The sequence below is a fragment of the Hypanus sabinus genome, chromosome 8 (genome assembly GCF_030144855.1).
Source record: "Hypanus sabinus isolate sHypSab1 chromosome 8, sHypSab1.hap1, whole genome shotgun sequence".
NCBI lineage: Eukaryota > Metazoa > Chordata > Chondrichthyes > Myliobatiformes > Dasyatidae > Hypanus > Hypanus sabinus.
Genome location: NC_082713.1, coordinates 37,714,654 through 37,836,549, shown reverse-complemented (window position 1 = coordinate 37,836,549; position 121,896 = coordinate 37,714,654). Strand labels below are relative to the sequence as shown.

The following is a 121,896-nucleotide window of genomic DNA, read 5'->3' as shown; positions in this document are numbered from 1 at the left end:
ATCTTATAGAAGTTCAACATAACATACCATCTTCTGAACTCAATACATTGTTTTATGAATGCCAATGTGCCATGCCAAAAGCTCTCTTTACAAACCTATCCACCTGTGATGCCACATTCAATGAATTATATACCTATGTTCTCGGATCCCTTTGTTCTACCACACTCCTCAGTGACCTACTGTTCACTGTGTAAGGCCTACCCTGGTTGGTCCTACTGAAGTGCAAAACCTTGCAATTATCTGCATTAAATCCCATCTGCCATTTTTTAGCCTGTTTTTCTAGCAGATCCTGATCCCTCTGCAAGCTATGACAGCCTTCCTCATTGTCCACTACACCCCCAATCTTGGTGTCATCTGCAAATCTGCTGATCCAGTTAGCCACATTATCATTCACATCATTGATATAGATGACAAACAACAAAGGACTCAGCACCAATCTCTGCCGCACACCACTAGTCATAGGCCTCCATTCAGAGAGACAGCCCTCCACTATCACTCTCTGGCTTCTCCCACAAAGTCATTGTCTAATCCAATTTACTACCTCATCCTGAATGCCAAGCAACTAAATCTTCTTGATCAGCCTCCCACATGGGATCTTGTCAAATGCCTTACTAAAGTCCATGTAGACAACATTCACTGCCCTGTCTTCATCAACTTTCTTGATAACTTCCTCGAAAAACTGTATAAGATTGGTTTGACGTACTACCATGCATGAAGCCATGTTGACTATCCTTAATCAGTCCATGTCTATCCAAATACTTATATAACTGGTCCCTTAGAATACTTTCCAATAACTTTCCCACAATTGACATCAGACTCACCAGCCTATAATTCCCTGGTTTCTATCTAGAGTCTTTCTTAAACAGCAGAACAACATTGGCTATCTTCTAATTCTCTGGTACCCTTCCTGTCGATAAGAATAATTTCACTATCTCAGCTGGGGCCCAGCAATTTTTGCATTTGCCTCCTGTAGGGTCCAAGAGAACACCTTGTCAGGTCCTGGAGATTTACCCACCCTGATTTACCTCAGGGTAGCAATCACATCCAACTCTGTAATCTGAACAGAGTACATGAAGCTGATGCTGCTTTGATGCAAAGATGCAAGGAATGTATTTAAGATCTCCAAATATTTTCTCCATTTGTATCAGAAATGATTAGTTTTGCTGTATGTCATCTTCAGTTGCTCAGGTTTACTATCACCACTGGGCCTTTTCCATAGCTTAACATTTAACAGCTTTTACATGAGACCATCACAGAATTAGTCCATTCGGCCAATTGTGTATGCTCTGCCATTCCATCATTGCAGATATATTTTCCATCTCAACCCCATTCTCCTGCCTATTCCGCAATAACTTTGAAGCCCTGACTAACCAAGAACCTATCAACCTCCACTTAAATGTACTTAATGACATGGCCTCCATAGCAGTCTGTGGCAATGAATTCACACTACCATCGGGCTAAAGAAATTACTCCTCATCTCTGTTCTAAATAGGCATCCCTCTGTGCCCTCTAATCCTAGACTCACCCACTATAGGAAACATCGTCCTCACATCCACTCTATCTGGAACTTTGCTTGTATTCTCTTTCATTAACTGCTGTAACTTCACAAGTTTTATGTTCCTTTGTTCATGCTGTCCCTAACCTTGTCATTTACTTACCAGCTAGATAACTTCGTTAACAGCTATTGCCCCCACAACAACACTGACATCACAATACCGTATCAGAGATACGCTTCTCCTCCCTCCCATAATCGGCAACTGAAAACGAACTTCACACACAAAATGCTGGATGAACTCGCAGGCCAGGCAGCAAAGATGGAAAAAGAGTACTTTTCCTTTGGTGCTGCCTGGCCTGCCGAGTTCCTTCAGCACTTTGTGTGCGTTGCTTGGACTTCCAGCATCTTGCAGATTTCCTCTTGCTTTTAAAACGAACTTGTTTTCTCCCTTTCCCAGTTCTGGTGATTGTTTGCCTTTCCCTTTGTTGCTACAACTGCCAGCCTTTTTCTGCTTTATTAAAAGCGTCTGCAGAGTTTTACTTCAATAAGCCATTGTCCTGCCCCCAACAAGCGAGGCTAAAGTGACAGATGCGCCTGATCATACGCATGGGGCAACATGTCACGGAGTGGCAGAGGTGCGTCTGCTGAGTGATTGGCGGAGTGGTGACAAATCTCGCGATAGCTTTTTGACAACACGGCGAGGAGAGTATTTTTAAAATAACAGTAGAATGGTAATCGGTGCGTGAATAAAACCCCTAGCGTTACATGGTGGGGCTTTTCCTGCGCCAGGGGAAGCGACGATGTGTGAGGACGAGAGAGCCGGCACCTCGGGGCAGCCCGATAAGGTGGGGGTGAGTGTGCAAGCGGGGCCGTTCATGGTGCCGGCTGATGCCGGGACGCGGCGGACCTCGGCCCCGGGGAAGGGCGTGACATGTTTCTCCGCCGCCGCTCGTCATTTCGCGCCGAGCACTGCGTGCGTCGGGGTGGGGGGTGTTGGTTGTGTTGGCGGCGGGAGAGGTCCGGGGGACAGTTCGCGGCCCTCTGGGCCCTGTCTCTGCGCCGCCTGCGGTGGCGGAGGAGGACGGTTGTCCAAGCGCCGGCCACAAAGCTGCATTGTGTGACGTTTGTACTGGGGGCGGTGATAGACAGCAGGCTGAACACCTCTCCAGAAAAAAATGGTTTCTTCACTTTACCCAGATCTGCATTTTTATGAGAGAAATCATACGAGAAATATAAAATCTGTGAAGGATGCAAATAAGTATAGATGATTCCATACAATCACGAAGTTTTGATTTCCCCCTGCGGGGCAATTATTTATGGACAGTGGGGAAGGAAGATACGATAGAAGGTGCTCTCAGATAGACACAGAATGGCGGGGTTTGAACCATATGTAAGCCGAAGGGAATAGTTGTTAGAGTAATTAGTTTGGTTCATCGTAGGCCTGTTCCTTTGCCGGAGAATGTTGATCACATGCTCTTATTTTTTGTTTTCACATGTAAGTGTTTCTGAAGCTCCCTTCTCTAGTTTCCTAGGACTCTTGTCAATAAAGGACGAGAGTTTATTGTCAGTGATCTCTTACTCTTTTTATGAAAACATAAATCTGTCTCTATATTTCTTGTGTATTTACTCCCCTGCTGCCTTTCTCCTTTTTCAGTTCCTTGGCCTTTTCGTGCTTTTTCAGTGATTCATGTCCTCAGGCTGACAACTCGTTGTGGTTGTACTTTAAGTCACACTTTTAATCTGATAAGGAGTTTTTAAATTTATGCGGTTGCCATCTTTATATCACATTTCAGTCAATCCTTAAGGGATACATTGTTATTAACACTTGTGAATTATTTCTTCAACTATTTGAATTGGTTACCAACTGTTGTATCTTTCAACTGATACTTGTTGATCAAGTACTGTACACTGGAGCCTCTTTTTTTTCCCTCTGACCTATAAATGGTTTCATCCCCCTGAGATTCTCAGATCCTTACTCAACAGCCAGCATATTTATGTATTACAAGACCTTCAGGTGTCAATGCTCTTTTAATTCTCTCAGAAATGCCTGACTGTCACACAGCAAACCTATTCCCAACTTCAATGATCACTGTGCCAAGACTCACTATAAAAACACATTTCCACATTAGGTTTATAAGATTGACTACTACTGCAATATTTTTCTCTATTTTTGCAGTACTTATTTAAATAAAATTTCTTTTTCTTATGTACTTATTGTAATTTATACTTTTTATTATTATGTATTGAATATACTGCTGCTACAAAACAGTAAATTTCATGACATATGCCAGTGATATTAAACCTGATTCTGATACATCAAGTGATCTAATCATCATTTGGCCATATCAAGTCAAGTCACTTTTTATTATCATTTCGACTATGTACAGTACATAGTAAAAATGAGACATTTTTCAGGACCATGGTGTTACATGACACAGTACAAAAACTAGACTGAAGTACGTAAAAAACAACACAGAGAAAAAAGAAACTACACTAGACTACAGACCTACCCAGGACTGCATAAAATGCACAAGACAGTGCAGGCATTACAATAAATAATAAACAGGGCAATAGGGCTGTAAATATGTTGAGTTTATTGGATGGAGGTCACAAATAGTAAGGAAAATAAGACTTATGAGTAATTTGTTTGAGGGGGAGGGCCTTTGAGTGAAACATTGAAGGCCTCTACAAAAGTACAGCAGGAACTAGAGAAGGGGAATGGAATGTTGGCCCCAATTTCAAGGGGGTGGAGTGTAAAATTAGTAAAACTTAATGCAGCTGCAAAGACACCAATGAGATCACATCAGAATCGGGCTGAATGTCACTGGCATATGTCATGAAACATACTGTTACATGACAACAGTACCTTGTACATAATAAAAATACTGCAAATTACAGTAAGGAGTATATATAGTTAAAAGTTTAGTGCAAAAAGAGAAAAAACAAAGTAGATAAGTTCATGGATTCAATGACCATTCAGGAATCTGATGACAGAGGGAAAGAAGCTACTCCTGAATCATTGAGTGTGTTCCTTCAGTTTCCTGTACCTCCTCCCTGATGTTAGCAAGGAGAAGAGGGCATGTCCCGAATGATGGGGGTCCTTAATGATGGATGCTGCCCTTTTGAAGCATCGTACCTTGAAGATGCCCTGGATACGGGGGGAGGCTAGTGCCCATGATGATATTTGACTGAGTTAGCAACTTCCTGCAACTGATTTCGATCCTATGCAGTGACCCCCACCCCCCAGACAGCACTGAGGCATATTAGACATTGATGCAGCCGGTTAGAACGTTGTTCATGGTACATTTATAGAAATTTGTGAAAGTCTTTGGTGACGTACCAAGTCTCTAAAACTTCCAATAAAATATAGCTGATGTCATGCCTTCTTTGTAATAGCATAGATATGTTGGGCCCAGGATAGATCTTTAGAGATGTTGGCACCCAGGAACTTGAACTTGCTCACCCTTTCCACTTCTGATCCCTCACTGAGGGTTGGTATGTGTTCCCTAATCTTGCCCTTTCTGATGTCCACAATGACTTCTTTGGTCATTCTGACATTGGGTGCGAGGTAGTTGCTGCAGCATCACTCAACCAGCTGATCTGTCCACTCCTGTATGTCTTTTTGTCACCATATGAAATTCTGCCAACAACAACTGTGTCATCGGTGAATTTATAGATGGCGTTTGAGCTGTGCCTATCTACACAGTCACAGATATAGAGAGAGTAGAGCAGTGGGCTAAGCACACATCCTTGAAGTGCACCAGTGTCAATTATGGTGAGGCGGGGTTGTTTTTCTGATCATATGGACTGTGGTCTTCTGGTGAGAAAGACAAGGATCTAGTTACAGAGGGAAGTACAGAGGCTCAGGTTTTGTAGCATTTTGATCAGAGCTATAGGAATAATTGTGTTAAATGCTGAGCTGTAGTCTTGTAATGCCCTACATTTCAGTTAGTTCTTTGATAACATCGTGTTCCGAAGAAGCTTCACACTGTATAAGATCCCATGCTAAAAGCAATTGTGTCAGTAGGGAAGAGGGGGTTAATGGTTAGAAAGATACAGGCTTACAGTAAGTTATTTTTCCCATAAGATTTTCAAAAATAAATGTTTTGTTTTATAAGCTACGTTTGTTGCAAGCTAAAAATACTGAAGGATGTATATTACATTGTTTAAAAAAATCCTTGCATTGTGTCAAAGAAAGCCATTACTTTCAATTTCTAATGGCTTTCTGCCATTAAATTTACAGCCTCTGTTCTTAAGAGACAAAGGTGTTTGATTACTGCAGAGAGGTTACATGCAAACAGATTTTTTTCCCTAATAGTTTTTTCTTGCTTGTTAGTTTCCAAACAAGTGGTTCTCTATTCCCAATCAAATTCAGATTATTCCAGATTTGTCCTGTGGAATACAAACAGTGTTCCTAATTCATTAACTGCTTTATACAATCAGTGACCACTTTATTAGGTACCCCTGCTCATTAATACAAATATCTAATCAGCCAATTATGTGGCAGCAACTCAATGCATAATAGCATGCAAACATGATCAAGAGGTTTAGTTGTTGTTTGAACCAAACATCAGAATGGGGAAGAAATGTGACCTACATGACTTTCACTGTGGAATGATTGTTGATGCCAGACAGGGTGGTTTGAGTATCTCAGAAACTGCTGGTCTCCTGGGATTTTGGAGAATGGTGCAAGAAACGAAAAAATAATCCAGTGAGCGGCAGTTCTGTGCGTGATAACATCTTGTTAATGAGAGGTCAGAGGAGAATGGCCCAACTGGTTCACACTGACAGGAAAGCGACAGTAATTCAATACAGGAGGTGCCTAATAAAGTGGGCAGTGAACGCATATCCATTTTGCTGTAGGGAACTGTGCTATAGCAGAACTATAAACAATTTTAATTTTCCTATTTAAGATATTACTTCCTTGGAGGCAATTCAGAGAAGGATGCTCTGGATTATGAAGTTATTATCCAACAACTGGTTTGGATTCTGTTAGTTGGAGTACTAAAGAAGGCTGGTGATCACTTTGGGGCTAGACAGGGTAACTGCTGAGTGGATGTTTCATAGAACCTGGCATATTACAGCACAGTCCACAATGCTGTGCTAACTTTTTAACCTACTCTATCATTAATCTTTCTCTCCCACTTAGCTCTCCATTTTACTTTCATCCATGTGCCTATGAATTCCTTAAAATTCTCTGATGTACCTGCCTGCACCACTACCCCTGGCAGTGCATTGGCAATCATCCAGGCACCCACACTCTGTAAAAAAAAAACAAAAAAAATACACCTCTTAACTTGACATCTCCGTATGCTTTTGTCCTATCACCATAAAATTAAAATCATACCCCCCCACCATATTTTATCATACCCCCCCCCCCCACCATATTTTCCATTTCTATTGGAAAAAGTGTATGGCTGTCCACTCTATCTGTGCCTCCTTTCTTGTACAATTTTATCAATTCATGTCTCATCCTCCTTTGCTCCAAATAGAAAAGCCTAGCTCACTTAACCTTTCCCCAGAAGACATGCTGCCTAATCTAGGCAGCATCATTGTATATCTCCTCTGCACCTTCTCAAACACTTCCACATCCATCCTTTAATGAGGGGTCCAGAACTGAACACAATATTCCAAGTGTGGTCTAATTAAGATTTTATAGAGCTGCCTTGGGGCTCTTGAACTCACTCTTCCTGACTAATGAAGGCCAACACACTTTGCGCCTTCTTAACAACCCCATCAACTTGTACAGCAACTTAAGGGATCTATGGATATGGGCCTCAAGATCCCTCTGTTGCTCAACAATGCTAAGAATCCTATTATTACCTCTATTTTCTGCCTACAAATTTGATCTTCCAAAGTGAATCACTTCATGCTTTTCTGGGTTGAACTCCATCTGCTACTTCTCAGCCCAGCTCTGCATCCTGTTAATATCTTGTTGTAATCTACGGCAACATTCTACACTATGCATAACTCCACCAACCTGTGTGTCATCTGCAAACCTCTTCACCTGCCCTCATTCAGGTTATTTATAAAAATCACAAATAGCAGTGGTGCCACAACAGATCCCTGTGGAGCACCACTAGTCACTGACCACTAGTCACTGACCACCCTCTGTTTTCTATGGGCAAGCTGAATGGAATCCACACAGCCAACTTTCCTTGGATCCCATGCCTCCTGACTTTCTGCTTGAGCTCACTATGGGGAGCCTTACTAAAATCCATATACACAACATCTACTGCTCAATTCTTCATTAATGTGCTTTGTCACATCCTCAGTGTCACATCCTATGTGGCAGCAACTCAATGCATAATAGCATGCAAACATGATCAAGAGGTTCAGTTGTTGTTTGGACCAAACATCAGAATGGGGAAGAAATGTGACCTACATGACTTTCACTGTGGAATGATTGTTGATGCCAGACAGGGTGGTTTGAGTATCTCAGAAACTCAGAAAATTCAGTTAGGCTCATGAGGCATGACCTGCCTTTCATAACATCATTATGACTATCCCTAATCAGACTTGGTTTCTCCAAATGCTCATAAATTTTGTCTCGTTTGATGGTATACATGTATATAGTTAAATAGCAATAAACTTGACTTTCCAATAATTTCCTAATAATAAAGTAAGGATAATTCATCTATAGTTCCCAAGGTTATTCCTGTTTCCTTTCTTGAATAAAGGAATAATATTTGCCATCCTACTCTTGTTCCTGATGCCTTTTGCATTACAATAGACAAACTTCAACCCATCTCACTGACTACAACTGCCTATCCTTACTCACAGTTTCTCTGATAAATGCCCCACCCTCTGATTTATCACTCTGGTTCCCATACTCCTGACAAACTAGTTGAAACCCTGCCCATCAATTCTAGCAAATCTGCCTGCAAGGATATTTGTCCACCTCAAGTTTAGGTGTAACTCCATAATACCATAAGATATCAGAGCAGAATGAGGCCACTTGGCCCATTCAAGTCTGCTCTGCCAGTTCATCATGGCTGATCCAATTTGTCTCTTAGCTCCAATCTCTTACCTTCTCCCCGTATCCCTTCATGTCCTGATCAATCAAGAATCTGACTTAAATATACATAAATACTTGGCATTCATGGCTGCCTGTGATGCAGAATTCCATAGATTCACCACCTAAAGAAATTCCTGCTCATCTCCATTCTAAAAGGATGCCCCTCTATTCTGAGTCGGTGACCTATGGTTTTAGACACTCCCACCAGAGGAAACGTTCTCTCCACGTCCACTCTATCATGGCCTTCCACCATTTAATAGATTTCAATAAGGTCACCCTTCATTTTCTAAATTCCAGTGGATACAGGCCCAGAGCCATCATATGACAAGCTATTCAGTCCTGGAATCATTTTTGTGAAACTCTTTTGAACCCTCTCCAGTTTCAGCACATCCTTTCTAAGATAAGAAACCCAAAGCTGCTTACAATACTCTGTGAAGTCTCACCAGTGCTTTATACAGTCTCAGAATAACATTATTCCTTTTATATTCAAGTCTACTTGAAATGAATGCTAACATTACATTTGCCTTCCTCACCACAGACTCAACTTGCAAATTAACCGTGGGGAAATCCTGCACAAGGACTCCAAAGCCCCTTTGCACCTGAGGTTTTTTTTTGTATTTTCTCTCCATTTAGAAAATAGTCAATCTTTTCATTTAACTGGGTGTCAGACCAGCAGAGAAAGAAGAATCTGTTGGAGTCTGGTGGTACCAAAACTAAAGATGTTTATTAGTAAACTACACAATACAGTATCAAACATGCAAATATACATATAAAACAAGTTAGTAGTAATAAACCTAAAAGTGTAGGAATAATAATAAGCAATAATAAACAAGCTCTATCGATGTCTGGGGTAAATGAATTGTCATAGAAAAGTATGAAGTTCAGTTCATAAATGCTGAGGTAGTTTATGGTTGTGTTGAAATCGTTGGAGAGAGAGAGAGAGAGAGAGAGAGAGCGAGCAAGATGTAACAGCTACAGCAGGCAAACCTTCTGTTGCTTTCTTAATCCGTCGTATTGTTGTGGTCATTCAGTTATGAACCCAATGTCCTTCTGCTAGACCGTTCTCTTGTGGTGGACTCGTCACTCTGGCATGAGTGGACACGCACACAAGTCCCCACCGGCCCTGCTGTAACACTGTGAGCTTTACTGACCGATCTCCTGGTTCGGTCTCTGAAGCCCCCCACCTTTCTGTGGGTTCACAACACTCAGTCAGTGACCACTGGTGTGTCTGAGGGGTGTCTCTCCAGACCTGTCTTTTATCCCCACTCACGGGGTCTCAGCTATCTATCAACTCTGAATGACCATGTCCATCAAATCAGGCCACTCCTGCTATCTCCTGAGGAATGTTAACAAGCAAAGTAAACTCCTTGTAGTGGAGGGTAAATTATCTAGGAAGAGTCAGAATACAGTAAATCAACAGTTTCTCTCTCCCTCTTATTTGTAGCAGATGTTCATGCCTGTGTTTCATCTCTCTCTCTCATGAGCAGCATGGCAACCACAATAGTTTGTAGTTCTCAGGAGGGGGGTTGGGAATGGTTAACTCTGCACCCCATTGTCCGTCAGGTCTGTTCATCATCAAAGTGCATGCCCATACATTTCCTTACACTGTATTCCATCTGCCATTTCTTGTGCATTTTCCCAATCTGTCTAAGTCCTCTGTAACCTCTCTACTTCCTGAAAACTACCTTCTTCTCCACCTATCTTCATGTCGTCTATAAACTTTGCAACATAGCTATCAACTCGATCATCCAAATCATTGACATATAAGGTAAAAAGAATAGGTCCCATCACAGACCTCTGTGGAACATCACTGGCCACCAGCAGCCAGCCAGAAAAGGCTCCCTTTATTCCCACTCTTTGCCTCTGCCAATCAGCCACTGTTTTATCCATGCTCGAATCTTTCCTGTAATGCCATGGGCCTTTAGCTTGTTAAGCAGCCTCATATGCGGCACCTTGTCAAAGGCCTTTTGTAAGTCCAAGTACATAACATCAACCAATTCTCCATTGTCTATCCTACTTGTTGTTTCTTCAAAGAATTCCAACAGATTTGTCAAGCAAGATTTTCCTTGAAACCATGCTGAATACGGCCTACTTTGTCATGTACCTTCAAGTTCCCTGAGACCTTATCTGTAATAATCGACTCCAACATTTTCTTAACCACTGAGATCAGACTAACTGGCCTGAAGTTTCCTTTCTTCTGTCTCTCTCTCTTCTTGAAGAGTCAAGTAACATTTGCAATTTTCCAGTCTTCTGGCACTATTCCAAAATTTAGTGTTTCTTGAAAGATCATTATTAATGCCTCCACGATCTCTTCAGCTACCTCTTTCAGAACTATGGGGAGTATACCAGCTGGTCCAAGTGACTTATCTATCTATGGTTATGGTAATTTCATTCACTTCATGACCCTGATACCTGGAACTTCCATCATATCGCTTGTGTTTTCCATCATGAAGGCTGATGAAAAATGCTTATTCAGTTAGTCTGCCATTTTGTTGTCCCCCATTACTATCTCTCCAACATAGTTTTCCAGCAGTCCTATATCCATTCTCGTCTCTCTTTTACACTTTATGTATCTGAAGAAACTTTTGGTATCTCCTTTAATATTATTGGCTAGCTAACTTTCATAGTCCAACTTTACCTTCTTACTAACTCTTTTAGTTGCCTTCTGTTGGTTTTTAAAAGCTTCACAATCCTCTTAACTTCCCAATAATTTTTTCTCTTATTATATGCCCTTTCTTTGGCTTTTATGTTGGCTTCAATTTCTCTTGTTAGCCACAGTCATGTCATCTTTCCTTTAGAAAACTTCTTCCTCTTTGTGATGTACATATCCTGTCCCTTCTGCATTGCTTCCAGAAATTCCACTCATTGCTGCTTTGCCATCATTCCTTCCAGAGTTTTTTTCCAACTCATCCTTTTTGTACAGGTCATATTTTCTCCAGAAGATATGCCAATGATCCACAAATCTGAAACCCTGCCCCCCGCTTCAATTCCTCAGCCACACATTCCTCTGCCAGATCATCATATTCTTGTTTCATTGTTGAGTGGTACAGGCAGCCATCCAGAGATTGCTATTATTGAGATCCTGTTTTTCAGTTTCCTACCTAGTACCCCATACTAGATTGTACCTCATACAATCTCTTCTCCCTCCTGCCGTCTGGGAAAAGGCTCCGAAGCATTCGGGCTCTCACAACCAGACTATGTAACAGTTTCTTCTCCCAAGCTATCAGACTCCTCAATACACGAAGCCTAGACTGACACCTTGCCCTACTGTCCTGTTTATTATTTATTGTAATGCCTGCACTGTTTTTGTCCACTTTATGCAGTCCAGTGTAGGTCTGTGGTCTAGTGTAGCTTTCGCTGTGTTTTTTTTAAATTACGTAGTTCAGTCTAGTTTTTTGTACTGTGTCATGTAACACCATGGTCCTGAAAAACGTTGTCTCATTTTTACTATGCACTGTACCAGCAGTTATGGTTGAAATGACAATAAAAGTTGTCTTGACTTAGTTCCCTATATTTTCACTTCGGGACATTATCCCTTCCCCTATCTATGTCGCTGGGACAAATATGTACCATGATGTCTGGCTGCTCACCCTTCCCCTTTAGAATGCTGTGGACCCAGTCTGAGACATTCCTGACCCTGGCACCTGGAAGGCAACATACAATCCGAGAGTCTTTTTCACATCTACAAAATGCTCTGTCTGTTCCTCTAACTAATAGCACAAATGACTTGTGGCGAGGGTTGCATGCCATCGCAGACTTCAGAACCAAATGTGGTGTCGCCAACATTGTGGCCTCTCTCCCAGATGAGCTCAATTGCTTTTATTCTTGGTTTGATGCTAACTGAGTCTCTGAGGAAAGCCACCACTACATCCTGCAGCCTGGTCATCTCTGAGGCTGAGGTATGCAGATGTTTCCCACGAGCGGACAGTTGCAAGACTGCAGGACTGGACGGCATCCCAGCGCGAGTACTCAAGATATGCGTAGCACAACTGGCAAGTGTATTTACAGTTCACCTACCGACACAACCAATCAACAGGTGACACAATAGCCACTGCTCTACATACTGTCCTTACACATCTGGAGAAGAAAGATGCTTATGTGAGAATGCTGTTCTTTGATTACAATTCAGTATTCAACACCATAAATCCACCCAGGCTTGACAGGAAACTCAGAGACCTTATCCTTGACCCTGCCTTATGTAGCTGGATCCTGGACTTCCTGTCAGGTTGCCGCAGGTGGTAAGAGCGGGCTCCCATCACCTCCACCCCTCTGACTCTCACTACAGGAGCCCCTTGGAGCTGTGTACTAAGTCTCCTCGTTTACCTGTATACCCATGACTGCGTTGCCACCCACAGCTCTAATCTGCTAATTAAATTTGTTGACCACACTACATTGATTGGCCTCACCTCCAACAATAACGAGGTGGCCTACAGGGAAGAAGTCATCTCTTTGACTTAAACAACCTCTCCCTCAGTGTCACAAAAACAAAGGAGCTGGTTGTGGATTGGAGGAGGAATGGAGATGGGCTAACCCCTATGGATGTCAATGGATCTGGGGTTGAGAGGGTAAACAGCTTTAAGTTCTTCGGCATGCTCGTCACTGAGGACCTCATGGTCTATACACACCAGCTGTGTGGTGAAAAACGCACAACAGTGCCTCTTTCACCTCAAACAGCTGAGGAAGTTTGGTATGGGCCCCAAATCCTAAGAACTTTCTACGGGGCACAATTGAGAACATCCTGACTGGCTGTATCACTGCCTGGTATGGGAACTCTTACCTCCCTTTATTGCAGGACTCTGCAGAGAGTAGTGTGGACAGCCCAGCGCATCTGTAGTTGTGAATTCCCATTATTAAGGACATTTACAAAGACAGGTGTGAGAAAAGGGCCCAAAGGATCATTGGGGACTTGAGTCACCCCAATCACTATCTATTCCCGCTGCTACCATCTGGGAAACGGTACTGCAGCATAAAAGCTAGGACCAGCAGACTCTCCTTTATACTTCCTCACGGGGTCGCAGGTGTCAATCAGGTTGGGATGATGCAATCTCTCTCTCAACCAGCCCACCTTGCCCGAGGGCTTTTCACGTGGTCTCCATGAGACAATAGTTGCTGGCATCTTATTCTGTATCCCTGGTGGGACGTGCAATTTTTCACGTTTCTCTCTCTCTCACTTCCTGGGTCTACTGACCCCCCCCCCCCCAACGGGTGCTCTTGCGATTCTCACAAAGGAGGGGGCTGGGATCATAACACCTCCCCTCTTAAAAGACGTTTTACCAGCGGTTCAAATGGAGTGGTCCACAGTCTTACAGGAGTTTTGGATCCAACACAATACACAAGTTTGTCTTTTCACAAAATACTACCGTTATACATTCAAGTCAGTATCTAAATAGTAAACGATTACTGTCCCCTTCTTTCATATCTTAACATTGCGAACCGTACATCAGACTTCAATTCAATAACCACCTATTTAATTTTTTTTTCTAAGCAACAAAACTAAGGAGGTGTGACCTTAGCTTAGGTGCATTTACAAAAGTTTACGCGAATACTAATCGTTTCAGTCATTTAACTTAACCGGCAGGTCTCCAAAGGGCTGTCTTTATTATTCACAGGCTTTGGCGCAAACCCATTCAACCTGCCTGGCTGTCTAACAATGGCATCTCCATTAACCGTTGCCTCTTTTCCGGCGAGCCCCCCCCCGTGGGGAACTTGAGTAGTTTTGCGTGGTGAACTCCCGCCCGCCCCGCTCATCGGGGTTATTTTATCAACACCATGCCCCAGACTTAGACCATTTCCACCCAACTCTTTGATTTTACCCAGGTGGCTGTCCCTTTTATCAGTCCCCTTCAGGCTATTGGTGTTTGATTCGAACTCTTCGCTCAAGTAGCATGTCGAAGGCAGACTTTTCACACCCCATCCTGGCATAACAATAGAGTGGGGGGCCCCGCTATTCCCCGGCTCACTCTGTGAGCGATCTGCCAGGTTTAAGATTTCTTCCTTCGATTTGGAAACTACAGACTTTTCGTTTCCTTCGCTGACAATCCTCACCCCCCCATTCTTAACTTCGGCGTTAACTTTGAACCCACCTTCGAGTACAAACACCGGGGAACTCACACTTCCCCCGGTTACCAAGGTTAACCCTTTTCCCACTGAACCAAGTCTATCTGACCCACAAGGACGGCCGCCCCATTCCACTGGATCAGATACCTCAGACTTCTTCTGAGCTCCGTTACCAGGTTCAGCACCTCGTGCATCCTCATCTCGGACACACTCAAACGGGACATTGGCCTCTTCCAGGCTTTCAACACCCGTACCTTTTTCAAATTCTAACTTCCCCTGATCCTCCCAGTTACTCTCTGGGCAGCTCCCACCTGGCAAAGACGCAACCCTGCGAGCTGAAACAACCTCCTCGGCCCTTTCAGCAGACCCCTTCGAGGCAAGGGTATCCTTTCCATCTAGGACTGCCCTCCTCTCATTATTTAGAACACCTTTAGAACTCTCTTCTTCAAACAACTCTGCCAAACCAGACAGATCATCCATGTCCAACTCTGGACCTTTTAACAGCTTTATCTGTTTCTCATCGTTATTTCCTACCTTTAGGATCTTTCTCTTCGCTAAAGGCAAATCTATCTCATTTCCCTTACGCCCTTTCACTTTACTACTCTTCGTCTTACCACCCTCTAAACCCGCAAGGCACAGGGTCAGCAAAGACGTCTCAGCCAAATCAAAACTGGCCAGATTTAAACTGCTCTCGTTCACAGCTCTCTCTCTCGACAGGCTGCGAGTGACTGCGCCGGCGAGATGGTCCTTGGGAGCTAGGGACGGGGCCACCATACTCGCTGGTCACCAGGTCGGCAGCATGGCTGACCAAACCTTACCCCCTGCTAAGTCGTTTCCCAGCAGGATGTCCACGTCAGCTCTCGGGAATTCTGAGGGCACCCCTATTTCAACTGATCCATACACCAGCTCACAATCTAGAATGACCTTATATAAGGGCACCATTTCTATCCGTTTATTTATTCCTTCCACCTTTACCATGCCCGTTTCTCGACCAAATTCTAGTACCTTACGGCTAACCAGGGATAGTTCAGTGCCCGTATCTCTCCAGATTCGTACGGGAACTGGTGTGTCTCCCTCCGTCACAGACACGGTTCCGTGTGACAGACAACTCCCAGAGCCTTGTAGTACTCTGTCTACCCTCGGCTCTCTGGTCGATTTGCTGATTACCACGGCACACCTGATAGGGACTGCGGCTTTCCCTCTTCCTACCTCCTTCCTCGGAGAAAAGCATCGAGATGCAATGTGCCCCTCCTTTCCACAATTAAAACAGGTCAAACCCGGAACCCTCTGGCCGTCTTGCCTTTCCTCCTCAACCTTACCGCTAGCTCCCGGTGGGACCTCTGCCTCACTCGTCGGACTTTCTCGATCGTTCCCACGGTCTCTCTGGGGACCTTTATTTGAGGGAGTCTTTGTCTTGCGGGTTAGGGCATATTCGTCCGCCAACCTGGCAACTTCTGAAATGGACTTATCCGGCTTCTCATTCAAATACACCCGGATCTCCTCCAGAACACCTTTTAAATTCCTCAATCAAAAACAACTCCCTGAGACGCCCAAAATCCTCGCCCACTCTTTCCGCGGTGCACCAACGGTCCAAGAGCACCCTCTTCTCATGGGCTAGTTTGGTATACGTTTGATTCCACCCCTTCCTTAAATTTCTAAACTTTTGTCTATAGGCCTCAGGTACCAATTCGTAAGTCCGGAGAATGACCTTTTTTTTACCTCATCATAATTCTCCACTTCTCCCTCCCCCAGGGACAACGCCGCATATGCTCGTTGGGCTTTCCCCTTTAACACACTTTGTAACAACGCCACCCACTGCTCTTTTGGCCACTTCTGATTTACTGCCACCTTTTCAAAAAGCAAGAAATAACTATCGACATCTGTCTCCTCGAATGGGGGCACCAATCTCAACTCCCTACTAACATTAAACCGCTCTGCTTGGTCTAACCCTTGATCTCTTCGTTCGTTCTTCATCTTCTCAATTTCCTGGTCATGTTGTCTCTGTTTCTCTTTCTCTTCTGCTTCTAGCTTCTTTAGGTTAATTTCATACTGCCTTTGCCTTTCCCTCTCTCTCTCTCTTGCCTTTCCCTCTCTCTCTCTCTCTCTCTCTCTCTCTCTCTCTCAGCCGCTTCCAGCTCTTTTAACTTAATTTCATGTTCCAACTTCAATTTCTCCACCTCTAACTGAACCTTCCCACTTGATGGTATCTCTTCAGGGATATCTCCCAATACCTCAGCTTCAAACACCTTCTTCCCAATGTAATACTGGGTTATGGCCCTTCGTACCTTCCGCTTTTTCATGGACGACTTCACTTCTGTGAGGTTCAACCCCTTCGCCAGATTTAACAAGTCTGATTTGGTGGCCGCCTCCACCGTCGGGTTTTCCATAAATTCCCCCATGTCCATCTTTGCTGGTTTCCGGTCTGGCTACCCGCGTAACCAGATTCAAGTTTTTTTTTGATTTACAAGCCCGATTCACTGGCCTCCCAATTTGGTGTCAAATCCCGGACGAGCCCCCAATTGTTACGTATCCCGTAACTGGATAACTTACCAGCAAAGATAGAGAGGTCTGTTGAAGTCTGTTGTCACTGTTTTCAAACGTTTTTATTTATAAAGGGACACAAAAGTAGGGTTAATACATACATTCAGATAGTGCACATCATCAACATTCAATCTAAAGCATGGGTATAGTAATAATCATCATTAAGAAGTCAGCTCTGCTGGTGTCTAGGGGTTAATAGATTGTCCGTTGGAAATATAAAAGTCACTCTGAAAGTCTGCAGGCCTCAGCCCTTTGAAAATCGCTGGGTTTTGCGTGGGGCAACCGAGAGAGAGAGATTGGGGGGAGAAGAGAAAGAACTTGCCGAGTCTTGATGAATCTTCCGTGAAATCGGGGGAGCGTTGGTTTCCTCTCCCCGATGTTAGTTAAAAGCGGTTTTCTGTGATTCCAGCCACAAATTCCAATCCCGGAATCTAATGCACGTGGCTTCCTTCAGAATCACTTCCCGCTGCTGCGGGATCACTCTCTTGTGTCTTCTGGGTGCGTCTGAGGGGCTGTCCCCCTGAGACTCTCCTTTATACTTCCTCACGGGGTCGCAGGTGTCAATCAGGTTGGGATGATGCAATCTCTCTCTCAACTAGCCCACCTTGCCCGAGGGCTTTTCACGTGGTCTCCATGAGACAATAGTTGCTGGCATCTTATTCTGTATCCCTGGTGGGACGTGCAATTTTTCACGTTTTTCTCTCTCTCACTTCCTGGGTCTACTGACCCCCCCCCCCCCCCTCAACGGGTGTTCTTGTGATTCTCACAAAGGAGGGGGCTGGGATCATAACCTGTGAAAACAGGTTACTAATGTAGGTCTTTTATAAAAGTGAAGCGGCATAAAGCGGACATTCGTAAAGTGGGGGACACCTGTACATTTATTATCAAAATGCTTATATGTCACCCTGAGATTCATTTTCTTGTCAGCCTACACAGTAAATCCAAGAAACATAAGTCAAGTCAAGTCAACTTTTATTGTCATTTTAACCATAACTGTTGGTACAGTGCATAGTAAAAATGAGACAATGTTTTTCAGGACCACGGTGTTACATGACACAGTACAAAAAACTAGACTGAACTACATAATAAAATTAATAGAATTAATGAAAGACGACTCCCAAAAGGATGAACAAACACTGAATGTGCGCAGGACAACCAACTGCAGATATGAAAGAGAATAATAATAATAATAATAATAATAATAAATAAGCAATAAATATTGAGAACATTGGGTGAAGAGTCCTTGTAAAAAAGACCATAGGTTGTGGGAACAGTTCAGTAAGGTGTTGAGTGAAGTGAACTCCTCTGGTGATTTACAACTGACCTGGGGAAGAATTTTTTCACTGACTTTATGGAACTTTGCAACTTTGGTACATAAGTGCAATGGGTACACAAGAAGGATAGTGCAAAGCTGGCTCTTATTTCAAGGCTGTAGAGTATAACAGCAGGAAAGTTGATGCAACAATGAAGGCACCAATGAGGTCACATGTAGTGAGCAGGTAGTTCTGTTATAGTGTTCGTCATTGGGTAAACTTCAGGCTCAGATAGATGAGTAGGAAATTGAGGATTATAGAGAAAGGACAGTATTGTGGATGTGAAAATGTCACATCAGAAATTATCCTATTGAATGGGAGAGCAGGCAGGAGAATCTAAGTAACCTACCCCTGCTCTTATGGTCTGGTCTTATTCTCCCATCATAAATACTTGGCAAACTAGCACAGTCCCAATCATTTCTGGGAAATAGTGAGAAAGTATCCTTTACCAACTACAGGTGGCCCCCGTTTTTTGAAAGTTTGCTTTACGACAGCTTGCTGTTACGAAAGACCTACATTAGTACGTGTTTTCGCTAACCAAAGAGAATTTTTGCTTTTACGGAAAAAAGACGCCCGCTTTATATGTGTGTTTACCCTGAAAAAGACTACCATGACCGTGAAGCCTTGTGCGGGCAGTTGTGTGCGCATGCGTGTACGTGTGTACGCATGTACATATGTATGCATGTACGTGCCGATTTTTTTTCTCCTGATTGATTTTGGCTTGCTGTCTTCCCGATTTTGATAAGTGAAACTAGACCATACATACAATATTTCTACTTAATATAGGCTGTATACTTATCATATTATTCCTGCTTTTACTATATGTTAGTGTTATCTTAGGTTTTATGTGCTATTTGGTATGATTGGTAGGTTGTTTTTTTGGGTTTGGGAACGCTCAAAAATTTTTCCCATATAAATTAATGGTAATTGCTTCTTCGCTTCACGACATTTTGGCTTACAAACGGTTTTATAGGAATGCTCTACCTTCGGATAGTGGGGGAAACGTGTACCAGGAATATCCTCATGAACATACCCTGATTTTGTAAGTTTTGTCTGAAAAAGTAATCCACACGGTTGAAGTATTTAGAGCAATCAGCACCACCCCTGAGCAGTGTACAACTCCACTGTATGTTTGTTTATTTAGAGATACAGCTCAGTCAGGGGCCTTCCCAGCCCAACGTACCTACACTGCCTAGTTGCACCCATGTGATTAACTAATCTAGTAACCCATATGTCTTTGGAATGTATGAGGAAACTGCAGGAAACCCCCGTGCCCTCTGGGAGAATGTACAAACTCCTTACGTTAACAGTGGGAGTTGAATCTGGGTCGTTGGCACTGTAAAGCATTACGACATCCGCCGTGCTACAGTGCTGTCTCATACTGAGGAATTTTAAACCAAACATTCTTTTGGATTGTTGTATAATGTTAATATTATTATAGTTCTGAAATAATAAAATTCTGATGTTTTACTGCAGCTCTATGTTCAGACCAGCCCTGGACCAAAACAAGAACTTTCAAATACACAGGTACATTGTCAGAATCTGTTCTGAGACTATATGTGTTCTGATTTATACAAATATGTTAGTTTTTTACTTTTGTTTGATCTGTGGATGCCCAAGTTTTATCTGAAGTTGTGATCTTTGAAAGAAATTTAGCTCTGATTTTGGTCTACTTTTTTGCTCCCAGGTTTTGACTGCAGAGGAAATTTAGTTTAAGAAATTTTTTTTCTTTTCCTTCTTCCCATTTTTTCAGGGTCAATTTTTATAAATGCCAATTATTTTGAGTCCCTTATAATCAGGGATCCACAAGCAATGATAAGAAACAACAAATTGAATATACCTAATTGTTGCGGATTCTAAAATATTTTCCAAAATTTGTTGACTGCACTTGCTAATGTTTTATGTTCAGGCTGCTGTTACTTTCTTTGTCTTAGGGTCATTTGGGAGATTCTTAGATAGGCATAAAGGTGAAAGAAAAATGGAGGGCTATTTGGGAGGAAAGGGTTAGATTGATCTTGGAGTAAGTTAAAAGATCAGTACAACATTATGGGCCAGAAGGCTTGACCTGAGCTTACTGTTCTGTGTTCTTAAGCAATTTACTTTGGATTTTAATTCCCTTAGATTCAGTATTTATATTTTGCTTTTATTAACTTTTATTAATGAATGTAACATCAGATATATAAAGTAAATAGATTTTTTTGGTGAATAGTTATGTTTGATTTAAACATAAAAATAACAACTTTCAAGTTGAACAATGCATCAGCGTTTCTACTTCCCATTATAAATCGGAAGTAATATACACAAACACAATTATCTGGGCATGTGACACTTTAGCTACGGTTTCCTTAAAGCCTTGATGTTTCTTCTATCTTCATGGTTTTTCTCTTAGAGAATTACACAATTGTTATGTATTTTCAATAACCAGCATGTGGTTGACCATGAGCAAATATGAGAAAAGTAATTCATACTTATGATAGTTTTCATAGATGTAATAACTCTTTATTTCATGTCAATATCACAACTCAAATTATCTCCTGAATCCCCATTTTATTGCAGTGATATGATATCTCAGAGATGAGTTTGATATACAAATAGCTTGAAAACATTAACACTCAAAGGTGAAGCACCTTCACTCTGTCTACCATAAAGGTGGATTTTCTCAGTGGCTGCCCATTTTAATTCTACTTCCCATTCTGACATTTTGGTCCATGGCCTCCTCCACTGCCACAGTGAAGCCATTGTCAGGTTGGAGGAGCAAAACCTCATATTCTGTCTTAGTAGCCTTCATCCTGATGACATGAACATTGATTTCTTTAACTTCTGGTAATTTTCCCTGCCCTTTTCTCTTTTTCCATTCCCCATTCTGGCTCCCCTCGTACTGATTCTCCTCTCCTCACTTATCCATCATCTTCCTCTGGTGCCCCTCCTCCTTTCTCGCTTGGTCTACTCTTTCCTCTTATCAGATTTTAATCTTTTACTTCTTCCATCTATTACCTCCCAGCTTTTCACTTAATTCCCCCCTCGCTTATCCTCACCTGGCTTCACATATCATCCAGCTTCTACTTCTTTCCCTTTCCCCATCTTGTTATTCTGGCTTCTTCCCTCTTCCTTTCCAGTCCTGATGAAGGGTCTCAACCTGAAGTGTCGACTGTTTATTCCTCTCTATAGATACTGCCTGACATGCTGAGTTTCTCCAGCATTTTATGTGTGTTACTCTGTATTTTTTAGCATCTGCAGAATTGCTTATGATGAATACACCACTTGCACCATTTTGCTGAAATTCTAATGACACCATTTTAGTCCTTTGTGAGTAGTAATTAACTATTTCTGAAAAGGAGGTTATAACTTATCCAGGTAGTAAAGTGGGTAGTACAAATTTCATATAGCAGCAGTGTTTTGCTGCCTTTTTAAAGAATATAATGGGATCAACAAAGTACAAAGGAGTGTACTCTGTTTCTGCATTCTTCTTGCTGGGTTGAGTAGGACAAAGGTTTCATCTTTCCTTGTTTCCCCTTCACCTGAAGACCCCATGTCTGAGTGAAGAAATTTATCATTTTGGAGGTTCACATAATTTTCTGTAATTATAATCCATTGACTGTGTTACCGCAGCATAGAAATTATGTCAGGTATATTTAATATTTGGAGATCACATTTTTTAGTTTCTTGTACAGGATGTTTATGAGTGATGTGGCATCTCATAATCCCTCATAATTAAGAATATTGCTTTGGATACTGTTGTGGGGCATGACTTCCCTGGGGAATGTAACGGAGACATTACAAAGTGTTATATCTCAATGCAAGGACCATAAGAAATAAGGTGGATGATCTTGTTGCACATTGTCCAGTTTGATATTGTGGCCATCACTGAATCATGGCTGAAGGATAGTTCTGGTTGGGAGCTAAATTTGCAAGGTTACATGTATCAGAGGGATAGGTAGGTAGACAGAGGGGTTGGTGTGGCTCTGCTGGTAAAGAATGGCATCAAATCAGTAGAAAGACGTGATATAGGAATGGAAAATGTTGAATCTTGTGGATTGTGTTAAGAAACTGCAAGAGTGAAAGGACCCTGATGACAGTTATATACAGGCCTCCCAACAGTAGCTGGGATGTGGACCACAGATTACAACTGGAAAAGGTGTGTCAAAAGGTCAATGTTATTATAGTCATGGGAGATATTATAGTCAGGTCAATTGGGAAAATCAGGTTGGAAATGGATCCCATGAGAGTGAGTTTGTTGAATGCCTATGAGAGCAGTTTTTAGAGCAGTTTGTTGTTAAGCCTACTAGGGGATCTGCTATACTTGATTGGATGTTATGTTATGAATTGGAGGTGATTAGGGAGCTTAAGATAAAAGAACCCTTGGACAGTGATCACAATATGATTGAGTTCAACTTGAAATTTGATAAGGAGAAAGTAAAATCTGATGTACCAGTGGAGTAAAGGAAATTGCAGTGGTATGAGAGAAGAGTTGGGCAATGTAAGTTAGAAGGAGCTGCTGGCAGGGATGACAGCAGAGCAGCAATGGTGTGAGATCTGGGAAAAATAAAGAAGATGCAGGATAGATGTATTCCAAAAGCAATGATAAACTCAAACAGCACCATTGTACAACTGTGACTTTCAAGGAGGTCAAAGCTAATGTAAAAGCAAAATAGAGGGCATACAACAAAGCAAAAATTAGTAGGAAGATAGAGGATTGGGAAGCTTTTAAAAACCCTAAAAGAAACATTAGGAGTGAAAAGATGAAATGTGAAAGCAAGCAAGTAAGCAAACAATATCAAATTGGATAGTAAAAGTTTTTTCAAGTATTTAAAACATACTTGGACTTCAGTAAGGCCTTTGACAAGGTTCCGCACAGAAGGTTAGTTAGGAAGGTTCAATCGTTAAGTATTAATATTGAAGTAGTAAAATGGATTCAACAGTGGCTGGATGGCAGATGCCAGAGAGTAGTGGTGGATAACTGTTTGTCAGTTTGGAGGCTGGTGTCTAGTGGTGTGCCTCAGAGATCTGTGTTGGGTCCAATGTTGTTTGTCATATACATTAATGATCTGGATGATGGGGTGGTAAATTGGATTAGTAAGTATTCAGATGATACTAAGATAGGTGGTGCTGTGGATAATGAAGTAGGTTTTCAAAGCTTGCAGAGAGATTTAGGCCAGCTAGAAGAGTGGGCTGAACGATGGCAGATGGAGTTCAATGCTGATAAGTGTGAGGTGCTACATTTTGGTAGGAATAGTCCAAATAGGACATACATTGTAAATGGTAGGGCATTGAAGAATGCAGTAGAACAGAGTGATCTAGGAATAATGATGCATAGTTCCCTGAAGGTGGAATCTCATGTGGATAGGGTGGTGAAGAAAGCTTTTGGTATGCTGGCCTTTATAAATCAGAGCATTGAGTATAGGAGTTGGGATGTAATGTTAAAATTGTACAAGGCATTGGTAAGGCTGAATTTGGAGTATTGCGTACAGTTCTGGTCACCGAATTATAGGAAAGATATCAACAAAATAGAGAGAGTACAGAGAAGATTTACTAGAATGTTACCTGGGTTTCAGCAACTAAGTTACAGGGAAAGGCTGAACAAGTTAGGTCTTTATTCTTTGGAGCGGAGAAGGTTGAGGGGGGACTTGATAGAGGTATTTAAAATAATGAGGGGGATAGATAGAGTTGACATGGATAGGCTTTTTCCATTGAGAGTGGGGGAGATTCAAACAAAAAGACATGATTTGAGGGTTGGGGGGCAAAATATTAAGGGTAACACGGGGGGGGGGAATTTCTTTACTCAGAGAGTGGTAGCTGTGTGGAACGAACTTCCAATAGAAGTGGTAGAGTCAGGTTTGGTATTGTCATTTAGAGTAAAATTAGATAGGTATATGGGCAGGAAAGGAATGGAGGGTTATGGGCTGAGTGCGGGCCAGTGGAACTAGGTGAGTGTAAGCGTCGGCATGGACTAGAAGGGCCGAGACGGCCTGTTTCTGTGCTTTAATTGTTATATGGTTATAACATAAAAGGGAGATGAGAATGGATATAGGACCACTAGAAAATGAGGCCATAGAAATAATAACGGGGCCAAAGAGATGGCAGAAGAACTAAATGAGTATTTTGCACCAGTCTTCACTGTGAAAGACACTAGCAGTATGCCAGATGTTGAAGGGTGTGAGGGAAGAGAAGTGAGTGCAGTTAATTTTACAAGGGAGAAGGTGCTTAGAAAGCTGAAAGTCCTAAAGGGAACATAAGTCACCTGGACCAGATGAACTTCATCCTAGGGTTCTGAAAGAGGTAGCGTTAGAGATTGTGTTGACATAAGAAATGATCTTTCAGAAATCTTTGGACTCTGGCATGGTACCAGAGGACTGGAAAATTCCAATGTCACTTCACTCTTTAAGAAAGGAAGAAGGCAGCAGAAAGGAAATTGTACACCAGTTAGCTTGACCTCAGTGGTTGGGAAGATGTTATAGAGTCAGTTGTTAAGGATGAGGTGATGGAGTACTTGTTGATATGGGACAAGAAATACAAAGTCAGCATGGTTTCCTTTAGGGGAAATCCTGCCTGACGAACCTGTTGGCATTCCTTGATGAGATTACAATTAGGACAGATAAAGTGATGCGGTAGATGTTGTATACATGAGGCTGCTTACTGAGTTAAGAGCCCATTGTGTATACAGGAATGTTATTGGCATGGTTAGAACATTGTCTGATTGTTAGGAGGCAGCTACTGAGAATAAAAGGATCATTTTTCAGTTTGCTGCCAGTGATTAGTGGTGTTCAACAGGGGTCAGTATTTGGACCATTTCTTTTTATGTTGTGTGTTGTGAACAGTTCCTCATCTAAGAAAAAGTGTACTGGCATTGGGGAGGGTTCACAAGGATGATTCCAGGAATGATAGGGTTATCATACAAGGAATATTTTATAGCTCTGCCTCTGTACTTGCTAGAACTTAGAAGGATGGTGCAGAATCTCAATGAAACCTTTCGAAGGGTCTAGTCAGAGTGGATATGAAAAGGATTTTTCCATGATGTGGGAGACTAGGACAAGAGGGCACAGCCTCAGGATAGAGGGGCGTCCATTTAAAACAGAGATGCAGAGAAATTTCTTTAGCCAAAGGGTGGTGAATTTGTGGAACTTATTACCACAGGTAACTCTGAAGGCCCAGTCGTTGGGTGTATTTAAGGCAGAGCTTGATAGTTTATTGATCAGTCACAGCATCAAAGAATATGGGCAGAAGGTCATGGAGTGGGACTGAGCAGGGGAAAGAAGGATCTGCCACGATTGAATGGTGGAGCAAACTCGATGGGCCAAGTGGCCTAATTCTGCTCCTGTATGGTCTTGTGATGTGTACAATTAAAAATAATCTCCCATCTCTCACTTCTCGTGTTTCCATCCTCCTCACCAACCCCACAATCTTCCTCCACCCCCCCTTTTTTGTCCCTTTTCCCTTACCCTACTTCTAGCCAGCCCTACATCGCCATTTCCCCCACCTGACCCCTAACTCTACCAAACTGCAAATTTCATCTATTAGCTCTCCATCCTTGCTCTGGCTTTCTTCTTTCTGCTAATTGTTACCATTACCACTCTAATTACTTATCAGATTCCAATATTGGTAGCTTTTGTAATTCTGCATATCCCTTTCTAGCTGTCACTATCTTCTTTCTTCCCTCCATCCACTTGGCTCCCTCTTCCTATTTTTTTTTGTTTGCCTCTATTTATTATCTGCCTGCCTCTGTCTTTCGGCTCCACTGCTCCCTGCCCTCTACTTGGCTTGATCTATCCTGATGGAGGGTCTTGGCCTGAATGTCGAATGTTCATTTTTCACCATAGATGCTGTCTGAATTGCTCCAGCATTTTGTGTGTATTGTTCACCCCATCCCTCCTCTCCCCTCCCCTCAGTTCACCAATTACCTCTTGTCATCACTTGGTTGGAACAGAGTTTTTCTCCACTTTCCATTCTTAATTGTATTGCAGGATTACCCTGAAATCTCTCAAATTCCAATCCCCACAGACATTGCTTGGCCCTGCTGAGTTCCTCCAGCAGATTGTTGCTTCGGATTTCAAATTAACTATCTCTTTGTGCCTCAGATAAATCTCTCTACTCAGAGGAATCAAGTTCATAAGTTAGTGTATCTTTTTTTGTGTTTTCATTCTTTTTTTGCTCTTTACACTATTTAAATGATGTTTCCTTTTTAATATTTTTGCTTTTGTTTTAATACTTAACTCAGGTTTTAGCCAAGCTTATTACATTTCTCCCAATTGCACACATGTTATAGTGCATTTAAATTACAATATTTAGCTATGAAGCATATTCCCAGATCACTAGAGCCAGCTATCAATGTTAAAGGAACAATTATCCTAACATGCTGGATTAAACTATTTGGAGTTTAGAACTGAGCTGTGTGATCTGATAACCTCTGATGGCTCATAAACCAGTACAATTCTTGTACAGTTTGATCCCGACAGAAAACGAGTTCCAAAATATAATTTTTTAAATCCAGGTCTTCCCTTTTAGCTTGTTGCATAATCCCTGGGTAAGCTGCAGAATCAGACCAGTAAATCTCAAATAGTATATGTTCTTATTGATTTTAGAGTAATTGCTGTTAGATAAGTGTTTAACTCAGGAATAGAACATATTTCATGCTACTTAAAAGAAACCAAGTAGATTTACGATAGTAAGCATGCTTCTTTTGACCTTTTCTCCATTCCAGAACAGCTTAGAGAAGATGCGAGCTTTTACTTGGAAAATCTTTGAGCTATTCAAAGTAGGTAATCATATTAGTATTGTATTAGGTCTAGAGGTAAGGGAAGTTTTAACTGGAGCTATCTATAATAAGGCTAGCAGTGGAAATTAAAATGGTCATTGATAATCTAAAGCAGAAAGAGAAAATGTTAATGAAAGGCCGAACTTGCAAGGTGGAGACCCTTGGTTGCAACAGTTTAATTTGTCCAAGAGCTACTGCATCTTTTCTCCTTCATGCAATGTTGAGTTAGGAATATCTGTTCTGGTTACTTAATAATGAGATGTTTGTGGCATTATTATAAAATATATAGGACAGTAACATAAGACTAGTTTGGAAAATCCTGATGTGTATCTGTTATTGATAATCTGAGCTTCCCAATAACTTGGTGGCTTTGTAGCTGCACTTTGTAGACCAATCAAGTCTTCTTTCTGAACAGTAGGTTTTGCTAACAATGCTTGGCTGTGAATGACCTAGAGATGAACCTGGGTAGAGAAAATATATTGCTGATTTTTTTCTGTAATTATGTAGCTCTAAACATTTAAGAGCCCTGTGGTGCCCAGATGAAACATAATCAGGGCAATTGAAATCTGAAATTAAATTCTTAATTTTGGACAGCAGCTGTTGGAATAGTTACAATAACAGATTCATTTATTTTCTAATTTTCCAGTATTGTTAACATGGATAAAGTGAGGATTCACTAAATTCCCAAATCCAATTCCATAAGACATTGGAGGAGATTTTGGCCATTCTGCCCATTCAGTCTGCTCCACCATTCCACTATGGCTGGTTATTATCTCCCTGTCCTATTCTCCAGTCTTATAAATATAGAAACATAGAAAACCTACAGCACAATACAGGCCCTTCGGCCCACAAAGTTGTGCCAAACATGTCCCTACCTCAGAAATTATTAGGCTTACCTATAGTCCTCTATTTTACTAAGCTCCATGTACCTATCTAAAAGCCTCTTAAAAGACCCTATCATAACCGCCTCCACCACTATTGCTGGCAGCCCATTCCATGCACTCAGCACTCTCTGAGTAAAAAACTTACCCCAGACATCTGTTCTATACCTGCTTCCTTAGCACCTTAAACCTGTCTCATCTTGTGGCAACCATTTCAGCCCTGGGAAAAAGTCTCTGCCTATCCACACGATCAATGCCTCTCATCATCTTGTACACCTCTAACAGGCCACTTCTCATCCTCCTTCGCTCCAAGGAGAAAAGGCTGAATTCACTCAACCTATTCTCATAAGGCATGCTCCCCAATCCAGGCAACATCCTTGTAAATCTCCTCTGCACCCTTTCTATGGCTTCCACATCCTTCCCGTAGTGAGGCAAACCAGAACTGAGCACAGTACTCCAAGTGGGGTCTGACCAGGGTCCTATATAGCTGCAACATTACCTCTCTGCTCCTAAATTCAATTCCACGATTTATGAAGGCCAATACACCATACACCTTCTTAACCACAGAGTGAACCTGCGCAGCTGCTTTGAGCGTCCTATGGACTCGGACCCCAAGATCCCTCTGATCCTTCACAGGGCCAAGTGTCTTACCATTAATACTATATTCTGCCATCATATTTGACCTACCAAATTGAACCATATAACCATATATAACCATAAAACAATCACAGCACGGAAACAGGCCATCTCGGCCCTCCTAGTCCGTGCCGAGCTCTTAATCTCACCTTGTCCAACCTACCCGCACTCAGCCCATAACCCTCCACTCCTTTCCTGTCCATATACCTATCCAATTTTACCTTAAATGACACAACTGAACTGGCCTCTACTACTTCTACAGGAAGCTCATTCCACACAGCTATCACTCTCTGAGTGTTTCCCTTAAACTTCTGCCCCCTAACTCTCAAATCATGTCCTCTCGTTTGAATCTCCCCTACTCTCAATGGAAACAGCCTATTCACGTCAACTCTATCTATCTCTCTCAAAATTTTAAATACCTCGATCAAATCCCCCCTCAACCTTCTACGCTCCAATGAATAGAGACCTAACTTGTTCAACCTTTCTCTGTAACTTAAGTGCTGAAACCCGGGTAACATCCTAGTAAATCGTCTCTGCACTCTTTCTAATTTATTGATATTTTTCCTATAATTCGGTGACCAGAACTGTACACAATATTCCAAATTTGGCCTTACCAATGCCTTGAAAATTTTAACATTACATCCCAACTTCTGTACTCAAATCCCAACTTCTGTACTCTTATCTGGGTGAACCACTTCACACTTATCTGGGTTGAGCTCCATCTGCCACTTCTCAGCCCAGTTTTACATCTATCAATGTCCCGCTGTAACCTCTGATAGCCTTCCACACTATCCACAACACTTCCAACCTTTGTGTCATCAGCAAACTTACTAACTCATGCCTCCACTTCCTCATCCAGGTCATTTATAAAAACCACGAAGAGTAAGGGTCCCAAAACAGATCCCTGAGGCACTCCGTTGGTGACCGACCTACATGCAGAATATGACCCATCTACAACCACTCTTTGCCTTCTGTGGGCAAGCCAGTTCTGGATCCACAAAGCAATATCCCCTTGGATCCCATGCCTCCTTACTTTCTCAATGAGCCTTGCATGGGGTACTTTATCAAATGCCTTGCTGAAATCCATATACACTACATCTACTGCTCTTCCTTCATCAGTGTGTTTAGTCACATCCTCAGAAAATTTAATCAGGCTCGTAAGGCACGACCTGCCCTTGATGAAGCCATGCTGACTACTCCTAATCATATTATACCTCTCCAAATGTTCACAAATCCTGCCTCTCAGGATCTTCTCCATCAACTTACCAACCACTGAGGTAAGACTCACTGGTTTATAATTTCCTACTCCCTTTCTTGAATATAGGAACAACATCCGCAACCCTCGATTCCTCCAGTATCTCTCCTGTCCCCATTGATGATGCAAAGATCATTGCCAGAGGCTCAGCAATCTCCTTCCTCACCTCCCACAGTACCCTGGGGTACATTTTGTCTGGTCCCAGCAACTTATCCAACTTGATGCTTTCCAAAACCTCCAGCACATCCTCTTTCTTAATATCTACATGCTCAAGCTTTTCAGTCTGCTGCAAGTCATCACTACAATCACTAAGATCCTTTTCCATAGTGGATACTGAAGTGAAGTATTTATTAAGGAGCTCTGCTATTTCCTCCTGTTCCATACACACTTGATAGGTCCTCTTCTTTCATGTCTTATCCTCTTGCTCTTCACATACTTGTAGAATGCCTTGGGGTTCTCCTTAATTCTGCCGCCAAGGCCTTCTCATGGCCCCTTCTGGCTCTCCTAATTTCCTTAAGCTCTTTCCTAGTAGCCTTATAATCTTCTAGATTTCTAACATTACCTAGCTCTCTGAACTTTTTGTAAGCTTTTCTTTTCTCCTTGACTAGATTTATTACAGTCTTTGTACACCACGGTTCCTGTACCCTACCATAACTTCCCTGTCTCATTGGAACGTACCTATGAAGAACTCTACACAAATATCCCCTGAATATTTATCACATTTCTTCCGTACTTTTCCCTGAGAACATCTGTTTCCAATTTAAGCCTCCAATTTCCTGCCTGATAGCCTCATAATTCCCCTCACTCCAATTAAACTGTTTTCTAACTTGTCTGTTCCTATCTCTCTCCAATGCTATTGTAAAGGAGATAGAATTATGATCACTGAGAGATTCTGACACCTGACCAGGTTCATTTCCCAATACCAAATCAAGTACAGCCTCTCCTCTTGTAGGCATATCTACATATTGTGTCAAGAAACCTTCCTTGAAATCTTCCAAGAAATCTTTTCCACATAACCTTTTACATCTTTACTAATCAAGAACCTATCAACCTCACTTTAAATATAGCCGATGATTATCTGTTCCTTCAACTGATAGTGGGAGTTGTTACATTTACATAAGGGCTACTGCTGGCAGATGTTGGAAAATATGAAAGAAAAAATTGCTTGGTATTTGGTGGATGGTTTATGTTGTGTCTGGTAACTGCAAAACATAAAAATGAATTGAAAGAAAAGCAAGAGTGCCAGTAATGCAAGACTTAACTTTGTCTTTCACTTTAAGCGAGGCGTGCTCAGTGGCGTGCCAGCATAATGATCTATGACATTTATGTCCTTTACATATAAGATGCAGTACATTATATAAACAACAATGTTTAATCAAATGATATATTCATAATATTACTGAAATATTAAATGCACAACACTAATTCCTGCTTAGCTATGAAGTCAAACACAATATAGAATGCATCTCAATTTATATACAGTACATTTTATATAGTATATAATACAACCACTTTGTAGACATCCACAGCATAATAAATTTTAAATTGTTCCATCAGGCCTAAAGATTTAATTACTATGGAGGCTTTCTTACTGTAGTGGGATAATGTCTTTCTTGACAAGGGGGCTTAGCAGGTGAAACAGTCTCAGGTTTTGTGACCTCCTCTGTGGTGGTTGTATGAGCTGATTCGGGGACTGCAGGAAGAGGTTCTGGCAGCAGCCCGCCCACTCAAACTTTCAACCAATCACTGTCGTTTTACATCAACAGAGCACTGCCACTCATATAACAACTGAGAGGTCTGCTCTGCCCAAGTCTCATACTCCTGTTCGCCTTTTAGGGGTGGGCTTCATTCTCGAGAATAAGTGGAAACTACCATAGCTGGGACTTTGGACCTGGGTATTTTTCCATTTATTCACCAGAGAGGTAAGGGCAGATACTAACTCATAATTCTCACTCTTCCCTGCGGGGCGGGGACTAATTAGACATTCTAAATCTGACCACTCCTATCCCTCACTCCTCAGAAACCTTGTCTTTGAAGTATCGACTTGTGATTCGGTATGCTCCGCAATCTTAACTTTGCCACCAACTTTAACAGTACTTAACAGGCGAATAACAATTTGTCCGGAGTACGAGCATCTACCCCACTTAACATGCACGCATTGGATACGGGTAACCCTGTGGATGAACACCACTGCTCCACCCTGGCAGTATCTATGCTAGCACAGACTTAAAACACACAACCCACTGGTTCAATGCTCAGGGCAATCACACAGTATCCAATGAAATCAATACCGGAACAAAACCCCTACAATTATAACCCTCGAGTTCAACCTGTGGCGCTAGTCTAGGGGAAGACAGTTCCCAGCCCCGCCAAATTTGTGAAATCTTTTTTGTGTGGATCCTGTGTGATGTTTTCCCTTGTTATAAATCAGTACCATGAAATAACAAACAATAAACCAAAATGCAATTAAACAATTTAGCTTTTTAATTCTTAATTTGACTAGAGGGTTAGTAATGAAAATAAAAAGGAAAAGGCCCATTTTAATGAAACAGTCTAATGTGCACATTGGAACTCACAATTTTCCCCCAGGTGTCATCGACTCCCAGCCCCATTCCATTTCCACTTTGTCCTGCAGTTTATGATCTCTCCGTTCTGTCATCTTCTCTCTCCATCTTCCGCCGAACAAAAGCCTGGGAATCCTTCTCTCTCTGGCACTCAAGAAAGAAAGCACTCCCCTCATTGGACAGTGCATATTTCAAAGCTCCCATTATGTCTAGTCGTAACCCAAACACTGCAGCCACAGAGAAACCATTACATTAGCAGTGAAACCTTTCCCAGGGCATAACATTATCATTTAATAATATACATGTTCTTGTTAAAAACGAGCTGTGCCCACTGGTTTTCAAATCTGCACCCTAACTACATAACATGAGAGGAAAAAAATATATTAGCGTAAAGCCAAAGAAAATGGTTAGTCCTGAAATGCAAATACATAGAAATTAAATATATTTCTATGTATACAATCGGAAATCTCTAACATAATTGTGGTGAAGTTCACTGGTCCCTTCTTTCCATTTAACTAGAATTGAAACTTCAGAAAATAATGCTATTCCTCATACATTATATTTCTTTTCCATGAGGTATTTCTTTATGTGTGACTTTAAAACAAAACATCAATAGGCTTTACTAGCTTCCCATATGACACAGTAAAAAGGTGCAGCATCTTGTCATATATGCCAGAAGATAAGGGGTTCAATTTTGGTCTTTGTTACTCTATCTGAGTGAGCTCTAATAGTTTAACAAAGATTGTGATTTTTTTCAGTGCCTCAGATCCTGAGATGACAAAAGGCTTTGAAAAAGACTGGCAAAGGTCAAAAGGGAAGGAGGGAAAAAGTGCATCATGACCATAGAAGACTCATTCATGATTTCAGTGAACAATGTTACTGTGCTGTAGCTTGGGTTGAAAACTGAAAGGAGAGATTCAAAATGCTGTTGAGGGAAAAGATGGCAGAGGAACATAAACTGGTAGTTTGTAAGAGCAGAATGGTTGGAAATGGGTGCTTTGAGGAAGTGACACTACTGGTTTCAAAAGGATTGGAGTCAGTTTCTGGAGAGAGAGAGAGAGAGAGAGAGCTGGTAAAATATTGTTAAAATTTGCAGATAATAGAATAAAGATACAGGCCATTGGTATAAATATAGATATGACCCTATGAAAATTTTCTGACCAAAAAGAAAGAATCTGGCATAAAATCAGACAAAGCTAGTTGCAATCCATAGTAAGATATTGGTTATTACAAGCATATGGAGCCCATAGAGGAGGTACCACTTATCTTTGTTGTGATACATTTGCAGACCTGACTATCTTGATGACTAGTGGAAACATTGAGATGTGAAAAGGTTTGATGAACTTTTTAAGTTAAAGAACCTGTAGGCATGGCTGAAATTGTTTTGTTTTTAACTTGCAGAGCTTTATTTTGCAAAATAAACAACCTCCAAAAAGTTCAAATACTGGAACTGATATGGATCCGGAATACGAAGAGAAAATGGTAAGAATTGATCGGAGGATCTAAAACAGTAATGCCTGTATTTTATGTGTACATATTATTGCAAATCATTTATCAGAGTTTTTCTAGGATAAAATCTGTATGAGTCATTGGGCCAGTATCTAAAGAGGTAGGGGCAGTTTTAACTTTGGGTGTAACCTGGGTTCAACAGAATGTTACTGAGAGTTGCTATAGGTCACTTTTGAGATCCTCTTTCCAGTTTGTCATTGATATTGAGAGAAATATTGGTCAGTGAGTGGGGCACAAAGAGCAGAAGTCAAGTGGGGACGATAGCAGAAGGTGTGTTTTGTGAAGTCAGTTGGGGCATAGTGGGATAGCTGAGATTGCCGGGAGAGATCAGGGCACAAAGTGATTGGATTGGATGGCGGAGGATTGTGGAGAACAAGAGGACAGCAGTTTGTAGAGAATGGGGTGGGCAATAGGTAGTCTGGGACTTGATTTTTGCATATATCTTGAATATGTTGTTACTCTTACTGGCTTGATCATAATGTTATAAAGGTGCAGTATGGCACAACAATCCTCACTTTATTTTAGCTGCTGGTTTTCTTTGCCCTGGGGACCTGTCCTAGAGGGAAAAAAGGATCTAATGCACCTCATTGCCAAACTTAAAAGAACAACCTGTTTTCTGGAAGCAGGTTAATTGTTTGCTGGATTTGAAAACTGTTTATTTCAGACCTAAACTAGATGTGAAGTTTGTGCTCCTCTCCTTTCATCATATTGTTCAAATCATACTTGTAAAGTTATTTAATATATATGATGTTGTTCTCAGAATGCTGGCTCTGTGGTTGTTGATTTTAATTTGCTGGCAACTTCAATAGCTATGATGAAACAACAGTAGCAGATACCATACGAGTACTTTTCCCAGTGATTAAGACTATGTGTTACTTCTTGTTGATGTGATCCTAATGTTCATCTTTCCAATCACAAGGCCTTGGAGCTGCAGCCATCCTAGCCCTCAAGATATCTCATCCTCAGGTCCGACCACTTGAAAAGGCCCTAGTAGCCTTATAAGGCTGGTAATCAGGGACATAAAACCAGTTGCAATTTATATAAATAAAATGTTCAGAATAAGTAAAAATTGAAAATAAACTAATTTGTAAATGAGTTAAGGCATGTTAAGAGCAAATGGCGAAAAGATGTGGAAGCAATAAAATTAACGAATCCTGCTTTATTAATTAAACTCACAGCATCATGTGAATGACCACTAGCAGAATGCTTCCAGGTGCGAGATACGAAGAAATACTCAGGAGGTTGTGGTGGGATTAAGGCAGTCACATCTGGTCTTAATACCTTCTTTACTTTTATACTCTAATGCATGGGCATGGAAATCCAAAAGCACACTCAACATGCAATTTAGCTGGTCTTTCCAGACCTGCCAGTGCATCAGTGTGTTAAAGCTAACTGGAAATATTCAACTAATTTTATTATAAATGCTATAATTTAGTCTTGATGAAATGGACTGGTTTCTTTTTGAACCTACTTTCAAAGGTGATGAGTGATGCACATATGAATATGATTTCTTCTGTGTATCTAGGGTAACATAGACTTCATAACTAAAGACAAATATTGGATGTTTTTAAGAGGGAAGCATCTTGTTTATGGTGGAAATGGAAGTTCCATTGTATCAATGAAGAATTTATTTGAAATGCCAAGAATCAAGTTTTAATTGCAAATTATTTTGTGTTTTTTTTTTCATTTTCAGAAAATGGACCGAACCAAAAGATTTGAATTTCTTTTAAAACAGACTGAGCTTTTTGCGCATTTTATCCAACCAGCTGCTCAAAAAGCCCCATCATCTCCACTAAAGTTGAAACTGGGAAGGCCTCGAACAAAACTGGATGAAAAGCAATCACTGCTTTCAGTTGGAGAGTAAGCAGCATTCAAAACCATAGCATTTAAAAAGAAATGTTGACCTTTCTAATGTCTTTTTAAAATATGACAGAATCTGTGTGTTATCAAACACTTTTCATCTCTTAATAGTTTTTCAAGAGCAAATCAGTATGAGAACCAATCAACCCAACCTCAGATTTGCTTGTCATAAATATTTAGAACCTATAATGATCAAGTGATTCTTAATTTTAAATGCTCTTCCCCATTTTATTTTCATAGAGAAGGGTTTATTAACTTCCTGAATCTGATGAATGATGGCTAAAAAGTCGTTATCATTTTACTTTTCAATTAGTCGTGAATCTAGTGTCTATTTCAGACAAGCTCAATAAGATCCAAAATGAGAAAAGATGAGAAGAGAGACACAAGATGATGTGTCCCTCAGAAGATTATGCAATCTGAAACAACAGTCAATCTGCTGGATGCACTTAGAAGGTCAGACAGCAACTATGGGAGGAAAGGAGTTGTCCATGTTTGGGTCGGAACCCTGAATCAGAACCTGAACTATCATCAATTTCTTTCCTCCTATAATTGCTGCTTGACCCACTGAGGTCTTTCAGCAGATTGTTTCTTGTAAAAAGGATGAGGAGTATTGGTGCTGTTTTTCATCTTGTTTGTTTGTTTGTTTATTTATTTAGTGATTACTGCATGGAAACAGCCCCTTTCGGCCCAACGAACCCACACTGCCCAATTACACTCATGTAACCAATTAACCTACTCACCCCTATGTTTTTGGAATGTGGGAGGAAACCCACTCAGTCATGCGGTGAACATACAAACTCCTTACAGTCGGTGGAAGAATTGAATCCAAGGTTGCTGGTGCTAAATTGGCATTATGCTGATTGCTACGCTACCGTGCCCCCACCTCCCATCTTTTCTTTATTTGGACGGAGACCTTTCATTAGGCATGACCTGTTGAGTTCCTCCAGCATTTTCCAGCATCTCCAAAATCTCTTGTGTTTATTGGTATATGGAATGAACTGCCAGAGGAAAGGCAGGAACAATTTCAGTTGCAATATTGAGAAAGGTTTTACTTAGACTGATGTATGGATAGGAAGGATTTAGAGCAGGGATTTCCATCCTTTTTTATGCCGTGGACCCCTGCCATTAACCAAGGGTCTGTTGACTCCAGGTAGGGAACTCCTGATTTAGAGGGATATTGCCTAAACACAAGCAAATGGGACTAGTGCAGGTAGGCATCCTCGTCAATATTAATGAGTTGGACCAAAGAACCTGTCTGTGCTATATAACTCTATAACCTATTATTATAATTCCGTAAATCTTTCCTCATCATATAATGTTGATGCGAGCCTTTCAGTATATTGCTATGGTTAATTTAGTTTTGTGTGTGGCATGAATATAAACAGGTGTTGGAAAAGCTGTGAAGGACTTTTAAATTTGTTCTGCGTTCATAAAATAAGTTGCATTTTAGTTTTCTTTTGAGCAATCAGCGTAAAAATTTTATTTAGCATGCTTTAGAATTTGTTAGTGTCAGAGTGGCAGATTTTCTGGACAATTGATGTTGCAACACATCTTTAGCACACCTTTTTAGGTAATATGTAGTACTATAATACATGTTTCAGTATATCCATTAAGCTCGAAGGGTACATGGAATTTAAGTGATTGCCTGGAAAGGCAGAATTATAGAATGAGCCAAGTAGAGAATTAAAAAAAAAATTTCTACTGCTTTCCCAGCATATATGGTGAATAAACTCTTCTCGAGCTTCCAGCCAGGTATAGGTATCGATTTTAATCGACGTTTCAATGACCAATTCTGCCATTTTCACCAATGATGATGTCTGGACATGTCTAGTATGGTGATATTTATACCCCTATTGTCTGTCCCTCTTGATTGGTTTGTCCTCAGCGTACAATGTAAGCAAGGTGGCACGGCAGAAACCTGAGTGGATGAGGACTGACCAGACAGGAGGGATGGATGATGGGGTTATACATACCACCAGACTAGACAAATAGAGAGTTTCTGGGACCATGAAAATTCATTGGTTGTCCAATGGTAAATCTTTGCAAATGTGTTTTAGTTACCTAGAACAATGATCCATAATTCTGCTTTGAGTTGTGGACCTAATAGAAAGCATCAGTCACTGCTTTGAACATCTTCCATCTGGTGACATTAATTTAAGCTGTGATCTGCACCCACATATTCCTCTCTGCTGTTACGCTGTTCCTGCAGTGTTGCAAAATAGCAGTCTTTTCCTGAGACATTCAGCTTTTCTCCAGGCTCCTGCTGTTGATTATTAGTCAGAGGCTGCTGTAAGGGTAGGTGGTGTGAAAGAAATTTTGCAATTGTCATTGGAAGCCAAGACTGAAGTCTTGGAGTAGCATTCTCATTTAGCTATGGAATAGTGAAAGAGTATGGCAGCTTGCAGTGCTGTGGAGAAGTATGAAGAACTGACTTGCAGCCCACAAAATCGACAGCTGATAATAAATATTGAATTTTTAAATAGAAAAAATCAAGTAACTGTAGGCAGAGCAAAAATCAGAACTGCAGTTCTAAAGACTGGTAGAGAAAGGTAGAGAAAGCAAGTACTTGTTTCAAATAAAACAAAGGTTTAGAGAAATAAAATGCAAAAAGAGAATGCAACATTATATCTCTCCAGCATTTCTATTGTTACAAATATGCTAATTTGCCTTAAATGAATGATGGCAATAATTCTGTTGTGTACCAGGTAACAAGTTGAATGTCTGTCTAGTTAATCTGTTTTTCAATGGTATTGATTTAGGGAAGGGGCCAGGTTATGCTCTTTTTGAATTGTCCCATGGGATCTATGAATCCAATTTTTGACATTGATTTTAATTAAATTATTTTACTTGAGTTACTGTAGTCATTAGTATAGAAGACTGACATATGTATACATAACTTAAAAAAAGGTATTGGATGAATTAAAATCTCAGAGAAGATTTCAGATGAGTAACAGTCAACATATGGAGTATGTACTAATATCCTTAATATTCAATTATCATGAAACCTGAGGCTTATTTGTTCATCACCTGAGCTAAGTAGAAACACTAGATTTCAAATTAGTTACTATAGAGACAGAGATAGTATCAAGCCCTGTATTGAACATACTGCCTTTTCTATCATAACACCCAATGCTGGAAAAAAAACTGTTATTCCTCCTGAAAATTTCCAAGGTGTTACTATTACAGTGCTTCATTTTATCCAGGGTTTCATGTTTAAATTCAAATGTAACTAATTGACAAGCTACATTGTAAAATCATAACTAAGATTAAAAATGTTTATCTCTGAAATTAAAATTGGAGATCGGTCTTGTATAGATCACATCTTCCATCTGGTGAAATTAACCACTCAGTGAAATTAATTTCTTTTAAAATAGTGGACCTAACAGCTGTGATCTGTGCCCACATGTTACTCTCTGCTGTTACTCTCTTCCTGCAGTGTTGCTTCAAAACAGTTTTTTCCTGAGACATTCAGCTTTACTCCCAAGTTGCTGTTGTTATTAGTCAGATACTGCTGTTAGGGTAGGTGGTGTGAAATAAATTTTAAATTGCCAATGGAAGCCAAGTCTGAAGTCTTGAGGTAGCATTCTCATTTAGCCTTTGAACAGTGGAATAGTATGGCAGCATGCAATGCTGTGAAGAAATATGAAGAACTGATTTGCAGTCCCACAACATTGACAACTGATAATAAATATTTATTTTCAAAACTGGAAAAATCAAGTAAATGTAGGCAGAACAAAAATCAGAGCTGCAGTTCTAAAGAACAGGTAATTGAAAGGTAGAGAAAGCAAAAAGCTGAAGAATCGTTTAGAAAGCAAAGGTTTAGAAAAATAAAATATGAAAAAAGCCTCATTTCATCTCTCTGGTGCTACCACTGTTACATATGGGGTAACTTGCTTTAAATGAATGATGGCAGTAATTCTGTTGTGTACAAGGTAGCAAGTAGTAAGTTGAATGCTTGTCTAATAAGTCTGCTTTTCAATGTTGTTGATTTAGAGAAGAATGTTGATGGGGTTGTACTCTTTTTGAATAGTCCCATGGGACCTATGAATCCAATTTTTAACAGTGATTTTAATAAAGTTATTTTACTTGAGTTACTGGAGTCATTAGTACTCCAGTAACATACTTCTGTACTAACATAATTCTGTATGTTACTACAGAAGACTGACATATGTCTGCGTAATAAAAAAGGTTTGGAATGAATTGAAATCGCAGAGAAATTTTTGGCTGAGTAACAGTTAACATATAGAGTACAGTGGCATGCAAAAGTTCGGGCACCCCGGTCAAAATTTCTGTTACTGTGAATAGTTAAATGAGTAGAAGATGAATTGATCTCCAAAAGTCATAAAGTTAAAGATGAAACATTCTTTTCAACATTTTAAGCAAGATTAGTGTATTATTTGTGTTTTGTACAGTTTTGGAGTGGGTGAAAAAAGGAAAGGAGCACCATGCAAAAGTTTGGGCACCCCAAGAGATTTGAGCTCTCAGATAACTTTTACCAAGGTTCTCAGACCTTAATTAGTTTGTTAGGGCTATGGCTTGTTCACAGTCATCATTAAGAAAGGCCAGGTGATGCAAATTTCAAAGCTTTATAAATACCCTGACTCCTCAAACAATCAGCAGCCATGGGCTCCTCTAAGCAGCTGCCTAGCACTCTGAAAATTAAAATAAGTGATGCCCACAGAGCAGGAGAAGGCTATAAGAAGATAGCAAAGCATTTTCAGGTAGCTGTTTCCTCAGTTCGTAATGTAATTAAGAAATGACAGTTAACAGGAACGGTGGAGGTCAAGTTGAGGTCTGGAAGACCAAGAAAACTTTCCGTGAGAACTGCTCATAGCATTGCTAGAAAGGCAAATCAAAACCCCCATTTGACTACAAAAGACCTTCAGGAAGATTAGCAAGCTCTGGTGTGGAGGTGCACTGTTCTACTGCAGTGACACCTACACAAATATGACCTTCATGGAAGAGTCATCAGAAGAAAACCTTTCCTCTGTCCTCACCACAAAATTCAGCATCAGAAGTTTGCAAAGGAACATCCAAACAAGCCTGATGCATTTTGGAAACAAGTCCTGTGGATTGATGAAGTTAAACTAGAACTTTTTGACTGTATGTTTAGAGAAAAAAGGGTGCAGAATTTCATGAAAAGAACACCTCTCCAACTGTTAAGCATGGGGGTGGATCGATCATGCATTGGGCTTGTGTTGCAGCCAGTGGCATGGGGAACATTTCACTGGTTGAGGGAAGAATGAATTAAATGAAATACCAGCAAATTCTGGAAGCAAACATCACACCATCTGTAAAAAAAAAAGCTGAAGATGAGAAGAGGATGGCTTCTACAACAGGATAATGATCCTAAACACACCTCAAAATCCACAACAGACTACCTCAAGAGGCGCAAGCTGAAGGTTTTGCCATGGCCCTCACAACCTAAACATCATCGAAAATCTGTGGACAGACCTCAAAAGAGCAGTGCATGTAAGATGGCCCAAGAATCTCACAGAACTAGAAGCCTTTTGCAAGGAAGAATGGGTGAAAATTCCCCAAACAAGTATTGAAAGACTCTTAGCTGGCTCCAGAAAGCATTTACAAGCTGTGATACTTGTCAAAGGGGGCGTTACTAAGGACTGACCTTGCAGTGTGCCCAAACTTTTGCTTTGGGCCCTTTTCCTTTTTTGTTATTTTGAAACTAAAAGATGGAAATAAAAAAGTAATCTTGCTTAAAATATTAAAGAAATGTGTCATCTTTAACTGTATGCCTTTTGGAAATCAGGTCATCTTTTACTCACTTAGATATTCATAGTAACAGAAATTTTGACTGGGGTGCCCAAACTTTTGCATGTCAGTGTGTGTTATATTATTCTTAATATTTAGTTATCATGAAAACTGAGAGATATTTGGGTTGTGAAGAAACACAGGCATCAAAACTGTTTAAAAAAAGTAAATTTGTACTAGCTGATTTCTATAGATGCCACATTTCTGTGGCAGGGATTTAAAATATCTAAGACATGAACATGTTTACGTCTTCCAGTGAATAATTTGAATTTATAAATCAAACTTTCCAAAACTCATGTCTGTTTTCCAATAGTCTGCAAGTCGAGTGATGGTTTTGTGCATGTGTTAGACATTCAATTTATCACCATCAACCCATCACTCTTCTCCTCCACCACACGTCTGGTTATACCTTTCACGTTTTTTTTGCATTACTATACTCCAGTTAAAATATATATTGATATAAATGTTGTAGTTTTAAGATTTCTATGCTGATTCTGATCTTGCCAACATTAAGCAATCGTCATCGACGTACAGAACAGGAGGAGGATGAAGAACTGCTTTCTGAAAGTAAAAAGGCATCGAATGTGTGTGTTCGATTTGAAGAATCACCATCCTGTAAGTATGACCATGATTTGCTGAGTGGTGTTACTAGATTTAGGGATCATGTATTCATAAATGTGTTGCAAGTTTTTTTTGTTGTACATTGAATCTACTTTTACAAACATTATATACTTCTATCGAATTAAATCGTTCTTTTGAAAAACGGTTTGAAAGAAATTTAACTGTGCAGTTGCAAAACAGTTCCTATGAGTGGTGCTATTGCATTTACAGTGGCCATTGATACTGTAAACACAACCTGGCCCAATTACAGTCATTTTGTTCATTCTGCCTTTGCTATTTAGATTTTTACAGAAGGTCTTTCTTGAAAATGATTTGAACATAAATAATGAGTATCTAGCCTGAGCCCTTGTAAAGTAATTGACCAGTATTAATTATTAGGTACTTGTACAATACAGAATCAGCCTCCTCGACCCACTGATTCAATACTGACCTGACCATCAATCATCCATTGCCATCAATTCTACATTAATTCCATATTCTTTTATTCTCCCCACACTTTCCCTCTGATATTTTTCACAATTTAAAGCTTAGGTATGTAAAATCTCTATGTTGAACACATTAGGTTAATAGTTTCAGTAACATAATCAATTTTTGACCATATGTGAAATCCAGTGTCATTTTAACTGCAGAGAATATACCACTTACAGATCAGAGAGCTATGTACACTACACATATATACACAAGTTTGTCCATTGAAACAAAGCACAAACTTTTGAATTACTATATTATAGAATATGGGAGTTGTAGCAAGACCATATACAGTATAATCTTGTTGAAATGTATAAAATTCTTATGAGTTTGGCTGGTTTGATACAAGAAACCAGGTTGGTGATTCTAGAAGCAGTTGTCAAAATAAGAAAAAAATAATTTTGACGGCAAAATGAGAGGAAATATTTTCACAGAGGAGAGTGAAGATGGAATTCACTACCCAAGAAGGTAGTGGAAGCTCAGTCAGTGTTTTAAAGTGAGAAATAAATAGTTTTTTTTTGGATATTAAGGGAGAGGGTGATATGTGATTGTAAAAGGGAAGTGGCAGTGATGTAAAATGTCAGTCATGATCTTATTGCCTAGTACGGGGTGGGCAAACTTTTTGACTTGTGGGCCACAAAGGGTTCTAAAATTTGACAGGGGGGCCGGACCAGGAGCAGATGGACGGAGTGTTTTGGTAATACACCTCATAAGAGAAAATAAAATATCATGGGATATGTAGAAAACATGTGCTTTAATTTCAATTGAAAATGAACAAATGCATTACAACAAAATATCTGTCTTTGAAGTCCCATGGTATTTAGCTATTTATTGAAATGACTTTTAAAACACTGAAAATTAAACGAATAAAATACAGCTTTTTTAAATAGTAACAGTTATTATTTAAAAGCACTGAAAATTCTGTTATCCTTCAAGATATTATCATCGATCTGGGGGGTGGAGTTTCAAGATGGCGACGTAAGCATCTGCCTTTTAGGCGCTCTTTATTTTTTTAACTATAATCACCCTTTAATTAGATCTTTTCGAACTTAATCATATGAGTTGCTACCTTTGATTGACCTTTTTTCCTAAAATAATAGTTGATCTAATCTTGTCAAACCTAAAATGGCTACAAGTAAGAAATCGGCTAAGGATCCTGTATCCATCGACGCAATTTCTGGTCTTTTGGACATTAAACTGGATGTTAAATTTGCGGGTATGGAAGGTAAATTGGACAATAAACTGGATGCTAAATTTGCGGGTCTGGAAGGCAGACTAGAAGGTAAATTGGACAGTAAACTGTTAAGTTTGGAAAGGAGGATTACTACGAAAATATCCGATTTTGAAGGAGTTGTTAAATCGCTTGAAACTAAGTTTCAGTCGCAGGCGTTAGTGGTTCAGCAGCTTGGAAATAAGATCACGACTCTTGAACAATCAATTTGTGAAAAAGCACGTACAATTGAAGTGTTAGAGAAGAAGATAGAGTCGACTGCTAAAACTTTAGATCAGTATAAGTTTAAAATTACTGATCTTGAAAATCGTTCTCGCAGACAGAATTTGCGCATCATCGGAATTCCCGAAAAAGTTGAGTCCGGTGATTTAACTGAATTTTTCTCTAAATTACTGTGGGAAATTTTCGGTGGTGAAGGTTTGAAAAATGAACCTGTTATCGACCGCGCTCACAGAGTTGCGAGGCTTTCGTCTGTGTCTGATAAACCACGAGCGGTGATTGTTCGCCTTCATTATCCTCGTGAGAAAGAGCTTCTAATTCGGTTAGCTCGTAAAAAAGGTATGATCTCCTTCAAAAATTACTCATTTCGAATTGTTGAGGACTATTCGTATGAAGTAATGAAAGCCAGGATCGCTTTTAAACCAGTGATGGCAGAGATTCATTCGATTGGATTTAAACAAGCTTTAATGTATCCAGCGAAGCTTAGAATGGTGCTGCCCGACAACAGTCTACACTTTTTTAACACTCCTGAAGAAGCGAAGAAATTTGTTGAAGAATATCGATCCTCTAGTGCAACTTGAACTATGAGTTACATTGAAGATTTTTTTTTGGAGTGAGGATGCCATTTCATTTTAAGTTTTAACCCTGGAAGTTGGGTTATAACTTTTTATTTTGAATTATGGGTCTGGGTCTTTTTTTTTACTACTATTATTATTGCTTATAGATGCTGTTTTAATTTTTATAATATCCTTCTTTATACACGTTTGTATTTTGTAATAATGAATTATTTTTTCAAAATGTCGTTTCTTCTTCCCATAAGTCTTTACTTTTTATAAGCGTTTATTTGCTTGCCTGTATTTAGAAATGGAACAAAGGTTTTGAATTCTTTTTTTTAGTCTTTTTTTTTATATATGTTGTAGTCTATTAAATCCTTTTTTTTAAAAAAAAAATTCTATTTTGATAACTTTTTTTTTACTAAATTTTCTTATTAGATTGCTGAATTTATATTCATATTTTGTAATATGGCTTTCTCAAAATGTCGTTTCTTCTTCCCATAAGTCTTGGCTTGTGAAACGTCATCTTTGTATCTGAATATGGAATTTCTTTTTTAAAGGTGTATCACATTTTTAAACTTTAATGTTCATTTTTTTTTATTAATGATTTTTCTGGTTTTACTATTTTAGTTTTTTTTTGACTTGTCTGATATGTGTGTGTATGTGTATGTATATATATATATATGTAGGTATATATATTTTTTTTTGCAACTCTATATTTTAATTAGGGTGTTATATAGTTTTTTCTTAAAAAAATTTTCTTATGGAGCTGCCATCTTGAAATGGGGGTAATATTAGTATTAGTTTATGCGCCTGCCGCTTGGCTTTCTTTCAAAGGGTGGGGGGAGGGGGGAGGGATCTTTTTTCATGCTTTTGCTTTTTATTTTTTTGCTTTTAGTTTATGGGCTGACTTTAAATTGTTAATATTGTTGAGGTGTCAGGATCTCCGGTTGCTCCTGAATCAATTTTCCTTCTTCCTAAATTGTGGGTTATGTGTCTTTTTAACCTTTTATGATACACACAATTAATATTGGTATGATGGATAAATCTATTAACTTTATCTCGTGGAATACTAATGGTTTAAATCATCCGATTAAACGTAAAAAAATATTTAAAGTATTCCATAGATTGAACGCTAATATTATTTTTGCACAGGAGACCCATATTAGGAGGGAGGATAATCAACGTTTTTTTAGGTTCTGGAAGGGACAACAATTTCACTCAAATTGTACCGCTAAAATTAGGGGTGTGTCTATTTTTATAGACGCCTCAATTTCGTTTACACATTATGAAATTATTTCTGATCCACAGGGTAGATTTTTGTTGATAACTGGTTCACTTTTTAATCGGAAAGTTGTTTTAGTTAATATTTATGCTCCAAACTTTGATTGTCCTGAATTTTTTAAACGTTTATTTACTTCTCTTCCTAATTTGAATGAATATATGTTGATTATGGGTGGAGACTTTAATTGTTGTTTGAATCCTTCGATGGATAGATCTAAACCTATTCGAACTCTTCCGAATAGATCAGCTTTACTTATTAATTCTTTTATGGTTGATTCTGGAATTACTGAAATATGGCGGTTTTTGAACCCTAAAGATAAAGAATTTTCATTTTTTTCACATGTATATCATAGTTATTCTAGAATTGATTATTTCCTTATTGATCATCGTTTATTAACAGATGTTATTGATTGTAAATACGATTCTATTGCTATTTCGGATCATGCGCCTTTGAAGTTATCTATTAAGATTCTGGACTCTTCTATCAATACTAGATCTTGGAGACTTAATGCTACTTTGCTTCAAGATCCAGAATTTATTACCTTCATAAAACAACAAATTGACTTATTTTTTTCAACAAACTATAATGAAGAGATTGACAAAGGAATACTTTGGGACTCTTTCAAGGCTTTTATTCGTGAACAAATTATTTCATATTCCGCTGGTAAAAGAAAACAAAGATATTCAGATATAGCTTTATTGGTGGATAAAATTAAAGAAATTGATAAGATTTATTCCGTTACTCCTACCAAAGAACTTTATAAGAAGAGAGTTGAGCTTCAAATGGAACATAGTTTATTATTATCTTCTTCAATTGAGAATCAATTAATTAAGACTAGGGCTCAATTTTATATTCATAGTGATCGAACTGGTAAATTGTTAGCTAATCAATTAAAAGCTATTTCGACTAAGCGACAAATTATTAAAATTCGTAAACAAGACGGTAATTTAACTACTGATTATAAAGAAATCAATAACACTTTTCAAGATTTTTATAAATCTTTATATCAATCAGAATTTGACGGTGACCGGTTTACGATGGATAATTTTTTTAATAACTTGAATATTCCTAAACTGATAGATGAAGATTGTAGCTTGCTTGATGCTCCTATTTCTATGGATGAAATAAGAGAGGCTATCTCATCAATGAATTCAGGGAAAGCTCCTGGTCCTGATGGTTTTATTGTAGAATTTTTTAAAACTTTTTCTTTATTGCTTTCTCCTTGGCTATGTGAAATCTTTAATGATGCGTTTGTTAAGAAGAGATTACCTCAATCGTTTTATGAAGCTACTATCTCTCTAATTCTTAAAAAAGATAAAGATCCTACTTTATGTGCATCTTATCGCCCTATATCATTATTAAATGTAGACTCTAAGATTCTTACAAAAATTTTAGCCATTAGATTAGAAAAGGTATTACCACAGATTATTTCAGAAGATCAAACTGGTTTTATTAGGAATCGGTATTCCTTTTTTAATATTAGAAAATTGATTAACATAATTTATACTTCATCACCTACAACCCCAGAATGTGTTATCTCATTAGATGCTGAAAAAGCCTTTGATAGAGTTGAATGGACATATTTATTTAATGCATTGAGAAACTTTAATTTTAGTCCTAATTTTATATCATGGATTAAATTAATATATTATAAACCTGTTGCTTCTGTTCTTACAAATAATTATAGATCCTCTTTTTTTCAATTATCTCGTGGTATGAGACAAGGTTGTCCTTTAAGTCCTTTATTATTTAATATTGCATTAGAACCTTTAGCTATTGCTATTCGTGAGTCTCCTAATATTTTTGGTATTACCCGTAATGAGAAGTTATACAAATTATCGCTTTATGCTGATGATTTGTTGTTATATATTTCTAATCCTAGTAGGTCTATTCCTGCTATTTTATCCTTGTTGGCTCAATTTGGTAGCTTTTCTGGTTATAAGTTAAACTTAGATAAGAGTGAGTTATTCCCTTTAAACGCGCAAACTTTATTGAGTGATAGGATGCCATTTAAAGTTGTTACTGATAACTTTATCTATTTAGGTATAAAAATCACCAAGAAATATAAAGATTTATTTGGACTGAATTTTTTACCTATGCTTCATCAAATTCAGCAACTTACTACAAGATGGTCTCCCTTATTTTTATCATTAGTTGGTCGGATTAATGCTATTAAAATGATGATTTTACTGAAATTTTTATATTTATTCCAAGCTTTACCAATTTTTATTCCTAAATCTTTTTTTGATAATATTGATTCAAAAATTTCCTCATTTGTGTGGCAAAATAAAAATCCTAGGTTAAGCAAAAGGCAATTACAAAAGTCTAAAAAAGATGGTGGTCTAGCTTTACCTAACTTTAGATTTTATTATTGGGCGAATAATATTCGTAACCTAATGTACTGGAAACTAGATTTGGATTCACCTGTGTGCCCACAGTGGGTAAATTTGGAATGTAGTGAGGTTAAGAGATATTCTATATTTTCCGTTCTTGGTTCTTTTCTTCCTATTGATTTAGCCAAATTCAATAAACAGATATCTAACCCTGTTGTTAAACATACACTACGAATTTGGTTTCAATTTCGCAAATTTTTTAATCTGAAAAACTTTGCTCTGGACAGCCCTATTTTATGTAATTTTTTTTTTAAACCTTCATTGACAGATCAAGCTTTTAGTATATGGAAAAGGAAAGGTATAAAATGTTTTCGTGATCTTTTTTTTGAAGGTACTTTGATGTCTTTTGATCAACTATCCAACAAATTTGAATTACCTAAATCTAATTTTTTTAGATACTTACAAATTAGAAATTTCTTACATAAAATTCTTCCATCTTTTCCTAATTCAACTCCATCGGATTTTTCAGATTTGATTTTTACTTTTAATCCTTGTCAGAAGGGATTAGTAGCTTTTATTTATAACATGATTATGAAGATACAGCCAGAAATATCGGATAGAATTAGACAAAAATGGGAAAAAGAACTTCGATGTAATATATCAACAGATAAATGGGAAAAAATTTTACAAATGGTTAATTCCTCCTCTATTTGTGCTAAACATGCTTTAATACAATTTAAAATTGTACATAGAGCTTATATGTCTAAAGATAAGCTTGCCCGATTTTATTCGCATATTAATCCTCAATGTGACAGATGTCACTTAGAAGTGGCTTCATTGACTCACATGTTTTGGACATGTCCCACTTTACATAACTATTGGAAGGACATTTTTGATGTCATTTCCTCAGTATGGAATATCGATTTACAACCCCATTTTATTACTGCAATTTTCGGTATACCAAATGAAGATGGCAATCAGCTTTCCCCTTCAATCAGACGAATGATTGCCTTTGTAACATTAATGGCCAGAAGGTCTATATTACAAAACTGGAAAGAAGTAAATCCTCCTACTATATTTCAGTGGTTCTCCCAAACTATTTCTTATTTGAGTTTGGAAAAAATCAGAAGCACTATCTTTGATTCTTCAATTAAATTTGAAGAAACCTGGGGACCATTTATTCGACACTTTCATATGAATTAATTTGGCCTATTTCAGATCCTTTTCTCTACTTATCCTTGTTCAGGTATGGAGTTCCGGAGTTCTTTTCTTGACACCTTCATATATTTATAAAGTACTATTATTGCCCATGTTAGTTATAGTTTAGTATTTTTTTTTCAATATATATTTTTTCTCATATATAATCTCAATTTTTTTTTTTCTCTTTTTTTGATGATTATTTTTGTTTTTTTTTCATATATATTTATATAGACTTGATTGATTTATGTACCTTTTGTTGATGGATGTTTTAATAGGATATTATTATCCTATTACTAATGTAATCTCAAGTTTATTGAATCTGTAATCTATTCATTATTATGTGTTGTTTTTTTTTAATATATGAAATTTAATAAAAAGATTGAAAAAGAAAGATATTATCATCATCACTCTCCTCCTGACTGTCTTTATTTCAAAAACGGTAGGAGATGCAGGTCTACTTGTCCTGCTCCTTCTTATTCAATTGTCCCCTGTGCCAAAACTCAACAACGACCAGCACAAAGACAGAACAGTGAGAGCGCGCCAGTATGCAGAGCGCGTTATTTGATCTGGAGCGCATTTTTTATTTTGAGAACGTACATGCACCTGCGCACTACTCATGTCCATCACTTAACAGAAATGACATGTAACATGTAAGGCTTATTGAAAAAAATATTTTCAAATGCATTTTTTACATAACACAATGAAGAAACTTATTTTTAATTTCAGTGGGAACAGTGTTGTTGGTCTCCCTTTTTAGCCAGTGCATCAAAGTCTGGATTTAGTTTTGTTGTGGCGCTTCTCAGGATGGATCTGAGGTGTTGGTCAGTTGACTTGGATCTGTGGCTGGCTTTGTTGATGTCCATGACGCTGAACGCCTGTTCACACAAATAGGACGAGACGAACAAAGAGTAAAGCGCAAATGTGGAGTAATACGCTGCACCTCAACAAAGGTCAATGTGTAGCGGTGTGCTACATGCAGTGCTAAAATTACGACACGGTGTCGGTAACTGCAGTCGAAGAAAAAAACTTTATTCGAAATCCCCAGCCTCACTTTTAAGCCTCCCTCAACCTGCCCCCCCGTGGCACAGAGGCTCCAAAGCTCTGTGCTCGCAAACCCCCGTAGGCCATCTCCCTTAGCCGGAAGGCTGGCTAATTGTGAGCCGGTTCGGATGTGCCAGGAAATGGGTCGCCACAAATGTATATAGAGTGCGTCATCTATCGGGAAAACGCCAGAATTGCAGGGAAAAATGTTAACAAGGTTTATTAATATAATTTCATCAAATTCTGCGGGCCGGATTAAAAAGCTTAACGGGCCGCATATGGCCTGCGGGCCGTAGTTTGCCCATGCCTGGCCTAGTATGTCAGGGCTACCCTTGCTTCTGTCTCTTATGCTCTTGTAAGTATTGAATCCCTAACTAGAAGTTGAGAACTCGCATACCATTCTTGGTCCACTCATCTCATCTCGGGTTTCAACCTGTTTGTTCAGTGGAGATAAAATTGCTGTCAGCTCTCAAAGCTGGTGAACATTGTACTGTTCATGTACTTGCTTTCTCTTGACTGTAACGGTGAATGATTGTCATTTTATGGGAGACTATTTTCATTGTTACTTCCACTCGATAGAGTCCTTGCTGAAGGTCAGAGTATATCTATCTAAAGAGCTGTTGAAGTAAGGTTAGTCCTCGTGCGAGTAATTAATTTGAAATCTTATTTCATACTTTTCTCGAAACATTGCCAAGACAAAGTTGAAATCCCAATAATTCTGTGAAAATTATGGGACTCTTTGGCCCTGTAGTCCAAATAGTGTGTTATTATAGTCATTTGAGACAGAGGGCTGCTGAAATCACATTATTTTATGGATTTAATCATCGTACAAGTTTTTTTTTTATCTACTGGAAGCTGCACTGAATTTGCTAGTTTGTAAAAAAAGGAATTAAAGTCAACCATTTCATTTCAAATTTTCTTTGAATTCTAGATGTGAAATCAGGAACCCTTAGAGATTATCAAATACGTGGATTGAACTGGATGATTTCTCTTTATGAAAATGGAATTAATGGTATACTTGCTGATGAGATGGTAAGGAAGAGCATTTTTATTCAGTTCACCTTTGTATCAGTGCAAAATGTCAATATTTAGCTGATGTATTGGGATGCCATGCATAAACCACTTCAGTATTGTAATACACCTGATAAATTGTCCTCAATATGATTGAAAACAGTGACTTGATTGCAACTAAGGTATATTGGATCCAAATGATTATTCGTAGATTAGACTGTTTAATCGTTATTTCATTTGTAGTTTAACAATTAATTATCTACTTATATTTTATATTATTACTTATCTACAAGTAATTGCTGCCTCGTGATCACAGTGCATATATGCAGTTTTTCAATGTGTCCCCTAGTGATTATATTTGTATAATTCTGGGAAGTTCTGGAAGCTTCTTGGTGCTGTATTATTTAGATAAGAGCTTTCTCATTGGTTGAATCTTATCTACTAGTTTGAATGGGATTTTCCTTATCTGTCAGTATCAAAATTGCTGACCACAAGTCAGTACCATGTTTGTCTCTTGACTTTCCTTCTCTTCAATCAGTACACCTTTATCATAGTCAGTTTCCAACTCTCCTTGTTCTGTTAGCACTTTATAAAACAATCATGAAGCAGCAACTTTTGTGCCTCTTTCCTAACTTCTGATTGAAACATCAGAACCCAGTAATTGGCATGGTCAGCGAAGAATGGTTGCAAAGTTTAAGGACTTAGAATAATAACAGCAAAAGTGGAATTTTTAACACTCAACAAAAGAATTTAAGAACTTCATCTGATGTAATTTGTCAAAGAGAAACAACTTGTTCTGGCTCCTGTACATCAGAAAATACTGCATGGCTATTTTGAAGAAAAACAGATCTGTAAAAATTATATGGAAGTCCAGTAGAGCAATGTGCAAGCTGGTAGGGCGCAGATTAAATACACAAGATGGTAGAACATCAAAAAATATTAAATCTTACAAGCAGCAGAGTGTGAATAAAAAAAATTAATGTGTGCAAGCCAGTAGAGTTTGTCAGAAAACTTAAATATGTGCAAGTGGAGCACAGAGAAAGCTTAAAATTTCAGTTACAACCTGTTAGTAATTTGAGATTGCGGTCCAAAAATTATAAATTGTATAGGAATTAAGATCAAATCAAAACATTGGCAAAAGTAGTGAAACCTACTAAGAGCTCTTAACTGAATAAAACTTTCAGTTTGATTAAAATTAATGGAAAAGTCTGGACAAAAAATGCCAGCAATGTTAAGTTTATTAAGAATAAGAAGCCATGCAATAAAATGTAGAGAATCATTGAGGGAAACGGAAAACCAGGAATGGCTGCTTGTGATTTATGGGTAAGATCTGGCGTTCTGCGCTGGGAAACAGCTCACAGTCTCCTGACACCGTGACACTATCTGAAACCCAAGGATGGGCATGACATGGACTCTACAGCGACCCCTATCAACTCAACTGAGGATGATAGTGATGAAACAACAAGATTAAAAGCTATGTTACCACATACAAACAAGCTGGATGAACTCAGCAGGTCGGGCAGCATCCGTTGAAAGGAGCAGACAACATTTCGGGCCGAGACCCTTCCTCAGGACTGAAGAAGGAGGGGGCAGGAGCCCCATAAAGAAGGTGGGGGGAGGGTGTAAAACCAATCAGAGGAAAGATCAAGGGGTGGGAGAGGGGAAGCAGAGAGGGGATAGGCAGGAGAGGTGAAGAAGGAAGCTAAGGGGAAAGCACTATAGGTAGTAGAAGAAGGCAGAATCATGAGAGCTAGGCAGCTAGAAGAGGAGGCAGAGTGAAAGTGTGATAGGGGAAGTGAGAGGGAGGGAATTACCAGAAGTTGGAGAATTCAGTGTTCATACCAAGGGGCTGGAGACTACCCAGATGGTATATGAGGTGTTGCTCCTCCAAACTGAGTTTGGCCTCATCATGGCAGTATCGACATATCTGAATGGGAATATGAAGCAGAGTTGAAGTGGGTGGCAACCAGGAGATACTGTCTGTTGTTGCAGACGGAGTGGAGGTGCTCGACGAAGCGGTCCCCCCAATCTGTGTCGGGTCTTGCCGATGTAGAGGAGGCCGCACCGGGAGCACCGGATGCAATAGATTATTGAGCAACACCTCATGTACTGTCTGGGGAGTCAACAGTCCCTTGGTATGAACATCGAATTCTCCAACTTCCAGTAATTCCCTCCCTCTCCCTTCCCCCATCCCACTTTCACTCTGCCTCCTCCTCTAGCTGCCTATCACCTCCCTCATGATTCTGCCTTCTTCTAGCACCCATAGTGCTTTCCCCTTAGATTCCTTCTTCACCTCTCCTGCCTATCCCCTCCCTGCTTCTCGTCTCCCACCCCTTGATCTTTCCTCTGATTAGTTTTCCACCCTCCTCCCACCTTCTTCAGTCCTGACGAAGGGTCTCGGCCCAAAATGTTGACTGCTCCTTTCAACGGATGCTACCTGAACTGCTGAGTTCATCCAGCTTGTTTGTATGTGTTGATTTGCCCACAGCATCTGCAGTGTACTTTGTGTTTAAAAGCTATGTTGCAACTTGCTCCAGTAGAGACCAAGGGAGTGAAGGCACACAGGACTGAAGATGAAACCATTGCTAATCAATGTATTGACAATCTAATGGCAGATACATCAACTATTGTTCAACCACACAATCTGTTGAAAGGCAGTAAATCCTCAGATGCCCCTATGACTCTTAATGAAGAACAAATGAATGTGTTTCAAACGTTAAAGGTGACATTGTATATTGCATCTGCATTAAAATTTCCTAATACAGGTAAATTATTTACCCTGTATGTCAATGAGAAACATGATGGCAGTCTTAACTCAAGAACATGGAGACTGATGGAGTTCTGTTGGTTATTACTCTGCTAAAAATCTGATACTGTAACTGAAGATATGATAGTTTCTGGAACTGAAGTGCCAGCATCAGGAAGCAATGCTCCTGGTACCTCTGTTCAACAGGCAAATCTGAAAGCTCTGATTGAAGCCTGTAAGTTGGGAGAAGAATGATGAGCTACTAACTACACTGATTCTTGATTTCTTACGGCTACAGGGCCTCCAATCAAGAATGACCAACTAGTACAAGAACTCATGAGTGGTGTAGATCTGCAGTCAGAAGTTGCTGTATTAAATTGTAAAAGCCGCTCCAAAATGACCACAATGGAAAACCATGGAAATGCATTTGCGGGTGAAATTGCAAAAACTGCAGCATGGAAAGGGGTAACTGAAGTAAAATAAATAAAATTACCAAGACCATATTCAGTGAACCTGCCAGGAAAAGTGGGTCTAAATGGAGAATGTTGGGAAGTTAAACAGTGATGGAATATGGAGGTGTGACATTAGTCACAGTCTGGTAGTTTGCTTTCTTATCTGGCACAGCACATACAATCCCTTGGACATATTTGTCACTTCTGGGAGCCCTCAATCTCAGAGAGGCTGATGTACACATTATAGCAGACAGTTCAATTCTCATGTGAAATTAACTCAAGCTGTCCAGCCTGCTTCTTAACAGGTTTCTACCACTTGCAATGATCCACCAGAAGGAGGACCCTCCCTGGTTCCTGGCAAGTGTTCCTGATTCAGGAACCACGAGGAGCTTGATAGGAAGGTCCTAATGAAGTGCTGTTAATTACTAATTCAGTGGTGAAGGTAGAAGGCAAAAGTAAGTGGAAACATGCCAACTGCTGCAGAAGAACTAAAGTGGTACCCGACGAGGACAGCAAACGGTGAAGTTAACATGCTCGTGACCTCTTGATCTAGTGCATACATTGCTGGGTTACAGGGAGTAAACCACTTGATCTACTGTGTACACTGCTGGGCTACAGGGAGTAAACCTCTTGATCTAGTGCTTACATTGCTGGGCTACAGGGAGTAAACCTCTTGATCTAGTGCATACACTGCTGGGTTACAGGGAGTAAACCTCTTGATCTAGTGCATACACTGCTGGGCTACAGGGAGTAAACTTCTTGATCTACTGCGTACACTGCTGGGCTACAGGGAGTAAACCTCTTGATCTACTGCGTACACTGCTGGGCTACAGGGAGTAAACCTCTTGATCTACTGCGTACACTGCTGGGCTACAGGGAGTAAACCTCTTGATCTACTGCGTACACTGCTGGGCTACAGGGAGTAAACCTCTTGATCTACTGCGTACACTGCTGGGCTACAGGGAGTAAACTTCTTGATCTACTGCGTACACTGCTGGGCTACAGGGAGTAAACCTCTTGATCTACTGCGTACACTGCTGGGCTACAGGGAGTAAACCTCTTGATCTACTGCGTACACTGCTGGGCTACAGGGAGTAAACCTCTTGATCTACTGCGTACACTGCTGGGCTACAGGGAGTAAACCTCTTGATCTACTGCGTACACTGCTGGGCTACAGGGAGTAAACCTCTTGATCTACTGCGTACACTGCTGGGCTACAGGGAGTAAACCTCTTGATCTACTGCGTACACTGCTAGGCTACAGGGAGTAAACCTCTTGATCTACTGCGTACACTGCTGGGCTACAGGGAGTAAACCTCTTGATCTACTGCGTACACTACTGGGCTACAGGGAGTAAACCTCTTGATCTACTGCGTACACTGCTGGGCTACAGGGAGTAAACCTCTTGATCTACTGCGTACACTGCTGGGCTACAGGGAGTAAACCTCTTGATCTACTGCGTACACTGCTGGGCTACAGGGAGTAAACCTCTTGATCTACTGCGTACACTGCTGGGCTACAGGGAGTAAACCTCTTGATCTACTGCGTACACTGCTGGGCTACAGGGAGTAAACCTCTTGATCTACTGCGTACACTGCTGGGCTACAGGGAGTAAACCTCTTGATCTACTGCGTACACTGCTGGGCTACAGGGAGTAAACCTCTTGATCTACTGCGTACACTGCTGGGCTACAGGGAGTAAACCTCTTGATCTACTGCGTACACTGCTGGGCTACAGGGAGTAAACCTCTTGATCTACTGCGTACACTGCTGGGCTACAGGGAGTAAACCTCTTGATCTACTGCGTACACTGCTGGGCTACAGGGAGTAAACCTCTTGATCTACTGCGTACACTGCTGGGCTACAGGGAGTAAACCTCTTGATCTACTGCGTACACTGCTGGGCTACAGGGAGTAAACCTCTTGATCTAGTGCTTACACTGATGGGCTACAGGGAGTAAACCTCTTGATCTAGTGCATACACTGCTGGGCTACAGGGAATAAACCTCTTAATCTAGTGCTTACACTGCTGGGCTACAGGGAGTAGACCTCTTGATCTACTGCGTACACTGCTGGGCTACGGGAGTAAACCTCTTGATCTAGTGCATACACTGCTGGGCTACAGGGAGTAAACCTCTTGATCTACTGCGTACACTACTGGGCTACAGGGAGTAAACCTCTTGATCTACTGCGTACACTGCTGGGCTACGGGAGTAAGCCTCTTGATCTAGTGCATACACTGCTGGGTACAGGGAGTAAACCTCTTGATCTGGTGCTTACATTGCTGGGCTACGGGAGTAAACCACTTGATCTGGTGCATACACTGCTGGGCTACAGGGAGTAAACATCTTGATCTAGTCCTTACACAGCTGGGCTACAGGGAGTAATCCTCTTGATCTAGTGCATACACTGCTGGGTACAGGGAGTAAACCTCTTGATCTGGTGCTTACATTGCTGGGCTACGGGAGTAAACCACTTGATCTGGTGCATACACTGCTGGGCTACAGGGAGTAAACATCTTGATCTAGTCCTTACACAGCTGGGCTACAGGGAGTAAACCTCTTGATCTACTGCGTACACTGTTGGGCTACAGGGAGTAAACCTCTTGATCTACTGCGTACACTGCTGGGTTACAGGGAGTAGACCTCTTGATCTAGTGCGTACACTGCTGGGCTACGGGAGAAAACCTCTTGATCTAGTGCATACACTGCTGGGCTACAGGGAGTAAACCTCTTGATCTAGTGCTTACACCGCTGGGCTACAGGGAGTAAACCTCTTGATCTAGTGCTTACACCGCTGGGCTACAGGGAGTAAACCTCTTGATCCAGTGCTTACACAGCTGGGCTACAGGGAGTAATCCTCTTGATCTACTGCGTACACTGCTGGGCTACAGGGAGTAATCCTCTTGATCTAGTGCATACACTGCTGGGCTCCAGGGAGTAAACCTCCTGATGTAGTGCAATCACTGCTGGGCTACAGGGAGTAAACCTCTTGATCTAGTGCTTACACTGCTGGGCTACAGGGAGTAAACCTCTTGATCTATTGCTTACACAGCTGGAATAAATCACTAACCAGCCAGAAGACCTCAAGCAAGTCGACAACTACTGGACATTATGCAGTTCATTCTAATATTAGTTGTTATTTTTTGCCAATTTCTCCGATTTATAATGAGTCATATTATTCATGCCAATATGCCTTTTCATAACTTAAATCTTTTTTTCTTGCTTTATGATGATCATTAATAGAATATTTCAAATTTACTTTGTGTCCCTACTAATCTGCCTGACCATGACATAATCCTAAAAATACTTGAAGAATATATACCCTTTGATATTTCTCAACTTCGATAGTTTTTTGAATATTTTATACTTATTGTTGTTACCAGAAGTTTTTCTTCCTGTGAATTTTCATTTCTAAATGTGTAATTTAGAATGAAAGGGGATATTGTTGGATCCAACTGTTTATTCTTAGATTAGACTGTTTAATTTTTATTTTCTTTACAGTTTAACAATTAATTATCTGCTTTTATCTCATATAATTACCTATATAAAAGTTAACTGCTTACTCTGCTCTCTAGTGGTCGCAGTGTATATTTGCAGTTGATAAACATGTCCTCCAGTGTTTACGGTACTGTGCAAAAGTCCTGGGCACCCTAGATTTTTTTAATAATAGATTTAGTTTTTTTGTCTTCTACAGTAGTGTGTCAGTGAAAAAGAGCACATTTCAGATTTCCAAATACTAATTTTCCAAAAAAATTAAATGTTAGTGAAATTTTTGTATTTCATTAAAGAAATTAACATACCACTTAACATACCATTAATAGACCACTTTTCAAATAAAAACTTGAGTACTTTGTAGGTATATAGCTCAGTGCATGATTAAACAGATAACAACCAGGTGCTAATAATCATTGACATAATGAATAAACTGTATCTGAATCAGAAATAGGTGTTGAAGGAATAAAACTAGAAGGACAAGCAACTGAAAGGTACGGATGTGACAGGTTTAATGCTCAAATCATCAATTCTTACTGCACTGTAAGAGTGGGCACAGCAACAAGACACAACGTGGCAATCCTGCAACAGCAAGGCCTCTCCCAAGGAGAAATTATTTGGCAGAATAGTATTTCAAGGTATGCTGTCAAAGAAGAAGCTCAAAAAATGGGCAAGGTTGAGGACCAGAAGCTCAATGGTTGGCCACAGAAACCGAGTGCAGCAGATGGGAGATACATCAAACTGATGTCCTTTCTAACTTGGAAGATGTCCAGCACTGCTATCAATTCTGAACTCATCAAAACTGCTGGAACCCAAGTGCACCGCTCTGCAGTTTGGAGAAGTCTTGTCATAAGTAGTCTTCACAGTGCTAGTAGTCTTGCTGCTAAAAAGCAAGTCACCTGAAGTGGAAACAAAACCAAGAGACCCACCTACGGACAAAATACTGAACAATGGCAGCAAGTGCTCTGGAGTGACACATCAAAATTCGAAATGTTTGGTTCAAGCAGGTATTTTGTATGTAAAAGAGATGGAGAGCACTACATGGATGACAGTGGACAACAGTGAAGCATGGCAGAGGTTCCAAGGAAGTTTAGGGCTGCATTTCTACAAAAGGATGTGGTGATCTGGTCAGAATTAATGGAATCCTCAATGCTGAAAAGTACAAGCAGTTTCTCATCCATCACACAATACCATTAGACAGGCGCCTAATTGGTCCTAAACTTCATTGTGCAGCAGGACAAAGACCCTAAACACACAACCAAGGTCATAAAGGACTATCTTCAATGGAAAGAAGAACAAGAATTTTGCAACAGATGGTAGGGTCTCCATGGAGCTCTGATCTCAACATCATCGAGGCTGTCTGGAATTACCTGGAGAGACAGAAGCAAGTGAGATAGCTAAAGTCTCTAGAAGAACTGTGACAAGTTCTTCAAGATGGTTAGAACAACCTACCAGCCGATTTTCTTATAAAACTGCTCGACTGTGTACCTCAGAAAATTTAATTGCAGTTTTAAAGGCAAAGGGTGGTCACACCAAATATTGATACGATTTAGTTTACTGATTTTATGGTAAATATTTTGATATTTTGTAGCTTTAAATTCCATTGAAAGCATTTTTGCTTTACAGATTTTTTACATGTGCCTAAGACTTGCACAGTTCTGTATATTGATACAGTTCTGGGAATTTCTGGAAGCTTTTCTTGGTGCTGCATTATTTGAATAAGTTTTCTCATTGGTTGACTCTTATCTGCAAATTTAAATGGAATTTTCCTTATGTATGCATATTTAAAAAAAAGTGGACCACAAGGCAGCGCCATCTTAATCTCTTAGATCTTCGGATTCTCTCTCTCTTCAATCAGTAGATCTCTATCACTGTCTGTTTTCAACAGTTATGTTTTGTGCCTCTTTCATGACTTCTGAATGAACCTTAGATTAAAACATCAGAATCTGACTAGAGGCTCAATTTCTTAGTCCAGAAGCTCTTCATAATTTGTTAGAATGAACAGTCCCATTTCTGTTGTATGAAGACCACCGAACTGAGTCTCGAAGGAAACAAGATGCTTGCCACGTAGTGATATTAGCTCCTCTCTTTATCAATACTCTATGTGAAAATTGTTGCAAACATTTTATGTGTTCAAATTGCCTTCTTTGTTCAAACTAAAGTCACTGATAATTTTCCTCTAATTGTATAAAAAGAAACCCAGAAATCAGCTGTTTGGAATCCAAAGCAAAACTGTTGAGATACAGAGGCAGTTAACCACTAAATGGGAGCATCCATTTTTCCTACTATAGAGTGCCACTAATTTTGAGACCAGAGTTCACCGTTGTGCTGTACATCTTGCACTGTTGTAAAAGCAAATTTGTTTAGCCATTTCAACAAGTCAGAACTCTATTATTAAATTAAGAAATTCTGCTTATAAAGTTTTGTTTATTTTTCATAATTCTAGGGTCTTGGTAAGACACTACAGACCATTGCATTGCTTGGCTACCTAAAACACTACAGGAATATACCTGGGCCACACATGGTTTTGGTGCCAAAATCCACATTGCACAATTGGATAAAGGAGTTCAAACGCTGGGTTCCATCACTACGTGCAGTTTGCCTTATTGGAGACAAAGATCAAAGGGTAGGGAAAATGTTTTAAGAATACTTGTCTGTATGTCTGTCTTATGGTATAGAAATTAATATTTGGGCATTCTTTACATAGAAGATTTGAGAATAGTTATTATTTGGGGAAAATGAGTGTTTCTCCTAGTTCCCTTCTGGGGTTTTGAGATGTGATTTCAGGGTTTTATCAGCCTTTCTCAGCTAAACTTCAGTAGATCATTCCTCATAAAGGAGTAAAGTGGCAGATATTATCCATTTTTGTGATGAAGACATTGTTGCTGATCATAACTGACTGTGTTGTTGATCACTTATTTCTGAGAACAAATGCTGCCTGACCTGCTAAATATTCACAGCATTTTCTCTGCTTGCATGCAGAATTCAGAGGTTCAAAATTCACATGCTCATTAAAAGGTCCACAAATGACAGTTCTGTGCCTGTTTTTATCCCTTCCTTAAGAAAAGTAATTAACTGCAGATGCTGGGAATCGGGTCAGGCAGCACCTGGAGCTGAAATGAACAGAGAATAGTGAAAACACTCAGCAGACAGGCAGATATATTGAATGCTAGCATAATGTAGTAATTATTTCTCCTTCCTAAACTTGGGTCTTTAAAGTTAATTATGCCTTTTTCTATTACTAGACCAGCTGAGAACTCACTCAGCAGAAACTGAGAGATGAACTTTAATCACTTTGTATTTTGTAACTTCCGCAAACATAGTTTGCTTGCATGAATATATGTACATCTGTTCCTTCATCATAATCACAAACTTTTTTTGTGATACATTTCCAGTAAACAGGATTATAATCATTTTTAATTTGTTATATTAGTTAAGATATGAGAAATATTAGAGGCTGTTGACAGTATGAACTGTCAGAAGATAATCAAAGTGGTGCAGCACTAGGTCCTTCTGCTACCTGATGCCTGGTCACCACTTGGGCCAAACTAACAAATGCACCAGTTATGCCTGCAGGATATTGTAGACTATATTGCCCAAAAGGTAATATGATTGTGGGTCCAAGCAGATGAGTTCATTCATTTTGCAAGGACCCCTTAAGCAAAATTGGAAATGGAATTGGTTTATTGTCAAATATACCAAGATACAGTGCAAATCCTGCCTTGCATGCTGTTCATACAGATTAAATCATTACACAGTGCACTGAAGTACAAACATTTGTATAATAAGGTAAAACAATAATAATACAGAATAATGTGTAACTTACAGAGAAAGTGCAGCACAGGTAAACAGTTAAGAACAGGATCATAACAAGATAGATTGTGAGGTCAAGAGTCCTGTTTTATTGTACTAGGGAAGCATTTAATAGTTTTGTAACAGCAGGTTAGAAGCTGCCATTGAGTGTGGTGGTACGTGCTTTCAGGCTTTCATATTTTCTGCCCAATGGAAGAGGGGAGATGAAATGAGGGAATATCCAGAGGTGAGTTCTTTCATTATACTGGCTGCTTTATTGAGGATGCTGAATTACATCCTAGGGTGTAGTGGGACACATCATCAGTAATGTAACCTGGGGCCTTCGAGTGTATTATGTCTTCATACACACTTGCCCAGATGATCCACCCAGGATTCATCAGGCCCCAGCAGCACTGGTCCATGGGTCACATCTCTTGATCCATAGCCACCTTGAGCGTCACTCAGCAGTTTCTGTGATAGTCCTGATTGCTCTTTGCAGCCCCCATAATGCCATGAAGAGTGTAGGTTCTGTGCAGTGATCAGCTAGCAAAACCTCTACACCTCACCTCTATTGGCTCACATCGTAACTTCCAGCCCTGTCTTTGGCACAGCTCTACCCGCTCCTGGTTTTTGGCCTTCTTGCACGAGAACATCTCCTCAATTGAGTCTTCTTGAGGTGCTATCAGTTCTACTATGACCATCTGCTTTGAAGTTTCTGACAGAATGACCATGTCAGGACTCAGTGATAATGTGATAAAGTCAGGGAACTTTAATTACTTACTGAAATCAACTTTCATTTGCCAGTCAGACACCGTGGCGAGCAAGCCTGCTGGTGATCTGGGCTGAGGCTGTGGAAGGTATAAGCAGAATCACTCAGCGGAAACTAAAGATTGAACAGAATCATGCATTTAGTAACCTTGCAAACACAGCCCGTTGAGTAAGTGTGTACATGAAATTGTGGACAGAAGCTTAGACATTAGTTTCACCAAAGCTTTGGTGAAGCCATTCAATCGCTTCAATATTTTGGCACTTTTCGGCACTTAATTATCGGCACTTAGAAACAAGTGGGTTCAGATATAGATTTTGCAGATAATTTACACCAAGAAAGGACTGTTTACTCAAAGGGAATGTAGGGAACTTTAGGGAGACATAAAATAATAAATTGGGCAAATCTGATGAAATTTATTTGAAGGGATATAAAATAAGAAAGGATAATAAGACATAATAATTAATTAAATGTTAACCTTTCAAATGGAGTTGATAAGCTGATTGGGATAAGGCTACAGATATTCAAATCTTCAAAATGAGGTTGTATTGCAAAACAAAAATGAACTAATTTTTATAAATAATGTTGCATATGGAGAATGTAATAAATTTATATAACCCATTAATTTTGCTGGAACTGGAATACTTTACCATCCTCAAAGGATGCACCAAGCATCAAGGGATTATGGAAATGCTGTTTTAGTTGTCAGAGAGACAAAAGGTGTTACATTACAGTATAAGACAAGAACAATGAACGCTGTGAGCAGATATGGTCAAGCTACCAAATTACAAAGATCCTTGATAAGTGAGAAATCAAAAATCTATTGAGTGTGTAATTAGTGAATGTAAGTTTAAAACACTCACAAAATGGCAGAGCAACAGAGAAATTCAGTTATCTAGAGTGCTGTTAAGATATGAATGGTTCTTCAGAGGAGATCAAAGTAGAATCAAAAACGTTTTTGAAAGGATAGTATACACCATTATGAACAGAAACAATTAGAAATTTAAGAAAATGACAGGACCATTGGTCACAGACATTCGGTGCTATATGTATAATTGGTCGATATGATTTTCCACCATATAAATAATATTGATGATTCTAGGTTGAATTGTGTTTTATCTTGAGTGTGTTGGTTGTTAGTGTGGCAAGAGTGCCTATAGTAGGCTTTAATATTCCATGGCTAAAAAGGAGAGGAAAAAAATATCAATTTGTGTCTCATCATCTTATCCTTGCACTAAAGTAGACTGATAATTGAATGGAAACAGTATTCAAAGATTGCCAGCCACTGTAATTGCCTAGATGGTTCAGAAACAGATGTTTCAATGTCTCTTGGGAGTTTTAATTTGAAATTGTGCAAGCCAAGCAGGAGATTGTGTAGTAATTTGTGGAGGTTTTCATGGGATATCATGCTATGACATATAACTTACTGCAGACATGATCAATCAGTTGAACATATGCAGGAGAGCAATCAGCTTGACTTGTGCTACTGTCTCTTGGCAAAATCTTGTATCTTCAAGAGAAGAAATATTGGAATTGGAGAGCTCAAACAAATTAGTTGTGTGTTTTGTAACCTACAAAAATGTGCTTCAGTGCAAAAGGAGACGTCATATCTTGACTAAATTTTCAATATTTTTTTTAATAACAGGCTGCCTTTATTCGGGATATAATGATGCCAGGAGAATGGGATGTCTGTGTTACATCATATGAAATGGTCATAAAGGAAAAATCTGTGTTCAAGAAGTTTAACTGGAGATACTTGGTAATTGATGAAGCTCACAGAATCAAGAATGAAAAGTCCAAGGTAGGAATGTTATCTGTTGAAGCGAATGTGGAGGGGACATCCACATTTAAGTAGTTGATGTAGTGCAATGGAAAGGTAAATGTTTGCAAGCAAATGAAGGGATGTTTTACAGAGATGTAATTTTTATCTGTCAGAAAATGTACTGCCTGAGTTGGCGATTAATTACCAAGCATACTAGCATTTAAGAATGTGTTGAAGGCAAATGGGAATAGTCCAATCAGAATTTATTGCTTCTTTGGAATATAAGCACCAATTAATATTGTTTTAATACAATAGCCTTTGTAATTTGTGCAAAATAATTAGAGTATATTTTTTAAAGTTTTTTCTTCAGTCCTGCTTTTATCCAATTCTGGCACTATTCTCTTTCTTTGTAGCTATCTGAAATTGTTCGAGAGTTTAAATCAACGAATCGCCTGCTACTAACTGGAACACCCTTACAGAATAATCTTCATGAATTGTGGGCTTTACTTAACTTTCTTTTGCCTGATGTATTTAATTCTGCTGATGTAAGTTCAGATTTTTGGAAAAACTGTCCAGTGTCAATCATTATAGTTAAAATGGGTGGTCAGAGTTAGCGGGTATCGTGTAAAGAGATAAAACGGGATTTCACTCAGCATGTTACTGCTGTGTCCTTATATTTTACAAAGTCAATAGAAAGTAAAGGCATACACTTCAAACATCCTCTTGAAATAAAGTTAAATTAACATTTGTAAAATAATTTTAAAATTCACAGAATGGTTAGACTGTGGAAAGAGGCCATTTGGCTCACTGACAGTACTCACTCATTTAGCTCCACGACAATCCATTTAGTTCCCCCCACTTGCCCTCTTTCCATGGTCCTACAAATTCTTTTCTTTCAGATACTTATCTATCTCCCTTTTGAATGTTACAACTAAATGTGACTCAGTTATGACCCAGGTTTTCCCATATTCACTATTCACTTGTTGCCTAAACGTATTTTTTTTCTTACATTGCTTTTCATTCTTTAGCTAATTGCCTTTCTTCCATGTGCTATTAGTCTCTCTACCAATGGGAACAGCTTGTATGACTGTGTAAAACTTCCATTATTTTTGTCACATCCTGTCTCACTGCTCTCAGTTCTAAAGAAAACAAATCTGGCTTCTTCAGTCTATCTACGTAAGGCCCTCTTCTGTAGAATTACTTTAGTAAACTTCTCCTGAACTCTCAAAGCATTTTTTTCCTTTCCTAAGATGTGACACTGAGATCTGGACGCAGTATTCCAGTTGTGGCTAAACTCGTGTTTTATGAGTTTTATTCAAACTTTCATGCTGTTATACTTAATGCCTCTTTTATAAAGCTCATGAAGTTGCACAATTTTAAAAGTCATTTTTGCAACCTACGTTGTCACTTTTAATGATTATGTGCATTTCCAGCACCCTCCCCATCTCTGATCTTGAACCCTTTCAGAATTCTGGACGACATTTCTCACCTTCTGTGCATACCATCTTAGCTGAACAGAGGAGCAGTTTTAGTAGTAGACTAAGACAACTGCACTGCTCCAAAGAGCGCTATGTGAGGTTATTCTTGCCCTCTGCCATTAGGCTGTTCAAGAGTCAATCTATAGTGACCCCCCTACTGTTAGTCTGTTTGTGGTAACTTGTTTTTATTCTTTCTACTCTTCTAATATTTATATCTGTGCACTTGTAATGCTACCGTGACACTGTAATTTCCTTCGGGATCAATAAAGTATCTGTCCATCAATCTATTATGCCCTTTAGCTTGCATTAACTCTTCTTATTCTTCTTACCAAGATGTAACACTTAACATTTTCTGCATTACCTTTCATTTGTCACCAATCTGTCCATTCCATAACCTCTCTTTATCTCTTTTAAGTTCTCATTAATTTTCTTCTATCAACAAAACAAAGAGAAACTTTGTTTTACGTAGATAGACTGAAGAAGCCAGGTTTGTTCTCTTTAGAACTGAGAACAGTGAGACAGGATGTGACAAAAACTATGGAAGTTTTACACAGTCATACAAGCTGTTCCCATTGGTAGAGAGACTAATAGCACATGGAAGAAACAAAACTTTTTTTGATTGAATGCTCAGTACAGGATGAACAGTAATGACCTTTCTGGCTCCAGAGAAGTTCTGGAGGCTGGTACAGCTCCACAATGTCCCCTCTCTTGTTTCATTCGCCCTCAACTTGTTGACAAAAATTGCAAAATACATAGTGCAATTGAAAAAAAAAAATGGCGATGCAGTGTGGTTTCGTTCTTGGGAGACCATGTTAGTTCAATGTTTTAATATAGGATGGGGTATGAGAAATTAAAATATGTCCAAAATTCCATTCCCAAAGGCTCTTTTCAGCACTGTCTAACATTGATGTGATTGCCACAGTGATCACATCCAGACTCGATTGCTGACTCCTCCACCACCTACCAACCAACTGTTCTGAGTGAAGCATTACTATAAATCCCAAATATACTTAACTTTGTGAAAAAGAATTTCTTTAGCACTGTACTAGAACTGACATATAATTTTCAACTGATTCAAAGCAAAGACTTGTAAGTAATAGAGGACTTGGCTAAGGAATTAAGATGGGAAAGAAAAATAAAACTTCATATGGCTTTGTGCAGAATGAAATAATTCAATGTTCCCTGTAATTTTCATGCAGAAAATCAACTTTTCAGTATTGTTTTCATGTCTCTCTGAAGAAAATAAATTTTTCCTTTGCCTAAACAGGATTTTGACTCTTGGTTTGACACAAACAACTGTCTGGGTGATCAGCAGTTAGTGGAACGTCTACATGCTGTAAGTTTATCATCAATCTTGTTTGTGGTGAGGAATTTGTAGCATTAAACATAAACAATCCCATTTAATGACAGAATATATTTAAAAGTTCAAATTGAGTATTGTCAATGTAACCTTGAAATTACTGCATGGAAATGGATTCACTAAAAATGGAAGCTATGTGAATAACTGTAGTAGCTGTTCTGTTCCTCAGTTCAGTGCTGCAAGCCCAACGATTGTAGACTTTATATCAATTACCTTTTTCTCATCAGTGAGCCCACACCAGGTCAGAAAAAAACATATTTGCTGCTAATGTTTAAAATGAAAGCAGAATATTAAAATGCTTTAGAAAGAGAAACAGTTTAAAATTTCTGATCAAAGATCCTTCATCAGAACGTTAATTCCGTGCCTCTTTCCACAGAGGCTGTCAGACCTGAAATTTTCCGGTAGTTTCTGTTCCAATTTCAGATTTTCAGCATTAACTCACATTTTTGATTTTCACTGTCCAGCATAGCAGCCTGTGTTTGCATGTGGCAGGTTACCTTTAGACTTCGACTGAAAAGAAGCAAGTAACATTAATGTGTTTGAATATCAATGACAATTATTAGGTCTCAAAATCTTCTCATTGACATTAAACTTGCCTTTAACATCTGAAGGGAGGATACCATTGTTGGGAAACTTAAATTAATCAGCCACATAAAAACATGAGATAGAGATTGGATGTCCTGTGGTTTGTTCCTAACAAAAGCCTTTCTATTAGCCACAGCTCGGAATTAAAAACGTTAAAAAAAAGCATCAGGAGTAGGTCAGTTGGCACCTCAAGCATGCTCTCGCAATCAGTAAGGTTACGGCTGATTAAATCATGGCTACAACTTTCTGTATACTTTTTGACTTCCTTGTATTTAATGGCCTGGTAATCTCTGCCTTGAATATTTTCAATAACTTTCCCTCTACTGTTCCTCTAATACAGAAAATTTCAAAGCCTCTGAGATGAGAATTTTCTCTTTCTCCCTATCTGAAATGGATGGCCCTTCTAATATATGCCCTCCTAATTCTAGGTACTCTGACAAGGAGAATCGTCCACCCAAGTATCCCCTCTGGATCTTTATGCTCCAAAACAATCACTTTCCACCCACCAAATAAAAACGAGTACAGGCTGTACTTGTCCAATTCTTTTTTTTTACATTAGCTTCTTCATCCAAGGAATCACCATAGTGAACCTTCTTTGTATTTCCTGAAGGGTAAGCAGATATTTCCATAAATATGGGGACATAACGTTCCAAGGATGCAAAGGTGCATCAAAATTTGTTAATTTTATATTCATTGTTACTTGTTGTACTTGCAACAATTGTATTTCATGTGCAAATATTTCCTCAGAACCCTTTGTACCACTAAGAAAACATGCAGTCCTTTCCATTTGGGGGGAAAAAAAATTGGCAATTTCATTCTTCCTTCCATTTGCCTGGATGAATGCAGCTTCATTATCACTGTAGGTGTTTGGTGTTATTCATGACAAAGCTAGCAGCTTGATTAGACACCTCCTTACCTACATGTGTACTCCATCCATCACTGAGACCTCACAGCTTCAATATTTAGCATTTAGAATTTGCCCCAGAAAAGTTTCTTCATCACTGTCTCAGCAGTCTCCAATTTGCAGAAGGTCAAAGGGAGCTGATTCATGGAAGTGCTAACACTTGGAAGCTTTATTTCAAGCCACACATTATTTGGAAATGTTTCCTAACCTTTTCAACAGCTGCCTATAACTCAGGTCTTCAAGAACCAGCAACATCCTTGTAAATCTTCTCTGTGCTGTTCTTACTGATATCTTCCCCTGTAAGTAGGTATCCAGAACTGCACACACTACTCCAAATTAGGCCTCACAAACGTCTTGTACAACTTCAACATAACATCCCACCTCCTGGACTCAGTGCTTTGATTTATGAAGACCAGTATGTCGAAAGGTCTCTTTATGACCCTGCCTATGACACGACTTTCAAGGAATTGTGGATCTGTATTCCCAGATTCCACTGTTCTATCACACTCATCAGTGTCCTGCTGCTCACTGTGTAAGTCCTACCTTGGTTTGTCCTCCCAAAGTACAACATCTCACGTTTGTCTACATTAAATTCCTTTTGCCATTTTTCAGCCCATTTTCCCAGCTGGTCCACATTTCACTGCAAGCTTTGATAGCCTTCCTTGCTGTCTACTACCTCCCCAATTTTGGTGTCATCTGCAAATTCGCAGAACCAGTTTACCACGTTATCATCCAGATCGCTGCTATAGATGACAGCACCTGTAATGATCCGTGCAATACACAACTAGTCAGAGAAGCAATCATCTACTGCCACTTCGTGGCTTTGAATTCAATATCTAATCTAATTTACCTGTAAATAAGAAATCTTGATCTTCAAAGACTCGCTGATTCTCTGAATGGACAATCACAAATTCTTTTTCACACAGAGAGCATACTGATTCTCTTTTTTATCTTAGATCCCAGTTCCATTTACAGAAAGCCCATCATATTTTCCTCCATTCTTGACAATATAGCTGAAAGGGCCTCTTTCTTTCATGGACTATATAATTTAAGAGTGCTTCTTCATGTACATGTTCCAGGTGCTTCGACCATTCTTGCTTCGGAGAATAAAAGCAGAGGTTGAAAAGAGCTTGCCTCCTAAAAAGGAAATTAAGATCTATGTTGGTCTTAGCAAAATGCAGAGGGAATGGTAAGTGAACAATTGCTGTTGAAGCTTGTAAACTTTCTTGGGGTCAGTTTCAAAGAATCTTTATGGTTCTGGTTGTAAAATTACTTTGACTGACACCAGTTATCCAGCTTAGGTTTTATTCCAGCAAGCATGCCATAAGACATGCTGTAGGAGCAAAATTAGGCCATTTAGCCCATTGAATCTGCTCTGCCATTCTATCATGGCTGTTATTATCCCTGTCAATCTCATTCTCCTGCCTTCTCCCTATAACCTTTGAATCGCTTGCAAATCAAAAACCTATCAACCTCCACTTTAAATTTACCCATTGACTTGACCACCAATGCCCTGACAAAGAGCTCAATATTTTCTTACATATGCTGTAATTGCTTAATTGTTTGCTTATATTTGTATGAGATCTGGTCATACTAATTATATAAAAATAGTGCTCCAATTGGATCATTATAAAGTCCATCCTTTCTGTTTACTGTTGGTAAGCTGGTTAAGTACTGCAGTGAGACTGAAAGGAGGAGAATGGTGGGTGACTGTTTAGTTATGGGGTTTGACATGGACTCAGTTAATGGATTTGGTCCACTGTTGGATTTGACATAAATCTAGACTGACGGTCTTATGAGTCAGTGGTGTAACCCTTTGAGCATATTGTAAGGGAGGTTTGTTTATCTATTAGTTCAGCTGAATATTAAAAAGTTCTCATGGGAAGAAATGGAGTTGCTCAGCACACTGACAAGTCCCATAACAATTATTTCTCTGCCCTCCAGCAAAACATTTTTGTATGTTGTTTTATTTAAATGTTGGATTAAGAATTTGATAAGATCATAAGACAGAGAAGAAGAATTAGGCCATATGGCCCATTGAATCTGCTCTTCCATTCCATCATGGCTGATTTATTATCCTTAACCCCATTCTCCTGACTTCTCCCTGTAACCTTTGATACCCTTACAAGAAGAACCTATTATCCTCTGCCTTAAAAATAGCCAACGACTGACTTCCACAGTCATCTGTGCGAATGAACTCCACAGACTTAACACCCTTTGGTTGAAGAAATTCCTCATCTCTGTTCTAAATGGATGCCCCTCTATTCTGAGGCTGTCCCCTCTGGTCCTAGACTCCTCGACTATAGGAAATATCCTCTCCATATCCACTCTGTCAATATTAGATTCCCCCCCTTTTAATTTTTCTAAATTCCAGTGAGTACAGGCTGAAAGCCATCAAAAACTCATATATTAACCCTTTCATTTCATTTCATTGCGAACCTCCTCTGAACTCACTACAATCCCAACACATCTTTTCTTAGATAAAAGTCCCAAAACTACTTACAATATTCCAAGTGCAATCTGACCTTTTCCTTATAAAGCCTGAGCATTACATCCTTGCTTTTATATTCCAGTCCTCGTGAAATGAATGCTAACATTGCATTTGCCTTCCTTAACACTGACTCAACCTGCCAGTTAATCTATAGGGTATCCTGCACAAGGATTTCCAAGAAAATAGACTATTTTCTACCCACTTAGAAAATAGTCTAAGGCTTTATTCCTCCTATAAAGTGCAGGACCATACACTTCCCTTCACTATATTTCATCTGCCTAAACCGTCTAAGCCCTTCTGTAGACTCCCTGCTTCCTCAACATTACCTGCCCCTCCACCTATCTTTGTATCATCCGCAAACTTGGTCACAAAACCGTCAATTTCCTTCATCCAAATCATTGACATATTATGTGAAAAGAAGTGGTCAACACTGACCCATTTGGAGCACCATAGTAACCAGCAGTCAACCAGAAAAAGCCCCTTTATTCCCACTCTTTGTTTCCTGCCAGTCAGCCAAATGGCCATCCATGCAATGCTGATTTTTTTCTTGAGTGCCACAGTCTCTGCTCATATTTAGCAGCCTCACGGATGGTACATTTTACACCCTTTTCCCTTGAGTTACTGAATCTTGGTGGGTCTGGTTTTTACACGATCTGGTAGTAACCATTTATGCTTTTATCTGCTGGACATTTCATATTGTGAGCAAGTAATGAGATTTCTTAATGCTATTGAATTTTTTAATATTGGTTTTGATGTCTTCAGGTATACAAAAATATTAATGAAGGATATAGATATTCTAAACTCTGCTGGAAAAATGGACAAAATGCGTCTCTTGAACATCTTAATGCAATTGCGGAAATGCTGTAACCATCCGTACCTTTTTGATGGCGCTGAGCCTGGCCCTCCTTATACTACAGATACTCACCTGGTCTCCAACTGTGGCAAGATGGTGGTTCTAGATAAACTGCTGCCGAAACTCAAAGAACAAAGTAGGTACTCAGAAACAGCTGCTGCTTCAGTTCCTCTGTATTTTCTAATTCCGGCCTGAGAGGGCTGACCACTCAGTGTGATTCTGTCCCTGTAACATCTGTCATGCCTCAAGACGCCTGGGTTTTCTTCTGTAATGTGGAGACTAAGTAAAATCTTGAGGATAAATGTGATTAACCCGACAGCAGTTTCTTTAAGCAATTTTTCAGCACTTTGATATTTTTACTTTAAGGAGTATGGTTGATGCTTAAAAAAACTGCACAGAAGTGCACTAGCAGTTATGGTGTAAGTGTGTGCTGTGTTTCATTGCAATCCACTGTTTTATGAGTTTGTTTTTTTTCTCTTACACGGGTACAGAGGAAGTAGTCAGTGGGCGTGCAGTATTCTAAGTAAAAATACTGATCTGACAACTGATTAATATTGAACTAAGCCTTGTGTGACCTTGTGTGATTTTAAAATACTGAAAATATATCCGTGCCCTGACTGAGGTGACTGAACTTGACCTTCATAACACTGCTTAATTCTGCCCCTGCCTCAGCCCATGTGGCTTTAAAACCTGGTTATTAGTTCTGTACTTGTAACGAGTTTTCACTACCTATGCTATGACTCACATTCAAAAATAAATGGGGTATCTTGTCACGATTCCCCTCAAATCCTGTTTTCCTATCATCCTAAAATGCTCCTTACTCACTGACATAGAAAAATTCCTGTTCAGGTCAGAAGGCTTGGAAGGGATTAACTGCATATCTATAATGGAATTTGTTTATCTCTCTTGCATGGCTTATTTGGATCAAAAATTATTTTAGGTTTCTGTAACAAACTATTACCTACATGGACACCAAAATAGTGGACCTGCAAAGCAGCTGTTAAAACCCCATTTACTTTGACTTCCATGTTTTATTAATGACTGTTTGTTCTAAAGATTCCAGAGTGCTCATTTTCAGCCAGATGACCCGTTTGATGGATATTCTTGAAGATTACTGTATGTGGCGTGGCTATGACTACTGTCGTCTTGATGGGCAAACTCAGCATGAAGAAAGAGAGGTCTGTAATGATGTTTGCCTTGCCTAGAGTAAAATGTGATTTTTGAGATTCCTTTAATGTTTAGCAATTGTTAGCATTACTTAGTGTAGCACTGGGTGAGAAGAAACAGAAAATTCATAATTTGATTCTTGTTTTATGTTGTGGTATGGCTGTCCAAAAATCGGGCCCTTTAGGCAGTGCACCTATGTAGAATTGGAGGTAAAGTAGTATCGAGCCAGCTTGTGATACTGTTACATACCCTTCCTGCATTCTGTCATCATCTGATATCAACAGCCTTGAATTGTTCAGCTGGCCATAAAATCTTGGTTGATTTTATTTTTGCCTGCTCTTTTGGCTCAGTGACTTGAAGACAAAATCAGTAAACTCAGTGGCTGAATGAATCAGCTCGTCGTGGTCTTGGAATGAAAGGTCTGAATCTGAACAGCCAGAAAATGACTTAGTCAGCTCTAATATCAGAGGTTAAAATTGGAAAGAAAAATCACCCACGTACGGATTTTGTAGCGGCAGGATGAAAAGTGGGTGACCAATCTGCTCACAGGAAGTGGGTTGGTCATTAAATCCTGCCTTTAACAGTCATTTTATTTTCTATTTTCAACCACAGGCAGCTGGGTTTCCCGGGTCTTGGGAAACTCGGCAGCTGAAAGCAAGCAAGAAGGGCTGAAGCCATTTAGGTAAGTGTCTTTACAACACTCTGTATGGGCCAGGAGGAGCAGGAGCCTTTTTCCATGACCAGGAATCTTCCCAAAACATCCCTTTCAATAATTCTGCTCCCCTGATGCCCTTCAGATCTCCCAGCCACCATCAGACACCCTAAAAAGTTCACTCTCATCCCTAATGCATTTCTCTGCTCACAAAAGGACATAAGAAATAGAAGCAGTTTCATGGGTGACTCTGAACTGAGATTTGCTTTCCTCTCCAATCCCCATATTTCTTATCTCAAAATGCAAAAATCGGTTGACTTCAACTTGAATAGATTCAAGACTGAACACCCGTAGAACCTTTGTGGTGGAGTATTCATGGATTTACATCTGTTCTGTCACTTTCTCTCAATCCTTTGGGTCTTTGATCTGAGATCAGTGCTCATTCTTTTAAACTCTAGTGAATATAAATCAGTCTAATTCAATCTATGGTCCACATGTCCCAGGCGTCAATTTAGAGAATAGGTTTAGGCTCAGTGAAACAGGCTTCCTCTCAGAAGGCTTTTGTTTGTGTTGGGCGGGAACCCAACTTAAAGGAATTCCACAAGGCATTAAGGAAACTTGCCTTAGAATGTGTTTCCCTCCTCTATTCACTTCCTGAGGTGAGATTTTAAATGTTTCTGCAACTGGAGTTTATTGAAATGCTTACCATTTGTCCACCTTCAGAAATTTATTTACATTGAACTTGCTGTTCATGCGTACTTTAAAAAATTTTACTATTTCATTCAGTCCTTTCCGTACTGTTCTTGCACTTCAAAACTACTGGAGTCACTGAGCCTAGCACAGTTCAATGGGCAGATATCTCAATGTAACCACGAGGGAGACGGTGGGTATATTTAAGGCAGAAATTGATCATTTCCTGATCGGTCAGGGCATCAAAGAAAATGGCAAGAAGGCAGGTGTATGCGGTTCATTGGGATCCGGAATCAGCCATGATGGAATGGCGGAGCAGACTCAATGGGCTGAATGGCCTAATTTTGCTCCTATATCTTGTGGTCTTATTGAATGTAGGAAGTTGGATCTCACTTTTGCTCAAATCTTGAGCTTCTTGATAGCTAATGAAGAAAAACAGTGGCGTATCTCAGGAATATCCAAGCCAACATTTTTGGCAGTTTCTCTGTTAGAATAAAAGCTTTTAAGAATCAATTGATATATTGCATTGTTTGGAAAGACTTAACTGAATGAATCTAGCTACTTTATCTTTTGTGCCTTTGTTTAAAACAGCGAGCAATAGATTCTTTCAATGCTGTCAACAGTACGAAGTTCATATTCATGCTGAGCACTAGAGCTGGAGGTCTGGGCATCAACCTTGCAACCGCAGATGTCGTTATTTTGTACGATTCGGATTGGAATCCACAGGTGGACTTGCAAGCTATGGTAGGTAGTGGGCCATCTTACTTTAAAAAGTTGAATTTGTACTACTTTGAGCTCACTGGATAACGTTTTCACCTTTGAAACAGAGCATTACGAATTGAAGTTAGAACTTAGTCATGTAATCTAGCATGGCATTTCAGTGTGCTAGTGAAGAGGTAGACTAGCTGTCTTTTAGGCAAGGTCTGAATACTTAGGTGGGTATTCCATGATTAGCTGGATAATTGCTGTGTCCCATATTTATTGCACCAGTATTATTACATATTTATCTCATCATTAAACTTATTGCTGTATGTGGCACCTCAATGTGTGAAAGTTAGCAAGGTGTCACATACAGCAGTAAACTTAATGACTGGATAAATATGCATTACTGGGCCAATGAATATTGGATGATTATAAAAGTAGCTTTGCCCTTTTGTGACAGTGTTAAGTACTGATATAACCACTGCATTTTAAAGATATTGTTTGCTTGGTGTAGAGCAAGTGTTTGAGAGATGTAATGAAATATAATAAATTCCTTTTTCCTGTGTTTTCTTTTTCTTCCTCTTTTCATTCTTTGTGCTTTTCTTTTTGTTCTTTAAACAGCTCCTCATTAAACTCGAGGCAATTAATGCAAACCTGAGATTAAAACACCACACTGTAAATGACAAATTGCTAGCAATTGAAAGGGATAGGTTGGGTTCGTATTTCTGCTGAGAAACCTTTGTAAGAAATTTTATTAGGAATTTATTAGGAATTTTTACCAAAGAGATTTCTAGTCTAATTAATGTGTTGAAAATTTTGCTGGACTTTGGACTGTTAATATTAATTCCTCATATAATGACTGCTGTTTTGGTGATATAAAGCACTACATGATGAAGTTGGACTAATAGTCATATTGTCATAACGATGCTGTTAATCACAAAAAAATTGGATTCATGAATGAAATAGTTTTTGATAATCTGACTATCATCCAATAGCACTTACATCCACTGTGATGAAGTGTTTTGAAAGGCTGGTGATGAAACATATCAACTCCTGCCTAAGAAGCAAATTGGATTCACTTCAATTTGCCTACAGGCATAACAGGCCCACACCAGATGTCATCTCACTGGCTCTTCACTCAACCCTTGATCATCTGGATAGTGAAGCTGCATACATCACAATGTTCTTCGTCGACTGCTGTTTGGCAGTCAGTACTATAATCCCCTCAAAACATAAGTTTCAGGAGCTTGGACTCAATATCTCCTTAGTGTAATTGGATACTTGATTTCCTCACTTGCAGACCCCAGTCAGTTCAGATTTGCAGCAACGTTTCCTCCACAATCTTTATCAGCACAGGTGGACCACAAGGCTGTGTGATTAGCCCCCTGCTCTTTTCACTTTATACTTACGAATGTAAGGTTAGGCATAGTTCTAATGCCATTTTTAAGTTTGCTGATGACACCACTGTTGTTGGCCGAATCAAAGGAGGTGATGAATCAGCATGTGGGAGGGAAACTGAAAATTTGGCTGAGTGTTGCCACAACAACCTCTCACTCATTGTCTGCACAACCAATGAGCTGGTTATTGATTTCAAGAGGTGGAAACCAGAGGTCCATGAGCCAGTTGTCATCGGGGGATCAGAGGTAGAGAGGATCAACAACTTTAAATTTCTCGATGTTATTACTTCAGAGGATCCGTCCTGGGTTCAGCACATAAATGCCATTATGAAGAAAGTATGGCAGCACGTCTACTTAGAAGTTTGCGAAGATTTGGAATGACATCTAAAACATTGACCAACGTCTATAGATGTGTGGTGGAGTGTATATTTACTTGGTCACATCATGATTTGGTATGGAAACACCAATCCCCTTGAACAAAAAATCTTGGTTTTGGCCCAGTTCATCATGGGTAAGGGCTTCCCACTATTGAGCACACATCTACGGAGTGCTGTCACAGGAAAGCAGCATGCATCGTCAACGACCCCTACCATCCAGGTCATACTCTCTTTCTATTGCTATTATTAGGAAGAAGGTACAGGAGCCTCAAGACCCATACCACCAGGTTTAGAAACAGTTATTACCCTTCAACCATCAGGTTCTTGAATAAGGGGATAACCTCATTTAAATTTATTTGCCCCATCATTGAACTGTTCCCACAACCTATGAACTCACTCTCAAGGACTCTTCATCTCATGTTCTTGATATTTGCAGTTTGTTGTCTTTTGTGCAGTGGTAGTTTGTCCATCCTGTTGGGTGAGATCTTTTATTGATTTTATTGTGGTTCTTGGATGTACTGTGTATGCTTGCGAGAAAATGAATCTTAGGGTTGTACATAAATACTTTGATAATAAATTTACATTGAACTTTGAAAATGAAACCAAAATTACATTGTTAACTGTTATTGTTTAAGGGTGTTTCCTTCCTCCTTTATTTACTTCTAAAACATTGTCTTTTTTGACATATTAAGCCTTGAATATTATTCATTTCTAGAAGATCTCTGTATGTTGAAGTCTTCATAGTCAACAGAGAGTACCCAAGCTTCCAGGTCCTGATCTAATCAATATGCACCGAATCTGATAGAGAATTGCTGCACTGCAATAAATAGATATCTCCTAGGAAAAATTTGCCATTGTTTGAAAGGGCACAAGCTGTTTGTGGTATCCTCAATGTCGTTCTAGCCAATGGTTTTGATTACAATTTGAATTTGGAACCATCTGACATACCTAGCTACAAATCATTTTGCTTTAACCCACGTGGACAATTTGAAATGTGCTTGTCTGTGTTATTAAGAAGTTAGTTTTAGGATGATTTTATATGACCTTTATGTTTATTTTTGTAAAGCATACCAATTTCAGAGATTGATCAAAGATTTTTTAAATATATTTAATCTATATCCACAGGATTAAAAAAATAACAATTCTGTTTTAAAAGGATCGTGCTCATCGTATTGGCCAGAAAAAGACAGTTCGGGTATTTCGGCTTATCACTGATAACACAGTAGAGGAACGGATTGTGGAAAGGGCTGAGATGAAGCTGCGACTTGATTCTATTGTTATACAGCAAGGTATGAATGCATATCATATGTAGAACATAGAACAATACACCTGCCCATGATGATATGTAGATCTTGATAATAAATTATACTAAGTGTAATATTTCTTTATATAATCCATATTTCATCCATTGCCTTCATAATCATAGGTCAATCTAAAAGCTTCTTAAACTCTATCAACAGCCTGTTACCACAATTATCCCTTTTACCTATTCTAGGGACCCAGTACTTCCCTTGTAAAAATAAAAATCCTGCCCCTCATGCCATCTTTAAACTTATCTGCTCTAAACTTAAAAACATTGATGTGGTGTTTGACATTTCTACTCTGAAGAAAAGATTCTGATTGTCTAGCATATCTAATCCTCTCATAATTTAAAAAACCTCTATCAGGTCTCCCCTCAACCTTTGATGCTCTAGGGAGAACAACCCAAGTTTGTCCAGCCTTCCTTTATAAAGCTTACATCCTCTAATCCAGTACCGTACCAGTGAACTACTTCAGCACCTTCTTCAATCTCCACATTTTTCCTATAATGTGGTGACCAGAATGCACATATTTCAACTTGCTTTGGAAAAATTTCATTAGACCCACCAACATCAAAATATTAAATCCTCATTATTCTGCGATCAAAAAGCATATGCCGGGAAGTATGCTTTTGCCCTCTTATGATGAGTCAGACATGCACTCTGTATGGTGCTAATACTCGTTCAAAATTCCTCTGAGCATCCATGAAATTTCTTGAATTAATGATGACTGAAGAACCATCCATTGCAATAGGGTCTAGGCATCAGGAGCTGCTTAGAAAGAAAGGGTGAGATCTTGCTGGTCAGGTCCCTTTGCTTGGACCAGTCTTGCTGGACTTATGTTCTGATACATAGTAGCCTCATCTGGAGTTGCGACTAGACCCCATCCCTGAAACAACCCTGATGCAGACTTTGATAGCTGCCCAAACTGGAGCAAGCTTAGCTGTTTTTTTTTAATAAAAGGTAATCAATTTTAAATGTTTAAATCGTTAAAAATTTAACAATAGTAACATCCCCTCAAAACACATAAATAATTTAAAACATTAAAGTGGAAGCAATTCAAAAATGTTAACATATAATTCAGAAAGTTCTTTTTGCCAGTGAGTTGAACAAAGGAGGGAGGCATTTGGAGCATGGACTATCAGGGAATGCAGAGAGATGGGTCTCCTAAAAAATACATTTTGAATAGTCGTCCACAGAACAACAGATTTAAACCCAAGTTTCACTTTTGTTGATTTCTCATATTAAATGACCATTCAGATGTCCTTTTGACAACCGTTGCCATTTTTTTATGGGGAACTAATGAAGTTAATACTAAACATGGCCAGGACAAAAGAGACTGTAGATGCTGGAATGTAGAGTAAAATAAAGTCACACACAGTGGAAAAATTGGACCACAGATTCTGTTGCTGTTTACCCCACTGAGTTCTGACAGTATTATACTTTTTTTTATATATAGCCATGTTTAAAGGTTATATATAGCCATGTTTGACTAATTTGATGATGTCACAAAGGTTGGATGATCTTGCATTTAATAGTCACAGTGATTCTTTAAACTTATTGGATAATAGTTATGTTAGCAAGCTGGTTGGCATAATTGAATATAATTTTGACGGCACAGAAACAAGATTTGACTCTGATAGTTAGAAAATAGACATGGTGTATGCTTGATCTTTGAATCGAAGAAAAGTATATCATTGTGTTCTCCCAGGTTGAGTATCAGAACAACTGATAAATATTAATAGCCAGTACACATGGAAACAGATTGCAGGATTGAGACATCACTGGTACCTGGATAGAAAAGAGAACCTGCACTTTGGGGGATTTGATGGAGATTTTCAAAATCTGCTGTAGCTAGCCTGTACTAAATGAGTTATCCTCAGTCCTGATAGTTAGTGATGGTATTTCTCTATTCCACTCCTCATTACTTCCAGCCTTAAGCTAAGGTAAAGTAGGGGATGAAAATCAGAATATTCCTGCCAATTGCTATCCGGTGAGAATCCGGAATGATGTGTTGCTCCATACTATGAGAGCTGGATCAGCATTCAATGTTAATGCTAATACAGTATGGCTGTTTGGGCTGTCATTGCTTAGGGATATTTCTGCCCATGAAACCAGATCCTAATCAATACCTGTACAATCAGGGAAAATAAACACAGCATTGGCAGGAAGAAGGGAGAATAAAATAGACGTGCTAAGTGCTAATTGGTGACAATTGAGTTCAGAAAGTTATCCACATTCTGTTACATTCAGATTAGTTAATGGCAGCATGCAGAGGGCATCAGTAGTTGACTGTTTTTTATTCTGCTTTTATTTATTTATTTCAGCTGATTATTATTTAATTAATATCAAATAGGCACAAGAACTGATTTTGTAGAGAAGGCATTGTCTGTTTCTAAGTATCATTTTCAGCTTTTGGCACTGCGTTGCTTTATTAGGGAGACTTATTGACCAACAGACAAACAAACTCGGCAAGGATGAAATGTTGCAGATGATTCGTCACGGTGCGACCCATGTGTTTGCCACCAAAGACAGCGAGTTAACTGATGAGGACATCGACACTATACTAGAGAGAGGAGAAAAGAAGGTACGAATAACCTGTTCATTTCATGAGTTTGTGTTTCTGCTCTTTTATGTATGACCAGTTAGTAATTCAGGGACCAAAGCTTTACGATAGAGAGTAAGAGATTTTGAAATGATTCAAGGAAGGCCTTTCCCACACACGTGGTTCTTAAAACCTGAACCTTAACTGCCTAAGGGGGATGGTGAAGGTCTTGAAATACCATAGCTTTAAAGACTATGGCAGAGTGCTTGATCTGGACCAGGATAGGTATCTGATGCCACCATAGGTGTGGTGACTGAAGTGCCTATTTCTGTGCTATACGACTCAATGAGAGTTACATTTTTTTTTGACTGGATGAATGTCGTCATAATGAAAAGGGATATTAATGGTTGGAAATTGAGATTTTTCCCTCACAAAGCTGCTGAGAAATGACACATAGGTAACTTGGGCATGTTTCCTGACTAGAGATAGACAATGCCATTTCCTAGCTTGATTTTGACATCGTCTATGTATATTATTCAGAAACCCTGACTAGTCTTTTCCCATTTTCTAATGCAAGAGTACTGAAGTTAATAGTTGAGCCCTACTGACATCCCAACTAACATAAGTCGGGAATCAAATTTTGAGACCTTCTTCATTAATGGTAGAGTTGATCTAATTAACGGGGCTATCAAGGGAAAGATAGTTTAGTTTTGGCATTACACATTTCCATTGTTCCTTATTCTTTTTGTGATCATTATCTTTTCTCTGAATCCATCCTTTTATACCATTGAACTATTTTGTTAAGTGAATGTTTTTTGTTGTAGACTGCTGAACTGAAAGAACGTTTGCAAAATCTTGGTGAGAGTTCTCTTCGATCATTTACAATGGAAACAGAAAGTTTGTATAGTTTTGAAGGAGAAGATTATAGAGGAAAACAGAAGGTAAGGCTGTGTTTTATTAGTTTTGAATTTAGTTCTCAGTGGATTTGCAATTTTATTCCATTTGACAATGTGTTGAATTTGTAAGTTTTATTTCCTTGGTATCAATTCTGCAGAATAAAAGATTTTAATTGGGTTCAATTTAAGACTCCATTAGAGCATTGCTAAAAGTGGTGTAAAACTTCTCCCATGAGCACCAATCCAAAACCACTTTCTGCAGTGGATAGTCTACAACCTCTCTAAGGAAACAGTTGTATTGTCATTCGTACATTATTCCAAAGTGACTGCATATACATGAAGTGACAGTTTATAGATTAAAATACAAAGAAGAAATTGAATTATGTATAACCTTTCCTAGTCAATAAAGGATCTTTGAAATGTGGTTAATGTTGTAACATGGGAATGAAGCAGCCACAAATTTTCACAAACAGCTTTGTGACGAAGACCATTCTATTTTGGTGATATTGGTAGAAGGATACATTTTGACCAAGATGTGGGCAATTCTACTGTTTGTCTTATACAAAGGTATCCTTTAAAGGAAAGAGGTGGGACATTGGAACTCTCAGAAAAGACTCGGTTCTCTAACAGCACAATATGTGGAGACGTGTTCCAAAAGGTTGCCTGGTTTTTACTTTATATACCAGCAAATGCAACTTGTTTCCGTCATGAACCAAATTATTCACACAACATTAAGCAATAAGAAGTTTGTGCTTTGGCCTCAAACCAGTTAGTGACTGCACTGAGACCAGTTGAGCTATTTTTGTGTATCTTTTAATATAATTCACATAAAAAGGAGTTTTTAAGCATTTTCAATGTGCTTCTTTCTTGTAGAATTAATTAATTAGTCACACTTCCCTGCTTTTTCTCCCTGCCTGTACTCTTTATTCATCAGCCTCTCGTAGCTATCAAATGGATCAGTCTCTAATCTGGATTTTGGGTCCTATTTTAAAATTTAAACCTTGCTCCTGCCCTACTTCACTGTACACTGGATTCCCTACAGAAGTGTCTGGCACCTGTGGGTTTCTGATGTACAGCAGGGATGTGTAGCAGGAATCTTACTGAGGAAAGAACTTAGATTTTTAATTACCCATTACCCAAAAAGATTGTGAGGAATATCTTCTTAACTGAACAATCCTGTTTTTGCTCTACCAGAACGCATTTTGCCCATGGTGTTGCTTCCATAGCTTGTTCTGCCATCCTAAGATAATTAAAATTTACTCTCTTCTGGACACAAAATCCAACAGACAACATTATTTCTGCCTTTAGTTATGGCAGAGATAAATTAATAGTTGTGAGAGTCCCATAGAGAGTGGTATCTGGGAAATTAATGATGTGGTATTCAAACAGGAGCATTATATCTGCCTTTACCATGAACATTCTCAGAAACCTGACCTGTTCTAATTTATCACATTTGTGGATTCCCATTTCATTAATGGGCTGCAAAGTAAGGTGCTGCCAGTTATTTCAAAAGGAACAAGAAACTACAAAATGTTGGAATTCCTGAAACAAACACAGAAGATGCTGGAAACACTCAGCATGTCAACCAGTAACCTGGCAAGAGATAAGAGTCAACATTTCAGATCAAAGCCTCTTCTGAAAAATGAGAAAACATATTTAGGTTGCAGTGAAGAAAAGAAGGGTAGTATACTGATTTTGTAGTAGACAAAGTTATCAACTTGACAATTATTTTGAAAACATGCCGTTGAAGACAAAAATAAATGGACACAGAAAAGTATAGCCCAGAGGTCGGCAACCTGCGGCTCCAGAGCCACATGCGGCTCTTTGATCTCTGTGATGCGGCTCCCCGTGGTTTGTTAGCTTTTGAAATGTAATTCGAAATTTGAAGATTATGGTGATCTTGTACAATCTGAAAACTTTGCGGAGACACCGTTTCCTGGCACATCCGAACCGGCTCACAATTAGCCACCGTTCAGGCTAAGGGAGATAGCCTACGGGGGTTTGTGAGTACGTGTCTTTTGGAGCATCCGCGCCCACGGGGGGTGGGTTGAGGGAGGCTTTAAAGCAAGGCTGTTTAGTTCGAATAAAGTTACCTTTGACTGCAGTCTTTATTTTAGCGCTGCGTGTAGCACACCGCTACAACGTGTTTTTTTATCGCTATTAATATACGTCACCACTGCCAATGCCTGACACCCGCCAGTGCGCGCATTCTTTTAATTCTTCGATCCAAGGTAGGCTAACTATGGAGTAACCTTCAACCCAACGTCTTTTTTTTCGGAGTTCAAAATGTGTTTGTTGCATGCAGAAATGTAATTTCGTTTTCTCTGCAGGAGTTCATCAATTTCATAAATGCAACACATTATAGTTTGTTTATCCATAGCATAAAGGCAAAAAAAAACCCGTTGTATGCAGTGTTATTTCATTTTGTGGCTCCCAGTGTTTTCTTTTCTGTGGGAAATGGGTCCATATTGGCTCTTTCAGTGGTAAACGTTGCCGACCCCTGGTATAGCCTCATCTGTAGTGTAAAGAAAGTGTTATTACCTGAAATTGTTAACTTCAGATTAATGGTCAAAAAGCTGCAAAATTACCAACTCAGGCAATGAGGTATTGTTCCTCAAATTTGTGTTGGGGATCATCCAACAGCCTAGGCAGCAAATGACAGAGAGGTCAGACTAGGATGGAGAATTAAAGTGGCAGGCAACTGGAACCTCACCATTGTCCTTGCAGTCAAAATTAAGTTTTTCAGCAAGGTGCTCACCTACTCTATATCAGACTTCTCCAATTTTTGAGTAAACAGTATTATGAGCACTAAATACAGTTCACTCAATTGGAGGTGTGAAATTCCACTGACTCACTTTTTACCCCATTGGTATTCACAATCCTTGGATTGAATTGTATAATTTCTGTTGTCTTCAGTGGGATGGTCCCACATACATCTTCCCCTCCTGCCCCTTCTCAGCATTTTAAAGGGACCATTTCTTTGGTGACTGGTTTGCTTTTTCATCTTCACCCATCACTCCCCTTCTCAATCTATTTTCCTAAGCAACCATGGAAGATGCAATGTCTACCTTATTTCATCAACCCGTGACCCAAAGTTTTCCAGGTGAAGTGGTATTTTGCTGGCACTTCTTCCACTGAGTTTTTCCATCAGCTCAGGTCTATGTGTCAGTTGCCAAAATCAAGTAGTCTAAAGTTCAATTAATCCTGTAATACTTTATTTGCTTTTATTTGCAGCAGATGTTAATGACCAAGATCAATTCCTCAATATTATTTTTCAAACATATCATTTCTTATCTGGTAAACTGTACAAAACCATGTTGCTCAATCTTTTTGGTCAATGCCAAAAGATTGTCACTGGAAGTTATTACACTCATTAAAAATTGAATAAGAGCATCAACAAACTTGACTCTAAAGCGGGCTCCGGAAATCTCAGTTTTCCCACTCAACACCATGATGCATTTTATCAAGCCCCTCAGCATTCTGAGTCCCATTTATAATTGTCTTCTATTTCTGCCCAATTAATTTGTGTCAACCTTACTAATTAGCATTTGAAATTTGCGCCACAATTTTTGGGAATTCCCTCAGTTTTCATAAAACCTGGCCTTACTTTGGTCCTATTCCCACACTTGTTTGTTTTCCCGACCACATTGTGGCTTTTGCTGCCTCCCACTTTGATGTTCTGTTGTTGTTTGGCTGTTGTTTCTCATGCTTGGTGCTGTTTCAGTACTTAATCCCATTCTTACTCTTATTACCACTAGTTTGTTTTTCCACTCCCACTTGGACGGTCCCTTTCTCTGGTACCACATCTCATTCCCCAGTGCTGTTGTATATTAAGGACTCCATCCATGAAGGGTCTGAACACAGTCCCCCTGCTCATAGCTTACATTTGGCTCCCAACCCCAAATGATGCAAACTCAACTTCTAGACTGGGACTCTTACTCATAGTCTTAAACTGCTATTGTGGGATGGATACTTGTGTAAATATTTAGATACTCAATGTTTCCCTTTAGTTTTAGTGGAAAAATTAATACTTAATAGACAGGATAATGACTCTTATGATGTTAAGTAAAGGGATTTTAAAATATCATGTGCCAGTTGACACCTTTGCATTCTCACAGTGTAACTCTTTAGTTAGAAAACGAGGAATTATAAAACCCACAGTAAACAGCATCATTGACTCATCTTTACATAATTTACTTGGATTGGAAGAAATATGAAAATTTTAGCTAATGGCATAGGTTTTAAATGTAGCATTCATTATTTCCATTGAACTTTTTAGATTATGGGGAACTTTACTTGGCATATGCTTTAATAGTACTTTAAGTGCTTTTTCTCTGCTTACTTTACTACATTGCCTCGAGTTGAATCTTTACTTTTAGTATTTCATGGTTTTTAATGACTGCCATGGTTGAGTGGCTGCAACCTCCTCGAAGTCAAGAGTTGAGTTGAGAGCAGCCTTTAGATTGGCACTTCAGTTTGATTATTGCTTATTCTTCTCTTTTGATGTAAAATCTGCCCAGAAGAAAAACCAATGTGGTTAGTGATTTATCAGCCAGTAATGGTCCATCTTCAATTTCTCTTAAGAATCTGATAAGAAATCACATTCTGGGCCCATTGACGTTTTCCTGTCAATGAAATTTTGTTAGGTAAAGTGTTTAAAGATGTACTCTGAATGCCAAATATAGAATAGAGATTTATTTCCTAGTCAAGATTTTCTGTGACTTGGTGGGAAACCTGTAGATGATGAATATAATACACTGTCCTTCCTTTAAGTGGCAGAGGTGACAGTTTTGGGATATGCTGTCAGAATAGCCAAGGCTGGTAACGGGTACAGAATGAGCCCTGTATTTCTTGTTGAGTGGATGAATGTTTATGTGAAACACAAGAGATAATGCAGATGTTGCAAATCCAGAGCAACACAAACAAAATGCTGCAGGAACTCAGCAGGTCAGGCAGCATCTATGGAAGTGATTGAAGAGCTGGCATTTCAAGCCAGGAACCTTCTTCAAGACTGGAAAGGAAAGAGGAAGATGCCAGAATAAAAAGGTGGTGGAAGGGAGGAGAACAAGCTAAATGGTGATAAGTGAAGCCTGGTGTTGAGAATCATGTGTTGGATGTGGAGACTCATGGGGTTTGCAGGTGAGGACAAGAGGAACTCTATCCCTGTTAAGGCTGCGGGAAGATGGGGTGAGCACGGATGTTTGGGAAATGGTGGAGATGTGGGTGGGGGTAGCATCAATGGTGGAGGAAGAGAAACCATGTACACTAAAGGAGGAGGACATCGCTGATGTCCTGGAAAGGAAACTTCATCCTGGGAACAGATGCAGTGGAAACAAAGGAATTGAGAAAAGGGAATACCATTTTTGCAGGAGACAGGGTAGGAACAGGTGTAGTCAAGGTTATCATGGGAATTGGTATGTTTATAAAACATGCCCATAGGTAGTTTGTCTCCAGAGATATAGACAGAGAGATCAAGAAAAGGGACAGGTGTGTCAAAAATGGACCAAGTGAATTTAAAAGAACGGTGGAAGTTGGAGGCAAAGTTAATAAAATTAATGAGCTAAGCATGGGGGCATGAAAGTAGCACCAATGCAGACAACAATGTAGCGCAGAAAGAGCTGGGGAACATTATCAGAAATCTTGGAACATGGATGGTTCCACGTAGTCAATGAAAAGGCAGGCATAGCTGAGCCCATGTGGGTGCCCATGGCTACCCCTTGAGTTTGGAGAAAGTGGGAGGAGCTGAAGGAGAAGTTGTTGAGAGTGAAGACTAGTTCTGCCAAATGGAGAAGGGGTTGAGTACCAATCAAATAGCTTATTCCTTCCTTAGACTGGATTGTTGCGTGTTATCTGAGTGCACTAAAACAGACTGGTGCAGAATATGCAGATGTCACACCTGAATATTTACTTTTGGATATGGCTTTGAGTGACAGGAGAATTATTCACTGCAGAAAAAAAATATGATCTGCTGGTTCAACCACAGTGTGTATGATGAGTTTCTGTTCAATGTCTCCTCATGTTGGGGAATTTATTAATAATAATGCTATTGAATATCAATTGTAGCTGGTTATCCAATCTCTTATGAGAGATGTTCATTACCTGACTTGTGTATCAGCCTTTTACTGAATGATGTGTAGGTCTTGCTGCAAGCAAGTATGGCCTACTTATTTCCTAAGGACTTACAAATGAAATTGAGCATTGTGCTATCACCAGTAAACATCCACAGTTCTGATATTAAGGAAGGAAAGTAGGTTCAGCAGTTCAACCCAAACTGAATTGCTAGTGGAACTGTATTTCTACCCTGAAATATTAATTTTGTTTCTCTCTCCACAGATGCTACCTGCTGAGTGTCTCCAGCATTGTTAGATTTTACCACTAATTGGTGTCAATTAAATTCAAGCAATGCCTGAATCTGGAAATATTTAAAGTATTCTGCTACTGCTCAGATTTAGTGGTCAGTTTAAACTGAAATTAAAAATTGCTCATCATGTTGGGCACCTGGCAAACAAGCAATACAATTGGAATGAAAATTGGGATGTTATATTATCCTTGCAAATGCATTATCTAGCATATATGATTTGATGATTATGAGTTCCTTTTAAATGCACAACATGATTGAAGGCTTACTTTTGTGATAAACAGATTGGGTTGACAGAATGGATCGAACCGCCCAAACGAGAACGAAAAGCCAATTATGCAGTGGATGCATATTTCCGGGAGGCTTTACGTGTCAGTGAACCGAGGGCCCCAAAGGTAAAGCAGAATATAAAACAGTGTTTGCAAAGGTTTGTTTAAGGGAGTTAAAAATTCAAAATTACTTCAGCCGAGCAAATTTTGGGAAATAGTTTAAATCACAAAGTAATCCAAAAGTGAAATAAATAAAGAAAATGTTTTGCAGTGTAATAATGTAGCTCTGGATCTCTATGACCCCTGCATTTCCAAGAAGAATACTCATCTATCATAAATTTCCAATGATAAGCGGTATTTCCATCTGCATTCCAACCATTATAAAAAAAAACTTCCTCTTTTATAAAAACTATATTCGTCCTTTTGTTAGATGAAGCACACAGGAATACCTTCCCCTTCGCGTCACTAGATGGCAGTTTGAAATATTTCTCAGGACACTAAAGCTGATGCTTTTCATGCCTGCTACTGACATTAATTTCCATTTATTTAATGGAGCTGAATTTTGGAAGTGGATATTATGCAGAAAGTCAAGTGTGTTGCATATTTGACACATGAGAAGAAAACTTTTATCCTGATGTATTTCCAGACAGGGCTTGGAAATTTAGACAAAAATAAACTAAGAAATTTACCTCAGTCATGTGTGCAAATTACCTTTGTTTGGCATAACAAAGTAAGCTCACATGCCCATCTGTTTCCTAAATGTAGTTCCATTGAAATCAGTAGCATTTTATTTGGAAATGGAGTTCAACACCTATATGGTATGTTGTGACATTATACGGCTCTTGCTGTTTTGAAATAGATTGTGGCTGGTACTGGAGCAAAATAATATTAGTAAAACAATCCAGTTAATACAATCTTATTCTTTGGAATTACTCATCAAAATCTTTACATGCTATGCCTCGCTTCTTTCAAATCCTTCCTTGCATTATTAGGTTTGACTACACTATTGGTTTAATGATTGTGTTTATTCCTATATTCTGTTCTCTAGTCTTTTTGTTTCTTATGTTTTCCTGATCCCTGATATTGCCGAGTCTCATAAAATAGTTGTCCTATAATATCCTTTTAATTTTACTTCAGTGATATTTTAGAGCTGTATTCTGCTCAACTCCTGCTGTGAAATGCTGGGAGTTTTACTTGAATTAAAGTACCCATTGATTGTGCTAGAAAAGCAAATTGGTTGTGTTAGCTATAGTAACAAGTGACTGATCCAAAACGGACTATTTTGCTCAATAAAGTTTAAATTATTCTTCAATATTTTCATTGTTCATTCCTAAATGTAGGCTTAATGCCTGGGGCCACATATACAGTAGGTCTATAAACTGTATTGTATAGCACTTTTTTTAATGCCACATAGTCCATGTTCAATTTTACGTTGAGCAAATCAAATGAGTAATTATTTCAAGGTAAAGTCATGCCAATCACAAAATTGAACCGGGCACTTCACTTTAGCACACCTGATGTTTTCCCATGTGCTTTGCAATGTCATTATTCGTATAGAGCCTATTTCTGCCTATATTGACATAAATTAGAGGTCAAAGTTCCACATAGTGTGTATTGGAAAGAAGTGTCATTCAAACTAGAAACAGGTTCTTGTGTTCATTATATTTAAAGAGACAGGCACCGGGACAATGTCAGGCTCACTGCCAGCTGCTCAACTTTCTTCCATAGTATTCTTAGACTAAGAGGGAATGATTTTTTTTCCAATATCCTGCTGCCAAATCAATGTCCCCATGGCCACACTGACAACATTCCATTACTTGAGGCATAAGTATGACCTCATTGTCAGATGCTTATCTGATTAAAGGACCCTAGTCCTAATGAGTCTTTAGGGATGCTGCTTCCTTTCTGGACTTGCCTCATGAGCAATACATTGATAGGGTTAAGGTTTTCAAGGCTGTCATCAGAGAGGTATACGGCATTTTGTGACAGAACCTTCAGCTCTACTCTCATGCCTGGACTGAACTATGAGTGCTGGTCATGTCAACACCAATCTTCCTTCCTCCCTCCAGGATCATTCCAAGTGACTGCTGCTGCTTTTCTAAATTTACTGCTTCTTTGAGTACGTTTACATGGTGCGCTGCCACAAGAAAGCAGCATTCTTCATCAAAGACCCCCACCATCCAGGCCATGCTGTCTTCTCACTATTACCATTGGTCAGAAGGTTGGGTCCCACACCACCAGCTTCAAGAACAGTTATTACCCTACAACCATCAGACTTCTGAACCAGCGTGGATAACTTCACTCAGCATAACTCTGAACTGATTTCAAAATCTACACACCCACTTTCAAGGACCATGCAACTCATGTTCTCAGCATTTTTTTCATTTTTCACTTGCAGTTTGTCCTCTTTTGCTCATTGATTGTTTTTCAGACTTTGTTTATGTATACTTCTTCATAAGTTGTTTTGTATTTCTTTATTTCCCTGTAAATGCCTACATAAAATGAATCTCTTGGAAGCATATGGTAACATAAACTTACTTTGATAAATATAAGGCTTTTACTTGCCTGTGAGGCACTATACGTGTGTAGGAATTATTTCATCTTGTTTTCAGTAAAGTGGGAGTGGCATTCTGGGTATTATAATATGCCAGCATTGAGTGTACTCCTGTGCCTTTCATGGTCTCTCTTAATAACCAGAGTTATTAATTAACAGATGATACATACTCTTCAACTTACAGTTGTATGTCAATCATGAGATGAATTTCATATTACTCAATGACATATTTCATAACCTCAACACTCAAGAAATGCAACATTGCCAGACATTTTAAAGCTTACAATTGTCCTGAGGGAAGAAACCAGCTCTACTGTCTGGCTGCACACATTAATACATTGACCAATCACACCTCCCTGGCAATGTACAAGCGCTCCTAAGGAATGGATGTTGATGGGAAGTGTCACATCCTGAAAATGAGATTTTGTTCCCTGTCCCAGTCAAGAAATCTGCTCCCTCTCGTTCTTTTAAACCAGTTTCAGCTTCTTATGATGTATCTTTTTTTCCTATGTAGTTGCTTATTTAAATTTGCCCATTCCTCCATCCCCTTTTTACTTTTGGTAAAAATATTATTGTTCATTGCACTGTATTATGTAAATATAGTTGGTTATCCAGCTTGTTTTCCATTGCTGCTTCATGCAAACACAAAGTGATCCAGGGAAGACCTTGAGTTATAACATGCCACCGAGATTTGGAGAGTGCTGCTAGGAAGAATATATCCAATTGCATTAAAAATGTAGATGACTCTTCTGATGTATTAAATATTTAATGATTAGAACTGTGATCTAATTTAGTTAGTTGCTTTACTGTAATTTAAAAATGTAAGGATTAACCTTTAAGGCACTTTTTTGTGGAACCAGAAGCATTTCAGACGAAGCAGAGGTATGAGAAACAAATATGAAAGAAAATATCTTTGAGAAAGTCAAAGCTCCAGTCTCTTATGCTATAAGTTTTTGTTTGACTGTAATCATTTATTATTATAGGCACCTCGACCTCCGAAGCAGCCAAGTATTCAAGATTTCCAGTTTTTTCCACCACGTCTATTTGAACTATTGGAGAAAGAAATCCTTTCCTACAGGAAAAGCATAGGCTACAAGGTATTGCAGTGCAAATGTCTGTTATTATGGACTCAGGCCAAAGCATGTTGAAAGGTGCTATTGAATGCATAATTCATGGGCATGGTGACATTTTTTGCAGTGCCTCTGGAAATGTTAGTTACTGTAGTATGATCAGCCCTAGCAGCACTGCATAAAGCAAATCTTTTTCCCCTCTAAAAATTCCTTTATATCTATGTAGGAATCTTAAATTGGGGAAAGCAAATCATGGAGAAGCATTCAAGCTCACTTGAGAGATGCTTCTATATCTATCAAAAGTTTGACTGCATCTTCCATTTTAAAGGAAATGTGCATTTGTGTGGGGAGAGTGTGTGATTTTGTGTCCTCATTTGTCCTGCATGGAATATTGTCTGTGAACTTCCTCATGAAGACTAATGTATGAATAATGGTCCTTGGTTAAATTGATGCAGGTGGCTCCTATTCAGCTTGCTTTAGATATTAAGAGGAACTGGGAAACATTTTAGCATAGCAGATGTCCTCGTGTTTCAAAGATGGAGCCCTGTTCCTTGTATTTTTTCTGAGTTTTATGTATATTACAAATATTAGTGCTCGGAGCTCAAAATGTGGGTCTTTTAAAAATGATCAATCATAAACCAGCAACCTCTGTAATGAAGTGCAATTCATTGGAAGGTTTATTTACTCATCTGTTCAATCTGTTACTGTCTGGATCACCAGTAGAATGTGACTTTTTTTTTTAATTGGGAGAATTGCAAAGAACCAGATAGCCAAAGAAAAACTGGATCGAAATTATAAAAATTAGAAAAGTACTGGGGCCATTAAGGCTGTTTTGTGGTAATCAATAGCATTTTTACTTTGTAACTCTTGAATGTTTTCTCTTCTGGGAAATGTATCAGCCCGGCTTAAGCAGATTTTCCTGTAATTTAGAGCAAATTCACTTTGGAGTGGGGCTGAGTTTCTCTAAATACAACTTGAAGTGTGACTTGATATGATTGTAGGTCCCTAGAAATCCTGACTTGCATAATGCAGCACAAGTACAGAAGGAAGAACAGCGGAAGATCGATGATGCACTCCCTCTGAATCAGAAGGAAATTGAAGAAAAAGAAAGGCTCCTAACACAGGTTTGCACCAAAGTTTGCTTCAATTTTTAGGTATTTGATAGTATTGATCCTTTCATCATTGTTACTGGAATATCTTAAATCATGTTTACCTTGTGCATTACAAAATCACTATAAAATTGTCACAAAAACTGATTACTCGTATAAGCAAGTTAATTTGGTTTCATAGTTCGTGTATCTATGATTGGAATATATGGCATGGTATGAGATCAAGAAAGAAACAGCTTGCAGTCAGCAGGCAAAGTAAAGACACATCTGGATACTTTGTAAATATGATTTTTTTTGCCAAATCTATCCTTTCAGACAGAGATTTCCAGAATCTTAGGGAGATAACCAATACCACTAATAACATTAAAAGCGTAAAAATAATGCCAAATATATTAAATTGCTCAATTTCAGTTGGAAATTCCTTCAGTGATGTATGATCCGAATGCGTTGTCTCTGTCAAGGCTTAAATTTGACCAAGGATTGAGTGTCTCCCTCAGAAAGGAATGTAGCAGCTTTAAAGGTGTTTTATATTGTTATTTTGCGTGGACTTAAATAGAGGATTACTCTTGTTTCTTTAAGTGCATCTTGGATGCGAATCCTCCAAGATGCCTGCATTGGGTATCACCATTCATTCATCTGATGAATGTAGTTTCCAGCTTGCCATCAGAATGCAGTGTGTAATTACAAACCATATTGGTAATGCATTTGGTTGGATTTCCATTACTACAATTCTGTCGGATTTTAAATATATTTTTAGAAAGTAATCTATTTGGTATTGTCAATAAGATAGATAAGGCTCATTAATATTTAACTGAAGTTGATGGAAACCATAAATGTCCATACTTAATGATATCTTATAGTCATGATAAATTACCTTAATTTTCCTATAATTTCTAGTAAAACTAACTGCTACATTTAATGATTATTTATTAGTTGTTTTTAACAATGTATTTGCTGTCTGGATTTAAGAGTTAATTGCATTACTCAAATTGACCCTGACATATTACTTAGGGCTTCACAACTTGGAACAAACGAGACTTCAACCAATTCATCAAAGCCAATGAGAAGTACGGCCGGGATGACATCGATAATATTGCTCGTGAGGTTGAGGGAAAGACCCCTGAAGAGGTCATTGAGTATTCAGGTAAATCTTTTCCCTGTGTATTTTAAATTCTGGTTGTGGATCTTAAACCTAATCAAAGCTAGATCAGAATAAAGTCTTCTGAACAATCTTCTATAAATATTTGCATTTGCCTCCACTCATTGATCTTCATTTTCTTCCAATTTAAAATGATTTTTTTTCAAAATAATCCCCTTAACTGTTGTGGAATCTTAGTCACCAGGGTAGCAGAAGTCTTCCTGCCACCCTCCTCCTGAATAGAAATAGCAAATGAAAAGTAGTTTTAGAGTCACCAAGCTATCTTTAAAAAATACTACATATGCTTTTCAGTTGGAAATATTAGTAATGGGAGCAGTGATAATTACTGTGATATTACATATGCCTACTTACTGCAGGTTGTTTCAAAGCCATGGTTCAGCATTGATTTGTTTATTTCAGCTGTTTTCTGGGAACGTTGTAATGAACTGCAGGATATTGAGAAGATTATGGCCCAAATTGAGCGTGGAGAATCAAGGATTCAACGACGGATTAGCATAAAGAAGGCCTTAGATGCAAAGGTGATTTTAGTTCAGTATCTCCAAATACGTACATATGATTAGGAATATGAAATACAGAACAGTTGAATAATTCACACAGTGATAATATCTCAGTTGGAAGTTTGTGAGTGTGAATCTGTAGCAAGAATTAGAACTCATAATGGAAATTAACATTCTAGTATGTTGCGGTGTAACAAGATGAGGTTAAAATGAGGACCTCCGCAGAAGAAGGCCATTAGATTCTTAGTCTCCTAGCTTTTGTATAAACTTTTCAATGATGCTATGAACCATTGTTGAAGCAAAATATTCAACATTTTGGCCTTCATTTGGCATCTTTTTCTAAAGGCTGAATGCTGATTTAGAGATACTACTGAGGTGTTCACCATGTTTCTCATTATGCAATCTAAATCTTAATATCACTGGAAAATTGAGAGTTTCTGCTGTGTCACATGTTTGCATCTGTGTGTGTTGTACAAACTTATATTCCCTTTTGCTGTGTTCTAGATGGCAAGGTATAAAGCTCCGTTCCATCAGCTGCGTATTCAGTATGGAACTAACAAAGGAAAGAATTACACAGAGGAAGAAGACCGCTTTCTGATCTGCATGCTGCACAAGATGGGCTTTGATAAAGAAAATGTGTATGAGGAGTTGCGGCAGTGTGTGCGCAATGCACCACAATTTAGATTTGACTGGTTTATCAAGTCCAGGACTGCAATGGTATGAAACCTTTTAATTACAAGATACTCAAAAGATTTTTAAATTGATATAAATTATGTTTCAAACTCAAGGTAAGTCTCTTAAGTGGCCCATATGCAATCGTGGCAATGCAGTGGGTTAGGTATAAACAAAAATAAAAGAAAGTGCGGGAAGTACATGCATATGGAGCCTAGAAAGAGAGAAAGAGATAATGTTTTGGGTCAATGACCTGTTATCATTATGTTATTAGATATAATGCTGCCCTGGTTGAAAAACTGGTTTTAAACTCAAGATTTTGCTTCTTGTGGCTGGTATTGGAAATGTTCAAGTGCTACTTTTGTGCATTAGGGAGCCTGCTCTGAGGCTGGAGCTTCAGTTTGCATGAGATCCTAGTAAATATCTCTTAAGAATTGGACATGTTTCTCACTTTTGGAGGATGTTATTAACTGCAAACCTTTGTCATTGCTGACAAGTATCCTGTGAATGACTGATGGCCAGTGATTGATATTGATAGTCAATCGAGAAAATGGGAAGTGGCTCATTATCAAGAATATACATAATTCACTGACGTCTAATGAAGCATCTGCCTTCCAAGTTATTTTGGGGGAGAATTATTAGTTCATATCTAATTAATGAAATATGTTGGTAACTGTTCATGGTGATCCTGATGGTACTGAAGAGAAAATTGCTATGGTTTCATAAGAACTATAGACTATCTACAACTTTACAGCAGATCCTGCAACTAGAAACACAGCTTCAATCTGCTCAATAATATTAAACAAAAGCTTAGTATTTAGCAAGATCTATTTACATGTAATTTATTTTAACTATAGCTGTCAAAAGATTTTAAACTATTAAAAATAAAACCAATTCCGTATCATCTCCCTGCTGTGTGTTGAGGCAAAAATCTTCTTCAGCGCCCTTTCCAATAGTCTACACATCTGCCTAGCAAAGAACATCTATATCTATACATCAGTCCAGAAGGGTGGCATTTCAGGGATGCCGGGCTGTCTGGAGCACACCAGTGTGGTGACACAGCTCATCAGGGAGGCCAGAGAGAACAAGGGCAACCTGTCAGTGCTGTGGCTCGACCTGGCAAATGAATATGGCTCCATTCTGCACAAGCTGGTGCAGCTCACACTGATCAAGTATCACGTCTCCAGCAGAATCAGAGACCTTATCGCTGATTATTACAACGACTTCAGGATGAGGGTATCTTCAGGAGCAATTACATCAAGCTGGCACGAGGTGGAGATTGGCATCATCACAGCATGCACTATCTCAGTGACACTGTTCTCCCTAGCCACGAACATGCTCACTAAGTCTGCTGAAACAGAGTGCAGAGGGCCCAGAATGAATTCCGCACAATGGCAACCACCCATCAGGGCATTCGTGGATGACCTCTCTGTCACCACAGAATCAGTCACCGGCTGCCGGTGGATTCTGCAGGGGTTCGAAAAGCTGGTGGAGTGGGCTCGGATTCATTTCAAACCAGCCAAATCAAGATCAATGGTGCTGAGGAAAGGCAAGGTGGAAAACAAGTTCTGGTTCAGCATCGCAGGTTCAGCCATCCCAACCATCACAGAAAAGCCAGTCGAGAGCTTAGGTAAGGTTTTTGACAGCTCTCTAAGGGACACGGCATCCATTCAGGCAACCTGCACCGAGTTGGATGGCTGGCTGAAATCTATGGACAAGTCTGGTCTACCTGGGAAGTTCAAAGCCTGGCATTCTTCCCAGAATCGTGTGGCCCCTCCTCGTCTATGCAGTTTCGATCCCAACAATCAAAACCTTAGAGAGGAAGTAAAGCACCTCAGAAGATGGCTGGGGCTGCCAAGGAGCCTGAGCAGCATCACACTGTATGGACACCACAACAAACTGCAACTGCCCTTCATATCCCTGGAGGAGGAATTCAAAGTTACAAGAGCCAGAGAAGTGGTACAGTACAGGGACTCAAGTGATCCAAAGGTGGCTAGAGCAGGGATCCAAGTGAGGACTGACAGGAAGTGGAGGGTAGAGGAAGCTGTTCAGGAAGCAGAGGAAAGGCTGCATCACAGGAGGCTGGTGGGAGTGGTCACACAAGGCAGAGCTGGGCTAGGATCCTTTCCAACTCCCCAAATGGACACCATCAGATGGAAGGAAAGGCACCATCTAGTTCAGGAGGAAGTGAGAGCAGCAGTGGAGGAGAGGAGAACCTGCAAGGCGATGGGAATGAAGCAACTGGGAGCTTGGACAAGATGGGAGAATGAGGTGGAGAGGAAAGTGACCTGGGCTGAGCTTTGGAAAGCCGAGCCACACTGCATCCAATTTCTAATCCAGGCAGTGTACGATGTTCTTCCAAGTCCATCAAACCTGCACACATGGGGCAAAGCAGAGTCATCAGTGTGCCCACTGTATTCCAGGCGAGGAACCCTGGAGCACATCCTCAGCAGCTGCACAAGGGCACTTGGTGAGGGATGGTACCGATGGAGGCATGATCAGGTCCTGAAGACCATCGCTGAAGCCATCAGCGCAGGAGTGGAGTGGGCGAAGCGGTCTCGACCCTCCAAGCAGACCATTGCCTTTGTAAGAGCTGGGGAGCAGCCAATACCCGCCAAAAGAACATCTGCAGGTATCCTGTCCTCTGCAAGTGACTGACAGCTGTTGATGGACCTCGGAGGCAGCTGAGGTTCCCCGACCATATCGCAGCCACCACCCGGCAACCAGACATTGTCCTTGTGTCTGTCTACGAAGCAGGTGGTGACGCTGGAGCTGACAGTTCCATGGGAAGATCACTTGGAAGAGGCCTTTGAAAGGACGCTATCTAAGTATGCAGGACTGGTCAGCAACTGCCAGCAGGCTGGACGGAGAGCGAGGTGTCTCCCAGTGGAAGTTGGTTGTGGGGGATTTGCAGCCCGTTCCTTAGCCAGAGCCTACAGCAATTTGGGCATTGAGTGAGAGAGGAAGAGGAGAGCCATCCACAGTACCACCAATGCGGCAGAGGGAGCCTCAAGATGGCTGTGGCTCAAGGGAGGGGGGAGCCATGGAGTCATGTGTAGCTAGCCATCTGGACACAAGCTGGGGTCTGATCAGCCCCGGCTGGGTCGCGTGGAGAAGGGTGTATGATGTTGAAAGACCCGAAACACCCAATGATTCCAGGAACATCCAGAAGCATCAGTAGATGTATGCACACAGCATAATTTTAATTCCATTATAATTCCATTGATATTGTCATTTAAAGTAAAATTGGATAGGTATATGGACAGGAAAGGAATGGCAGGTTATGGGTTGAGTGCAAGTCGGTGGGACTAGGTGAGAGTAAGCGTTCGGCACGGACTAGAAAGGCCGAGATGGCCCGTTTCTGTGTTGTAATTGTTGGTGAGGAATGAGATTCAGTCCTTTGCAAGGGGGGACATAGGATCAGGAGAAGTAGAGTCTGTGTGGATAGGAACAGTAAGGGCAAAAGGACCCTAATGGGTGTTGTCTACAGGCCACCAAACAGTAGCATGGATATTGGGTGCATGTTGAATAGGGAGTTAACATTGGCATGTGGCAAAGGTAATGTCGTAGTAGTTATGGGGGATTTCAACATGCAGGTGAACTGGGAGAATCAGGTTGGTGCTGGACCCCAGGATAGGGAGTTTGTAGAGTGCCTATGGGATGCATTCTTGGAACAGCTTGTACGAGAGCCGACCAGGGACAAGGCTATTCTGGATTTAGTGTTATGTAATGAACAGGATTTGATAAGCGATCTTTAAGTAAAGGAGCCATTAGGAGGTAGTGATCATAATATGATGTTTTTATCTGCAATTTGAGAAGGGTAAGGGCAGCTTGGAGGTGTCAGTGTTGTAATTGAACAAGGGAAACTATGGAGCCATGAGGGAGGAGCTGGCCAAAGTTGACTGGACGGATATCCTAGCAGAAAAGGCAGTGGAACAGCAATGGCAGGTATTCTTGGGAATAATGCACAAGGTGCAAAATCAGTTCATCCCCCGGAGAAGGAAGGATTCAAAGGGGGGAAAGGGGCCACAGTGGTTGACAAAGGAAGTCAGAGATTGCATAGCATTAAAAAAAGGGAGTATGACAGAGCTAAGGAGAGTGGGAGGACAGATGATTGGGAAGTTTTTAAGGAACAACAGATCTTAACTAAAAAGGCAATACGGGGAGAAAAAATGAGGTACGAATGCAAGCTAGCCAGGAATATAAAGGAGGATAGCAAAAGCTTTTTTAGGTATGTGAAGAGAAAGAAGATAGTTAAGAACAATGTTGGGCCCTTGAAGAATGAATTGGGTGAAATTGTTATGGGAAACAGAGAAATGGCAGAAGAATTTAATAAGTACTTTAGATCTGTCTTCACTAAGGAAGACACAAGCAATCTCCCAGATGTATGGATGGGCCAAAGACATAGGGTAACAGAGGAAATGAAACAGATTGACATTAGGAAGGAAAGGTGATGAGTAGACTGATGGGACTGAAGGCTGACAAATCCCAAGTCCAGATGGTCTGCATCCTAGGGTACTAAAGGAGGTGGCCCTGGAAATTGCGGACGCATTGGTAATCATTTTCCAATGTTCCTTAGATTCAGGATCAGTTCCTGAGGATTGGAGAATGGCTAATGTTATCCCACTTTTTAAGAAAGAAGGGAGGGAGAAAACAGAGAACTATCAACCTGTCAGCCTGACATTGGTGGTGGGGAAGATACTAGTGGCATATCTAGATAGCAGTGATAGGATTGGGCCGAGCCAGCATGGATTTACCAAGGGTGAATCATGCTTGACTAATCTGTTGGAGTTTTTCGAGGATGTAACTAGGAAGTTAGACGGGGGAGATCCAGTGGATGTAGTGTACCTCGATTTTCAGAAGGCATTTGATAAGGTCCCACATAGGAGATTGGTGGGTAAAATCAAAGCTCATGGCATTGGGTGGAAGACATTGACATGGATAGAAAACTGGCTGGCAGATAGAAAGCAAAGGGTAGCGGTGAATGGGTGTTTCTCGGAATGGCAGGTGGTGACTAGTGGGGTGCCACAGGGCTCGGTATTGGGACCACAGCTGTTTACGATTTACGTCAACGATTTAGATTAAGGCATTGAGAATAACATCAGCAAATTTGCTGATGATACTAAGCTGGGTGGCAGTGTGACATGTGATGAGGATGTTAGGAGAATTCAGGGTGACTTGGATAGGCTGGGTAAGTGGGCAGATACATGGCAGATGACGTTTAATGTGAATAAGTGTGAGGTTATCCACTTTGGGAGTAAGAACAAGAAGGCAGATTATTATCTGAACGGTGTAGAGTTAGGTAAGGGAGAAATACAAAGAGATCTAGGAGTCCTTGTTCATCAGTCACTGAAGGTGAATGAGCAAGTGCAGCAGGCAGTGAAGAAGGCTAATGGAATGTTGGCCTTTATTACAAAGGGAATTGAGTACAAGAGTAAGGAAATCCTCTTGCATTTGTACAGAGCCCTGGTGAGACCACATCTGGAGTATTGTGTACAGTTTTGGTCTCCAGGGTTAAGGAAGGACATCCTGGCTGTAGAGGAAGTGCAGCGTAGATTCACGAGGTTAATTTGCTGGGACGTCTGGACTGTCTTACGCAGAGAGGTTAGAAAGACTGGGCTTGTACATGCTGGAATTAAGGAGATTGAGAGGGGATCTGATTGAAACATATAAGGTTATTAAGGGATTGGACAAGATAGAGGCAGGAAATATGTTCCAGATGCTGGGAGAGTCCAGTACCAGAGGGCATGTTTTGAGAATAAGGGGTAGGTCATTTAGGACAGAGTTATGGAAAAATTTCTCCCAGAGAGTTGTGGGGGTCTGGAATGCACTGCCTCGGAAGGTAGTGGAGGCCAATTCTCTGGATGTTTTCAAGAAGGAGCTAGATAGGTATCTTATGGATAGGGGAATCAAGGGATATGGGGACAAGGCAGGAACCAGGTATTGATAGTAGATGATCAGCCATGATCTCAAAATGGTGGTGCAGGCTTGAAGGGCCAAATGGTCTACTTCTGCACCTACTGTCTATTGTTGTATGGTTATATAGTTATATGGTTAAACACATAATCAATTCCCAGTATTTTTGAAGGAAAATTCTTTGCTTTTTAGTGGGAGAGAAAAGGGAATAATGAGAGAGGAAAGGGAGGAGAGGAAGTGGGCTATATAAAATAAGGAGAGGAGTATAGAGAAGGAAGAAGGGAGAAGAGAGGGATGGTGGCAGATCAAGGTTGAGAAGGATTGGAGGGGGTGAAGAGTAATGAAAGAGAGGTGCTGTTCAGAGAGGAACAAGGCCATGCTACATAGACCAGTGGCTGGGTAGATAGAGACATAAACTATATTGAGACAACAATCATACTAGTGCCCAAGAAGAACAAGGTGAGCTGTCTTAATGACTAATGTCTAGTAACACTCATCTATGGTGTTGAAGTGTTTTTTTTGAGAGGTTGGTTATGGTTAAAATCAACTCCTGTTCAAGCAAAGATCTGGACCCACTGCAATTTGCCTATCGCCACAATATGTCTAAAGCGGATGTGATCTCATTGGCTCTTCACGCAGCCTTGGATCACCTGGACAACAATAATACTTACATAAGGCTGTTGCTTATTGACTACAGCTCAGCATTTAATGCAATCATTCCTATAATTCTGATCAAAAATTTCCAAAACCCGGACTTCTGCAACTGGATCCTCAACTTCCTCACCATAAGACCACAGTCTGTTTGGATCAGAAATATTATCTCCACCTCACTGATAATCAACACTGGTGCACCTCAAGGATTTGTGTGTATCTCACTGCTTTAGTCACCCTACACCCATGACTGTGTGGCTCAAGTGCCATCTATAAATTTCCTGACAACATAACTGTTGTTGGCAGTATTTCAGATGGTGATGTGAAGGCGCACAGGAGTGAGATAGATCAGCTGGTTGAGTGGTGTCATAGCAACAATCTTGCACTCAACGTCATTAAGACCAAAGAATTGATTGTGGACTTCAGGAAGGGTAAGATGAGGGAACACACACCAGTGCTTATCAAAGGATAAGAAATGGAAAGGGTGAATAATTTCAAGTTCCTGAGTGTCAACATTTCTGAGGATCTATCCTGGGCCCAACCCATCGATGTAATTACAAAGAAGGCACAACAGCAGCTATATTTCATTGAGTCTAAGAAGATTTGGTGTGTAACCAAGAACACCGGCAAATTTTTACAGATGTACCATGGCAAGCATTATAACTAGCTGCAATATATCTGGTATGCATCGCTGTCTGCAGGGGGCACTGCACAAGATTGAAGTAAGCTGCAGAAAGTTGTAAATTCAGTCAGCTCCATCATGTGCACTAGCCTCCCCAACATCCCCAAATATCTGTGCATCATATCAAACCAAAAGAAAAAAATTAAAAACCTCTTCAAGGAGTGATACCTCAAAAAGGTGGCATCCATCATTAAGCACCCCCATCACCCAGGACATTCCCTCTTCCCATTGCTACCATCAGGGAGGACGTACAGGAGCCTGAAGACACACACTCAATGATTCAGGAATAGCTTCCTCCCCTTTGCCATCAGATTTCTGAATGGACGTTGAACCCATGAACACTACCTCATTACTTTTTTCCTCTTTTTGCACTAATATTTAATTTAACTTGTTAAATATATATACTTACTGTAATTAATAAAAATATTATGTATTGCAATGTACTGCTGTTGCATAACAACAAACTTCACAGCATATGCCAGTAATATTAAACCTGATTCTGAAACATTGCCATGACTTTGAATAGAAGGAGACAATTATGGATGTCTGATGTTGCTGAACTTGCTCCCTCCCCTTGCTCTTCTCTTCGCCTTCCCCTCACACCTGTTTTTCTCATATTTCCTCTCATTCCCCCACTCCCTTGATGAACAACCCTTTTCTACCAATCTCTGTCATTTCCTCTTTCCACTCCTCACTTATTCCCCCCTACGAACCTTCTCTCTCCTATATTCCCCACTCTCCTTCTCTTTCTGTCTCTGTAGGACTTAGAGCTGAAGCCAGTTAGTTGGATGCTGGCAGGTCCTGGTGTTTAGGATCTGGTTATTTTTCTGAGGATCAAGACTGATTGGTTGCCAAGGCTATGGCATTTGTGGGGCAGAGTGGCAGTAACATCCTAAAGTGGGGATTGGGGATCTTCACCAGCATGTATGGGAATGACGTCAGGTACAAGGATCATAGAAGGGGCGCCTGCAAGAAGAAATGGACTTTCAGTTTGATGTGGTGGTGAGGGAATTCGACATTGGGAGTAAAGGATGAGTCCATCATTAATGTTTGGATGCATATTTGGCCTTTTTAAGGTAAATTGTTTTGTATTTCTATGTACAGTTATTTCCTCTCTATTAATTTTCACAATTAATGGGTTTAGGGCTTATTTTGGCAAAGTAGCCTGGAAACATAATACGTTACAAATTCATACTAAATGTATTTAACACTTTGGATTATTAAGACTGACAGGTGTGAAATAGGTGTGTGAAGTAAATTATCTTAAGCAGAATACTTTTCAATATTTTTGAGTGCAAACCTTTCTTTCCCGGTGTGTAAATATGGTGTTCCTGTTTCATTCCAGAATCAGTCCACTGCTCACATGTATATACAATAAGCAGCTGCTTCTGACCAGCAGAAGTTGACTCATAAAGACAAGTAATGGAGTACTATTCTTAGAGACAGCAACTTGCTGTAGGGTTTAGGCTACTACAGCTAAATATGAAGCGTAGGCATGGCACTGTCTTTGCACATTTGGGGTCTTCCTATCCTCCTTTTGGCATTGTTGACTAAACTTTTGTCTCTGCATTTTATTTTTAAATCAGGAACTTCAGAGGCGATGCAATACATTGATATCACTGATAGAGAAAGAAAACTCAGAACTTGAAGAAAAGGAGCGTGCTGAAAAGAAACGGCGAGGACCAAAGATAGGAACGGTATTCAAAGTTCTGTTTTTTTTTGGGAGAAACTAGATGAGGAGTTTTAGAAGCTTTGACAAGCAGGTGCAGTTCTAGCCAGCAGCTGCTTTCACATGCAGAAGCCACAATAGAGCACCTCATGCTTGCTAAAAAGGTCACTTCAACATCAAGATTTTGAATCCAGCCCACTCACAGCTGATCTCTGCCTCTTTTTACTGGCTGTATGATTCCTCTCTGAAGCTAGCCTTGTAATTCTGATATAATTTCTATTTTAGTCATATTCCTGACATGATACCATGTTTAGGTTTTAATCTCATTCAGAAATGTTATAGAATGACTGATCTGGAAAATAAGTATTTAAGTTATACTGATGCATTAATGAACAATTTTCTGGTTTTGTTATGAAACATCAGATATAGCCATTTTTTTTTTTGCAGATCTGCCATTGCTGGTAAGGACAAACATGTGGGTGGTAGAACCTATATTTCTATGTTAAGATGGTTTGTGATGAGAGGAACATGTGTGTGATGGTATCCCATGGGCATAAAGGTCTTGTCCTCCTTTGTGCTGGAGGACAGAGATTTGCCAGCTGCTATTGGAGTAGCCTAAACAAATGATTACAGTGCATTCTACACACTCCAGCCATGGTGTGACAATAGAGAAAATGAGCCGTTATCATAATACCAATCAAGTTTGTTACTGGTATAGTTGAGCTTCTAATGGCACACATCCAGGATCACTTCTGTCAGACTCTGGACCTATGCCTTGTAGTTGATGGAAAATGTTTGGGGTCTCAGCAGATGAGCCTCTGATTAGTCTTGCATCTGCAGTATAGTTCTGGTCCAGTTTAAGAACAATGGAGTAACTCCAGGATTTTGATGGTAGAGGACTCAACATTAACATTACTTGCTTATGTCTGGACAGTACCTTGAATAGGTATTCAGCCACCTCAAATATTTTCACACTTTACTGTCCTATTTTCTAAAGTTAAAATATATTGAAGTAGGATTTTGAATTAAATATTTGTGCATCATATCAAATCAAAAGTAAAATTTCAAAACCTGTAGACAATTTACTATAAATTAAAAACCAAAATTGTGAGGCTGAAAAAATAATCCTCCCCTTTATAATTACTACACTAATTTTCCTTAGGTGCAATATATTACCTTGTCAACTCACCCAGTCTGTTGATGTACAAAATTGGAAGATCACCTGTTTTCAACTAATTCATAGGAATAAATACTCCCTCTTTCTGTAAGTTCCAAACCGAACTAAAATGAAGTCAAAAGAGCATTGAAGACAAGTCAGGGAAATGATAACAGAGAAGCACAAAGTTGGGGAAGGAACAGGACCATCTCATAAACACTGAACATACTTTAGGGGTCATCATGAAAACGTGGAAAAGATATGAAAACATAGCCACACTGTCTAGATCAGGCTGCCCTTCTGAACTTAGTCGCTGGAGAAGAATGGCACTCGGAAGAGAGGCTACTATGATGCCAACAGTCACTCTGAGTGAGCTGCAAAAGTCAGTGGCTGCAACTGAAGATGAAGTTCATGGCTCCACAATCTCTTAAGGCCTTGCACAAAAAGGATATATGTGGAAGAGTGGCAAGAAAGAAGCACTAGCTAAACAAAAAGCAAATCTTTGCTTGTAAAGACTTTGAAAGTGTAACTTAGAAGATACTTCAAAGATGTGGTTGGATGAGACTAAAATAGAACTTTTGACCTCAACATGAAGCAGTATGTGTGGCGTAAATCTAATACTGTGCAGTAGCCAGGTAACAACAAGGTAGCATCAAGCTGTGGAAATGCTTTTCAGCAGCAGGGACTGAGAACGTCAGGATTGATGGAAAGATGAATGCTGCTAAATACAGCGAGATTTTGGGTAAAAACCTGCTAGCATTTGCCAGAAATCTTAAACTAGGAAGGAAACTTGTCTTTCAGTAGGACAATGACCCAGAACACACTGCCAAAGCAACCATGGAGTTGATTACGTGAAGAAAATTGATGTCCTTGAGTGGCCCAGTCAGAGTCTTGACCTTAGCCCGACAGAGTGTCTCTGACCACGGCCGTTTCCCAACTAACATAGCATAGTTTGAGAAATTTTGCAAGGAGAAATGGGCAGATCTAGCTGTAGTAACTGCGAGAGGTGGTTCAACTAAGTAGTGAGCAAAGAGGGATGAATACTTTTGAGCTACTGATATTTCAGTATTTGTTTAGTTTTTCATGCTTCACAATTTTCTTTGTTTTTGGGTTCTGCTTTGGAAAAAAAGGAGCACGTGATTCACAAATAAAAATTCTCAGTTAAATTGATCAATATCTCTGGTTATAATACTCATTTATGTGAACAAAGAATTGGAAACTGATTACTTTACATGGCAATGTATATCATCTTGGTCCTACTAAATTAGGGTATGGACTAATTTATTTGCTGAGAAATTGCAATGAGGTTGAATATTGTACAATCAATAGCAAACATTCCTCATTTCTGACCTTTAGATGGAAGGAAAGACATTGGTGAAGCAATGAAAGACAGTTTGTTAAAGACCATTGCATTAAGAATGTTGTCTAGCTCAATGCTGTATCCAGCACTGAATACATTTCCTGAATTTGCTCAACACAGAGTCTCTGTGTTGCTGAGTCAGCCTGTATCAGGGGTCTTAGGAGGAAAATTACTTACTTGGTGCTGTTGGCTTTGCAACTCGCATACTAGGTCTTGTTGTGGTTGTTGACTGTGTTCTTTAGGAACTGATGCCGAAGCTGAAGCTGAAGCTGACCCATCTGTTTTAATCATTTTCTGTTTCAATGTAGCAGGTGTGATAAAACCAAATAGCTTGCTCAGCCTTTTCAGGGGGTGTTTAAGAATCAATCACATTAGTCAATGGGATCTTATATCATACAAGGTTATCAACAACTAAACCTTTGCTATGGGTTTCTTGATCCTGCTCTTTCCACTCTGATTGTGCTTATAATTTATTATTGATTATTTTTGTGCACTGTATAAAGTAAGCTGTTGGCTCTTTTAATCATATATAGACTAATAAAAAAACTTCTAGACTGATGTTTGTCAGAACACCTGAAAACATTCGAACTAATTTATTTACTTCTGCTGTGGGACAGTTGCATTTTATATAACAAAAACATCTTCAATAGATGATAAGCTTGACACTTAGGATTCCCTCACTGGTTGTTGCTGATTACTATGTTCTAACTACTTCTAACAATATCAGTTGAGCTCCTATAGCATGCCCAAATTTTCTGTTGCCTGAAGCAGGCTGACTCAGCATTGATTACAAAGGGATTACAGTTGCCAGTGATTACAAGGACTATAAGGCTATTAATCTCCCTCCCCCTAATGCCAGAGAGATGTTAGTTTGGCCACTTTGAACACATTTGGTAAACAGAAGTATTCAGTTCTTTCATACAAAGTTCATAATAAATCAACACACCAAAAAATTGTTTTTTCCGTGTTCCAGAGATATGATAATGATGATATTGATAATCCTACTAAGAAAAAAATTGGCTTGAATATGACATCAGGTTTCCACTGTTGTTGCATTTACTTGATTGAATAAAAGCAGGAAAATCACCCTTGATGAATAAAATAGATCTTATATTTAAAAAAAGTGAATAATTAAAATTATTTGGATGATTTTAATTTGGATAAATAATTCGGAATAAAATTGAACTTTACAATGTTTGCATCACATTTTCTCGAGTGGATTCTAGAGAAAAAAGTAATTTCTAGGCAGGAACCAGGTGTCATCTATCTCAGTGCAGTATTTATTCTGATTACCCAAATTAATGTTTTGGAAAATGATTGCGAGAACACATTCATGAACCACACTTCATAAATCTCCATTTCTCTTCCATTTCAAATATAGACCTGAGAGAAATAAATGGGTAGACCACAGACATAGGAACAGAATTAGGCCATTCAGCCCATCAGGTCTTCTCCCTGTTCCATCATGGCTGATCCTGTATCCCACTCAACTCCATACACTTGCTTTCTTGCCATATCCTTAGATTCCTGATCAGTCAGGGTATCAATCAACTTCCACTTTAGATATACCCACTGACTTGGCCTCCACTGCAGTCTGTGGCAGAGCATTTCACAGATTCACTACTCTCTAGCTAAAAAAAATTCCTCTTTATCTTTGTTCTAAACGGTCACCCCTCAATTTTGAGGCTATGCCCTCTAGTTCTGGATACCCCCACCAGAGGAAACATTCTCTCTACATCCATCTTATTTAGTCCTTTCAACATTCAGTAGGCTTCAATGAGATCTCCCCTCCCACCCTGCATTCTTCTAAATTCCAGTGAGTTACAGGCTGAAAGCTTCAAATGCACCTCATATGTTAACCCCTTCATTGCTGGAATTATCCTCATGAACCTCCTCTGGACTTTTTCCAATGACAATACATCCTTTCTGAGGTATGGGGCCCAAAATTGTTGACATTACTCCAAGTGCAGCCTAAATAATGTCTTATAAAGCCTCAGTTTTATCTCCTTGCTTTTAATTTCTATTCCCCTTGAAGTAAATGCCAACATTGCGTTTGCCTTCTTTACCACAGGTTCAACCTGTAAATTAACCTTCTGGGAGTCTTGCACGAGGACTCCTCTAAGATCTCTCTGCACCTCTGATGTTTGAGTTTTCTCCCCATGTAGATAATAGTCTGCACTATTGTTCCTTTTACCAAAATGCATTATCATACATTTCCCAACACTGTATTCCATCTGCTGTTTTTTTGCCCATATATAAAAATATATCATTGGCCATTAGGACCATTTAATGTCAAAGAACTAGTTTGAGATGGAAGACGCAGAGTGCGGTTGGGGCTAATATCCAATGTCCATTTAATATGAGAAAGCCAATATGAATTGCCACCTTTAAATATCCAGTTTTGATGAGTTAATATAGACTTTCTTTTTCAGTGGAGAGTCACTTTTTATAACAGTCTTATACAGTATCACTGGTGTGCCTCTGCAGCAACAGAGGTGTTGTGACAAGGAGGAATCCTGCTGTTCATTTGTAATACCTTTAATGATTGAATTTCTTTGGTGTTAATTCTACCTCCACACACCATCTGGTTCAGTAACACATCCCAGCTGGCTTGTTAGTACTCACTTTTTGGTTAAAGAGATAAATGAGAAAAGGCCAATTTTTAAATGATCTCTACTGCACAAATTTTTTTACATTTTCTCCCCAATTTTTTTACATTATTTTCAAGTTGCTAATCCTTGTTGATCTGGTTTTCTCTATTTGATGTTTGCCTTACAGTATGGCAATAAAACAACCATTCATGACATATGGGCCATGATTGTAAGTGTTTAGAGATAATTATTTCTTTATAAATGGGGGATTTTGACCCATTAAATCAATGCAGTACAATTCCATTTCAGATTCAGATTCAGTTTATTGTCATTTATAACCACAAATACAATGCAGTTAAAAATGAGACAACGTTCTCCGGAATGACATCACAAAAAAGCACAAAACAGACCACACAAGAAAAACCACATTATGTTTGGTAATCCCCAATCCACAGTCCGGAGAGGCTGCTGCGTATCGATATCATGCTACCGTCTCAGCACATTCCCCGGAAAGGAACTACAAACCCATCAGACAAAACTAAAGCTACAAGACATACACAAAACCACATAGTTACATATAGTTATAGTTAACATATAGTTTCAACATATAGTGCAAAGCAATACTGTAATCTGATAAAGAGCAGTCCATGGCACGGTTTAAAAGAGAGTCTCAAAGTCCTGACAGCCCATCTCATGCAGCCAGTAGAAGGAAGAAAAACTCTTCCTGCCATGAACCTCCAGCGCCGCAGCTTGCCGATGCAGCACTTTGGGAGCCCCAACGACAGCCAGCTCCGATTCCGTCCGAAAACTTCAGGCCTCCGACACTGAGCACCAAGCACCATCTCTGCTAAGCACTTCGACCCCGGCACTGGCCGCCAAGCAACAGGCAAAGCCGAGGATTCGGGGCCTTCCTCCTAGAGATTTGGATCGCACAGGACAGCGGCAACGAAACAGGCATTTCAAAAGTTTAACCAGATGTTCCTCCGTACTTCACACGTTTGTCTCCATCAAATCAGGATTGTACACGGCTTCCTACTTGACAGATTACAGATATTCATTCCTAAGTGGCCGCTGCGCGCTGCGTCACACCACCATCTTGAAGTGTTCGCCACTTATTCCTGGCAATCTATTCTCTCTCAGCTACTTTTAAACTCTCCATCCAGCATTACTATAAGGGGTAATTTAAAGGGGCCTATTAACCTATAAAGAAGCCTGTCTTTGGGGTGTAGGAGGAATCCACCCCAGGTAAAGTCCATGCAGTCACAGAGATTATGGTATTCAATCCAGTTGATAGGAACAATCTATGGAATCAATTGTATTTGGTTCTATTTAAGCATTCATTCCTCCCATTGTTCTTTCTTGGATAACAATCTGGCAAAAGAACTGTGGAAAATGTATTTTTTCATCTTACCTTCTTTGACCTGAGGTCCAAGATCGATCGTACAAGAACAAAAAACTATTGATGCTGAAAATCTGACATAATGGTAGATAATCCTGGAAATGTGGAGGAGGTGAGCCACTCCTATGGGGAATATTTCAGATTGGCGATCTTTCACTCTAACTGAGAATACTCAGCAATTTCTGTTCTAGTTTATGCCAAGATTAGTTGCTACTCCCAAAACTAGTCACTCGATAGAGATCAGTGAAAAGGGTCTGAAATCCTTTTTAATGATTACTGCTGGAAACTTGAGCACAATTGCAGTTGCACTTTTTTTTAAGCATATTGATTTGCTTATGTTTTAACTCAATTATTCTGCTTCCTCTTGAAATCCTGCCCATCAAGTAGTTGCATTGGGCTTTTCCAACCAGAATAGGTTCATTGTCTGTGGTGCCATTCATGCACAATAATGTCGTCAAGCTACATGATGCTTCTTTCCTCATTAACAACTGAAATTAGTGCAAAAGTGTACAACCTATAGCTTGTATTTTTCACATTTTTAAAATGTTTGCGGTAACACCCAATTCGGTAGTGTATTAAACAGTGAAGAAGATTGTTTAAGATTACAGCAGGATCTAGATCAACAGGAAAAAGTGGGTAAAAGAATGGCAAATTGAATTTAACTCTGGCAGATGCAGAGTGCTACATTCTGGTAAGTTAAACCAAGTCAGAGCATGCACAGTGAATGTGGAGTGTTGTAGATCAAAAACACCTAGAGGTTGCAAATACATGGTTCTCTGAAGTGATGACACAGGCGGTGAAGAAAGTGCATACTATGCTTGCCCACATTGGTTGGTGCATTGAGTTCAAGAGTTATGTTACAGTTGTACACGGTGTTGGTGAGATTACACCTAGAGTAATGTATGCAGTTCTGGTCACCTATAAAGAGAGACTAGGACTGTTTACCCTGAAGTGATGGACGGTGAGGGGTAACCTCAGAGAGGTTTAAAAAATTAAGGGTGTAGATAATGTGAATGATTATAGTCTTTCCCCCAGCACCACCCCCCCCCCCCACCACCCCGGGAAGGGGAGTCTAAAGTTAGAGAACATAGGTTTAAAGTGAGAGGAATAATATTTAGAGGGCATCTAAGGTACATTTTTTTTTCTCACAGAGAGTAGTGGGCATAGGATTGAGCTGCCGGAGGAAGTGGTAGAGGCACATACAATTACATGTAAAAGACATGGATGAGAAGTGATTTGAAGGATATGAACCATAGACAGGTAAATGAGACTAGCTCAGGTCGGCAAATCGCTCAGCAGAGATGAGTTGGGATAGAGATTTTTCTGTAACTTTGTTCAAAACAAGGAAGAAACATTGCACTGAATCGTTAACCACAGAAAATGCCTCAAATGGGATATAAATACTTAGATTGTCCATTCACCCAGCTTTACTGATTGCAGATATGGTTACATATCAAATCTGTTCTGTGAATTTAAATGTGGTAGCTTTTCTCTGAAGAGAACACACTTCTGGTCACTGCAAGTATAACTCATAATAGCTTGTTGCTACGTATAGAGCGGAAATAGGTGAGTATATGAAGTCGTATGAAATGTAGTATAGCTAGTTACTGTGTTACTAATTGCATTCTCTGTGGACAACTGCCGTTAGGAATCACATATTCTGCACCAAAACAGAAGGGAATTACCATAAAGATTGTTTTAAAGACAGAGCTAGTAATTTTTTTTTGGTGGTAGGAACATGCTGATTGTGTATCATGGTCAAAACATACATTTATCACAACAAAAATGAGTGGGATTGATTTTCTAGGTTATAGTTAACCCAATGCTTGTATGGAAATGGTAAATTTGGAATGGGGGTTGTTTTTTGAAGCACTGATGCTGCACTCATGTTGTCCATTTAACCTGTATAGAAAGGTTAAGGTTTGAATGTTGTAATGTACAGTTTAATTTAGTGAGAGAAACAACATAAATACTCTGAAATTCTTTTAGTACTAATGGAGGAAGGCAGGTTGATGAGCAGAAACCTTTTGTCAGAACAAGATCTACAATCTACACTTTATTTGTTTCCATGCAAAATGTCATGATTTTATTTCAATATTTATACTGTTATTCTTTTAATAAAATATAACTTTTTTTTCTTTATTATTAGGCACAGAAGAGAAAAGCAGAGCCAACTCCAGAAACTTCTGGACGAAAAGATTGGAAAAAAATGAAGAATTAAATCAGTATTTAAATGAAGACTGCATCTTGGTTAAACATTATCGTTTCTTTTCTGTTGCTTTTCTGCCTTGTATATTATTTGGAAAAAATAGGATGCAGTTTCAGTAATCTCAAAGAATTTTAAATACATTTGGAAACACGATTTTTTGTGCCAAACAGTGAATGCTTATTTTTGTTTTTAAATGTCTGTGTCATTCCAATATTTTATGTCTGTCCTGCAGTTGTCTGTACAGTAATCTACTGGCATGCATTTTAATATATTGGTTGTTTAAGATAAAATCATGGAGCCTGTGTTTGTACATGACTGGAAATTGAAGCAAATTGGGATACTCAGCAAGGTATTTGTTTGGATTTCTGGGTTGGTTTTTCAAAACCTGCATCATTTAAAAGAAAAAATAAAACTTGTTTCTTGGATATTTCCCTCTTATTGTGCAGTTTTAAATGTAAAATAACATAATGCTGTCTATTGGAGGGAAAGCAACATATATCTGAACTGGAATATTCTTTCAGTGTATACTGTATATTCTCTAATGCACAATGCATTTGGGAAGATCATATTTTTGTACTAATATTTCTCTGTTTGAAAAAATTGGTGGGTTCTCTTTATGAAGTTTGCTTTGCTAACAATTCCATTTTGATCCTACCTTATCCATTCTTGGATAACTTGTGAAATTATAAGGAATTGGAGCTCTTGGGTTCACGACTTCCACTGTACACCAGTTGCTCCAGTGTTGAAATCTCTGTTGATGCCAATGGATCAGTCACTGTCCTTTCTTAGCTGTCTGTAAAATCTTCAGAAGTATTTAATTTTGTCTTGGATCTGTTTAAGCCTACTTGATTATAAGGAGCAAGTGGGTTAGAGTGTCAATGCAGAATCATCCTTACTTCCAACATTCATGCTAAAGGAATGTTGGAAGGATGAATAGCGCTGAATTTTTATGTCACCTTGAACACTTCAATCAGGTTATCTCTTATCCTGTTTCGCTCCAAAGAGAAATTCCCTAGCTTGCTCAACCCATCTTCATAAGACATACTCTCTAATCCAGGCAGCATTCTGGTAAACCTTTTCTGTACCCTCTTCAGAGCCCTGACAGCCATACTATAATGGGGCAACCAGAACTGTATGTGATACTTCAGATGAGGCCTAACTAGATTTTATAAAGCTGCAACCTAACTTCAATGCCTCAACTAATAAAGTCAAGCAGGCCAAATGCCTTCTTAACATCCTATCAACCTGTGTAACTACTTTCAGAGTGCTATGAACTTGGCTCCAAAATCCATCTACTTTTCAGCGGTGTTAACGGTCTTGCCTTAACTTGCTGCCTCTTTACATTTGACCTGCCCATAGCTGCATAACTTTATGATATCTGGTAGGCAGAGGAGTTGGGATGACTCTGATGGTAAAATATGAAATCAAATCCTTAGGAAGAGTTGACATGGGATCAGAAGATGTAGAATCCTTGTGGGTAGAGTTAAGAAACTGCAAAGGTAAAGAGACCATGATGGGAATTGTATACAGGCCTCCAAATAGTTGCCAGGATATGGAATATAAATTACAAAGGGAGATAAATAAGTCATGTAATAAGGGGAATGTTATGATAGTCATGGGGGATTTCAATATGAAAGTGCATTGGGAAAACCAGGTTGGTGCTTGATCCCAAGTTGTAGAATCCCTATGAGATTGCTTGTTAGAGCTGCTTGTGATTTAGTTCACTAGGGGAAAGGCAGTTCTGGATTTGATGTGTAACGAACCAGGTACAATTAGGGAGCTTAGGGTAAAGGAACTATTAGGAAGCAGTGATCATAATATGATAGAATTTATCCTGCAGGGAGAAGATAAAGTCAGATGTAGTGTTATTATGGTGGAGTAAAGAGAATTATAGAAGCATGAGTGATTAGCTGGCCAAAGTTGATTGGAAGGGGACACTATCAGGAATGATGGCAGAACATCAATGGCTGGAGTTTTGGGGGCAAATATGGAAGGCAGAAGTTAGATACATCCCATGCTTGAGAAGTATTCTAAAAGGTTGAGGCAAGCGTGGCTGACAAAGGAAGTCAAAAACCACATACAATAAATATAGGTATATAATATAGCAAACATTGGCAGGAGGTGAGAGGATTGGGAAGCTTTTACAAACCAACAGAAGGCAACTAAAAAAGCCATAAGAAAAGGAGAGATGAAACATGAAAGTAAATCATCCAATAATGTAAAAGAGGATAGCAAAAGTTTTTCAGAAATATGAAGAGTAAAGAAGGGAAGGGTGAATATTTGAACACGAGAGAGGTAGCAATGGGGAACAAAGAAGTGACAGATAAACTTAAGTAGTTTGTATCGGTCTTCACTGTGGAAGACATTAGCACTATGCTAGAATTTCAAGAGTGTCAGGGAGCAGAAGTAAAAGCAGTTGCTATTACTAAGGAGAAGGTGCTTGGGAAGCTGAAAGGCATTAAGGTAGATAAGTCTCCTGGGCCCAATGGAATACATGTCAGGGTTCTGAAAGGTATCTGAAGAGATTGTGGGGGTATTAGTAATGATCTTTCAAAACTCACTAAATTCTGGAATGGTTCCAGAGGATTGGAAAACTGCAAATGGCACTCCATTCTATAAGAAGGGAGGGAGGCAGCAGAAAGGAAACTTATAGGCCAATTATCCTACTTTCAGAGGTTGGGAAGATGTTGGAGTCCATTATGAAGAATGAGTATTTGGAGGCACATGATAGAATGAGCCAAAGTCAGCATGGTTTCCTTAAGGGGGCATCTTGCTTGACAAATCTGTTGTAATTCTTTGAGGAAATAACAGGCAGAATAGATAGAGTCATTGGATGTTGTTTACTTAGAATTTCAGAATGCCTTTGCCATGGTGCCACATGAGGCTGCTTAATAAGAGCCCATGCATGGTATTACAGGAAAGATACTAGCATAAATAAAAAATTGACTGACTGGCAGGAGGCAAAGAATGGGAATAAAAGAGGCCTATTCTAGTTAGCTGCTGGTTAGACTAGTAGTGTTCCACAGGAGTCAGTATTGGGATTGCTTCTTTTCACATGATATGACATGGTTTGGATGGCAGATTTGGTAGCTTTGTGGCTAAGTTTGTGGATAATAAAGACAGGTGGAGAGGCAGGTAGTGTTGGAGAAGCAGAGAATCTTCAGATGGATTCAGACAGATTGGGAGAATGGGCAGATGGAATATAGTGTGAGGAAGTGTATAGTCATGCACTCTGGTAGAAGAAATAAAGGCATAGACTATTTCTAAATGGCGAACCTGTGGAATTCATTTCCACAAACGGCTGTGGAGGTTAAGACATTGAATACATTTAAAGTGGCAGTTGATTGGTTCTTGATTAGTTAAGCCATCAAAGGTTACGGAGAGAAGGCAGGAGAATGAGGTTGAGAGGGATAAGAAAAACGTCATGATGGACTGGTGGAGCAGACTTAATAGGCCAAATGGCCTAATTCTGCTTCTATGTCTTATGATATTCTTTGCCAGTCTTCTACACTGTCCACAACACTGCCAATCTTCATATCATCAGCAAACTGACTAGCTCACCCATCTGCATCTTCATTCAGGTCATCCATATTTACATCATAAACAGGAGAGATCCCAGATCCCTGCAGAACACTTACTAATCACAGATCTCCAGCTGGAGTAAGTCCGTTTAGCCACCGTCTTCTGTCTTCTATGGACAAGCTAGTTCTGAATCCAAATAGCCAATTCAGCCAATTCACCATGGTCCCCATGCATCTAAATCTTTTGGACTAAAATCCATCAAGACAACACCAATAGCTCTATCTTCATCATTCACTCCTGTCATCTTGTCAAAAAATTCAACTAAGTTAGTGTGACATGACTTGCCCTGTACAAAGCTATGTTGGCTCTCCCTAATTAGGCCATGGTTTTCCAAATGCTTATAAATCCTATCCTAAATAATTCTTCTTCCTATCCCTAATAATTTCCTCCAGGACCATGCCTATGGCTAAAAGGGACACCAAGATATTGGTCAAGACCCCAGCAATCTCTTGCTTCTCTTAGTAATCTGCAATATATTCCATCAGGCCACAGAGACTTAGTCATCTTAATGCTCTTTGAGACCCAACAAAACCTCCTCCTTTACTTTGAAATGCCCAAGCATATTAATACACTCATCACAGATCTTCCTATCCTCCACATCCTTTTCCTTGGTAAATACTGATGTAAAATGCTCATTAAGGACCTCACCCACATCTTCCGCATTTTGTCTAATGTTCCTCCCTTTGTTCTTAAGTGGTCCTTGCTGTGTATTTAATATTTCAGTAATAATTGAGTAATATTCTAAATATATTGTTTGATTAAACATTATTTTTGTTTATGTAATTCATTACAGATTTTATGTAATGAACTGTACATAGATGACTTATGTCATTACAGCAACACATCATAACTGTGGTCCTCACTAAAGTAAAACAAAGCTAAGACATGCATTTCTGGCTCCATGGTTTTTTCAATTTTATGTTTTGGAAATACAAAACAAAACAGTGATGATGAGTAAGTTTTAAAACAAAGCCAACCCTGCCTGTTTAAGAACAATGAGGTGTTCCAGTTTAAAAAACGAAATGCAGTGAGATGTTTGAGTTAAAAAAAAATTGCAGCATACTTTTTTCACATGAGGTCAAGTTAAAATAAAGGCAGAAAATGGATGAAATTCACAGGTTCATAAATAGCGAGTATTGGGGGGGGGGGGGGTAAAACAAAGCAGAAATGGCTGGCTAAATCAGACTCCTGGTTCTATTGCTCCTGTGCTCTGCTTCACCCATTCCCATTTCCATAGCCCCTACTGCTGTCTGAGGTATTCTTCTAGCAGGTCATCCTCGGGCCATCTTCCTGACATACTCATGGAAATTTTGCATTTCTTCCAGGACTGTGGCCTTCACTCTTCCAATTACCCATCCTCCTTTATTCTGGTAGGTTTACAGTTGCTCAAGGTTGGGCTTTGGATGGAAACCTCCATGTATTGTTAGTAGTTTTTGGGTCTTGATGTCAGTGACTTCCAGTTTGTTCCTTGGCCAGCTCACTTTGTGGCTAGGTATCTGATGACTGATAAGGTGAATGTGTTGATGGCTCTGATCTTGTTTTTTCCTATTTAGCTGGCTTTTTAAGGACATGTCTCACTCTTTGGAGATACTTGGATGTGGAGGCCTTACTTGTGTCCTCATCATGGCTTCCGTATACCTGCAGGATCCCCAGGTATTTGTAGCTGTCCTGTACATCTGGTATGTGGCTTTCAGGTAACTTGATTCTTTCTGTCTTGATCAGTTTGTCTCTTTTCACTACCATCCAGCTGCACTTTTCAAGTCCAAATGACATTCCGATGTCTCTGCTGTGCACGCTTGTTAGGTGGAATAGTGAGTCAATGTCTCTTCCATTTCTGGCATACAGCTTGATGTCATGTATAGGAGGCAGCTGATGGTCACTCCGCTCCTGAGCCTGTACCCATATCCACTCTTTGAGATGATCTGGCTGAGGGGGTTCAAGCCTATGCAGAACAGCAGTGTGGGAATAGGGCATCACATTCCACATCTGATGGTCACTCTGCTATTGGCTTTGAGTTAACTTCTAGCATTGTCCTCCAATGGCTGATTGAGTTCTTAATGAAGGTCCTTAGTGTCATGTTGACTTTGTACAAAGACAAGCATTCCAGGATTCATGTGTGGGGCATGGAGGCATATGCTTTCTGGTAGTCGATCCAGGCTGAGCTTAGGTTGGTTTGTCTGGTCTTGAAGTCTCACATGACTGCTTTGTCTACAAGTAGCTGGTGCTTGGAGCCTCTTGTTCATTACCAATCCCTCTCTGAGCAGGGCTCATTCAGCGTGGTGGCTATGATGCCTGAAATGAGCTTTTATGTTATCAACAGGCAGGTTATAGGATGGTATGGTGTTGCTCCTTTATGAGGATCCTTCATTATGAGTACTGTCCTTCCTTGAGTTCGCCATTCAGAATGGGAGCCTGCTTCAAGCAGCTGGCTCACTTGAGCTGCCGACTTGTATGTAATGCTGTTAGATTCTTCAGCGGATAGGTGTGAATCATGTCAGGCCCTGCTGATGTCCAGTTCCTCATACTTGCTACCCGTTCCTGGATGTCTGCTGCCGTGATGATGACTAGTTCTTCCTCTGGGAGGTTGTAGAGGCTTGCTTGTAGGTCTTTCAGCCATTGGGCACTTGTATTATGTGATGCTTCTTTCTCCCATGTACTCTTCCAGTACTCATCAGTTGCTGTTTTGGTAGGTACAGGTACTGGCATACTATTGCTCTGGAACTGTGCAAATACTTTTCCTATTTGGAGAAGAGTGCATTTATTTGCTTGGCCTCTGTGTCTTCAGTGTATCTCTGTAGTCTTGTAGTCAGAACTGTTAACTGCTTCTTGGCAGCTTCCAGGGCTTCTGCTATGGACATACCTCTGTACTTCCTTAGTAGCCGAGATGATTCTGGTTTTCCCACCTTTCTGCAGCTCAGTTAGTCTGCCGACCTCCATCCTTGTGGTTTTCATCTTGGCTTCCAATCATCATCTCTGTATTTCATTTTGTTGCCCCGCTTTTCTTAGGACTGCAGCTGCCGATGCATCAGGTTATTGGTCTCAGTTATGTTGGAGGTTGCATTTGTGAGTAGTACTTCATTGGCTGCTTCTAGCATGCTGCCTGATGGAATTTTATCACTAAGTCTGGATTGTTTATTGACAGTGGCTAGTTGAGCAATGATCTCTCTGATTGCAGTAGCCAGCATGATATGCGCTGAGGAGAGGTTTGGATTTCCATTTTCTGTGTTCAAGGTAATGCTATTACCTTTACGCCATCTGTGAGTTGTGGAGGTGAGGTTTGAACTTGTATTTCCTAAATGGCTTGTTTCTGCAGTGATGTTGCTGTGGTGCATCGTGATTGTATGTCTTCCAGTTTAAGATGTGATAGCAAACCTCTGTTGCAAACATTGACAGTGTTTGCTGGGTAACCAGTTGTTTTTCTGTGAATGTGGGTGGTGGTCTTCATTGTTACCAGAGTCCCCACATGTGCTTGATGTACCTTCTTTCATGTGGGTTGTTGATAAAGTAGCATTCCATTAATTCCATGTTGTCCAGTCTCATCCATTAGGGTTTGTTTCAGTAGCCAATTTCTCCCCAAGCAATGGCGCTTATCTTGTTAATCCAGGAGACGCCCGAGCCTGCATGAATCTTACTGCTATTGTCATTTTCAGCTGGTGGCTTGTGTAGGCAGATGCAGCATAAGCACGAGGGATATCACTGTGCACAGTGAGAAGGCATGTGGAAGCGAGGCTGGTTTGGGTGATCTATGCTAGGGCATTACAAGGCACAACGTATTTGAACTGGGGTCGCAGATAGAGTTTCGATCACTGCTGGAGATGGAGCGAATGACTTGGAGAGGAGTCAGTGCAGTAGAGTTTCGATGCCTGGCCTCCTAACCCAAGTGCGAGGTTGGATTGCTCCAAGCACCGAGCTGATTTAGTGTGATCAAGACTGGCTTCAGGCTGGGCGGCCCAAACATCGTGGCACTGGGGTCTGGGTCTTAGAGCAAGGTACTACCCAGTGCTTGGACAGTTTAAATAATGGTGTAGATAATCTGGAAGCCGAGTGTTGGGAATGGACACTGAAATAAAACTCACTCCGAACAAGACTTGTTCTTTTCTATTGGCTCCTGCTCTGCAATGATGTCACTCTCACTCGCTACTTCAAATTCTGACTCACATCAGACATGGCTACTAGGGAGTCATCAGAGAACAGTGTGCAAAATCTGCTGTTGAAATGTCAGCTGCTATATGATGCATTCAGTAAAATTGGAGATGTTTTTCAATTCCACATGAGCAAAGTGTTACCATTCATTTTGATACTTCCATTATGGCCCTGCGCTCTTATTAATTGCACATTCATCTAGAGATATGATCGGGGATGTGAAGAATATTATTGCAATGTTAAAGGCAGCCTGTTTAAAATGAATGGATTACTGTTTCCTTTAAATCGGGTGTATTTTTCAGCAGGTCTATAACTAGGCGCAGGGCTCAGGAAATGTCAAAGACTTTTTCACAATCCAGGGCTTCTAGTGCCAATTAAAGTGCCTCTACTTATTAACCAGTTATTCTGTCCCATCCAATACCTTCTTGGCTTGCACAAATTTGGTCTTAATTAGAAGAAGCTTTCTATCCCTCATGATACCAAACTTGAATAACCACTGATATTACAAATGGCCCCCTTTGAAATGATGAGTTAACAACCAACTTCTTGCCATAATTCTGTAGAAATAAAAAGCTATTGGTCCCTGTAAGTGTAAACTGAGTTATTATTTTGAGAGATTTCCATTAATTTCCAATATACTTCTGTAAACACAAAATTTAAGTACAATCTTTTCAACTAAAAATCTTGGTACTATAATATATTTGGCACATCCAATTAAGCTCAAAGACTGCCAAATTATCAATTAATGTCAGTAACAAGAGTAGCTGTACAAGAGATGTGATTTTGAAAAAATTCAGCCAGCACGTTCTTAGGTGCTGCAAGTAAATTAATTGAAC

At 39.5% G+C, this 121,896-nt stretch overlaps 1 protein-coding gene across 3 annotated transcripts; it reads left to right on the top strand.

Moving 5' to 3' along the window:
• Positions 1–2,149: 2,149 nt before the first annotated feature.
• On the top strand, positions 2,150–113,760 carry smarca1 (SWI/SNF related, matrix associated, actin dependent regulator of chromatin, subfamily a, member 1). Of its 3 annotated transcripts, none has more exons than XM_059976961.1 (25): positions 2,150–2,346; positions 19,901–19,951; positions 33,911–33,991; positions 35,712–35,878; positions 42,162–42,262; positions 51,531–51,631; positions 60,746–60,925; positions 64,503–64,658; positions 65,033–65,164; positions 67,365–67,433; positions 70,026–70,135; positions 72,200–72,426; positions 73,347–73,468; positions 75,391–75,543; positions 78,432–78,564; positions 81,012–81,160; positions 81,943–82,059; positions 88,657–88,767; positions 92,179–92,292; positions 93,267–93,389; positions 94,386–94,518; positions 94,933–95,051; positions 95,535–95,747; positions 104,538–104,648; positions 113,276–113,760. In XM_059976961.1, the coding sequence occupies exons 1-25, from the start codon at positions 2,296–2,298 to the stop codon at positions 113,345–113,347; spliced, it is 3,096 nt and encodes a 1,031-aa protein (XP_059832944.1). In that variant the 5' UTR covers positions 2,150–2,295; the 3' UTR covers positions 113,348–113,760. The 3 variants fall into 3 exon arrangements, with proteins under 3 accessions (XP_059832944.1, XP_059832945.1, XP_059832946.1); XM_059976962.1 differs by having other exon boundaries at positions 2,151–2,340; XM_059976963.1 differs by lacking the exons at positions 2,150–2,346; positions 19,901–19,951; positions 33,911–33,991; ... (1 more) ...; positions 42,162–42,262; positions 51,531–51,631 and adding an exon at positions 54,664–54,821.
• Positions 113,761–121,896: the final 8,136 nt, after the last annotated feature.

Excerpts from the sequence above, each read along its gene's own strand:
- smarca1 (XM_059976961.1), top strand. The coding sequence starts at position 2,296 with ATGTGTGAGGACGAGAGAGCCGGCACCTCGGGGCAGCCCGATAAGGTG. Across the intron at positions 51,632-60,745 it reads GTATACTTGCTGATGAGATG|GGTCTTGGTAAGACACTACA; the intron begins GTAAGGAAGAGC and ends TCATAATTCTAG. Across the intron at positions 81,161-81,942 it reads TAGAGAGAGGAGAAAAGAAG|ACTGCTGAACTGAAAGAACG; the intron begins GTACGAATAACC and ends TTTTTGTTGTAG.